The 140,325-nt window shown below is 47.4% G+C and overlaps 6 protein-coding genes across 27 annotated transcripts; 4 read left to right on the forward strand and 2 right to left on the reverse strand.

Moving 5' to 3' along the window:
- Window positions 1-231: 231 nt before the first annotated feature.
- Window positions 232-28,539, reverse strand: MFSD11 (major facilitator superfamily domain containing 11). 3 transcript variants are annotated; one of them, XM_027518555.1, is made up of 14 exons: window positions 28,185-28,539; window positions 27,732-27,905; window positions 27,173-27,228; window positions 24,982-25,089; window positions 24,336-24,415; window positions 24,131-24,227; window positions 20,658-20,716; window positions 19,978-20,122; window positions 16,209-16,249; window positions 9,335-9,400; window positions 7,691-7,816; window positions 4,505-4,679; window positions 3,658-3,793; window positions 232-3,114 (listed from the first exon to the last, which is right to left on the reverse strand). In XM_027518555.1, the coding sequence occupies exons 2-14, from the start codon at window positions 27,825-27,827 to the stop codon at window positions 2,950-2,952; spliced, it is 1,350 nt and encodes a 449-aa protein (XP_027374356.1). In that variant the 5' UTR covers window positions 27,828-27,905; window positions 28,185-28,539; the 3' UTR covers window positions 232-2,949. The 3 variants fall into 3 exon arrangements, with proteins under 3 accessions (XP_027374356.1, XP_027374358.1, XP_027374357.1); XM_027518557.1 differs by having other exon boundaries at window positions 28,459-28,508; XM_027518556.1 differs by having other exon boundaries at window positions 27,732-28,196.
- Window positions 28,540-28,545: 6 nt separating this feature from the next.
- SRSF2 (serine and arginine rich splicing factor 2) lies at window positions 28,546-32,683 on the forward strand. Of its 7 annotated transcripts, XR_003506851.1 has the most exons (5): window positions 28,546-29,404; window positions 29,643-29,953; window positions 30,229-30,332; window positions 30,966-31,073; window positions 31,590-32,683. XR_003506851.1 is itself a non-coding variant. In XM_027518562.1 (3 exons), the coding sequence occupies exons 1-2, from the start codon at window positions 29,043-29,045 to the stop codon at window positions 29,944-29,946; spliced, it is 666 nt and encodes a 221-aa protein (XP_027374363.1). In that variant the 5' UTR covers window positions 28,546-29,042; the 3' UTR covers window positions 29,947-29,953; window positions 30,229-32,683. The 7 variants fall into 7 exon arrangements, 3 of the variants coding, with proteins under 3 accessions (XP_027374363.1, XP_027374362.1, XP_027374361.1); XR_003506850.1 differs by having other exon boundaries at window positions 30,966-32,683; XR_003506849.1 differs by lacking the exon at window positions 30,229-30,332.
- Window positions 31,517-37,980, reverse strand: METTL23 (methyltransferase like 23). Of its 9 annotated transcripts, none has more exons than XM_027518568.1 (5): window positions 37,888-37,980; window positions 34,825-34,912; window positions 32,971-33,208; window positions 32,802-32,886; window positions 31,517-32,651 (listed from the first exon to the last, which is right to left on the reverse strand). In XM_027518568.1, exons 1-5 carry the CDS (start codon window positions 37,896-37,898, stop codon window positions 32,477-32,479), a joined length of 597 nt encoding a protein of 198 aa, XP_027374369.1. In that variant the 5' UTR covers window positions 37,899-37,980; the 3' UTR covers window positions 31,517-32,476. The 9 variants fall into 9 exon arrangements, 5 of the variants coding, with proteins under 5 accessions (XP_027374369.1, XP_027374366.1, XP_027374365.1 ...); XM_027518565.1 differs by lacking the exon at window positions 37,888-37,980 and adding an exon at window positions 37,385-37,817 and having other exon boundaries at window positions 34,808-34,912; XM_027518564.1 differs by lacking the exon at window positions 37,888-37,980 and adding an exon at window positions 37,424-37,816 and having other exon boundaries at window positions 34,808-34,912.
- A 22-nt stretch (window positions 37,981-38,002) lies between these two features.
- Window positions 38,003-48,979, forward strand: JMJD6 (jumonji domain containing 6, arginine demethylase and lysine hydroxylase). 3 transcript variants are annotated; one of them, XR_003506847.1, is made up of 7 exons: window positions 38,003-38,331; window positions 38,860-39,248; window positions 40,066-40,352; window positions 41,190-41,325; window positions 41,805-41,898; window positions 42,614-42,752; window positions 43,449-43,537. XR_003506847.1 is itself a non-coding variant. In XM_027518558.1 (7 exons), the coding sequence occupies exons 1-7, from the start codon at window positions 38,203-38,205 to the stop codon at window positions 45,021-45,023; spliced, it is 1,245 nt and encodes a 414-aa protein (XP_027374359.1). In that variant the 5' UTR covers window positions 38,003-38,202; the 3' UTR covers window positions 45,024-48,979. The 3 variants fall into 3 exon arrangements, 2 of the variants coding, with proteins under 2 accessions (XP_027374359.1, XP_027374360.1); XM_027518558.1 differs by lacking the exon at window positions 41,805-41,898 and adding an exon at window positions 44,987-48,979 and having other exon boundaries at window positions 43,449-43,576; XM_027518559.1 differs by lacking the exon at window positions 43,449-43,537 and having other exon boundaries at window positions 41,810-41,898; window positions 42,614-42,718.
- Window positions 48,980-50,961: 1,982 nt separating this feature from the next.
- MXRA7 (matrix remodeling associated 7) lies at window positions 50,962-82,572 on the forward strand. Of its 4 annotated transcripts, XM_027518570.1 has the most exons (5): window positions 50,962-51,286; window positions 68,107-68,170; window positions 73,133-73,229; window positions 74,316-74,396; window positions 78,174-79,492. In XM_027518570.1, exons 1-4 carry the CDS (start codon window positions 50,996-50,998, stop codon window positions 74,347-74,349), a joined length of 486 nt encoding a protein of 161 aa, XP_027374371.1. In that variant the 5' UTR covers window positions 50,962-50,995; the 3' UTR covers window positions 74,350-74,396; window positions 78,174-79,492. The 4 variants fall into 4 exon arrangements, 3 of the variants coding, with proteins under 3 accessions (XP_027374371.1, XP_027374370.1, XP_027374372.1); XM_027518569.1 differs by lacking the exons at window positions 74,316-74,396; window positions 78,174-79,492 and adding an exon at window positions 81,220-82,572; XM_027518571.1 differs by lacking the exon at window positions 74,316-74,396.
- A 28,634-nt stretch (window positions 82,573-111,206) lies between these two features.
- On the forward strand, window positions 111,207-128,850 carry ST6GALNAC1 (ST6 N-acetylgalactosaminide alpha-2,6-sialyltransferase 1). Its single transcript, XM_027518954.1, has 9 exons — window positions 111,207-111,935; window positions 124,662-125,361; window positions 126,275-126,443; window positions 126,771-126,942; window positions 127,155-127,293; window positions 127,555-127,658; window positions 127,839-127,928; window positions 128,015-128,114; window positions 128,376-128,850. Exons 1-9 carry the CDS (start codon window positions 111,805-111,807, stop codon window positions 128,565-128,567), a joined length of 1,797 nt encoding a protein of 598 aa, XP_027374755.1. The 5' UTR covers window positions 111,207-111,804; the 3' UTR covers window positions 128,568-128,850.
- Window positions 128,851-140,325: the final 11,475 nt, after the last annotated feature.

The raw sequence follows: 140,325 nt of genomic DNA on the forward strand, positions 1-140,325 counted from the left end.
AAGGTATTCAAGCCTTCGGGTATAGGGCAGAAGAGGTAGGTGGGGGACGCCTTCACACAGAGTAAAACAGTTGTGACTCAATTAAGTTGCTCCAGGGCTAAGCCAAATTTCAATATACAGAAATCTGCAGCAAAAGAACAGCACACTCATACTTACACACACACACCCATGTGAGACAAAGTGAAGACTTACTTACCCAGAAGCATAAATTATTTGACAGAGTACATAAAACAAGCGTAAAAATTAAATTCTTTATTTCATAACACATTTCAAATTCAAATAATGATACAAATTCAAACGAGCTGTTATCAGTCAAATAAAGAGCCCACCAAGGCCAACACTATTTATACACATAAAGACTGAGTAAAAAAACAAAACGAAACCCACCCAAACACAAAATGTGAGTACAGAACTTAAGGTGAAGAACATCACACATAACAACAGGAGGGAGGCAGCCCAGAAGTCGTGTTCCTGACACATTCCCCTCACTCTCTTTTCCCTTGTGAAAGCAGTTACCAGGAATCCTACCAGTTGTGATAAGAGGCTGCGGCTGCCCTGGGAGAATGCACTCAGTAGTATTAACAGAGGCTACTGAACCTCTGCAGCCTAATTCTACAGACCTATCATAAGCAAAGGGAGCCCGAGCCTGGCAGAGTGAGGAACACGGGAATGCAGGGCCCAGTTCCCAGCTGAACGTGAGACAGGCAGCCTTGCGAGACGGTCCTGGGGATCCTGGTTCTAGTCACTCCCTAGTGTAACCCCCACCCCCTTCCGTGAGTGTGGCCGGGAACTAGTAACTTGCATCTAGTAGAGAGAATACAGCAAAAGTGATGAGATGTCACTTTCGAGATTAAGTGATAAAAGACGGTGACTTATGACTTGCTGGCACTTCCCTCTGGCTTTTCTCACTTGCTTTCTTTGATGAGGACAGCCGTGAGAAACTAAGACTCTTAGTCCAACAGCCTGTGAGGAACCAACTCCTGCCAAGGATGAGACTAAGCTGAGAAGCAGGTCCTCCTCCGGGTCACGCCTTGGCGGCAGCCTTGTGACAAAGCCTGGGCTGGCTGGAGGGCCTGGTCCAGCCATACCGAGACTTGGACCCGCAGAAACTATGAGAGAATACGTAGGTCTTAAGTGGTTGAGTTTTGGGGTAATATGTCATTCGGAGATAGAAGACAAAAACATCTGGGTAAACTATAATGTGCTTAGTGAAAAAAACTGTTAGTTGCTCAGTCACGTCTGACTTTGTGACCCCATGGACTATAGCCTGCCAGGCTCCTCTGTCCAGGAATTCTCCCAAGTAAGAATACTGGAGTGGGTAGCCACTCCCTTCTCCAGGGGATCTTCCCGACACAGGGATCAAACGCAGGTCTCCTGCACTACAGACAGATTCTTTACTATCTGAACCACCAGGGAAATGGCTAAGTTTTGGAGTAATCTGTCATACAGTGATAGAAAACAAATACATCTGAGTAGACAATAATGTGCTTAAAGAGATAATAAATTCATTTGCATTAATTCTGAAACAGCATTTACAATTTATATAAAATCAACTATCAACTGAGTTTATCTCAACTTCAAGAAAGAAAACCACAATTTTACAACTTGGAGCAAAAGAGTTCAGTGTTCCATACAAATGCAATTTCTCTAAGGGTTCCAGCTAACCACAATTCCCTGCAATTGCCATCAAGTCTAAAACTCACACTCCATAAAATTACTAAGCAGGTGTTAAAAAATAATGGAAAGCAAAATATTGTTTGTCTTCTTGATTAAATCTACTTTGCCATAAAACTCTTGATTTGTTCAGTTAATTTTCAATTTTAAAAATGAGCTTTCCCATTGATAGGGAATATCCAGAAGAAGCAAATCCACAGAGACAGGAAACGGATTACTGACCACCGGTGCCAGGCAAGAGAATGGCGAATGACTACCAGTAGGCACGGGGGGTTCTTTCGGGGTGATGAAAACGTTCTGGAAAAGATAGTAGTGATAGCTATATAATCTTGTGCATGTACTGAAATGCCACTAAACTGTATACTTTACAATGATGAATTTTATGATTTCTGAATTATCTCAATTAAAATAACTGTTTAAAGCTCTTATGGATTAAAGTTAACATTCCCATTCTAAACATCTCCCCCAAACAGTTAGACTCCATTCCCAGACATGCGTATGGAACGGTGTTTCTTAGTGACAACAGCCTGCCGCCACAGCTTAGACTTCACCACGTGTTCTGGGTTTGTTTGTTTTTTATGCACTGCATCCTCTAGAAAAATTACTAGCAAAAGCCTCCATCAATAAATGTGTATTTTTTTCTTAAGCGTGTTTCTGTTCATTTACAAATGTAAGATTCCTATTTTTAAAACTTGAGACAATTTTTACCTCATTTCATAATACTTGATTAGTACCCCTCTTGCTATGAACTACAAGGAAAATTATCAAAAATGTGCAAATCTTTTCAAAGATTCCATTTCAGTGTTACATGATTTACTTAAACGTCTTTCCCAGACACACATGGGGTGGCACATGCTCCCTGTTACTACATAGTAACACACAGCCACACACCTAGGAGTCTTCACACGACATACGAGTCTTCATACACATATGGCCTAGTAGTTTCGATCTAAGCATGATCTCTCAACGAGAACGGGGGGGCAGAAGAAAACATTTACATTTACAACATGACCATAAGGAACGTGAGACAGATGAACTGAAAAACAACATCTTCGAACATCATGACTGACAGGACAAGTTCCCTTATTTCACTAGTTTCTAAACAATATTTGTAAACCTGAATACCAACTCTGGCAGATTTAGCAGTCTTAGATCTCGGAGTTTCCATCCTAACAGCCTCCAAGGTATGGTGAAGATGAGAGCGGCCTCCTCTGCCCGGCCCTGCCGCTCAGCCGAGGGTCTGAAGAGGCGGCCTCCTCTCACTGGCACCCTTCTTCAAATACTTCGGTAGTCAGAGCCCCGGGCTACAATGGCAGCAGCTTCCCACTCCACAGTGAAGAAGGAGACAGTTCCAAAAAACCCAAATATCACCATGACCAGGAGTTGCCAATGAAGGAGAAGGTAGTTACTGTAGAAAAATGCCACGGCTGCGCAAATGGACTAAGAATAAAGAAGACAAAACAGATCATGAAACATGCACACGTGACCCAGCCGACTCCACAACGAACCCCACAGCTTGGACCCAAGGCTTCTTGTCACTGCTCCCTGCTCTTTCTGCATCTAGAGGGCACCTCCTTAGTCACTAGCTCACAAACACGCACCATCAAGTCCCACTGAGAGCTGGGAATAATCAAGTAAGCTACAGTCTGCTACTTAAAATAGTATTTTGTTTAAAAAAAAAAACAAAAACAAAAAACTGGAGTGATAAAATTACGTGCATGCACAGTGAGAAGCACACTTGTTACCTGTGAACACCATGAACTCTAGTATCTACTGAAAAAAGTCTGAGCCGCAGAGGCCGGAATGTAAAATCTCTTATACAAGTGATGGGACAAAAAAGATCACAGTACTTATTATCTCCTCATTCTGATCAGAAATCCTTTTAAAGGATCTCCTAGACTTTTATTTAAGAAACATTAAGAAAATGAAGTTACAGCACTTCAAAAAGACCCGCCTTTAAACATAGTTTAAAGAAGAATTTACCTGCACAAATTTAAAGACGGCAAAAGCCGGGGCGCTGTCTTCAGAATAGAGAAAACCTAAAATACTAAGCAGCTGAGTATTGAAGCAGCTGTCTCCAAGACCCAACAGGAAGCTGCAGAAGATGGCAATTTCTTTGCTGATTAAAATAAAATTGAGAGTGAGCATTAATAATAATATTTGTTAGAGTTGTTTAAAATGTAACAGCAACTCACCCACAAAAACATTTTACTCTCCAGTTTAAACAAGTGTATGAAACAAGAATGAATAAACATGGAATTTACAAAGAACTTATACTCAAATGCTGTCACCTTCAGAGTCTAGCGAACTCTAGTCTATTAACCATCAGGGAAGCAAACAGTGTGTCTGGGATGGGGCTGCCCTTGGCTTGTGGGTCCAGACATAAATGCCTACGCTGAAAATGAATCTGAGGGTTGAGTGCAGTAAAATGACACCCGCAAAACTCCCATAACCACTGTGAAAGGGCTGGGCGGCCGACCCAGCAGACAGATCACCCCTCATTCCTCACTGCTCTTCCCTGAAGTCCAAAAACGTCTAGAGATTTCAATGCTCAAAAGGCAGAGATAAAAAATTCAAATCAGACACTTATGCAATCCTTCACAGATCAAGAAAAAGATTTAGTGGGGAGAAAGGTTAAAACCAACAATCACAAAAATAACTTGATATTCTCTATGGATTTCTATTCAAACTCATTCTGGCTCCATTAACACATGACAAATGACCTTATAACAGACTTACAGAAAAGGACTAACTGCTCCATTCTAAATTCCAAGCCATCCTTTACCTCCTGCCCTTCCTTAACTTACTAGAAAAAGGGCCGCCACTGTACCTGGGTTTGATGTAAGCGCTGCTGTCAGTGCCTTCAACAGGAGCAATGGGGGCATCCCCAGGCATGTTGAGGAATATTAAATAAAAAGCTATAAAATGCACCAGGATGCCCAACAGCACAACTGGATTCCTACCAAAACGATTATTCTTGCTCAGCAGGCCAAAGAGGCTTCCACCTGTAAGATCAATGAACAAACAAAAAAATCCAAGGCCGAGTTAACATATCAAAAACTTAGTTTTGAAAAAATAAATGGACAAATAGTGAATTTAATAAAATAAAGAAAGCAAGCACGAATATACAAAGTAAGAAATAACTGTTGAAACAAAGGAAATTATAAAAATCAGGACAGACTTCTAGGTAAGATAGAATAACAGGAACTGAATTTACCCCCAGTCTAAAAAAAAAAAAAAAAATACGGCACAACGGTTTTGAAGACACAGATTCTCAGGTGACAAAAGGGCAGTGATCTCAGAGAGACAGGGAACAAATGAGGCGAGGCCCACACCTGCCCCAGCTGACTGAGAGGCCGGGGGCTTCGGAAAGGGGGAGGGCGGAAGCAGAGCAGGGAGGACAGGGGAAGGAGACCGGGAAGAGGGGCAGAAGGGGAGGGAAGGCAGGAGGAAGCCCACAGCCTCCCTGAGTCACAGAGACAGAGCTCAGGGGCTGGGGAGACCAAGGTGCCTGAGTTTCCAAAACAGGGCATCAGAAAGGAAAGCTGATCAGCACAGGATGTGAGTAGCAGAGATCAGAAAGAGCTTTCCAAAAGGATTAGTGGCATTAGTGCCCTACCCTGGGCTGGGCAGAGTACCTGGTCCCACCAGCCAGACCGGAAATCTTATTATTCACTGGGTATTCACGAAAGGGTCTTCCCTTGGGGGAGAGAGATAATTAGCCCTCCTCTGAGCACTACTCTGGTTCCATCCAACACACTTTAAAAGCAAGACTCAAAAAGTCACACTGTTTCCAAGTAAATGAACCGCATCCAAGAACAAAGCTCAAGAACAGGAACAGCAATGTAAAAGTCATCCCACACCCAACAAGGTAAAGTTCACAATGGCTAGTATCCACATTACCAGGCATGCAAAGGAACAGGAAAATAGGACCTGTTATTAGACAAATCAGTCAAACACAGAGTTATCACCTGACCCAGCGATTTCAGTCCTAGGTTTAGTGTTCACAGCAGCATTATTCATAATGGGCAAAAAGCAAAAACCACCCAAACGTCCATGACACGATGAATGGATGAATAAAAATGTGGTAGATCCACGTGACTAAATATTATTTGGTAATAAAGAGGAATGAAGTAAAAAAGAAAAAAGAAATGAAGTACTGATACATGCTACACCATGAAAAAACCCTGCAAACACTGTGTCAAGTAAAAGAAGCCAGGGACAACAGAAAAATACAGATTGTATGATTCCATTCACATGAGATGTCCCCGGAATAAATCTACAGAGGAAGTAGATTAGCAGTTGACTGGAAAAAGGCAATGAAAATGTTCTAAAATTAATTATAGGGAACAAAAAAATACACCAACCCCCCACCCTCCTTTGTCCATGCTGCTGCTAAGTCACTTCAGTCGTGTCCGACTCTGTGCGACCCCATAGACGGCAGCCCACCAGACTCCCCTGTCCCTGGGATTCTCCAGGCAAGAACACTGGAGTGGGTTGCCATTTCCTTCTCCAATGCATGAAAATGAAAAGTGAAAGTGAAGTTGCTCAGTCGCGTCTGACTCTTTATCGACCCCATGGACTTCAGCCCACCAGGCTCCTCCGTCCATGGGATTTTCCAGGCAAGAGTACTGGAGTGGGGTGCCATTGCTTCTCCGTCCTTTCTCTATAGTGCTTATCATTTTGACATTCTAAGTTTCAGATATTTTTTATTGCATGTGTTCTTCCCCAAAAATATAAGCTCCATGCTTTGTTCATCCAGTGGAGGCACAGAAAGTTTTGGGAAGCTCCTCACACGTTACACAGCATCCACTACTGCGTGGATCACCACTGCAGGAGTGACTGTGGCATAAGCAAAACAGAGGTGTGGTCTCAGCCTGTCTCCTCTCCCCGCTTCCTGGCACAGAGCTCCTGAAACCCTAGGAATTTCCTCAGTGAAAGGAGTGTCTCTAGTTATCTTAACTAACCCCTTCCAACCACACCTGAGTTAATGCTGACCCCTGAAGGACTGTGGGGGTGGCTCTAGTCAAGATGGAGGCTGGTTGCCAGGACCCAGTCTTAATTAGAAAACTAGAATGTTCAGCTCCACCCCCCATCTCAGGGGAGGGGAGAGGGGCTAGAGATCGAGTCTGCCATGATTTAATCCACCATGATGAGATGTGCATAAAAATCCCCACACAACAGGTTTGGGAGAGCTTCCTGCGATGACTCCATCATGTGTCGGGAGGGTACCACATCCTAGACTCCAAGGGGACGGAGGTTCCTACGCCAGGGGTCCTTCTGGGCTTTGCCCTAAGTAGCTCTTCATCTGGCTGTTCATCTGCATCCTTTATTAAATAAACTTTAACAGTAAGTATAGCATTTCCCTCTGGAGAAGGAAATGGCAACCCACTCCAGTACCCTTGCCTGGAAAATGCCATGGACAGAGGAGCCTTGTATGCTATAGTCCATGGGGTTGCAAAGAGTTGGACACGACTGAGCAACTTCACTTTCACTTTCCTTTCATAGCATTTCCCAGGGGTGTTGTAGGAATCCTTGAATGTATAGCCAAGCTGGACAGAAGTGAAGATGGCCTGGGGACTCAGGACTTGGACTGGCGTCTGAAGTGAGGCTGGCCTTGCAGGATTGTACCCTTGAACCTGTGTGGTCTGCTGCTAACTCTAGGAGTTAGTGTCAGAGTTGAACTGTACTGCTGGACATACAACTGGTGTCAGAGATCCAGAGAACAAGAAATTCAGGGATTCTAATACACCTTCCCTAAGTATTTTAAGAGGAAAATCCAGGAAACAAAAAGCAAAAATCTTTGTTTTCTTACTTATGGTTTTGTCTTGAATTACTTGGCAAAAGTTTTATAATTTAGTTTTAGAACAGTGATAATAAAAGAAAAACCAGACATACCCATGTGGATAAAAATAAGCAAAGAAATAGAAATCCAAGGACAGAGAAGTGAAATATACTTAAAATTTCCATTATAACTGTAACAAACTGATTTAATGCAAATTTTTTTTAAACCAACCTAAAATTTCTCCAATGCCGATGAAAATGCCAGAAAGTCCAATGAGGCTTTTCTCTTCTGTTCCAAATTTATTTATAGCGCCAATACAGGTTCCATATACACCAGAGAAGAAAGTCAGTTCCAGACCTTTAGAAAAGAGTCAGATTTAAATTACAGTTGTCCTTCAGTATCTGCCATGGGTATCAAAATCCAGATACTCAAGTCCCATAATCAGCTCTCTGCATTCAAGTCTCTACATCCTTAGAGTAAACCAACTGCAGATAACAAAGCACTGGATTTTGTACTGAAAAAACACAGTCTACCTTTCCTGGTTTTTTCTTCATGTCTTCATGTCTGTCTTGTAGTATTTGAGCTATGCATGTATAAAACAAAATTCACTCAGACTGAAATGCTACTCCACGTGACATAACTGATGAAAAGGAATTAGCCACAAGATGGCAATTGTCACATATTTCAGATTAGAACATACAACCCAAATAAGCAAAGACAGCCTTATGTTAAAACAGTCACTCTGCACAAAAAGGGGGTGGACAGAGGACATAATTAACATAAACTTGTAACAGAGACACTAAAGTACTCATTATCCTTATTAATAGCTTTCCAAGGGAACAGGAACATATGATGGCAAGACTAATACCTACTATCTACTTATGCTTAAAGGAAAAAGTTTTAATTAAACATGTTTTCCAGGAAAAGAAATTTTTAAAATTTGGGTAAAAAATTAGAGCAAATCAGTAGAAGACCTGGTTCCTTAATGTCACAAAATCTTACCTGAATTTTGAAGATGTTCTGACACCACCCTTCGACCTAAAAATAAGATGTTTCTACCTATACCTATGAGGCACAGAGAGTTGAACCTTGCACAAATCCAGTTTGAACTGTGCAGGACCCTGTAGTACTACAGGGTCCACAGTTGGTCGACTGTGCAGACCAGGAAGCACAGATACAAATGGCTGACTGAAGTCACGCAAAGATTTCTGATCACAGGGGAGGTCAGCACACCTAAACCATCCCTTCACTGTTCAAGGGTCAACTGTAAAGGCAAAAGTAATAACTGACATATCAGCGCAACTTTTGACAAGGAAACAGATTTCCTTAAGACCTAAGCCTATTTCACCTATTACCACATCACATTATCACTGGAAGCCACAGAATTCATTCTGTTTTATTGAAAATTCTCTTAATTCATACTCATGTTGCAAAGATTTACTCATGATTATTTTCTGTAGTGCTCCATTTTGTCCTAAAATCACTGGCTGAGATGAATCAAGCCTCCTGCTTTTCAATCCCTTGTACAGAACCCTCCCCTAGGTGGTATTTAGGTTGGCCCTGTGATTTGCTTTCACCAACATGGGAAGGGGTCACGCAAATGCTGAGACATGGAGAGAGGTGAGATCCAGCTTGCATTAGACCCCTTTAGACGTGCAAATGAAACTACCTTGGAAGTTTTAGCCCTATAACTTAAAGAACCTTAGCACTATAACTTAAAGAACCACAAGAGACCCCAACTGAGACCATCAGAAAAACCATTTCGCTGAGACACGTCAATGTACAGAATTGTGAGAAAGTAACACAGTTATTGTTTTCGACACTTACTGTCATTACACAGTTACAGAAAACCAACACTGTAATTAACTCCATTACCTGTATAAGCAGTTGTAATGCTAAGAAGGAGCATCTCCTTGGTGACACATAACTTCAGAGACTTTTCTGCAAAAAAAGAAAAAAAATTAGGAGTACTTAAAGCTCAACATTCAGAAAACTAAGATCATGGCATCTGGTCCCATCACTTCATGGGAAATAGATGGGGAAACAGTGGAAACAGTGTCAGACTTTATTTTTTTGGGCTCCAAAATCACTGCAGATGGTGACTGCAACCATGAAATTAAAAGACGCTTACTCCTTGGAAGGAAAGTTATGACCAACATAGACAGCATAGTCAAAAGCAGAGACATTACTTTGCCAACAAAGGTCCGTCTAGTTAAGGCTATGGTTTTTCCAGTAGTCATGTATGGATGTGAGAGTTGGACTTCGAAGAAAGCTGAGCGCCAAAGAATTGATGCTTTTGAACTGTGGTGTTGGAGAAGACTCTTGAGAGTCCCTTGGACTGCAAGGAGATCCAACCAGTCCATTCTAAAGGAGATCAGCCCTGGGATTTCTTTGGAAGGAATGATGCTAAAGCTGAAACTCCAGTACTTTGGCCACCTCATGCGAAGAGTTGACTTATTAGAAAAGACTCTGATGCTGCGAGGGATTGGGGGCAGGAGGAAAAGGGGATGACAGAAGATGAGATGGCTGGATGGCATTACCAACTTGATGGACGTGAGTCTGAGTGAACTCCCGGAGTTGGTGATAGTCAGGGAGGCCTGGCGTGCTGCAATTCATGGGGTCGCAAAAAGTCGGACACAACTGAGCGACTGAACTGAACTAAACTAGATTTTAATCAACCGAACAAAAATTCTAAAATATTCATTCAACCAATTCATTATTACTTGTTGTCAATAATGCCAGTAAACAGAGACACTGGGACACAGGTTAATGATTCAGATTAAAATGCTTAACATATGAACTAAACCTGCCCTGTAAGTAAAATGTTGATTTCAACTGTTTAAATATATTCTAGAATTGTGTTTTCTCTAACACCTTTTCCAGCTCTCATGAAAACAAATAAAACGTGAAACAGAGAAAAGAAACAGAACAAAACAACAGACTATTCCAACAGACTTGATTAAAGGTTAGGGAGTCAACAGTTGGCAAAATGCTAATTTCCCTAAGCAACTTTCCCAGGGCAGCATTAAGGCTGGACTCAAGGTCAGAATCAGCCCAGAGGTTTTTGACCACCCCAAGCTGGGATACCACCACTTCCTGGATTCTCAGTCTCTGGATCTGAGGACTGAAACCTTAGTTCTGCTCATTTGTTTCTGATCCCTTTAATTTTTAATTTTTATTGTTTAACTTCGTTGAAATCTACAGTGGAAAATGCATTTCTAAAAGCTGCACATTTTAACTGTCTTTGAACCTGCTCACATTTCATAACTTAAGGCCACTTATCTAGGATCCTAAACTAATGGTGGATCCAGATTTCAGTTCCTACTCAGTGGATGACTAGGAAACACATCAGTCACAGACACTCTGTCCTGAATTTCTCTATATACAAAAGAGGATAGATTTTTTCTTGAATTTCACTAAAATAAAGTGAGACTAGGACTGTGAAGAAGACTGAGCGCTGAAGAATTGACGCTTTTGAACTGTGGTGTTGGAGAAGACTCTTGAGAGTCCCTTGGACTGCAAGTCCATCCTAGAGGAGATCAGCCCTGGGTGTTCTTTGGAAGGAATGATGCTAAAGCTGAAACTCCAGTACTTTGGCCACCTCATGTGAAGAGTTGACTCATTGGAAAAGACTCTGATGCTGGGAGGGATTGGGGGCAGGAGGAGAAGGGAACGACAGAGGATGAGATGGCTGGATGACATCACTGACTCGATGGACGTGAGTCTAAGTGAACTCCGGGAGCTGGTGATGGACAGGGAGGCCTGGCGTGCTGCGATTCTTGGGGTCGCATAGAGTCGGACACAACTGAGCGACTGAACTGAACTGAACTGAAAATCAGTCAGATATTTTCACCAATCATTTTCATATACTTCCAGAAAAAAATACTTGATTAATAAAGTTTAAAACAATATTTTAATTAGAAAAATCATATTAGCAAAGCATATTTGCTTTTGAGTAATCAGAAGATTTAGCTAACAAAAGGAAATTTAAAAACATAACCTAAAAAGAAAAATAACCTAGTATGATCCTATATGGTGAATTCATGTCCTCATACATTTGTCCAAACCCATAAAACGTACAACACCAAGAGGGAACCCTAATGTAAACAACAGACTCTAGATGATGCTGTGTCACTATATGTTCATCAGTTGTTAACAAAAGTACCACAATGATGAGGGACAACGATAACGGGGAAGGTTACGCATGGGTGAGGGCAGGACATGTATGGGAAATCTCTGTATATTGACAATTTTGCTGTGAACCTAAAACTTCTAAAAAAAAAAATCATTTATCAAAAAAAAAAACCCAATATAATTCATTTGAGGAAATTGACAAACTGATCCTAAAATTCATATGTAAATTCAAAGGACTGATAACAGCCAAAATAATCTTGAAAAAGAACAAAAATGAAGACTCAAAATTTACAATAATCAACACAGCATGGTACTGGCATAAGAACAGGCATATTGAGAAATAAACTCCTACATTCACAGTCATTTGGTTTTTAAGAAGGGTGCCAACATAATTCAATGGGAGAAAGAATAGTATTTCTAGCAAATGGTGCTAGAATGACTGATCTCGTGCAAAAGAATGATGCTGGAGTCCTGCATCACAACATCCATAAAACTTGACTCAAGTGGATCACAGAACAAAATGTAAAAGCTAAAACTATAAAATTCTTACCAAAAAAATACAGGAATAAATCTTTGTGACTTGGAGTCTTCCTAGGACACCAAAAGCACACACAACAGAAGATAAAGTAGATAAATCAGACTCCATAAAAAATTTTAAAATTCTAAGATTCAAAAGATACTACCAAGAAAATGAGAAAAATCAACCTAAAGAATGGAAGAAAATATTTGTAAATTATATATATAAGGGACTTTCACCTATAATATATAAAGAACTCTTACAATTCAATAACAAAAAGATGAGGAATTCCCTGGCAGTTCACTGGTTAAGACTCAGCACTTCCAATTCTGAGGGCTGGGGTTTAATCCCTGGTCGGGGAACAAGTCACACGGTGTGGCCAAAATAATAATAATACAAATAACCCAATTAAAAAATGAGCAAAAGATCTGAGCAGAAATTTCTCCAAAGAAGAGATGAAATGCCTATAAACATATGAAAATACGATCAACATCTTAGATATTGGGGAAATGCAAATCAAAGCCACGAAAAACCACTTTATATATACTAGGATAGTGTTAGTCGCTCAGACGTGTCCAACTTTTTCGTCCCTCTGGACTGTAACCCGCCAGGCTCCTCTGTCCATGGAATTCTCCAGGCAAGAATACTGGAGTGGGTTGCCATTTCCTTCTCCAGGCGATCTTCTCGACCCAGGGATCAAACCCGGGGCTCCCACATTGCAGGCAGATTCTTTATTGTCTGAAGCATCAGGGGCTAGTAAGATAGCTATAATCAAAAAGATAACTCTAGAAAGTGGAGAAATTGGAACCTTCGTCCATTGCTGGTGGGAATGTAAAATGGTACCGCCACTTTGGAAAACAACCTGGTAGCTCCTAAAAGATTTAACACAGAGACACCAGAGCCCAGCAAGCCCACTACCCCTGGGTATACAGCCAAGAAATCTGAAAACAATGTCCACACAAAAACTGATGCTAAGAATCCAGTCACAGAAGCCAACTAGTCCTATGATTCCACTTACACAAAATGTCCAGTTATAGGCAAATCTGTAGACAGAAAGTAGATTACTGGATAACTAGGGCTGGGGTTGGGGTTGGGAGAGGAAATGGAAAGTGATTACTAATGGGAAGAAAATGGGAACTGACTGCTGATGGTCGTAGAGATTCTTTTGGGGGTGATCATTAGGTTCTAATTTTTTTTTTTTTTAATTTTGGCCACATGTGTACTGAATCCTAACCACTAGACCAGGTAACTACGTGAATAGGTTCTAAAATTGATTATGGTGATATCTGTACAACTCTCTGAATATACTAAAAACCACTGAATTATATAAGTGGGTGAACTGTATACTATGTGAATTACATCTCAATAAAGTTATTCTATTAAGGAAAATAACCATAATCTAACACCTTAATGAGTCTCCTCCCAGGCTTTATGCTTTTTAAAAAGAAATTTCACTATTTACACTGTTTTACAATTTATTTTCATATTAACAAAGCAAACATTTTCTAACATTTGTAGTAATCATTTTAATGGCTACACTAATCTATTGGATAGCTGCTTTGTACTTGAATATTTAAATTATTTTTATTTCTCACTAATATAAATAGTAACTAAATCTTGGGGAAAATTCTTACTTCCTGAGGATAATCCTATTAGTGGAATTGTTGGAGTAAAGGGATAAACATTTTTAAGGCTTTTGATTCTTACTAATAAATCTATCTTCAGAAAGTAATACAAGGACTATATTCTTAACAATGTGGTCTTATGTATTTAAGTACCTACAGCCTATATACTGAGAATTATTTATCTTTGGAAATTTAATAGAAAACTTATTAATTTGCATTTCTTATAGACTTAATAACTTTTCTTTGTTTATAACTTTTTTCTTATGCCTTTCTTCAGTTCAGTTGCTCAGTTGTGTCTGATTCTTTGCAACCCCATGGACTGCAGCACGCCAGGCTTCCCTGTCTGGCACCAACTCCCAGAGCTTGCTTAAACTCAGGTCTATCAAGTCGGTGATGCCTTCCAACCATCTCACCCTCTGTCATCCCCTTCTTCTCCTGCCTTCAAGCTTTCCCAGCATCAGGGTCTTTTCCATTGAATCAGTTCTTTACATCATGTGGCCAAAGTATTGGAGTTTCGGCGGATTCATTTTGATATACGGCAAAACTAATACAATTATGTAAAGTTTAAAAATAAAAAAAAATAAAAATAAAAAAAACGAAAAAAAAAATAAAATAAAATAAAAAAAACAATGTATTGGAGTTTCACCTTCAGCATCAGTCCTTCCAATGAATATTCAGGACTGATTTCCTTTGGACTGACTGGTTTGATCTCTGTGCAGTCCAAGGGACTCTCAAGAGTCTTCTCTCCAACACCACAGTTCTAACGCATGCCTTTCTTATTGGTTCATAACCCTTTATCATATACTTTAAATATTTTCCCCGCCATTTTAATTTCATTTGATTACTGTGAGAGATCAAAATTTTATATTTTAGGTAAAAAAGAGCATACTTTCCCCTTACTGTTTGACAGACCTGTGAAAGGCTTTCCTCTACCAAATTAATTTCTTGCAGTTACTATTATGGTTTCATTTTTACATTTAATCTACATGGAATTTTAGTATAAGACGGGAAGTACGAGTTCACACTTCTCCCATGCAGTCGGCTGTCTGGCCTTGCTTTAAGGCTCTGTTACAGTATTCCATGCTCCTTTATGAACGCAGACCTGCGTCCAGACTTTGGTTCCAGTGCTGCCCGTATTCCAGTGTTTTCAAATGAATTCATAATAGGTTTTGATATTTACTAGGGAAAGTTCTTTTTGAGAATTTTGTTGGCTATTGACAGATGTTTATTCTTCCAGAGGAACCTTTTATCAGGACCAAAAAATAAATTTAAAAGTTCTCATTGAAATTTTCTAGAATTGCATTAAACATATACATTGAGCTGAGGAACGTAAGTGCCTTTAAATAAGCAGGAATCCTTTCTACTCAATACCTATTATAGCATCAACTGAAGGAATATCATGATTAAGTAATAAATGAAACACTGGCTCACAAGCAAATTAAAGCCTGGACACTCTTTTCCCTTTCTCTTTGCCTTTGGCTTCATTGCCACCTCCTAACTTCACATTGCTCCCCAACTGCCAGGAACCATTGCCCAAATTTAAATTTTCTTGCCCTGTGACACCTTATATGTCTTATCTTTATTAGCTGCTCCCTTCCTTCTCCCCATTCAAACCTAACAGCCCAATATCCTATTACTACCAAACCCTACACTAGGTAACCAACCAGCTCCGTGATAAAAAGCATGAGGCCCTCACTGTGTTAGTGTCTCATTTTACAGAGAAGTTGAGGCAAAGCTGATACAACTATCTAGAAAGTACATCCTGAATCTGGTTAATATTAAGAGACATCCAGGGCGGCGGGGGGGGGGGGTTCAGAGCACAGAGGCTGCATCAAGTCTTACTGAAGCTGGATGAACCAGCCCATAAGCCTGAAGGTCATCACCCTCCCTTTGCCTGACTTCATGTTCACCAAAGAAGCCAACATGTCTTTCTAGGCCTCTCATAACAAGAAGGAAATTCCTTGTTTGACCTTGAGTAAATAATTTTGCCAAAGCCTCAGTTTTCTTTTCTATAAAATGGAGATAGTGATACATATGTATTATATGATACTCACAGATTTGTCATGAGAACAAAATAAAACACATCGAGAGGTTTAGCCAGGAAGAGCCCTCAACAGATGAGGATAATTGGTTTTACACAATACTGGGTTACCCGAGCCTCTGCTCTATTCTAAGGAGTGACAAGCAATGCTTGAAGAAATGGTCTGTGTCCTCACTTCCTCCTATAAACTCCTAAACCTCTGCCTCCTCCTCCTCAGACCTCCCTCACACATGCACTCAGGTAGGGCACTGAATTATTCTCCATCCCTCACAGGCCTCATGTAAGAGATACTTATTGAGAAGACAAGCGGATTTCAGAGCAGTATACCTAGAAATGTGAAAATACTGGGATATTGTCAATGCAAAGCTACCAGAGAAAGGGGGAAAGTTATTCCTGAACAGTTCCTGCACTTCAGATACAGAAAATACTTACTAAACGCATCTACTGCCTTTGTCATGTTGCTCTGGGGAGACCTGGAAAGATAAAAAGAAAAAAGTTTTCCCCAGAAAACTGAAAAAGAGAACAAACCAAAAAATGATCATATTTTCATTTAAGTCTGTAAAAGCTCTGTGCTCTATGTGGTCTGGTAAACACTTCAGTGGCCTCAGTGCTCCCTGCTCCAAGGTGTCCTTGCTTCAGAGACTGTGGGTAAAGTGCTACTTGGGTGGCCCTTTATTAACCACAGAACATGATTCTCTCACATTAAATTTATGACAGAGTCATGCATGTCTTTTTCAGAAATGGTACTTCTCTGCACACTCTACAGCCTGTCAAGAAAATCCCATGCACTGCAATCAAAAGCCCTAGCCACAACCAGAGAAAGCCCACAAGCTGTACAAACACCCAACCCAGACAAAAAAAGGAAAAAAAGTTTAAAAGCAAAGAAAGAAATGATACTTCAGGCAGGACAAAAGTCTCCTCTACCTTGCTGTTTCTAAACTGTAAAAGCAAATCGTGAGGGCTCAATTCTCCACCACTCCAACTACGTAAAAAATTACTGTGGTCCTTCAGTGTTAAAAGCAACACCGTCACCGGCTACACGGGTTTGGGCGCAGTATCACCGACTGGTTAAAAACGCGGGCTTCGAGGCGGAGTCCTGCTTTGCCACTTATTAGTTGTATGGTTTTAGACAAGTGGCTTCATTTCTCTTTTACTTTTTCATTTATAAAACAGGGCCACTATCACTTACCTGTGAGAAGGAAACGAGATACAGTAACTTAAGGGTAAGTGTTTGCAGGTCATGGTAAGAGAGTCTGTAAGAAATTACACTTCTTATCCTATCAGCCAAGTCTACTCCTAGATCTTGAAAAGATATCGTTTACAAACAAACCGAAAGAAAAAATCTAAAGGAGAGCAGGTGACTTAAATTACTGACACAAAAAAGGTAATATGTTTTAACCAATAGGAAAACATTTTCCCCCACCATAAAAACTCAAGCCTGAGGGAGGCTCAAGAGGGAGGGGACATATGTATACCTATGGCTGATTCATGCTGATGTATGACAGAAACCAAAACAACGCTGTAAAACAACTATCCTTTAATTAAAAATAAATTAAAAAAACAAAAAACAAAAAAACCCACACCTCATGCCATCCCTGGAAGCGAATACTCTGTAGACTCTATTTAATGATGCTACCCTCACCTGGTACTTGGATAAGATCGGGTGGTGTTGTTTTAGCCGCTCAGTCGTGTCCAGCTCTTTGTGACCCCACGACTGTAGCCTGCCAGGCTCCTTTGTGATTTCCCAGGCAAGAATACTGGAGCAGGTTGCCATTGCCTTCTCCAGGGGATCTTCCCAACCCAGGGATTGAACCTGCGCCTCCTGCTTGGCAGGTGGATTCATTACCACAGAGCCACCAGGGTGGATATACTATTTCACACTCCAGGCCCCAAATAAGTAGGAACTGATGTGTAGGCTATAGACTATTGAAATATAATCAACTCAGCTAGTACTCTGCTGTAAATCATTCAGAGTGGACTCCACTTTATGGTACCTTTAAAGTCAGACCCCACGCATGTCCTCAGTGCCTTCTGATCACACCAAGAACAAAATCCAAACTCCCGCCATATCCTGATGCAGTCATCTCTCTGTCCGATGCAGATGCTCCTACTTGCACTGTGCACATCCCGCAGGCCCTCCGGTAGCCATCACACTCCCTTCCACACCTGGCCTTTGTTGCAACAGACATCAGCTGATCTTCACACCTTCTCACCACCCAGCTCTCCACCACCTTCCCCTCTCTCACTGTCTGGTAGAACTTACTCTGCTGTTTTCTTAACATGCATGGTGACTACCAGCCCATCTACAACTAAATTTCATAAGAAGAGGGACTTCTCTGTCTTGCTCATTACTTCTTTCCTACCTTTTGGAAGATGGCTAGTGCATGCATGGTGCTCTTTATAGAATAAAGACATAGAAGTTTCAAGATTGGGAAGACAATTCAGGGAGAGAAAGATCAACAAGGTGGAGCAGAACCACTCAGCACTGCACCTTATGACAGGTACATGATCCCTTGTCTAGCAACGAAGTTCCATGAACACAGGGATGGACTGTATTTGTCTTCACAGCCCCTAACATTTGCTGAATGAATGTTGAATTTTTGTTAAGTTTGTGTCATTCATCTTTGGAGACCACTTCTCCAATATCCATTGGTTTATGCTTTTAAAAATATGTGATATATATACATATGTATATTCATATAAACACCTCTCTTTTGCCTGGAACAGTGCAAATTCTGAATGCTTAATGATCCTGTGACTGGAGAATTTTATGCCCTTTTGGGGGTTTAAAAAGGCAGCACAGAAAGTTCAATGCAAAATTTTTAACAACAGATAAAATTCTGTAAGGCAAGCTTCACAATTTATCAATTCACATAGCACAAGAGTGGTAAAGACTTCTTATTCCCCTTTCTTCAAATCTAGATGACGACCTGCAGAGAAATCACCTGCAAGGTTTTAGACAGTTTCACTTACAACTTAAACAGGCCCCTGCTTTCAGTGGTAGGACCTGGGAAAGGGGCAGAAGGCGCCACGTCTGGCCTTGAAGATGGCAACCATCAGCCGCTGAAGCAGCCCAAGAACCAGGCCGAGAGGATGGATGAGGAAGATAAGACATTCAACCAAAAACGGAAAGAAGAGGTCTCGGGGAATGGCCCCCTGGCCACAAGTGGAATTAAGAAATCTATTAAAAAGCAAAGCTGTTACTTGTGCCTGAGGAAATAAAGGCCCTTAATTCCATTCCTGTCTAAACATCTGGATTTCCAGCTATAACATCTGTTGCCACCTATAGCTAGAATGAAGTATTGTTTTAGAGCCTGCTATACATTTAAAAATAAACTTTTGTAAAAAAAAGAAAAAGTAATAATAAATGGGACTTCCCTGGTGGTCCAGTGGCCAAGACTCCATGCCCCCAGTGCAAAGGGCCTGGGTTCAATCCCTGGTCAGGAAACTAGATCCCACATGCCACAGCTAAAGAACCTAAAAAATCTTGCATGCCACAACTAAAAATCCCTTCATGCTGCAACTAAAAATCCTGCATGCCGCAGGTAAGATTTCACATACTGCAACTAAGACCCAGCACAGCCAAATACATAAGAAATATGCTCAAGGTTATTCACAACTTTTAGAAAAACAGGACTAGGAACTTATTTCCCTGCAGGAATTATGTCAGTGGAAACTACCATCACAGGTTAGTGCAAAATCCAGAGCGTGGGTGTAACCACGGCTAATCTATGACGACTGTTGGTGGCCTTGCCACTCACTTGTACCATATGACCAGAAAATTTTAAGCCTGGATCCAAGAAAGTGACTGAGGACTATTTTCTATTTAACTTTATGAGCCTATATCCTCAAACATTAAAACACAGAAGATGTCTGCTGAACCGAAGGAGGAAATTGAGGCCCAGAGAAAGTCAGGGGAACATTGCTACTGTCCAGGGTCATACAGGAAGTGACCTGGGATGAGACTAAAATCCCTCCACAAACCTTTTAGCTACCTCCCCCACCTCTGTCTATCTTCCTTTCCCTTCTTCCTCCCTGACAGCTCCTCTTTATCTTCTTTCTCTGCGTATTTGCTTTAAAACTTTCCCCTCATGTCTGTCTAATACTGGATATCAGTTAGGCCTATAACAGGTTTGTAATTTCTAGACTGTATCTATTCAAAATATAGCTTAAAATAAAAGGAATGTTTCCAATTTCTTACTCGTTGATGTCCAAGTCCTGGTCATCAGAAGATTCATCTTCTCCCAGGACATTTTCAGAATCTGGTTTCCGAATGAGAAAGAAAAGTACTGTTCCCACAAGGCTGATCACCGTTAGGGCGATAAACACTGTTCTTCGGTCACTCTCTAGGGAGAAAAACGAAGATGAAAGTAGATAGCACTAGCCACACAAACAATTCCAGAGTCAGTATCATGTTCAGTATTTTGTTTATAACTATTTACATACTTTATCACTAATTTTATTTTACTGCATCAGTAAAAACCTAGGACAAAGAGATAAATAGGATACATCCACCTCTGTCTTTCAGTTAGAGAAATACTAATAAGCCAAAAGAAAAACAGCATAAGAACTTAATCATATTCTTTTAATCAGAGTATAGACAAAACAAGTGAATTAAAAATTCTTTTGACAACTGATTAGTCTACCCACACATGCACAACCTTCTCCCACACTTTGAGATCCTACTTGAAGCGCAGTCATAAGCTGTAAATCCTAGTATAATAATATAATCCAAGGGAAGATATTAAAAGCAAAAATCTGAGAGGACTTAAGAGTACCAACGTTCACTGGAACAATCTGAACCAAGCATACTGGGAATTTTCATGGAACTGCTATTTCGCTTTGAACGTATCTGAATAAAGCACAGTGAATAAAACAAACCTGATATCTGAGTTTTCCCTTGCCAAGCAAAATATATGTAGAGATTTCCAAAGAACAAGCTGGGGGAAGAAAAGGAGGGAGAGGATGTTGGGAAGTTATTTTCATATTTATGGGCTTTAAAATAATTTTTCCATTCCTTGTTAAAAAAAAAAAAAGAGAGAGAGGCCTACATAACGAAGTTATCTACCTGCCCTAAGTCATTTAAAAGTATCGACTTCACCCTCTTTCTGAAAAACTCAACTGACCGAGGGAACTCAGTCTCCTTCCACGTGACAGCAACCTGATTCAGAACCGGCTTCCAAAGACCTGACTCACTTTGAAACATGTGATGTATTGGAGTCTGAAAATGACACCCAGAAAACAAGTTTACTCTACCTCTAAAATTCTGTATTTTAAAGAACTGGTGAAAAGATCAATGATTTAGTTATCTGCATCTAATCAAATACTTTATTTAGCACTTTCCTAGGGAAAAAAATCAGAGTGGTAAAGAATCTACCTGCCAATGGAGGAGACGCAGATTCTATCCCTGGGTCGGGAAGATCCCCTGGAAAAGGAAATGGCAACCCACTCCTTTGTTGTATTCTTACCTGGGAAATCCCATGGACAGATGAGACTGGCAGGGCTACATTCCTTGGGGTCACAAGAGTCAGACAGGACTGAGTGACTAAACAGCAACAGGGAAGAAATCATTCACTTACACTCCAGTTTCTTAACATACAACCCTTAAAACGATATTCGTATTTGTTAAGCCTTCAGTTCAGTTTAGTCGCTCAGTTGTGTCCAGCTCTTTGCAACTCCATGGACTGCAGCATGCCAAGCTTCCCTGTCCATCACCAACTCCTGGAGTTTACTCAAACTTCTGTCCACAGAGTTAGTGATACCTTTCAACCATCTCATCCTCTGTTGTTCCCTTCTCCTCCTGCCTTCGATCTTTCCCAGTGAGTCAGTTCTTTGCATCAGGTGACCAAAGTATTTGTGAGTTTCAGCTTCAGCATCAGTCCTTCCAATGAATATTCAGGACTGATTTTCTTTAGGATGGACTGGTAGGCTCTCCTTGCAGTCCAAGGGGCTCTCAAGAGTCTTCTCCACAGTTCAAAAGTATCAATTCTTTGAACTTCTACACCGTTCAAAAGCATCAATTCTTCAGCGCTCAGCTTTCTTTATGGTCTAACTTTGACATTTATGCATGACTACTAGAAAAACCATAGCTTTGACTAGACGGACCTTCATTGGCAAAGTAATGTTTCTGCTTTTTAATATGCTGTCTAGATTGGTCACAGCTTTTCCTCCAAGGAGCAAGCATCTTTTCATTTCATGGCTTCAGTCACCATCTGCAGTGATTTTGGAGACCAAAAAATAAAGTTTCTGATTCTACTGTTTCCCCATCTATTTGCCATGAAGTGATGGAACTGAATGCCATGATCTTAGTTTTCTGAATGTTGAGTTTTAAGCCAACTTTTTCACTTTGCTCTTTCACTTTCATCAAGAGGCTCTTCAGTTCTTCTTCGCTTTCTGCCATAAAGGTGGTGTCATCTACATATCTGAGGTTACTGATATTTCTCCCAGCAATCTTGATTCCAGCTTGTGCTTCATCCAGTCCAGGATTTCTCTGCATATAAGTTAAATAAGCAGGGTGACAATATGCAGCCTTGACGTACTCCTTTCCTGATTTGGAACCAGTCTGTTGTTCCATGTCCAGTTCTAACTGTTGCTTCTTGACCTGCATACAGATTTCTCAAGAGGCAGGTCAGGTGGTCTAGTATTTCCATCTCATTAAGAATTTTCCAGTTTGTTGTGATCCACACAAAAGCTTTGGCATAGTCAAAAAAGCAGTAGTAGATGTTTTTCTGGAACTCTCTTGCTTTTTTGATGATCCAACAGATGCTGGCAATTTGATCTCTGGTTTCTCTGCCTTTTCTAAATCCAGCTTGAACATCTGGGAGTTCATGGTTCATGTACTGTTGAAGCCTGGCTTGGAGAATTTTGAGCATTACTTTGCTAGTGTGTGAGATGGGTGCTGGTAATGCTTCCTAAAGCCCACCTGACTTTATATTCCACGATGTTTGGCTCTAGGTGAATGATCACACCATTGTCATTATCTGGGTCATGAAGATCTTTTTTGTATTGTTCTTCTGTATATTCTTGCCACCTCTTCTTAATATCTTCTGCTTCTGTTAGGTCCATACCATTTCTGTCCTTTATTGTGCCCATCTCTGCAAAGATATGTTCCCTTGGTACCTCTAATTTTCTAGTCGTTCCCATTCCATTGTTTTCCTCTATTTCTTTGCACTGATCACTGAGGAAGGCTTTCTTATCTCTCCTTGATATTCTTTGGAACTTGCATTCAAATGGCCGTATCTTTCCTTTTCTCCTTTGCCTTTAGCTTCCCTTCCTTTCTCAGCTATTTGTAAGACCTCCTGAGACAACCATTTTGCCTCTTTGCATTTCTTTTTTTGGTTAAGCCTCACCAAAGCCAAAATTTTAGGCATTTAGGATATGAGGGTAAATCCTCAGGACAGATTCCATGATAGCATGTATGCCTGTTGTTGCTTTTTACTGTGGAAATATATAACATGCTGTATCCTTCAGTGTCCATAGAGTTAGTCTCTGTTTGAAAATTTAATTGTTAACAGTTGTCAAGTAGCATAACTGGGTGGGAAGGACATGGCCTTTGGAATCCACATGATTGGATAAGTTACTTAACTTTTAGTTAAGCTTTTGTTATCTAATCTGTAGAATGGAGATAATGCCTTCTTATCACAGGAGACTGTAACTATTATTGAGATTAAAGAGCCCAGTAGTATGTACGGTGAAGAAGATCGCTCAGTCGTGTCCAACTCTTTGCGACCCCATGGACTGTAGCCTACCAGGCTCCTTGTCCATGGGATTTTCCAGGCAATATTACTAGAGTGGATTGCCATTTCCTTCTCCAGGGAACTTCCCAACCCAGGGATTGAACCCAGGTCTCCCACATTGTAGACAGACACTTAACCGTCTGAGCCATCAGGGAAGTCCAGAAGTATATAAGGTATGTACAAAGTATGCATGCCTGCAAGTCACTTCAGTCCTATCTGACTCTTTGTGACCCTGTGGACTGTGGCCTGTCAGGATCCCCTGTCCACTGGTATTCTCCAGGCAAGAATACTGGAGTGGGCGTCATACACTTGTTCCATAGGATTGAACCCAATCTGCATTGGCAGGCGGTTTCTTTACCACTGAGCCACCTAAAGTATAGCAGATGCTATATACATTATGGTTAATATTATTTTCCATTTGCTAATCATAAATTTCAATGAGGTAGATCCATGAATCTTTAAGTAATCCCATAAAATTTTAAATCTCTATGACATGTACCTAGGAACTTAACTCATGTAAAAAGAAGATCTGAGTTCTCAACACAATCGGGATATAAAAAAATGGTCTGACCAAAGAAAAAAAAATTATAGGAAAGATGGAGCCATAAAAATTATTACCTAAATTGTAAGAGTGCCCAGAAAATTCCACTGTTTCTCCCAATAGTGTGCTCATCTGAATTTATCGTCAGGCAGTTTCCTTGTGCTGTCCAAAGTACTAAAATTCAAATCAAAAGTTTATCAAGGGAATGAAAGCATTTAGCTTTATATATTAAACATATAAACAATACTCTTAGACTCAGAAAATAGAAATCAAAATGCTTACCAGCAGCAGCAATTCCAATGAAAACAGAGGCTGTGTAGAAGGACCACGGGAAAGGCTGGATAAAAACGGCAATGTACATGCTAAAATATAACAGGTCAACGTATTACAGTCAAACAATACCTGAAACAGAATGTCAATTATGCCTTCTAGGAATCAATTCTGAGGGATCTCTTCTTTCAAAATTCAAGCTGTAAAGGGCTTCTCCAGTGTTGGAAAAAAGAGGACAAGTGTCATTTCTTAACTTACTATTTCAAATTTGTGAACTCAGGCATTGAATAAAGGTTTGCAACTGGCCTTCGCCAAAAAGCTCAGCACACAGTGGGACTACAGTTCTGTAGCCCAGAAGAAATTTAATTCCCATTAATCTACTTGACACAAAATAAGATTATTACCTGAGTTCTTTTCAAGCCTATAGAAAGAGATTTTTGTATATTATATATATTAGTCGAAAAAGAAAAGCAAATATACACAAATCCCATCACTTTAAAACAACAGTACCGCTAAGCATCAAGTAGAGAGCCAAACCTCTAAAACACTACCTATAATCTATTCCAACCAAGTCAGCAAGTTCAAAGCACAAGTTTACTATGTGCTTGAAAGAAGCTGAAGGCATTCTAATTAAATGAAAGAAAATGGGATTACTTACCTGTAAAATAAACCACTAGCAAACATAGAGAGTTGAGGTCCTACAATGGCAACCACTGATGGTGTAATCAAATTTGAAGCAGAGAACACTCCATAAATAATTGCCATGCTGCACACGTAACACACAAAAGGGAAAAAAACAAAACTCTTGAAACACTGTCTCAAAGCTCAATTTTTTTCAAACCTAATTAGAGTCTACAGTTTGTTTGTTTTTTGTTTTTGCAATAACCACTCAGTCTTTAGTCAGAATTTATAACTACATCCTTACATTAAATGTCACATTAAAGTTTTCACTTGTTTAAAATACTGAAGTCCTGTCAAATGAAAATAATTAGTCTGCCTTGGACAATATGGTTTTTAATATACCAGTGAATTATTATAGCAGCTAACACACCCCATGAAGAACATATTATTTTTTATGGAAAAGAGAAGTGAAATACAGAGGGGTCAAGTAACTTGTCAAAACTGCAGCTGGACAGCTAGTCAATGGTGGAACCAGAATCTCATCCCTGGGAATCTGATTCCAGAGGCCCTCATCAACCAGTCTGCCCTACAGATTTAGCTGACAACTCCTGGCAGTGGCATGAAATCTCACTGCTATAAATAATCATGTAGCTATAACTTGTTTAAACCAGAATTCATTTAACTCAACGTAATGGCTCACTCTTGAGAGTCCCTTGGACTGTAAGCGGATCCAACCAGTCCATCCTAAAGGAGATCAGTCCTGAGTGTTCATTGGTAGGACTGATGTTGAAGCTGAAACTCCAATATGTTGGCCACCTGATGTGAAGACCTGACTCATTTGAAAAGACCCTGATGCTGGGAAAGATTGAGGGCAGAAGAAGGGGATGACAGAGGATGAGATGGTTGGATGGCATCACCGACTCAATGCACATGGGTTTGGGTGGACTCTGAGAGGTGGTGATGGACAGGGAGGCCTGGCGTGCTATGCTTCAGTTTAGTCACTCAGTCATGTCCGACTCTCTGCAACCCCATGAATCCCACCACACCAGGCCTCTCTGTTCATCACCAACTCCCGGAGTTCACTCAAACTCATGTCCATCAAGTTGGTAATGCCATCCAGCCATCTCATCCTCTGTCGTCCCCTTCTCCTCCTGCCCCCAATCCCTCCCAGCATCAGAGTCTTTTCCAGTGAGTCAACTCTTCACATGAGGTGACCAAAGTACTGGAGTTTCAGCTTTAGCATCATTCCTTCCAAAGAAATCCCAGGGCTGAGCTCCTTCAGAATGGACTGGTTGGATCTCCTTGCAGTCCAAGGGACTCTCAAGAGTCTTCTCTGACACCACAGTTCAAAAGCATCAATTCTTTGGTGCTCAGCTTTCTTCACAGTCCAACTCTCACATCTATACATGACCACTGGAAAAATCATAGCCTTGACTAGACGGACCTTTGTTGGTAAAGTAATGTCTCCGCTTTTGAATATGCTATCTAGGTTGGTCATAACTTTTCTTCCAAGGAGTAAGCGTCTTTAGTCACTTAGAAAAATGGACCTTAACATTCTTATACTCTCAAGTATTATACATAAGATCAGGTTTAGGTTAGATAACAAAGAACCAAATAAGAAGAGTTGGGGAGGGTGGGAGGAGGAGCTGACCACAATCTAACATTTAACCATAGAGAAATTAAGAAATCTGTTTGTGTTTATACCGAGTTACAGTCACAACTTCAATCACAATGTACTAGTGACCTATGAAGAGCCTTTCACTTCATTTTCCCCACCTGTAAAATTGCTACTAAACACCTTAACTGAAATCTAAAAGCTCCTGATGACAGTATATTAATAATTATGAAATTAGAAAAACAGGAAGACCAACAAATATTTCAAGAGTCTTATAAAACATCCTATTTAGGATTGGGAAGATGTAATTATGACAATACCTGAGTGCTTATTAAATGCCAGCCACTCTGCTAAGTGCTTTACACACATTAACCTGAGCAAGGAAGCTGATCACATAGAAGCAATTTCCTAAAATACCACAGCAATTAAGTTTTGAACCTCATTGTCTAATTCTACTTGAAAACTAAACTCATCATCTTTACCACATTATGTTCCCCTAAACAGTCTAGATACAGAGAAGAAAAAACAATCCAATCACAGTATCTTATGTTGTCCATGACTTTTAAGCAACTTGTAGGATATACAAAGTAGAACCAATCATACAGTACAATACCTGGTATATCCACTGCCGTGAAAATCTGTACTATTTAGGCTCCTGATGACAGTTTGCTGTGTGGAAAATAAAACTAATCAATGAAAACGTTTTGTAATCTCCCTCCCCCTCAGAAAATCTGTCTCCAAGTAGTGAGAGAATAAAGTAAAAATTCAAGATGCTGGATACTTAATACAGAAATCCCAACAGGAGAGAAGGGAAAGGACTACAGAACGGAAGGCAAACCAATGGCAGGCAGGTCAGGTGGGGAGGGCTGAAGATCATCTATAACTAGGCTTTACGTTTATTCCCTAAACTGTCCAAGTACTAATATAGTCCTTAATACAGATAACAAATAAATAGGTCAACATATAAACTCCAAATCAGATCAGAGAAATAAATGACCCCACTAAGAGATGTCTGACACATGAAATCAAATCTTATCATGGAAAACGAGGAAGTGTTAGGTGACAAAATAAAAGGTGCAACTTAAGTGTACTATTAGACATAACATGCTCATTTTTGGAATGCATTATGACAAGCACTGCAAAGGAGGGAGAGAGAACAAAGTCCAACTCACCGCTACATTTCCACAAGTTTGAAAGGCGGTGAAGATAAACATAAAGGCAATTCCTAAAATAATGATGTTGAAAAGCTTTTTAGATTCCGGGGACATTTTGGTTCAACTCTGCTGGAGGTCAGCAGTAGCCCAGGGCAGTCACTCAGCTCTCCTCCAGGCGAACCCACTGCAATCCTGGGAGAAGAAATGAGAAGGTGAGAGGAGGCAGATCCAGGAGCAGGGCAGCCAAGCTGTCAACTTCCAGGTCTTGGAGTAGAATCCGGGGCTTAGGGTGAAGTTCTCCCCACAGGCTTAGCTAGGACCTTCCTAGCACACGATTCGAGTAGGGAAGGACCCAACACCCTGAGAAGAGCAAAGAACGTTGCTGCTCCAAGTTGAGGAGCCAAGAGAGAATCAGGAGTCAAGGGCGAGATGCAGCAGCCGGTACGGCCCCGCCGCCTTGCCCTGACTCACCTCAGGTCAGGCGACCCAGTCACCTGACCGCAGCCGAGACGCCGGCCGCTGGGCTCGCTGGGAATTGTAGTCCAGGGCGGCCGGGGAAGCGCAAGTTCGCGGCTAGGGCTCCCGCATCCGCTCGGAGGGAGCAGGGAGGACCTCGAAGGCTCCGGAAAGGCGGGGGCTAAAAAGTGGAACCCAGCGAAGGAGTCAGGAATTGAGGAAGGAAGCCTGTAGGCCGCGAAGCCGGTCTGAGGAGACAGAAACACAGAGGGGCAAGGTGAAGGAATACCCCTTGAACAGAGAAGGCGGAGGTTCCAGCAGAAAAGCTGCGAGATTAGAAAGTGGCACGAAAAGAAGGCGGAGCCCAGCAGGGGAGCCCCTCCCTTTCCTCCTGTCACAACGGGCCTCGCAGCCGGAAGGAGCGTTTCGCGGGCTTTCCAACTGTCGGCCAATCCCGCTCCCCCTCCCAGCAGCAGTGACTCCGCGCTTTTCCACCCGCCCGCCTACTCTGCGCAAGCGCGCCGGACAGGGGCGGGGCGCGCGGCAGGGACGTTGAGAGGCGGGGTGAGATGAGCCAATCAGAAGATTCATTTCCGGGTGGCGCGGGCGCCATTTTGTGAGGAGGGATATAAACGGGCGCTGCAGCCACCGCCGGCCCAGTTGCTTCTCTGGTGGAGTCGGTTGGGCCCTTCTCTTGTGGACTTTTCCAGTTCGGCCTTTCGAAACGTCTGCACGCGGAAACCAACCGCCAGGAAAGAGGCGCGGCGTCGAGCCGAGCTAACCTGAGGAAACCGCTGCCGCTGCAGCCGAGCGCGTGGGCCCGCCGGGGCATTAGTTCGTCTGCGCGCAGCCCCGGCCCGACTTTCCAGAGCCATGAGTTACGGTCGCCCGCCTCCCGATGTGGAGGGCATGACCTCTCTCAAGGTGGATAACCTAACCTACCGCACCTCACCCGACACCCTGAGGCGCGTGTTCGAGAAGTACGGGCGCGTCGGCGATGTGTACATCCCGCGGGACCGCTACACCAAGGAGTCCCGCGGCTTCGCCTTCGTCCGCTTCCACGACAAGCGCGACGCCGAGGACGCCATGGATGCCATGGACGGAGCCGTACTGGACGGCCGCGAGCTGCGGGTGCAGATGGCGCGCTACGGCCGCCCCCCGGATTCGCACCATAGCCGCCGGGGCCCCCCGCCCCGCAGGTACGGGGGCGGCGGCTACGGACGTCGGAGCCGCAGGTAAGCAGGCGGGAGTCGCGGCCGGGGCTCCGGGAGGGCCTGGCTGCATCACAAAGGCCTACGGGGACACGTGGTGGCGGTCGGGCCGAGTCGGCGGGGCGCGGGAGGGCGGGGACCCGGCCTCGCGACCAGGGAAATGGCGTCTGGGCGTCTGGCGGCGAGATAATGGCGGCCTGGGCGGGCGGGAGCACGCGGGCGGGGCCGCCGAACCCTGACGCGCCGCTGTCCCTGTCCGCAGCCCTAGGCGGCGTCGCCGCAGCAGATCCCGGAGTCGGAGCCGGTCCAGGTCCCGGAGTCGATCTCGCTACAGCCGCTCCAAGTCCCGGTCCCGCACTCGCTCAAGATCGCGATCCACCTCCAAGTCCAGATCGGCGCGAAGATCCAAGTCCAAGTCCTCGTCGGTCTCCAGATCTCGCTCGCGGTCCAGATCCAGGTCTAGGTCCAGGAGTCCTCCACCCGTGTCCAAGAGGGAATCCAAGTCCAGGTCGCGATCCAAGAGTCCTCCCAAGTCTCCGGAAGAGGAAGGAGCGGTGTCCTCTTAAGCAAATGGTAAGGTTCGCGCGACTCCGAGACTTCACGGCCCGAATTCAGAAATGGGGTTTGGAATAGTTGTTTTGTTCCGTATTAACATAAAAATGGCTCCTGATGTTAGGAGTACTGCTCTGAGCTAACTCAGCTTTGGGAGTTATACTGAAGAGGGGTCTGCAGAAAGGATGTGTATAAAGCTTAGATAATGGCTGTTTCATGAACTGTTTTGAGACCTATTAATGAAAATGACTATTTCTTGCTGTTTTTATCCAACGTCTGCATTTTCCCCTTTAAAGCTGCGGTCTCCTGTTTGATAAAAGAATATTGGCCAGTATTGCAGATTTTAACTGATTTGGCTGATCCTCCAGGGACCAGTTTCTGTGGGCGTGTATTGGAGCAGGTTTGTCTTTAAATGTTAAAGATGCACTATCCTCTTAGAGAAAACAATCAGTTCAACTATTGTTGTACTGACTGGGACTTCATATTCTAATGGATGTGGCAAACGAATTGCGAAAAAGAAGCAATGAACTTTTGGAATCAAAAGTTTACAGGTATTGATTGCACTGGGTGGGGAAAGGATAGTGTGTCTTTAACTCTCAAATTGTTTGGTCCTATTTTTTAAAAGGAAAGGGCCCTAAGTAGCTCAGATGTTAAAGCATTCTAAAATGCCAATGGTTTCATTTGAAAACTAAAAACTTAAAATATACTGACTAATTGTTTTGTTTGGATACAGCCCAACCCTCCCCCCCCCTCCTTTTTTTTTTTTTTTTCTTCTTTTTTCCCCCCTTACCATTTTTCACCTTGGTCATTTGGCCAAGAATACATAAGCTAAACACACGTTTTTAGTGCTGATGGTAACCTTTGTGAAATTTTCCTAATTGGGCCTTTAAAAAATGGATAATGGCTGGTTGGAACCTTTCTGTAACCTACTGGTTTCACCAGATCCTTAGTAAGTACTGAAATTGAAACCATGTGCACTTTTGGTGATTTTGTTAATAGAAGGTAAACTGAGCTTGTTTCTTTTCAAACCTAGATGTGTCGACAAGCAACATAAAGGAGGACTTGGGGGAAAGGACCACTTACTCGGTAGTACTCAGTCCATCAGAAGAGTCCTTGGAACAAGCAACTGGCTATTGAAAAGGTTATTTTGTAACATTTTGTCTAACTTTTTACTTGTTTTAAGCTTTGCCTCAGGTGGCAAACTCATTTTATGTGCCATTTTTTTGCTGTTATTCAAATTTCTTGTAATTTAGTAAGGTGAACGACTTCAGATTTCATTATTGACTTGGATATTTGAGGTAAATTTTCCTTTTTGTTTATATAGTGCTGACTTTTTTTGTTTGGAATTAAACAGATTGGTAACCTAATTTGTGGCCTCCTGACTTTTAAGGAAACGTGTGCAGCCATTACGCACAGTCTAAAGCTGTCAAGAGATTGACTCAACATTGCCTTCCTACCTTAAAATTAAAAACCTACAAAAGTTGGTGTAAATTTATTTGTATATGTTATTTACCTTCAGGTCTAAATGGTAAACAGAACCCAAATTTGTATAAAGACTTTTCAGGTGAAAAGACTTGATTTTTATTTTTTTTTTTTGGGAAGGATTGTTTACCAAACACAATTCTAATCTCTTCTCTTATGTATTTTTGTGCACTAGGCGCAGTTGTGTAGCAGTTGAGTAATGCTGGTTAGCTGTTAAGGTGGCGTGTTGCAGTGCAGAGTGCTTGGCTGTTTCCTGTTTTCTCCTGATTGCTCCTGTGTAAAGATGCCTTGTCGTGCAGAAACAAATGGCTGTCCAGTTTATTAAAATGCCTGACAACTGCACTTCCAGTCACCCGGGCCTTGCATATAAATAATGGAGCATACAGTGAGCACATCTAGCGATGATAAATACACCTTTTTTTTTTTCTTCCTCTTCCCCCCCAAAATGGTAAATCTGATCATCTTCATGTACGAACTTAAAATATGGAAAATGTTAAGGAAGCAAACAAATGGTTTGTAATTTTGTAAGTACTTATAACATGGTGTATCTTTTTGCTCATGAATATTCTGTACTATAGCCATTGTTTCTGTAGTTTAATTAAAACGTTTTCTTGGTGTTAGCTTTTCTCAGAATATGTGTTGGTCTTTTTTCCCTTCTCATTTATTTGAAAGACCTGTGCAATTATCTTGTGAATGTTACTGACTGTATAGAATGAAAGTGAATGTTTGGTAGTTGATTTTTTTTACCCCCTAAGTTAAAAAGTGGAAATGACAGTTCAGCACCCACTCTCCTCAATGCTCTAAGGTAGCACTTTGTTAAAAGTTGAATAACCCCCTTCTTATAATCTAATTTATGCCCTATTTTAATAATTTAGGAACAGTCCAGGTCCTTTTTCTTATAGTTTTAATTTTTGTCTTAACGGTTATGTGACCCGTCACAGTCTAAAGCCAGCAGATCTGACCATCTTCAAACCCACTGTACTCAAGAAGCTGAAGTGGTCTGAGTCACACAGTTAGCTTGCCAGGTTGCTAAGCAGTATTGACATTGTCCCAAAACAGTTTTTAGGTGTAATTCAGATTGTCCTTTGCAAAGGAGATGACCAGCATTTCAACAGTATGTCTTCCTGGAAGGGCAGATTCTGCTATATCTTCTTTGTCTGCACCAAAAGATTCCAGAGGAATGTGGACACATTTCATGTCCCACTTGTAGAGCAAAGCTTCAAGTGACCAGTCAGCACTGAAAAAAATAAATTACTTTTAAAAAACCAAGCTTTTCTTGTTTTACTTTAGATATGTTCTCATTTTATCCTTAAGTTAGACACTGAATGAGTAGTAACGCTTGCATTAACTTTAATAAAACTGGGAGTAAACCAGGATTCAGGCTTACCTTCTTACCTGGTAAGTAGACCACAATTTGACTTTGGGGTTCTTCTGCATCAAAAAGTAAACTGTAGTTAGAATGTCCTCAAAGTCTGGGAAGAAAAGACTTCTTAATAGACTTTTAATTCCATTGTATCTGTGGTTAAATTGACTACCGAGAAGAAAAAAAGGTTTACCTTCTGGTTCAAAGAATACATCAGATGCAAGAATAATGTCTTGTGGTGGTAGAGCCAGAAGATCCCGAGATACATGACCCCAGGTGAGTCCTACAACATGGACCTGAGGCAGATTATTCATTTGGCAGCTTTCCCGACAGATTGCTAGGCAGTGAGGCAACTCTGAACTGTCTGACAGTGTAACTTCAGCACCACATTTTGCAGCCACAATTCCTGGAAGGCTCACTCCAGCACCAATCTAGTAACAAGTTTAAAGGTTTTGCTTAGAACTGCAACAAGTTGTGGATCTTGGCAAATGATTTCTCATTTCATGCATTGGCGTTTAAGTACAGGGTCAATGTGTAAATTTGAATTTTCCATGTCTATAAAACTCCATTCAACACTGCTTTACTCCCTTTAAACTTGACAGTTCTAACTGGGTCAAAGGAGTTGGTCTATTTCAGCATTTTAAAGGGCCCTCAACTGCAACTACAGGTTTGAATTGGGAGGGTGTATAACCAACCAGTCCATTCTGAAGGAGATCAGCCCTGGCATTTCTTGGGAAGGAATGATCCTAAAGCTGAAACTCCAGTACTTTGGCCACCTCATGTGAAGAGTTGACTCATTGGAAAAGACTGATGCTGGGAGGGATTGGGGGCAGGAGGAGAAGGGGACGACAGAGGATGAGATGCCTGGATGGCATCACCGACTTGATGGACATGAGTCTGAGTAAACTCCGGGAGCTGGTGATGGACAGGGAGGCCTGGCGTGCTGCGATTCATGGGGTCCCAAAGAGTCGGACACGACTGAGCGACTGATCCGGATAACTAGGACTCTGCAATCCAGTTTCTTGAGTCCTGGGGTGTGGGAACAACCACCTGTTGTATGTGGATTTTGAGTCTTGTGGAGGGTGGGTGCTCCAATCACTGAGCTGTTTGAGGATCAACCATTTCCAAGTGGGAGCATATCTTGAGCAGTTCCATTGTTCAGGATGTCCAGGGCATTATAGCACTATAGTGACCTTCAGTCACTTGGTTCTCATGATCTATAAGGAGCTCCTAATAATGACGACACCAGGTCTCTAGAAGCTCAGTGGGTGACTTGAATGTACAACCAGCCATTAAATTACTACCAATTTTAAATAACTTACATGGCTAAAGTCTGACAGGTCTACAGCATGACTTGGGATTTTTCTAGTTGGGTCTTTAGAACAGCAAAGAACTTAAACATACTTTGCATAATACCAAGAAATCCTTACATAAAATTACTATTGCTATGGATTGAAACATGCTTCCTGTTCAAGGATCAACACTCAGATTCCCGACCTTTTTTGAGTAGCTAAAAACCATCACTACTTTGAGCCTGAATTATGCACCAAATGCCTTCATTTCATTTACATGCTTTTGCAAAAGTTAAGAGGTGTCCTTAAGCTTCTGGTTTGTCTTCAGCCTTTGGGTTTAAGCATAGTACCGTTTCTGCAAACGACTTGTTTACTTCTGTAAGCCTTCAGCAGTCTTAAGCCAGGTGGAGTAGTGAGAAAGCACTGGATACATTTTAAAACTAATCTCAAGATTTCCAAAGATGAAAGCCATTTTTCGAGAAAGGCTGCAGTGGTATAGTAGAGCCTGGATGACCCTGTTGGGACACCCTAGAAAGATGGCCTCAAAGACTGCTTCCACGGCAAGGTTCCTTAAGATTAGTCAATGGGTTTCACTTACACTTTAAAGTGTTTTTAACTCACCTGCCATGGAGACTGGCCACATCATCCCTGACTTAAAAATAGATATCTAACGAAACCCAATAACCAGCATACAGACTTATAATCTAGGATTTTTGCAAACCTCAAGGGCACTTTTACCTCTAAGACAGCCTTGCCTGGCAGAGATCCTCTGTGAAACCACAAGTACTGGGCCAGGACCACAGCACAGGGCCAAACATACATTCCATATTGAAGATGCAGGACCTGAAAAGAAATTTTTTGTATGCCATAAATAACATGCTGGAACTCAGAATATTTATACAGCAATTACTGAGTGCCTGGCACTGGCATCCATTACAAAAATGACAATTCCTTGTTCTCTAGTTTACATTCTATGGGTGGGTAAGTGAAGTGAAAGTTGCTCAGTCATGTCCGACTCTGCAACCCCTGGACTATAGTCCATGGAACTGTCCAGGCCAGAATACTGGAGTAGGTAGCCTTTCCCTTCTCCAGGGGATCTTCCCAACACAGGCCTCCCACATTGCAGGCAGATTCTTTACCAGCTGAGCCACAAGGGAAGCCCGAGAATATTGGAGAGGGTAGCCTATCCTTTCTCCAGTGGATCTTCCCGACCCAAGAATTGGACCAGGGTCTCCTGCATTGCAGGTGGATTCTTTTACCAACTGAGCCATCAGAGAAGCCCCTTGGGTGGGGGAGAGGGAATATAAAACTATAATACAATGTGATAAGCACTTTTTTTTCCTTTTTGTGATAAGCATTCTTCATAATTCACTTACTCAACTAGAATTTATCCAGGGCCTGAGTGGCTTGTGGCTTAGTGGCTATTTTAGGCTGAGGATGTAACTCATGGAATATGTGTATATATATGTGTGTGTGTGTGTGTGTGTGTATCTTACTGTGGAGAGACAACAAGCAAGTATTTTCAGTAATGCTACCAGCACAGTGTAACAGGGTGATGTGAGAGTAATGGGGGTGGGCAGTGACCACAAGGTGGTTGCTCAAGATAGGGAGAGGATGATTCAGGCAAAGGCCAAGGCCTCCCCGGGGCCCTCTCCCTGGCAGTGTGGGCCTGAGGGCTGGAGGCAGGGTTGCATAGTACAAGCATAGGTCAGAGGGAAAGCAAAGACCAGACTTGTGGTGCCTGGTAGGCCACAGGAAGTTTAGCTTTTTATTTAAGTGCAGTGAGAAGATACTGGAGGGTTTTAAGCTAGGCATAACCTGGTAATGGGCTCCCCTGGTGGCTCAGATGGTAAAGAAGCCACCTGCAATGCAGAAGGCCAGGCTTTGATCCCTGGGTTGGGAAGATCCCCTGGAGAAGGAAATGGTTACCCACTCCAGTACTCTTGCTGGGAAATGGCCTGGACAGAGGAAGCTGGCGGGCTACAGCCCATGGGGTCACAGAGACAAAACTGAGCGACAGCACAGGCAGGAACGTGCTAACGCTGAGGAGGAACAGGGTGATTCTAGGATGACATCTCAGATGATGTCTGAGTAGAGCTGAGTCCTGGAGTTAGGAAGGCAGGCAACTTGTAAAGCCTTTGCGGAGGCACTGAATCATGAGCATGGTATTTAGGTAGGCAAGGCAACATAGCTCACAACTCTGATATAAGCCTGCCTGAGTTCAAACTTGAGAAATGTAATTTATCAATACTAGCTGTGTAACCTCACTCAAGTTACTCAACCTGTGCTTCCGTTTCCTCAACTCCAAAGCACTATCTTCATAGAATGTCAGGAAAATTCAATGAAAACTAGTTAGTACAAAGTATACAAAGTTAGTGACTGTTTAACTGCAAAACTGCAAGTCTGTTTCGTAATGGGTGCCCCTCCCAGGGTGATAGGCTGAAAAGGTAAAGATACCAAAGGTGAAGGAACTGAAGGTCTGAACATAATCATTCAACAAAAATCTGAGTGCTCAGGCTGCACTCGCCCACTGAAATGGCCCACTCTTGTCTGTGAGTGTTTCTAAATAAATACAATAAAACATAAAATAAAACAAAAATGCCTGCCCTGGTGGATTTTACCCAGGAGTACAATGAAGGAGTTCTGATCTGAAGTGTAAGTTATCCAGATTTAGGTAATTAAAAGAAAAAAGACATATCTTCAACAATACCCCAATTACAACATTTTTTTATAGTAAAGGTGTATCTTTTCACAAGGTGTATCTTCATCCACTTCCTCAATCTGGGAAGAAATCCAAAGGGGAATTTTAACACGAAGGCTTTTAGAGACTGCCAGAGATGGATTCCACTCCAGCCTTCAACCCTTAACCTGTTTCTCATATTCAAAACCGTTGCTGCCAATGTCTACCCCACCAGCTGCTGTTAAAATCAAATGAAACGCTGCAACGTGAAAACGCTTTGAAAAACCGGACGTATAATTGCTATTGAGAATTTGGGGGCAGGCATGAGCTGAAAGGAAGCAAGACCAGGCCCCAGAAACTTTATTTGATTAATGAGAGTTGGAATCCCCTGTCCCAGATAAATCTCAGTTAACACGCCCTTCAACAAGATTAAAAAAATTAGGTGTGAAGAATGTCACTTTCCCAGCAAGAAGTATTAGGTACGGAGAGGTTCCCCTTCTCGACATTTAATCTGCCAAAAGGCTTCATAGCAAACCGTTTGGCTCTGCGGGTTCACCCGAAGGCTGAATGAAAAAGCCCCTGACCCCCTCTCCTATACTCCTCCCTACAGCCCCAGGCCGGCTGAGAAACACTACCGCGCTAAGGCGATTCCCGGTGGGTGCCTTGGCACGCACCTGCGGGACGCACACTTCCAGTACGGCCCCCTCATCTCCCAGACCCGGCCCCTCCGAGAACCGAAAGCGCTGGGCCCGGACCACTTGCCCTCGGAGGCCACCCTCGTCCGAAGAGGAGTCGGTGGCCTCCGTGCGGGCCGGGAGCAGGGGAGGGCGCCGGGCCGCCAGGCTGCCAAGCTGCACGCGCGAGGGCCCCCGGGTCTGCTCGGGCCGTCTCCCCGGCGCACTTCAGGTCGCTACTACCCGACAGCAAGCGGGGGAAGCACCCCTCGAGCGACGAAATGACCACGCGGCGAGAACAGACCCCAACACCAGGCAAACGAGACACACAGAACAGGTGCAGCGGGCGGGTAGCCGGCCGGAAGAGAGCCAAAAGAGACACCCTTCGCTGCCGGAAGTGACGAACAGGAAGCGGACGCGGGAGAGGCGGGGCCGCAACGAAGAGGTAGCTCGACTGGGCTGACCTTCCCAACATGGCGGATATCCGGTCTGTGTGAGGGCTGGGCCTGGAGACGCAGAGGCCAATGGCTTATCGCGAGAGGCCGGAGGTGGGGGAAGACGGCAGCCACTCGTCCAACCGGAGGCTCGGAAGGTGGTTAGGGAGTGAATCTTCTGGAAGGCGACTTTAAAGGCGCCGGGCCGGAGCGAAGGGCGTCTTGGTGCTGCCGTCGCCCTAGTCTGGGTGTGTGTGTGTGTGCGGAGAGGGGAGCGGCGCATTGGTGGCAGGAAGCGAGCTGCGCTGAGGTCGTCGCGGAACCAGCTGGTGGTGACCCTGCAGGATGAACCACAAGAGCAAGAAGCGGATCCGTGAGGCCAAGAGGAGTGCGCGGCCGGAGCTGAAGGACTCGTTGGACTGGACCCGGCACAACTACTTCGAGAGCTTCCCACTGAACCCGGCGGCCGTGGCGGTGAGCGGGCCGCGATCGCGGGCCGGGCGGACCACGGGCATCCACCGGGGGCTGTGCGCACCTCTCCCGGGACCGGAGAGGTGCCGCCCAGCACTGCCCCCGGAGTTCCGATGGGCTCGCCCGCACCCCGCGGAGGTCGGGGTCGTCGGCGCCCGTTCCAGCGCGGGCCTCCTTTCTCCTCGCCGCAGCCGCGCCTGCCGAGGACAGCTGGAGCCGCACCCCCTTGACGCCCTCCACGAGGCCTGTCACCCCTGCACCCCTTTTGGGCGGCGGGGCCATAGGGAACCTAGGTGTTCAAGGCCACAAGTGGGAGACGCGAAGCCCTGCTTCCTTGGTAGGATGGCGATGGGTTTGCTGTGCCCGAATGCACGCAAGTCCTTTCCCCTCCCTAAGAGGAGCCAGAACTAGAATCTGGCTCCTTGGGCTTATGATTGCTAATTGGCTTTGGGGAACACCCTTACCTGCCACCGGGCTTTTCTTTCTCTCTCTCTTTTTTTTAATTCGATGGGTCTTTTCTGATTCCCTCAGGACAATGTGGAAAGGGCAGACGCTTTACAACTGTCGGTGGAAGAATTTGTGGAGCGATATGAAAGACCGTACAAGCCCGTGGTTCTGCTGAATGCCCAAGAGGGCTGGTCTGCGCAGGAGAAGTGGACTCTGGAGCGCCTCAAAAGGAAATACCGGAACCAGAAGTTCAAGTGTGGCGAGGACAACGACGGGTACTCGGTGAAGATGAAGATGAAATACTACATCGAGTACATGGAGAGCACCCGCGATGACAGCCCCCTTTACATCTTTGACAGCAGCTACGGGGAACACCCCAAAAGAAGGAAACTTTTGGAAGACTACAAGGTGCCAAAGTTTTTCACCGATGACCTTTTCCAGTATGCGGGGGAGAAGCGCAGGCCCCCTTACCGGTAAGTACTGGGCAGTGATGTGGTTATAATCTTGTCTCCAGCAACTAATCTTTTTTCTGAAACAGTGAGTGGTTCTGCCATGGTCGCTCATGGAACTTAGAGGGCTTCCCATACCTGCCCAGGGACTCCTGCCTGGTGCTGCCTGGGCATCAGATTTTTGAAATCTTCCTCACGTGATCCAAGCATGCAATCAAAGTTGAACCAGTGATCTGTAAGGGACATTTTATTTCACTTAAATATTTATTTATTTTGGCTGTGCCAGGTCTTGGTGCAGCATGCAGGCTCTTTTAAGTTGTGGCATGCAGGATTTAGCTCCCTTTTGCTGTTGTTTAGTCGATCAGTCGTAGCCAACTTTTTTGCCACCCCAGGGACTGTAGCTCTCCTGGCTCCCCTGTACATGGGATTTCCCAGGGGAAAATGCGGGAGCAGATTGCCATTTCCTACTCCAGGGGGTCGTCTCAATCAAACCTGTGTCTCCTGGATTAAGAGGCAGATTCTCTACTGCTGAGCCACCAAGGAAGTCCCTAGTTCCCTGACCAGGGATCAAACCTGGGCCCCCTCCATTGGGAGCTCGTAGTGTTAGCCACTGGACCACCGGGAAAGTCTCTGTAAGGGACATTTTAAGAGCTAAAGTCCAGCAATAAGCCACATCAGTGATTTTTCTGTTAGGGATCAGCCCATGTACAATTTACTCAGCATTTCTAAATATTAGAATTTGCATAGTTTTCAAAATAACATTTCTATAAAACTGAAAGCTGCGTTTGTGGCATGTATGCAGTCAAGTCACACTGCACATCTTGGATGCTCCATGCTCTAGGTGGTTTGTGATGGGGCCACCTCGGTCCGGAACAGGAATCCACATCGACCCTCTGGGAACCAGTGCCTGGAATGCCTTAGTTCAGGGCCACAAGCGCTGGTGCCTGTTCCCTACCAGCACGCCTAGGGAGCTCATCAAGGTGACCCGAGAAGAAGGAGGGAACCAGCAAGATGAAGCTATTACCTGGTTTAACATCATCTATCCCCGGACGCAGCTTCCAACCTGGCCACCCGAATTCAAACCCCTGGAAATCTTACAGAAACCAGGAGAGACTGTTTTTGTACCAGGTATACTTTCTTTGATTTCAGTAATCTGTCATTCCTGAGCACAGTTATATACAGTGAGTCAAAGAAATCCCTCCGCAGGCTGACTCCCGGTGAACTGACTGGGGCCTGCCTCTGACTGTGATGTGTTGCTGCGTAATCTCCGGCTCAGGGGGCTGCTGTCCACCTTTCTTGTAGCCTGTGTGTATTACGACTATTGAAAAACTTCGTATCTGCTGGAGAGCCTATTCTTTTTTATTCCTACTAGTTACCCAGTGTCTTTGTGTGTGTTCAGTGACTTGTGCTTATTTCCATAAATGGGGTTTTTGACACAGTGTAGCACTGGGTGGATTAAGTCAGGAAACAGTTACTTAAAAGCCAAGAGGCGGGAAATCCACACCTGAAAATTACGCTTTGTTTTGATAGGCCAAGTGTTAGAATTGAGGGTATTTAAGATATGCACCCTCTTCCTAGAAACCGAAGAACTTGCTGCCTTTACAGTTTTGGTCACAGCTTTGGATGGACAGGGCTGGACACATTTGTTCTGTAAAAGAGCCAGAGAATAAATATTTTAGGCACTGCAGGCTGGATGGTGTCTGTCGGAAGGGCTCAGCTCTGCCCAGGGGACAGGAAAGCAGGCGTGGCCAGGCTCCAGTGAAACTTAGCACAAGCAGGTGGGTGGTGGCTCCTGCCTCAGGAGGAGTGCTAACCACACCGGGTCCTGGCTCTCTTAAGACTGTCCCTTGTGGACAGGAATGCCCAGTTTCAGAAGTTTGTGTTACATGTTATGTGAAATTTGTGTTATAGGGCGATTGTGTGTAGAGCCCATTCCTGTTTAACCGTTTATTTGTTGGATTTCAGGAGGCTGGTGGCACGTTGTCCTTAATCTTGACACCACCATTGCCATCACCCAGAACTTTGCCAGCAGTACCAACTTCCCTGTTGTCTGGCACAAGACGGTAAGAGGGAGACCAAAGTTGTCAAGGAAATGGTATAGGTGAGAGACATTTTTGATTTCTTATTTTTTGCTTTTGCTCCAACTTCTACCCCAGAGATAAAATGGCAAGAGTCTACTGCTGCTATAACATGTGCTGAGTTTAACTCAGGCCTGGGAAAAACTGGGGCTGCAAAACCTCACGGGTAGAAGAGAGTGGGTCCAAGGTCAGGGCCAGTTCTCAGGATGCTTGCCAGCCTTGAGGTGACAGGCCCAGACTGCACGTTTGATCGAGGCCAGGCGTCCCAACGAACACGGTCATAACTGGGATTGTTCCTCATTTTCTGTTTTCGTTTTTTTGGTTTTGGTTTTGTGTTTCCTCAAAGCTAGCTCTAGCAAAGGAAGCCATTTTTGTTTGGGTTTGATTTTGGTTGTTTTCTTTTCCTTATTCCAAAAGCTTTACCCCCATTTGAACTTATTACCTTCGGTTCTCGTGAGTGAGGTGACTGCCCTGGAGACTTAGCTCCTCTGTTTATCCACAGAACAGATACAGCACGGGCAGCGGCAGTGCAAGCCACCCCCAGCCACCCCGTGCCACTGTGTCCCAACCCTGACCTGGAGGGACCAGCTCTCGGGGTAAGAGAGGGATCCCGGCTTGCTCAGTGCTCAGCCTCCCTGCTGAGAGGGCCAGCAAGGGTGGTGGCTTTGTTCTCCCCGGACTCTCGGGCGTCCGAGGCCCACTGACTCCATCCCTCAGGCCTCTGTGTGCTGCCGTCTGGTCTTTCCGAAAGGCCTTCCCGAACAGTGTGTCTTTTGTCCTCGGTTGCAGTGGCCACCAGACGAGGTCCCTAAGGGGCGGGCTGGCGGCCGCCCCCCGACAGTCCTGTCCAGCTTTACCTTCCAGTGAGGGGGGACCCACTCTATCACCCGACGCTTCTTACCTCTCACAAACCTTATTGTTTCTGCTCTTAACAAATAGAACGTTAACTGAGCCCAGCTCCCATCACTGAGCACTGTGCTGTGGAAAGGAGAGATTAAAAAACATCAGCTAGGAAGGTGCAGGGAAGAGTACGAGGGAGAGAGATGGTTTCTCCCGAGACTGACTCAGGGGCGCGCAGCCTCGTGTGGGCAGCGCGCGTGGCTTTTGAGCTCACTAGGCAGCAGCCAGTCGCGTGCGGCTGGTTTTCCTTTCAGGGAAGCCTGAGCAGCAGGGGGCTCTGTGCCCGGCCTGCGCATCCGTGTCTGTCCTCAGCACCGTGCCGGCACGTCTAGCAGAGGCAGGGCTCAGCCCTGAGTCTGGGGCTCTGTGGGTGGCTGTCGCCACACTGAGAGCACGTGTCTCATCCCTTAGGATCTTGAAGCAGGAGCACCCGGAGTTGGCGGTCCTGGCTGACTCCGTTGACCTGCAGGAGTCCACGGGGATCGCCTCCGACAGCTCCAGTGACTCCTCCAGCTCCTCCAGCTCCAGCTCGTCCGACTCGGACTCAGAGGTGAGGCCACCCTCGCTCCCCAGTCCTCCAGGGCAGGGCACCCTCGAAAAACCAGAGGGGACTTTGTGCCTCCTCCCCAGAAGGGAAAGAGAGGGGGTCGTGTTTCACCTTCTTCTTCCAAGAACTGCCACTGTCCTCAGTCCTTCTGTGGGGTGAGGTTTGCCCCCTTTATAGCTCTGAAGCATTTGTTAATCGTTAAAACAGTCACTGGGCTTCCCAGGTGGTGCTGGTGGTAAGGAACCCGCCTGCCAGTGCAGGAGACGTAGGAGACGCGGGTTCCATACCTGGGTTGGAAAGATCCCCTCAACCCACTCTAGTATTCTTGCTGGAAAATGCTGTGGACAGAGGAACCTGGCGGACTATGGTTCATAAGGTCGCAAAGTGTCGGGGATGACTGAAGCGACTTCACTTGCACGCACGCACGCAGAGTAGTCTCTAGGGGTGAGACGTAGCTGAAGATTCGGTTAAGTAAATGATGCAGGATCACACAGCTGGGGACAGTGGTGTCGGGATTTAAACTTCAAGCATTCTCCAGACTGAAAGCCCACGTTAGGAATTTCCGTGGATGGTAAATAATAAGCTTAGAGGGAGTTCCCTGGTGTCCAGTGGTTAGGACTCTGCTTTCACTGCTGAGGGCCCAGTTTCAGTCCCTGGCTGCCTCCGACTGATGCCCTGTTTTTCTCCTTCTGCGTCCAGTGCGAGTCCGGCTCTGAAGGCGAAGGCACAATGCACCGCAGGAAGAAGAGGCGGACGTGCGGCATGGTGGGGAACGGGGACACCACCTCGCAGGACGACTGCGTGAGCAAAGAGCGCAGCTCCTCCAGGTGACCGCGCGTGGCTGTCGTCTGTGTGCGAGGACGCGCCTGCAGCCTGCGGCAGGGCCCCGGGGCAGCCCGGTGGGTCCCGCAGACCCGGGAGGGCCCCGAAAGCCCGAGAATGAGGACCTCCGGGGCCGGGAGCCTCTCTCTCAGTGTTTGCGGCAGTAGCTCTCTTCTCCGCTACCGATGCAAGTGCACGGGGCTTGTTTTATGCATAAGGGTGAGGATCCGTGTGAATGGTGCCAAGGGAAACCTTGACGTTATTTAATAAAAGTTAAATTCATCTTATATCTTGGAAATTTTTTTCCCTGGAGAACACCAGAATCTCCTCTCATTGCTCTTCTTGCTGTGACCTTGGGAGAAAAGACTGATTCTGCTGGCGGGTGGTGGCTGCCCTCAGTGGGGAAATGATGGTTCGTTATCACAGTAAAGGGCGAAACGCTGAGAAGTTGTCCCCAAGCTTCTGAAGGGTCTGAGGCGTGGCCTCCTGCTTTTTCTCCCAGTTTGCCACTGCATGGAGCACTTGCAGATTTTTAAATAAAATCTTATTATCATGTCTCCAGCGGGGTTTTGTTTTTGTGTTAAACCTGAGGGAGGGAATTCCCTGGTGGGCCAGTGCTTAGGACTCTGAGCTTTCACTGCCAAGGCTCTGGGTTCAGTCCCTAAACTTGGGGAACTTAGATCCCACGAGCCTAAACAGACTAAATTATTAAACAACAACAAAAAAAACGGAATTGGATCTAAATAAGTTAAAACTTGAGGTAAAATCAACAAGCTAACCTTTTTGCAAGTGGCTACCCCAGCGCTGCACACATGCCCGGCTCCCGGGAGGCCTGTCTGCGTCCCGGGCCTTTAAACCCCAGAGCCCTGTTGTCCACGTGCTGCTAGCCCAAGCGTCACTGGGGCGGCATTAAGAGGGATGGTTTCTGGGCAGACAGTGAAATCCTGAGGCTCTTGCGACTCTGTCTGAAGTCCCTGTCCGCTGCAGCTGATGCCCCTGTTATGTTCTTTGTGTCTCCAAGCAGCCTGGCACTTGCTTAAATGTGACAGAAGTGGAGGACCCACATTCCTTTCTGTCATCTCTTCCGCATTCTCTGGGGTCTGGTTGGAATCCCGTGGGGGCTATTCGGGTGTCCTAATCAGATGAATCGACCAGATTGGATCATGCATTTCTGAGCCCTAGTTGTCCTTTCCAGCCTCAGATTTCTCTTCTTGCCTTGTTTCCATTGTTGTAGACTTATATCTGCCCCTGGGGTATGGTTTTGTATTTGTACTCTATAAGGAAAGTCTTTAGAGAAGGCCCTGCCGTTATTTCAGCCTGGGGCCCTGGGGGTTCTGCTTGTAACCTTTCATTCCCCTTTGCAGCAGCCGTGCTGTCTACCTGCTGATCACAGGCGGTTGTACTTTCCTTGACAGGATTAGGGACACTTGTGGAGGCCGTGCTCACCCCTAAGCTGAAGCTCTCCCTGAGGTGGCTCCTGTGGCAGCTGTTGGCAGCCACTCACCTCAGTCTTCCTGTCTTCTGCTCCTACCTTCTCCTTTGTCTTCTTTGAATTTGGATAATCCTCTCTGGCCCAAGCTCATGCCTCCGGTCAAATGCTGTTTTTTCTCTGCTAACCGAGACTAGATTGTCAAGAAGTTAAAAAAAATTCAGCATGCTCAGCGAAGCACTGAAGGCCGCTGTGACATCAGGTGAGAAGGTTCTGTGCTTCTTTAAAACCTCGCCGGTCGACCACCTGCAAGCCTGGAGGGCTGTGGTCCTTTGAACGCCTTGTCGCCTTGCTGGAGTTGGTGAGGGGCTCCCACCATCCGCATGTGGCCGGCTGCACGCAAGCAAGAGACGCCAAGAGTGGTGAGTGGACTCTGAGTCCTATGTGAACCAGTTATGTAAACAAAGGACCACGAGAGCGCCGCCTCCCTGTGTGCCGCCATCCGTCCAGAAATGCAGTTGGCAGCAGAAGCCCGGCCGGGGGCCAGCGCCACTCACCCACTGCCCAGTGCGTGGGTGAGCATTCATCACCTTTACTCTGGTCAGAGAGGCTGTGAGATTCCAAGGATATTTTCCTGTGATGTGTTTTGTGGGGGAAGGACGACCCATCGGGCTTGTTGGGTTTATGATCAGAGCAGGAAAGGTGTTCAACGTGTTGTCATCACAGAACTAAAGTTATAAACAGGACCAGGTTCTTACAAATTTGTCCCCATCTTTCCCACCACGTACGTGACCCCTGAGTCAGAAGTTTCTCGCTCTCTCAAAGGCTTCATAATTAACAGCCTCATATTTTGGACCTGGAGACATTAGGTGGGTGATCCTGTTAGCAGCCAGGAATAAATGCAGAGGTGGTGCATCTGGTCTTTGGGATCTGTTTAGGTTTCTAAATAACTCTGGTTTAAATACTTAGAGGTTGACCAGCAGGTTCCATCTCTTGCCCTCTCGATTTACCTGCTTGCCTTCATCTGTCTCCAAATTCAACTAAAGTGTTATAAAAATAAGAGGGGGCTGTCGAGGACGCATCCAGTGAATTTCCAGGTTGGACTGCGGGAGGGAAGGGCACCAGCAGGTGAAGGCGGAGGAGCCTCACCAGCGCCAGCAGGCGCAGAGGAGTGGGCCATCAACTGGAGTCGTACTGTTGGCTCTCAGAATCCTCCCTTAAGTGGGTGTGATCAGGGAATCCTGTTTACTTGTCTACAGACCAGTCATCCCTTCCTAACTCCCTGGGATGGTCATGTGGCTTTACTCTAGAAGGCTGGTCCCCTATTTTGTCTTTGCCCAATTTTTTGCATTCTAAAAGGCCAACCAAAACTCGTGTGGATTGGATGGAACTTCTGCCCATTTCCTAGTATCAGTCTACCTACTATCAGTCTACCCGTCCCCCCCCCGCCCCACCCCACCCCACCCCCCTCCCCCCCGCCCCTCGGCCTCCAACACACACACACACCCGCTCTGGCTCCAGGGCATGTCTGTGCCTGTGAGTGTTCAGTCACTGAGTGGTGTCTAACGCTGTGACCCTATGGACTGGAGCCCTCCAGGCTCCTCTGTCTGTGGGATTTCCCAGGCGAGAATACTGGAGTGGGGTACCATTCCCTGCTCCAGGGGATCTTCCCAACCCAGGGATTGAACCCAAGTTTTCTGCATTGCAGGCAGATTCTTTACCACTGAACCACCAGGGAAGCCCAGGAAGTGTCTCTAGGTGTGAGGAATCCAGACCCCGAAGGGATCATCCAGAGATTGCATTCATACTTGAATGGCGTTCCTCCTCCTCTTTAAAAAACTTTTCTTGACATCTTCAAAGTGCTTTTCTTTTCCCCAGTGTTGCTGCTGGGCTATCACACTCCCTTTCCTCTCCAATCCACACCAACTGCTTCTCCCTCAGCTTCAGCGTAAAGGATCAAACCACCGGACAGGCCGCCTGCCGCCAGGGGGCGTGGTGGGCATGGTGAAGTAGAAGTTCCGCTGGAGAGACTAGCCACCCAGTTTTACTTACCCAGATGCCAAAGGTAATTCCTGTTTGATCAACAACATCCAGAAATAAGAGATCCAGCCTGTGTGACAGGCCCGCAGTCCCCTGTCCTGAAAGTGCCTGGGTGGCACAGGTTACACCACTTGGCTCCCACCACCCCATGAAGGACTATGGGACCCTCTTTCATTGTCTTAGCCGGGTGAGATTCAGCAGCTGCCTTTTATTGTCACTGAGCCAGGCAAACATACCGCTGTGGACGAAAAGTAGGGCTGAGGTGAGGAAAGAAAGCAGTGGAGTGTGGCCAGGTGGTCACTGTGAGGCAGGAAGTGGGGTCCAAGGGCCCATCTGTTCTAAAGTCAACCCTTCTACCCACCTTGCATGAGCTGCTCCTGTGAGTGGTGCCAAGGACAGTAAGGAGAAAGATACAACATTAAACCATTTTTAGAGATTATTCTCTGAGATGACAGCTGATGTTAAAACCAATAGCAGGGGGATGGGGGTGGGGACTTCCCTGGTGGCCCAGTGGCTATGACACTGCACTCCCAATGCAGGGAGCCCGGGTTCAATCCCTGGTCAGGGTACTAGATCCCCACATACCGCCACTAAAGATCGTGTTTACCCCAAGAAGATCGAAGATCCCGCATGCTGTAACTGAAACTCAGTGCAGCCAAATAAATAAATGTTAAAAAACCAACAAGCTGGGTCCTAGAAGAAAGGATCTAGACTAATAACTACTGAAGACAAGGATCGGGGTGGGTGAGACCAGAGTCAGGGACCCAGGACATCTGGGTCTGTGGAGACGAGGGAGGTCACGAAAGGCTTTACCATCAGCCCGAGGTGGCCAGTGTCGCACAATGGTAGGTGCCTCTGAGGTCCGTAGTGCCGTGATGTTGAAGGTGACACCTGTGAGGGGAGAGCCACCAAAAACAGGAACATCGTTCACATTTTGCTCAACTTGTAGATCCCCATTTGTTCATTATTAAAACGTTCAACAAACGTTGGCGCTCCAGGCTCTATTCTAGGTGTTGGAGACACCACAGGGACAACAAACCCAGATCCCTGACCCCCTAGATCTTCACAGACTGTGAGGGTGCTGTTCATAAGGGCTACGGACGGGTCAGGGCAGGGAGAACCATACACGTCCATCTCCATGATCAGAAAAGCAAGTCTAGCCCTTACTAAGTACAAGTTAATGAGATTTTCATAGAGGAACATAATTATAATTTTAGCTGTATTTTTAACTGAGGACACAGCTTCTTTGTAAATCAGCTAAAGGTATTTAAGGAGCAGCACAAAAATTGCTGGTACAAGTGCTTTACAAATTTATTAGAGGTTCTGCCTCTGTATACTTTAAGATGCTAGATAGGAGTTGGAGTGGAACAGGGATTCTGCGGTAAATGTAAAAAGTACTGTTTAGGAAGTAGGCATTTAAACACGCGACCGTAGATTTCTTGAATTGTATGTAGCGTTTCTACAAATAAGTGTTTTGTCACGTGTATTGGGTCCTGCTGATGGTTCCACGTGGAGTCTGGTTTCTCCTCACTCCTGCCCCCCTAGCTTCTGTCATGATGATACATCAAAACTGCAGGAGCCCTCCCAGGATGGCTTTTAACTTTGTCTCATCTGTAGTTCAAGTTCAGAAACTTGGAACACCTCACACCCATCCTTTGTTCTCCTGAGAGCAGGAGAACTGACCTCGCCTGCTCTCGCCATGGAGACTGGACACTACAGAGGAACTGGGACCATCTGCCGAGTACCTGGTGCCTCCTCAGTCATTTAAGTCAAGTGCGCTGAGCGCCTGCTGGTTCTGCTGTAGTTTTTCCTGTGGGGACTGTCACCAAATGCCTGGGAGTGCTGGGGGACAGCCGCCACTGGTTTGGCATTTTTAACTTGGACTGCGATGAAACTTGTTCATCGTTTTAAATAAAGCAACTTGATTTGGGTTTGGGTTTTTTGCATTGTCTTGTCCTTGTTTTCATTCTTATTCATGTGAAAGTCAACAGAGTATACTGAGTTTGTCTGCACAAAGGGACCTCTTAAAAATACACTTGACCCTTGAACAACTCAGAGTTTAGGGGTACAATCCTCCCTATGCACAGTGGAAAATTCAAGATAAGCTGAGAGCCAGCCCTCCGTATCCAAGTTTCACAGTTCTGCAGCCAGCCTCGGATTGCATAGTACTGCAGTTCCTGTTTAATGGAAAAATGTCCGCATGTAAGTGGAACCATGCACTTCAAATGCATGTTGTTCAAGAGTCAACTGTACACTTTAAAACAGGGGAGACAGGTAACAAAAATAAGACCCAAACACTTTGGGTGAAAGTCCCCCACTGGTCAAAAGCTAGTAGCCAGGAGAAAAACCTCATTCCACATTTCAGAGTAGTGGGCATTTTTATCAACCTCCGCTAAAATTCCCTTTGTGTGTCCCCCTAACATTATGTGATATTGCAGGATTAAGCTCACCCTGCTGTTGGAATCTTGTTTGTCGTAACTAGAGCTCAAGAGGAAGCTTGAGAGTGTTCTTGCATCTTCCTTTTAAAAAGAGGCACTGGCTGGGACAGGTGATGGTGGGATGGACCTGGTGGTCCAGTGGCTGAGGGCCTGGGTTCCATCCCTGGTGGGGGAAATAGGCCTCACATGCAGCAACTAGGAGTCTCCATGCCACAACTGAAGAACCTGCAGCCAAGATTCAGCGTGCTGCAACCAAGACCCAGCACAGCCGAATGAATAAAAGTAAAATATATTTTTTAATTAAAAAAGAAGCACTCCTTCCAGGATCTTACATTGGCTATCAACTCAGTTCAGTTCAGTTGCTTAGTCGTGTCCGACTCTTTGCGACCCCATGAGTCGCAGCACGCCAGGCCCCCCTGTCCAGGATCTTACATCAGCTATCAACTCAGACACTGCTTTTCCCAAAAAAGAATGCATCCTAAGCAAAAACCCAGGGCCTGGTTTTTCAATATCAGTCCTGTGTTTGGCATGGCACCTTACAAATTGTCCACTGCTGTTTTTTTTTTTAAATAACTAGGGCAGGGTTTGGGAGTGGTAGGGGAAAAAGGTTTTCTGTTACATTTATCTCCAATCTACACTGTTCAGGGTCTGGAGAAGCAAAAACAGTAGACGTCTTTTCTTTCATTCCACCCTCTCCTACATTACAGAATTATTCAAAGAAGAAAGACTGTAGAGAAAATCGAATTTGACCTTGAAGTCCGTCTTTGGGGGCAGCCTCCACTCCCTGAGGCCTGTGTGGAGGCCTGCTGGGTCCAGACCAGAATGGGGCATGCACGGGCCAGCATCTGGAAATGTCCTCTGTGAGAATGAATGTATCAAGGCAACCCCAAAGAGAAAAAGCGCTGGCGATGGGTCTAGAAAGCGGCTGAAAGTAAGCAGAGCTGGTGTTCCGTTTTCATTGTCCTACAGCCTTTACCTTGCCCTCAGCATTCCCTGGCTGTGCTTAGTCACTCAGTCGTGTCCGACTCTTTGCGACCCCATGGACTGTAACCTGCCAGACTCCTCTGTCCATGGGATTCTCCAGGCAAGAATAAGGGAGTGGGTTGCCATACCCTTCTCCAGGGGATCCTCCCGACCCAGGGATCGAACCCAGGTCTTCCGCATTGCAGGCAGAGTCTTTACCGTCTGAGCCACCAGGGAAGCCCTAGCAATTCCAAAATGCTCAAAGATTACTTGTGAAGGGCTAAAATGATGCCAAAAGGACCCCGGAGTGCTGGGTATTTCACCCTAGTTTTAAAAAGAAGCCTAAGCCTAAAGTGTCGGGCCTACCTGGGTCTCAAGAGCGCTTCCCAAAGGGCTCTTGTCCCCAGCATCTTGAGTCACCGGGGGCTCGGGGAGGTCGGAGGCGGGCCGGGGGCGTGGCGCGGCGGGGACTCCGCCCCGGGGCGGGGCGCGGGCGGGGCGAGGCGGGCTCCCTCGGGGTCCCCGCGGGCGGGCACTCGGGTGGCCGCGGCGCGATGGAGGCGCCGGCCGAGCTGCTGGCCGCACTGCCCGCGCTGGCCACTGCGCTGGCCCTGCTGCTCGCCTGGCTGCTGGTGAGGCGCGGGGCGGCCGCGAGCCCGGACCCCCCGGAGCCCGCGCCCCCAGAGCCCGCGCCTCCGGCTGAGGCCAGCGTGAAGCCCGCGCCGCCCGGACCCTGCGCCGCGGAGCCGGCGGCCGCGCCCGAGGGGCCGCTGGAGCCCGCGCCGCCGGACGAGCCCGAGGCGGCGCCGGCGGAGGCGGAGGAGCAGGCCGCCGAGGAGAGGCAGGTACGGACCCGCCCTCCCGGGCGCCCCTTCCCACCCCGGGGCCCGGTTCCCCCCGCGATTCGGCGCCCCCTGGCGCCCCCGGCCGAGCCGAGAACCGGGCCCCCAGCCTCGGGCTTGGTTGCCCCAAGAAGGGCAGAGCCCTCGATCGGCAGGAAGGGAAGGTCCCGGCGTGCAGACTCTCAGCTCTCCCTCGAAGTGTGGCAGAGCCTCGGAGTTGTGGGTTGTCGCCAGGCTGGCTTTCCTCTGCTTGGCCTCTCCTCCCCTGGCACGGGTCACACCCACCCCCCTCCCACACACACACCCCTCACCCTCCAGCCCACGGGATTTCAAATGCACGTGTATGTGGCTTGTTTCCAGGGCTTCAAGGATGGCGGTTGTCCTGATAGTAATATGATAAAATAGAATACTTAAAGAAGGAAAACTGCGTTTTCTTTTTAGGCCAATTTGGAATTCGGATTCCTGAGTCATTTATGTGTGAAACCCATTGGGTGGGGCTGAAAGAAAAGTACTGGACCATTGCAGTCCTTTTTGTTGTCCTTTTCAAACTGCATGGTGCTCTGCACACCTCACCTGGAGCTGCAGATAAGCCTGGCCAGTGTGCGGTGTGCAGGATAAAGCCTTCCTGCAGTGCAGCTGAGCACTCCCCAGGCCCACCCTCCTGCTTCTGCTGTCCTGCAGCTCTGTCCTGACCCCTCAGTCTTGCTTCAGAATAGCCAGAGAGGTAGTCCTTAGTAGAACTAAGAGCTTCAGGATCTTAGTTCCCCAACCAGGGATCGAACCTGGGCCCCCAGCAGTGGAAGCACACACAGAGTCCTAACCACTGAACCACCAGGGAATTCCCCGATGCACCTCTTGACATTAGAAATCTACTTGCTAGCCGCACATTCCCAGGATTTCAGCGCCCTTGGACCCTTGGGGCCAGCGCCAAGGGCCCAGAGCCTGATCAGAACGCCTTGTTCTGACTCCCGGGCTCCTTTCCTTGTGAGGGAGGCTGGCCGGGAAGGTGGAAATCATGAGCGAGCAGTTTTTGGTGCGTTGTCAGCGTGCCTGCAGTGCCCACTCTGAATTTTGCTGGACACAATGGTTTGTACTGGAGAGAACCCTTTGACGGGAGGAGGAGGCAGCAAGGCTGGGTGGAGGCATGCTGATAATTGTTCCAGACCCCCTGCGAGCAGGTGCTTTGCTTGACAAGAGGGTGACTAATTGTGTCATTAGAGTGTATTCTAACCGGCTTGAGCAGGGCTGCTGTATTCTTCCCAAGGAGCACCGAGGCCCTGCTGTTCTTGCTGCCCTCACCTGTGGTGTTGGCAGGTAGGGTTTGGACACATGCTGATGTGTTAGCTTTGCTCCTGTGTTTAGGATTCTCTTGGGAACAGGAGATGCGTAGGGGCTATTCTCAGGCTGCCACTTGCTCTCAATCGGCCATGTTCCTACAGTGAACACATTGGCCCCTTTTCATCCAGAGGCAGGTTCTGGACTGAAGTTTAAAATGTCCTTTACGGACTTCCCTGGCAGTCCAGGGGTTAAGACTCCACATTTCCGCTGCTGGAGCCTGGATTCAATCTCTGGTTGGGGAGCCAAGATCCCGCATGCCAGGCAGTGCACTCGTGCGGTGCAGCCAAAAATTAATTAATGAAAAATTTTAAAAGTCCTTTAGTAGTGCTCAGTCATCTCCTGATCTTCCAGATTACAGTGCTTCTGAAAGAAGTTTCTGCAAGGCCTCTAGGCTGTCAGCAATATATCTAGGTAACGGGTTTCGTGGTGGCTTAAAAAGCAGCCGTTTCTGCCTCTCCCTGGGAGAAAGTGAGCCCTGTGAGGGTGAGTAGAGGTTTGAAGGACGAGGCGCCTTATGGAAGCTCACGTGTTGGGCACAAACTCGGAGCTGAACCTGATGCACTGCCCGAGCGGATGACCATGAGAGCTGAGGCTTGTGTGTCCGTCCTTCGTCTCCACGTCCTGACCTGACATGATCCAGGCAACAGGAGAATTAAATCTGTTTTCCTCCCTTGGAGGTCTTGCCCTTCCCTTTTGGGTTCAGCTCTCCAGCCTCTTCTGAGCTATCAAGCCCCTGTGACTCCGACTGTGCATAAGGCCGGGGGCCAGGTGCTGGGGACACATATCAGCTGTTCCCGACTCCTCTGCCTTGCTGCCTGTGGGATTACCCTGGAAGAAGCTGCTAAGAAACTGTCCGGAAATGGACTTGGGCATTTTCAAGGGCGGGTCCCAGGGACTTCCCTGGTGGAGCAGTAGCTGGGACTCCGAGCTCCCAATGCGGGGGCCTGGGTTCGATCCCTGGTCAGGGAACTAGATCCCACATGCTGCAACTAGGAGTTCAAATGCTGCAACTAAGACCCAGTGCAGCCAAATAAATAAATATTAGGGGAGAAACGGAGAAGGCAGTGGCAACCCACTTCAGTACTCTTGCCTGGAAAATCCCATGGGCGGAGGAGCCTGGTAGGCTGCAGTCTATGGGGTTGCTAAGAGTCGGACACAACTAAGTGACTTCACTTTCACGCATTGGAGAAGGAAATGGCAACCCACTCCAGCGTCCTTGCCTGGAGAATCCCAGGGACGGGGGAGCCGGGTGGGCTGCCGTCTATGGGGTCGCACAGAGTCGGACACGACTGAAGCGACTTAGCAGCAGCAGCAGGGGAGAAAAAGAGCAGGTCCCAGTACTTTCTTCTGATGACCGCGCTGCCCCGTCTTGGAGAGCAAGCCAGAAGGCCCGCTGGGAAAAGTAACTCACGTCTGGGTTTGGGGCTGCCGTCAGCCAGCCTCGGGTCTGTCTGTCACTAAGGGAACAGCAGCAGTGGGAGAGCAGGAGGGCCCAGCCCCAGCCTGGCAGAGCAGCACTTAACTCACCTCTCCCCTCCCCCTGCTTTTTCCATTAACCAAGCCCCTTCTAATCCAATCATCTTCCTTCCTGGCGAGGCCTGGGAGGCCCCGGGGCAGCTGCTGCCCAGGCTCACAAAGCTGATTATTGAGAAGCATCCAGAGCCCAGGGAAGCCGCCTTCCGCTGTGCCTGTGGGTCATGAGGAAGCGACCCCAAGGTGCAGGAGAATCGAGTCGCATGAAGGCCCTGGATGGGCTGGGAGGCTGAGCAACCGCTGAGGGAAAGGGGGTTAGATCAGGCAGGCCAGGGAGGCTGAGCGGAGAGCAGTGTCGTATTATTAAACTGCCTGTCATTTCTCTGAGGAATTAGTGTGGAAGTGGGCAGGGATGGAGGCGGGCATGCCCACCGTCACAAAGAATTATGGGGAATGATGTCAAGAACAAAAGCTGGTCCCTTGTAAGGCCAGGAAGCAGTGCTTTCCGGCGCTGAGGTCATTTAGTCGCTTCAGTCGTGTCCGACTCTTTGCGACTCCATGAACAGTAGCCCACCAGGCTTCTCTGTCCATTGGATCTTCCAGGCAAGAATACTGGAGTGGGTTGCCATTTCTTTCTCTAGGGGATCTTCCTGTCCCAGGGATCAAACCCGTGTCTCCTGCATTGGCAGGCAGATTCTTCAGCACTGAGCCACCTGGGAAGCTCACAAGGTACAGGTTAAGATTTAGGATTTGCAGACCTCTCACCTAACGGAGACGTGGATTCCAGCAGGGCTGTATCATAGGATGCCAAACAGTGGTCATGGACAGAGGATCAAAGTCACTCAGTAGTAGAGGGGTCGAATCGCTCTCTCTGAGCCAGGACTCAGGCATCCTGGTGCTCAGGCCCTCAATCTGCTCAGAAATGGAGAAGGGACTTCCTTAAGGCTGCTGGGTAATGCAGCAGGCAGGGAGACGCTTAGAGATTAAAGGAGACTAAAGAGACAGGAAAGACAAATGAAATACCTGGTCCTTGATTGGATTCTGGATGGGGTGGGAAGCTATAAAGAATATTTTAGAGATAACTGGATCAAGTTTCAAATGAATGATTTATTAGATCATTTTGTTGTATCAATGCTCACTTTCTTGAGCGTGATGCCGGCATTGTGATTATATAGAAAAATGTCCTTGTTCTTAGGAAGATGCATGCTGAAACATCTAGGGATAACATGTCATGATTCAGATAGTTACACACCCACACACACATACACACACACACGTCATGGGTGTGTATGGAGAGAGAGTACAGAGATGGAAAAATGTTAACAGTTGGTGAATCTAAGTGGAAGGGTATAGGAGAGTTCATTGTATTATTCTTCTCTGTAGGTTTGGGACTTTCCAACATCCAGTGCTGGGAAAGAAGGAACCTGATGGGGAATTTCTCAGGAAAGGGCTTGGTGTTTCAGGCACTCTGAGGGTGCCGATTTGATTGAGCTGCACAGCCTCCTCTGTCTGCCCTCACCATGCAGCTGGGCCCCTGTTAGCCTTTCTGACGGACATTATCTTGCTGTTGGGCCCATCTTAATACCAGCCTTGTCACCACAGGTCTGTCCCCCAGGGAGCTGCAGAGCCCCTAGCCTTCTCAGAATGACCAAGAAGGTAAATCCCATCCCCCATCATCTGTCCTGACCTTTGTTAATTTTTTTTTCTTTGTTGTGTTTTCTTTTCTTTTTCTCTTTTGTGTCCTGAGCTTTGTGATGTCAATGTAGCCCCACTTTCTGTTCTCCTAACAGAAGTCCATTTAGTGGGTGGCCAAACAGGTATCTGGCAGTTGTTCATACCACTTTGAGTCTTGTCCTTTGGGCCGCTCAGGCTCCTATAACACAGAGTACTACTATAGATTGGACTTCACTGGCAGTCCATTGGCTAAGAATCCATGTTTCCACCATAGGCGGTACAGGTTTGATCCCTAGTCAGGGAACTAAAATCCTGAATGCCCTGTGGAGTGGCCAAAAAAAAAAAAAAAATCATTAAACAACAGACATTTATTTCTGCCAGTTCTGAAGTTTGAGGAGTCCAAGATCAACGTACCAGCAGATTCGGTTCCAGATGAGAACCCACTTCCCAGCTAGCTGACTGCTGTGTCCTCACACAGCACAGAGAACACTCACTCAGGCGTCTTCCTCTTCTACTAAGGGCCTAATCTCATCATGGGGCCCCAAGGTCATGACCCCATTAAACCTAATTGCCTCTCGAAGGCCCCACCTCCAAGTGGGGGTTCAGAACTGGGGTTCATATGCTGAACCCCCAGTTCAGCATATGAATTCTGGGGGACACAAAAACAGTCTGGAATGGATCTGGTGGTTTTCTGGGGGTGGAGGGACAGAAATAATCCAAATGTTAGCAAATTGGTGGAAGTAAGTAAGGGAAAAAAGCTGAACACAAAACTGGAATAATGGGACTTCCTGGTGGTCCTGTGGCTAAGACTCCACATTCCCAATGCAAGGGGCCCAGGTTCCATCCTTGGTCAGGGAACTAGATCCCCCATGCACAACGAATATCAAAGATCCAGCATGCCACACGCAACTAAGACCTGGTACAGCGAAATAAATAAACATAAATATTAAAAATTAAAAAAAAGATCATGGGAATAGTCTCTGCACAATAATTACAACAATGTACATCAACAGAGGATGAGATGGTTGGATGGCATCACCGACTCAATGGACATGAGTTTGAGTAAAGTCCGGGAGTTGGTGATGGACAGAGAAGCCTGGGGTGCTGCAGTCCATGGGGTCAAAAAGAGTCCGACATGACAGAGCGACTGAACTGAACATCAACAAAACAAGATGACGCAGAAGGCTGAAAGCAGAGTTCAACATTTAGTCTTGTAAAAGGGTATGTTTTGTAAAGTTCTTTGAAAGCGAAAGTTGCTCAGTCCCATGGAACTCTTTACGACCTCACAGACTGCAGCCTGCCAGACTCCTCTGTCCATGGGATTTTCTAGGCAAGAATACTGGAATGGGTAGCAATTCCCTTCTCCAGGGGATCCTCCCGACCCAGGGATCAAACCCAGCTCTCCCGCATTGCAGGCGGGTTCTTTACTGTCTGAGCCACCAGGGGAGCCCAAAGTTCTTTAAGCCCATAATTTAATTTTTTTCATATGAGAAAGAAATTGGGGCTTTCCTAACAGCTAAATTTTGTTCTTTCTTTCAGCGATAGAGTTTTGTTTGCATGTGAAAAATGTAGCTGTCAGTTAAAATTTTTCTGCTTAATGGGAAAAGTAAATTCCTAAAGAACATACCTTAAGGAAAAAAAAAAAAGTGCCTGGCTTCAAAGAGTTAGAAATAAAACATTGAGCGTGCTCACTTTTAGACAGTTTCTCTTCTGTAGCCCTTTCCTTCCCAGACTACAACGTGGAAGGGCTGAGACCAACTTAGACCTCCGGTGGACATTTTTTCTGAGAAATGCCAAGTCCCTAGTGGCCAGAGCATTTCTGGAACAACCTGAGTCTGACCACGCTCGGTTTTGCCCTTGTTGAGGATAGATAAATGGAACAGGAGTCCGGAAACCTCCTCCTATCAGGCCCTGATGCACAGAGCCACTGGCTGCCCTTCTGATACCTCGCTGCTTGGTCCGAACCAAAAAGGAAGGCTGGGATGATGATAGCAATCATTCCTTCTCTCTCGCCAGGGAGGTGGGCGCATGGGTCCCTTTCTGCTGGCTGCAGTGAATGGCTAAAGAATAGCCAATGAGATTGAAGGCCTGAAGGAAATCGAAATGCAAGAATTCAGGGAACTTGCTTATCTAGTATTTTTGCCTCTGAATAGCCCTGGAGACTTGGGGAAGCCATTTAACTTTGGGTATGAGTTTTCCCATCTACAAAACGGAGGGGTTGAGCTAAAAGGAGGTCTGCAGCCCGGGACTGTTTGCTTTCTAGCCATCAGCTCTTGTTTCATGACCTGGGTAGCAAGTGTGTGTGTGCGTGTGCACGTGTGCTTATTTGGCAGTGTCGAGTCTTAGTTCTGGCGCTCAGAGTCTTAGTTGGTCACGTGGGATCTTTCGCTGGTCACATGGGATCTTTCGCTGGTCACGAGGGATCTTTGGTTGCGGCACGTGGACTCTCTAGTTGTGGCACTTGGGCTTACTTACTCTGCTGCATGTGGGATCTTAGTTCCCCGACCAAGGATCGAACCCAAGTTCCCTGGCATTGCAAGGCAGATTCTTAACCGCTGGACCACCAGGGTTGTCCCTGTTTAATCCTCGCAGACGTTGCTAACCATCTGGCCGACACAGCCCTGAGCCTGGCCTCAGCAAGGGCCTAATTCTGTGACCTCGGCATTAACGCTTTCCCGGCCAAGTTCTTACTTGCTGAACACTCAGAGTCTGTGATCAATCTCAGGACAAGAAAATACCTCTGGCCCAGTGGCCTCCTATGAAAATCAGTAAGCCTACTCTAGGGTCAGACAGTCCTTTATCTTTATTCCTCATGATCTAAAACTGGTTTCCCTTCCTTGGGTAGAGATCTTAAATGCTGGCCATCTGTGTTCTGTTATTATCCTTGGAGTTAGTCATGCTCAAAATTCTTCAGCCTGGCTTTCCCCAACACAATGATCTCATTTCTTCTGACCCTCTCGGATTTGGTCAGTATGATTTAGTCAGACTGATTTGATCAGTCCCTTGGTTTTCCTCCGTGTCCTTGACCTTCTCTGTTAATCCTGAAATGTAGAGACAAGAATTCAACCTAATTCTCACTGATTGAGGGTCTGGTAGATGCCTGATTGCTACCTCAGGGGTTTTTTTGTGTTTTTTTTTTTTTGTGTGTTTTTTTTAATGAAGCTTTTGATGTCCTCTAAATCCTATTTGTAGGAACAGTGCCAAAACCCGTTAATCTGATAGGATTGAATCTGGCAGGCTGATGTCTGAGCCAGACAGAGTGGCTTAGGGTTAGGGTTTGGGGCTTGTGAATGTGCCCTCAATTGGGATCTGAGATCAGAGTCCAGGATGGTCCTTTTAGTCTGGACGTTTGACCACACCATCCTGAGGCCTGACTCCTGGTGCCCTGGGGCGATGTGCAAGTTCTCAATCTCGCTCTGCTCTCCCCCGACCCCTGCCCCTTGAGTTCAAGGATTACCTGGTGCTTTCCTTTTGCTGGAAAATCTCATGCTCATTATATCAAGTGGAGGACTCACATCTGGGCCCGGGCCACCCCTGCCGCCTCCCAGACACATTGACCAACACGGGCGTCCCGGTCAATAACTGCTGATGCAGGACTTCCCTGGTGGTCCAGTGGTTCAGAATTCACCTTCCACTGCACGGGGGGCTTGTGTTTTATCCCTGGTCAGGGAACTAAGACCCCACATGTGCCACAGGCAACTAGGGAACCCATGTGTATGTGTGTATGTGTGTGAATCACTCAGTCATGTCTGACTCTTTGCGACCCTATGGACTGTAGCCCTCCAGGCTCCTCTGTCCGTGGAAACTTCCAGACAAGAATACTGGAGTGGGTTCCCATTTCCTTCTCCGGGGGATCTTCCCAACCCAGGGATCGAACCCAAGTCTCTTGTGTCTCCTGCATTGGCAGGCGGGTTCTTTACCACTGTGCCCCCCCACACACACACCATGGCAAAGACCCAGTGCAGTCAAAAATTAAAGTTAATTAATTAATTTAAAAATAGCTGAGGATGTCAAAATATATACACCCAGCCCAGCACCATCCCAGCGGCCTCTTGGACATCCCCCTTGTCCTCTCTAATGAGCACCGCAGGTAGCAAATCCGTTCTCCTGCGTAAAGCCCCTTAGTGGCTGATAGAATAAACCTCACCCTCTTACCCGGGCCCCTGAGGCCCAGCAGGACCCCACCTCAGACTTTTCTTCAGCCACCCGCCTCTGCTCAGCCCACACGCTAGGGCTGGCGGACCCTCCCCGACCTAGATCCTCACGGTTGCTCCTCCTCCCCCCGTATCAAGTCTCTATGTCCTTGACCACCTTGGCGGATATGCATTCCCCCAACACGGCTACCATCTGGGCTGACTTCCTTCTCAGCGCTCAGCCCAGGCTGAGGTCATCTTTTGTTTCAGCCTATGCTGTCGGCCACGGCGGGATGTCAGTGCGTGAGAACAGGGTCCTTGCCTGCCATGTCCAGAGCCACATCCCCAGCTCCTAAACAGACTTGGCAGACACTGGCACCCCCAAAGTACCTGCTGATTGAATAAGCTGCAATAATAACAAAAAGACAAGAAAACTCTGTCAGTTCCTGCTGACAGGCAGGCTCTGCCTCCCCGCAGAACCGCCCTGGGCAGCAGGAGTCTACTTCTCTATGTGCCCAGGGTCTTGCGTGTCACCTGCCTGCAGAGCATCCCTAAAGTCATGTATTATGCTCCAAAGAGGCATACGGCTCTGTAAGCTGGTGATCCCCCCGATGTAAGACGAGTTCAAACACAGACTGGATAACTGGCAATTCATCAAAGGTTTGATCAATGGCCGTTTTCTATTGGGTAGAAGCCACATTAAATCAGGGGCCTCCTAACATTTTTGAAAAAGAGTTATTCGTTTATTTTTGGCTATGCCAGGTCTTCCTTGCTGCACGCGGGCTTTCTCTTAGTTGTGGCGAGTGGGGGCTTCTCTCCGTTGCGTGCGCAGGCCTCTCTTGCTACGGAGCACAGGCCCTCGAGCTGGAGGGCTTCGGTAGTTGCGGCTCGTGGGCTTTGGAGCTTGGGCTCATTAGTTGTGATGCATGACAGGCTTAGTTGCGCCATGGCTTGTGGGATCTTCCTGGACCAGGGGTCAAACCCTTGTCCCCTGCATTGGTAGGGGGATTCTTAACCACTAGACCACCAGGGAAGCCTACCTTCTAAGACATTTTAAAAGCCTCAATACCTTTTACCCTCCTCAGTCTTATACAGACGGAAGTCCAGTGCGTGGAGGAAAAGTGGAACTGCTCTGGGTGGTGGTGGGGGTGGTCTCAGCCCCTTTGCTCCTCCCTCTCCCCTCGCAGTGGTCCCTGCAGCAGTTCCACATGGCTCCAGGGCTCAGCCGACCGAGGGTAGGATAACTGAGCTCAAGATCGTCCAAGTTGGATCCAGTGATCTCAGAAGACCCTGTTCAGGGGAAGGAGGAGGGCTCAGGGGTGAACAGCCAAGGACAGATCCGTACCTGAGGCTGTGGTCCCAAGGATGACCCTGCGTTCCAGCCCACGCTCTCCCCACCAGCCATGCATGGCGGGTGGGAGGGGACAGCACTTCCCAGGAAGCTCTTAGACACTGACCTCACTGAGTCTGGAAGCCAGAGAGCTTCAAAAGCCAGGGGATTCTTGGATTGAACGTGGCAACCACCATTATGGGGCTTTGAGAAGGAAACACATGATAAAGTTATCATTTTAAGATATCCTCAGAAGAGATGATGGCAGGAGAGTGGAGTACCTGTGGTGCCCATGAAGGTACTGGGTGATTGAGGCAGGAGTGGGGAGAAGGAAGAGGAGGATCCTAGATGGCTTTCCAAGGCAGGGAGAACGGGTTCAATCCCTAGTTAGGGAACTAAGATCCCACCTGCCACGTGTCATGGCCCCATAAAAAGGAAACGGCAGGTTGGCATTTACATTCCCAGGCCATGATGAAGAATCAAGATGCTGTGACTGCAGGGAAAATTAGGCAGGTTGAGAAGGACCAGTCTGAAGCATGGGATTTAAGTTCCTTGTCACAGGGGATGAGCCTTTTCTAGCTGCACGTGTGGAGCTGGCCTGAGTGGCCTCAGCTTGGAGCTCTCATCTGGAGGCAGGGGTGGCAGAGTTGTTTTGATGGTGCAGGCAAAGAGCAGCCTGGCCGTGACCTCTGCCGGCCCATCCTCCCCAGCCAGCACCTGCCCATCACCAACGCCCCGGGCACTGGCGCCGGCTCTGCTGCTGTCTCGGCTCACCCCACAGCCGACGCTCCCCTCTGAGTGCCGAAGATGAGCAGCCTGACTGCCTGATGAAATCCTCCTGGAAGGACTGCCAGCAATGTCGAATCCGCTTGAGCCGGGAGGCAGCCCCTGAGTCTTGCCTGTTCTCGGGGCCTCTCTCAGAAACCTTCTCTGGAGACCAGGCGGTTGATTGGCCTGTCCCAGACTGCGGCCCAGGGCAAGGGATGCTGTGGGCCCCTGAGAGCTTCCTGTTATCTCAGTCTTTGCCTCCACAGGGGAGCTGGGCCTCCTCGATGACTGCCTGGTGGAGCCCTGGTCCTCCAGGTTTAAAATCAGTCTGGATTAACTGGGAGGGGGGTGGAGACGGGGGTGTTGGTGCAGCTCAGGTGGGTGGTCTCAGGGTCCAACAGACCCTGTTTGCAGGACCCCAGGGCAGACTCACCTCCTTAGGCAGAAAGAGAGTCAGACAGACAAAAAGACATCTGTCTCTGTAGGCACCTCTCCCTATCTCTGCTCCACCTCTCCCTATCTCTGCTCCATTTGAGCCTGTGTATCAGCCAGGGCAGCCATAAATGGCAATGAGCTGTCTGCAGCGTGTGCCTCTGGCTCCTAGGGGCTCCAAGAAGCCTTCTTCCAAGCCCCTCTGTGTCCTACAGCCTCCTACCCGTCCCCTCTGCCACCCCTCCCCTCTTGGCCTCTCGGGGACCCTTGTCTTGGGCTTCTGGCCTTGGTGAGGCTGTCAGGAGGCTGTCCCTCCACCTGCCTTCACTGGTGGAAGAGCTGAATTAGAAAATTAACCCAGGGAGTTCTCTGGTGGCCCAGTGGTTAAGACTGTATGCTCCCAATGCATGGGGCATGGGTTCAATCCCTGGTTCGGGAACTAGATATATAAGCTTTGATATTTGGTCACCTGATGCGAACAGCTGACTCATTGGAAAAGTCCCTGATGCTGGGAAGGATTGAGGGCAGAAAGAGAAGAGGATGAGATGGCTGGATGGCATCATGCATCAGGCTGGATGCCCTGGACGTGAACTTGGGCAAATTCTAGGAGATGGTGAGGGACAGGGAGGCCTGGCATGCTGCAGTCCATGGACATGGAGTCACAAAGAGTCTCTCTCTATATATATATGTATATAAAGTAGCGGAGGAGGCAATGGCATCCCACTCCAGTACTCTTGCCTGGAGAATCCCAGGGACGGGGGAGCCTGGTGGGCTGACGTCTCTGGGGTCGCACAGAGTCAGACACCACTGAAGTGACTTAGCAGCAGCAGCCTCAGCAGCATATAAACTAGTCTCTAAGACGCTGGTCAGTGAGCTGACTGGGGTGTGGTCTCGGCCTCGGGCCTGCTGTGGGGGACCAGCATGATGAACCCCTGCACTCAGTCCCTCCTGCCTCCTGTCTTGCCAGCGCATCCCCACGTACTGCTCCCAACTTCAGCTCTTATCTTCTTTCTCCCCATTTTTAAATTCCCGGTGGCTCCTCAGTACCTTGTCCCATGTGAGTTCTCTGATCCAGGCCCTGCTTTCCTGGCCTCCCACACCCTCCCTGCGGTCACACCAGACGCCAAGGAGTCACTGAAAAAGCTGTGATGTTCCAGGCCTGGCCAGCTCTTCTCAGACCCAGCTCAGGATTCTCGTCCCTCCTGAGGCCTCGCCTGCACCACTCGGGCTCAGCTGAGCTCTCCTCCTTAGCCCCACCCAGGGATCGAACCTGGGCCCAGAAGTGAGCGTGCTGAGTCCCAACCATTGGACCACCAGGGAATTCCCAGTAAAGTCCTTACTGAGACAAAGGCTTCGACGTTTTGCACACGGTCTCACTTTATTCTTTTCCTTCGCGGTTGTGCACACAGCTCGCCATCTTGAAGCGCAGAGCACTGGACTGAGGCTAAGAGCTCCCACCTCCAGAAGGGCTTCCATGGTTGTCTCAGTCACTCTGTTTCTGAAACCTGCCCCTCTTGTTGTCGGTATCAGCACGTTTGGTTTTTTGGGTTTGCTCTGTTTGTTTGGGGTTATTTTTTGGCCCCAGGGCATGGCTTGCAGGGTCTTAAGTTTTCCAGCCAGAGACTGAACCCGTGCCCTCCACAGTGAAAGCGCTGAGTTCTAACCACTGGACCGCCCGGGAGGTCCCCAGCACTTTTGTCTTACTGCCGGGTGCACACTTTTAATAAACTAAGGGCAAAATGCAACGAATGATATTTTTTTTAACTTTTTTTTTTTTTTTAATAATGGAAGCCGAATATTCTGTTATCTAAAAGCCCAGTAAGTAACCACCTCCCTGGAGCAGCCCCCACTCCCCATCCCCTGCTGCTGAGCAGCTGGTATGTCAAACAGGCAACAGCCTCCTGGCAGAACTTGAGATGTTCTGGGCTTGCAGAGAGGGATGTGAGTGGACAGTGACAGTGGTCAGGACTCTGGATGTTGGTGACAGAAACTCAGCTTAGGTGAGCTTTCGTGGAACCAGGATTTGAGTCGCTCACGTACCGGGGAGGCTGGGGTAGAATGACCTCGGGGCAAATCACAGCCAGGGACTCTCCACCCGGTGACCCTGGGTCACCCCCAGCTCCCAAGCTCTCAGCTCTGGGACCAGAGGTTCTTTGTGCCCAAGCAGAAATCGGGCCCATGGTTCATATCCGCCTGTCAAATCCATCACAGGGCATGGCGGGGGTGGGGTGGTCTGACTGCCTGTCTGGCAGTTCCCACCAGGACCACAGGCTTCAAGGAACACCTTTTGAAAGAAGAGGGTTTCTGTGCAGGCAGAAAAGAGTAAATGGCCGATTCAGCAGTGTTTCCAAACGTCAAGTCTCACCATAAGAAATCTATTTAAATTGCACCCACGTTTATAAAGTCACAGAAGCTTTTTAAAAAGGTATCTACCTCTACCACACATACACACACACCAGTATTTGTCTTTAATTCTGGGATACAGGGTGCCCCCAAAGTCTTGTGCAGTTTTAAGTCTTAATAACTTAAGAAGTGTAAATGCTACAAACCTACAAAACACATCGGTTGAGTATTTACTTATTTAAATTCCTTTTATACTTAGTTTCCTGACATTTGAATGCTGTGTTTTTCATTTTAAGTCTTTGTAAGTGCCAGAATCCAGACAGACAGGGCAGCTAGAGGAGTCTCCTCTGGGCATCTCAGACACCGGGTCGACCTCCCTTGAGGTCACGTCCAAACTGTCACGTGTGCATCAAATCCCATAAGATCACGGGGCTGAAATCACAAAGGCAATCCTATTAGTCACTGACCATCCGCCCATGAATATTTTTTCAAAGTCTAGAAACCAACTAGAGCCACTGGACGGTGGTATTATGTGAGTCTGGATAAGAAACGTCAACATATTTTAAATGTAAATAACCTTTCAAATGTCATTTTGGGAGATGTTTGGAGCATTTGTGCTCCTAACGTTATTAAATCTTAAAACCACACTGAGACATTGACTGCACATTTTTAAAATACTAGTAGCAACCTCTAAGTTGCTTTCATGACCCACCAATGGGTTACAGCCAGTTTTTTTTTTTAGATTTTTTTTTTTTTTGACATGGGCTATTTTTAACGCCTTTATTGAATGTGTTACAGTATTGCTTCTGTTGTTTATGTTCTGGCTTTTTGGTGGTGGGGCATGTGGGATCTTAGGTCCCCAACCAGGGATCAAACCCGCACTCCCTGCGTTGGAGGATGAAGTCTTAACCACTGAACTGCCAGGGAAGTCCAGTTTTGAAAAGCACCACACTTCAAAAGTCAAGAGCAGAATTCAAATGTAAACTGGCCTTTCCCCAAGGGAGTGTTGGCAGATCAAATGACGCTGCCTCCCTTTGGACTAAAGAAGTCTGCATCAGTTCTTGAATTTCCCCTCTTGCATGGCAATTATCTGGGTTTATATCTTTCCTACTGGATGGTGAGTTCCTTCACAAAGGGAGTGTGCTCGCTTTTTTGTTGTTTTTCCTTTAACCTTCGTGTCCCTCACACACAATAGGAGAATTGGTCTCCTCTCTAGTCTTGATATTAGGCTTATTTCTGGGCTACAGCTCTGATTAGATTCATCTGTTTTTTTTCTTTTTCCCTTCTTTCTTTTCTTAAAGGAAAATATATGTAAAATAGCCTCAGGCTCACTGTTCAGCGATCCCTGTGTAGCATTTTAAAAGTGCAGTTCATGTGTATTATTAGAAAATCCAAATTATACTGAAATGGGTAAGATGGAAGGAAAGGCCGCCCCCACCAGCTCCTCTCTCCAAAGGCAGTCGCGGTTAATGGCATCTTGGACGTGCTTCTAGAAAACATTTTCTCCACATTTATGAGTGTGTGTGTGTGTGTGTGTGAGTCGCTCAGTTGTGCCTGACTCTTTGCAACCTCATGGACTGCACCCAGCCAGGCTCCTCTGTCCATGGAATTTTCCAGGCAAGAATACTGGAGTGAGTTGCCATTTCCTTCTCCAGAGGATCTTTCTGACCCAGGGATCGAACCCATGTCTCCTGCTTGGCAGCTGGATTCTTTACCACTGAGCCACCTGGGAAGCCCCAGGTGGTGCTGAGCTGCATGTAAACTGCTAAGTGGAGAAGAACCAGCTCCCGCCTCCCACGCTGCTCCTCCTGGAGGCATCTTGTGGGGTCCCTCAAAAGAGAGTTACAAGAGACCCAAGGGAAACCTTTTGGGTTTGCCACTTACAACTTGCTTTTTTTTTTTTTTAATATTAATTATTTTGGCTGTATCAGGTCTTAGTTGCAGCATGTGGGATCTTTTAGTCAGGGGATGTGGGGTCTAGTTCCCTGACCAGGCATCGAACCCGCTTCCCCAGAGCATGGGGTCTTAGCCACTGGACCAGGAGGGGAGTGCCATGACTTGCTATTGGGCTTGTGCAAACTTTGTCTCCCAGCTTAGCTTGCTCTGATTTGGCCGGGAGCCTGCCTGCGCATTTTGCAGAGGCTGCAGACCGCTGGACCCAGGGGCTCAGAGCCTGAAGGCCTGGGTCTGGCTTGTCAGCTGTGCTGCCCCGTCCCCTGTGGGGCAGCCGTTCACGTCTGCGCTCCCCTCTCCTCCTCCTTCCTGCTCTGCCCTGTCTGCCGCTGGGCTTCCTCGGTCTCCTCCCCGCGCCCTTCAGTCCCTCAGCTCCCCCACCACCTCCCTCTCATCCTCCAACATTCCTGCAAGTTGAAGTCACCCCTTCCTCTCCACCAAGGCCATCCCGGGACATTCCTTCCAGCCTGCTGTTTATTTTGTCCGTGCATCCATGGGAGAGAACTGGGCTGAGGGAGGTGGAGTTCCAATTTTGGGAAAATGCGATCTGAAACGGTCAGGGACTGAGAAGAGGTTGGAGGAAGCAGAGATGGAGACTGTGAGCACAAACACGGCTGCTCTGTGATGGTTGGCCCGGCCCGGACTCCAGAGACCCCACCAGCTTTCCTCTCTTGCCTTTTGGGTTTTGTTTGGGGTTTTTTTGGCTGCACTGTGTCTTTGTTGCGACGCGTGGGCTTTCTCTAGTTGTGGCACACGGGGCTTCTCTCTAGTTTTGGCACACCGGCTCCAGGGCGTACACGCTTAGTTGCTCTGCAGCATGTGGGATCTTAGTTCCCGGACCAGGGATCGAACCAGCATCCCCTGCGCTGGAACATGGATGCTTAACCACTGGACCACCAGGGAAGTCCCACGTGCCCTTTGTTCTGCTCACTGTAGTGGGAGGTGGGGGTCACCCAGTCCACTTGTCAAAGTGGCACCCACCACTTGACCTACCTGGAAAAGGCAAAGGAGCCACAGTGTCAAGGTGAAAACATGGCTCCTTGGCCTAGAGTCTCCCCGCCGTCACCTCGGACAACCGGCACTCACACTGACGTTCCTGTTTCTACCTGCTGTTGACCGTGGCCCCTTCTCAGGAAGGACCTCCCAACCACGCTCAAAGGACAGTGCGGGTGCTGTGCGTGATCAAGCTGTCCCTGGGCGGCCCCTGCCTCTCCCCAAGACGCCCCATGTCCCCGAGGTCCACTTCCAGTCCACAAGCACATCTCTCCCAACAGCAGATCCAGGGGTCAGGTCACTTTAACCAAGGGGTCAAACACCGAATGACGGTATCGAAGAGTAAACCGGGTGCCTGGGCACTGACCCTTCTCCTTGTCTTGCAGGAAGCGGAGCAGGAGCTGGACGGTGAGGAGGGTTCACCGCAGGCAGGGCCTGAGGAGGAAGACGGTGAGTGGGACCCGGTCTCCAGGTTGCACAGTGCTGCCCCCGGAGGCCGGCATTATCGCCTCTGGCTGACACTGAGGTCGGAGCCTGCTCCTCTCTGATCCCACCTTCGCACCCATCTCCCTGCTCACCTGCTTTGCTCCTTTGGCCATCGCTTTTCTATCTATACCATATGCGTGCCTGTATGCTGAATTGCTTCAGTCGTGTCTGACTCTTTGTGACCCTATGGACTATAGCCCACCAGGCTTCTCTGTCTATGGGATTCTCCAGGCAAGAATACTGGAGTGGGTTGCCATGCCCTCCTCCAGGGGATCTTCCTGACCCAGGGATCAAACCCGAGTCTCTTATGTCTCCTGCATTGGCAGGTGGGTTCTTTACCATTAGCACCACCTGGGAAGCCCATCTATACAATATGAGTTGTCTGTAAATACAGACGGCCCATCACTGACCTTCTATTTCCTGCGGTGCCTAACGCCCTTCTCACCCCGACTTTGTGCATTTCATGTTTCTCTCAAATACCTCGGACCTATTTCACAGAGACTAAAGCCACTTTCAGGGCCACCTCTTGGGTTCTGCAGGTTAAGGTTCCCTGGAGACGAAATGTCTGATTTCCAAGCAGCTCTAGCTGACCAACCAGACCTGTGTGGCCCTCAGATCCTAGGTAGCCGGTGGGAGAAACAGGGAGTGACCGGGAGCCTTGAGGAAATGGACCAGTTCAGACTTAACTGGGTGGAAAGCAGTGTGTTTGCTCTGGGCACCCACGGGGACCAGCGCCCCAGACAGATGGGACCCAACACAGGGTGGGGCCTCTGCTGGATCTGTCATGTTTTATTTCTTTATTAAAAAAAAAAAAAGGAAGAAGAAGAAGCTGAAGCAAAAATAGCAAAATGTCAGCATTGGTCAAATCTATATGGCATGTACACCGAGGACTTATTACTCGCTGTACTTTTGTGTACGTTTGAAATATTCAGGCTTTTTTAAAAGGGGGGATTGTTGCTGTGATTTTTAAGTCAACAGCTGGCAGGGGCCCCGGAAAGAGAGGGCTGCAGGAATGCAGTAACCGGGGCTGGTGGTGTGGGCCAGGCGGCCAGCGTTGGGCTGGGACTGGGGGAGGGTGTATCTGAGGAGGCTTCCCCCACCAGGAGGCTTCCCCCACCAGGAGGCCCTGCAGGAAAGGGCCTTGGGTTTCTATCCAGACAGCTTTAGAGGAAGGGGGTGGGGCAGAAGGCTGAGGTGGGGGGGTTATCAGCCCCTTGCTAGGGGCTCCCTTTCTGCTGCTGCTGGTTCTCTCAGATCGTCTGCAGAAACCACGGCCCTGAGGCCTGTCTCTGCCACGTTATTGGATCCTATTAGTGATTTGGGAATGCAGAAGGCAAAAGCCAAGGCTGCTGGTAGCCCCAGGGGGCCAGGACAAGGGGAGGCTCAGCAGACCCCTCTTCTGGAACACTCTCAGACGTGCAGCCCCACACCTAGCCATGTGCAGGGTCAACAGGGCCCTCCCTCCTTATCTGACTGCTGCTCCTGGACCTTGCCCATCCCCCAGGCGGCCTCCTGGCAGCCCTCTGGAGGCCGAGGCTGGAGAGGTGTAGGGCTCCAGCTGTCAGAAGCGCACAGGAGAGGCCCCCAGGCCCTCTGCAGTGAGCAGTTCCGCTTGCTAATTAATTAGTGTTCGCCAAGGTGCCTTCCCTAAGTGACTGGGTGGATTCACAGAAGACGGCATGAGGAAGGCCCCCTCCCTGGGAGGCTCTCACGTTGAACCCCTCCCTGGTCTAGCCGCCTTGGATGTGGCTGTGTGTCCCTCTGTCACCATTACGGGAGTAAGCAAAAGCCTTTTTAAGTGGTTTGTTCTCTCCGGCTCGGGAGAGAAGCATTATCAGACCCACCCCACAGGTTGGAAACCTTGAGCAGTACTCAGCTGGCAGCATTTTTCTGCTTTATGTTTCTAAAACATAGCAACACCATGACCTTGACATCGAGGTTAATCCATTTTCTTTGTCCGTTGCCTCTTCCTGAGGGCCAGAAGCCAGCATGGCCACGAGCTCGTTCTGAGACTAGCTCCATGTGATTCTGTCCCTTGGCAGGTTTTTTCCTGACCACCAAAGACCCCGGCTCCTCAAACGACGGCCCCAAATTGCTCAGCTTGGGTCCCAGATCCCCGGATGTCACAGTCCAAGCCCTGAGCTGTTGGAAGCTCCTAATGATGCTGCGGCCCCTTGGCTCATCAGCCTGAGCTGTGCTCAGCCTGGAGGGGAGAGCAGCTGATGGGAGTGGGGTCTCCAGGGAGGGGCATGGGCTCATCCGGTCTCAGCACCAAGCCCCAGCCCCAGCTCACCAGGAGGAAGAATGTCCTCTTCATTCATTCAGCAAGCCCTGCAGAATGAATGAAGAGCCAAGTGCAGAGTGAAGATCAAAAAATATTCAGCTGGTCTCTGCATTTCCCATCCTCAATTCTTTACACCTTAACAGAAATGTAATAAGGCCTCCCCTGGCGCCCCAGCTCTTCACCCCATGTCCTCCTGTCCCCTTGCTCCCTGCCACCTGGCCTCACTGGCTTCCTTGCTTTGCTAGATCCGTCTCCCCAGACCTGCAGCATCACCTGAAAAGCCCTTCCTGACAGCCCTCCCCACTGCCATTAAACTTCCAAGCAGCCCTCTCCCCACCTTCCTCTCCCCTCCCACTGTCCTTTGCTGAAGAGCTCTCAGGACCTACTGCAAACTCTGCTATTTTGATTACTCATCTTTGCCCGCTGTATGCTTTCTTCCCTGCTAAGCCCCCAGCACCCAGCAGAGAGCTCACTGAATATCAATATTTGCTGAATGAATGAAGAGCAAATTAAACCCTGTCCAGACGTGGGGTAAAAGGAGTGCTCAGCCCTGGGGGCCAGATTCTCCTGCAAAGTCAGTCAGGTTGTGGTGAGAGCAAACACCGCCCCCATGACAACCCCTGGGTTCTGAGTTTGCATCCAGAACCTTCTTCCTTTGGCCTAGAGAGAACACGAGGCTCAGAGGCTGCAGCCCTTTCCTGCCTGGAGCCCACGCCAGCCTGTCTGATCACTGGGGACAGCCGCCAGCTGGAGACCGTCTGGGTGGCCCCAGGGCAGGATGTGGAGGTGTTTGAGATCCCTGACATTTGAGTGACATAGAACAGAACTGAAAAAGAAGACATCTGTGTGGGAGGGTGATTTGCTGGTCTCTGCGTTTCCCATACTCAATTCTTTATACATTAACAGAAATTAGATAAGACAAGCTGTTCAACCTCGGTCCTCCAGGCTGGCCGGAGGCTGTCTGCCCTCCACCTGCTGAGCTGAAGGTCCATGTAAGGGCACTGCTTCCCGAGGGAATGCTCTCCACTGGACACTCGGCCAGGAGAATGCTCACAGCTCTTTCCTTTTCTGCCCTGCAGCCTTCTCCCCACATCACACATGCCTGTTTTTCTCTGTCCAGACCCCCTGGTATGCCCTTCTCAGGCCTCTAGAACTGCCCTTCTGTACATTCCAAAGCAGCTACAAGGTCTTACGAAGGCTGCCCTGGGTTTGGCGAACCCAGAAACACCCATTCAGTAATAAGTACTTTAAAATATATATGAAAGTGAAAGTCGTTCAGTCGTGTCCAACTCTTTGCAACCCCATGGACTATACAATCCATGAATACAGTTCATGGAATTCTCCAGGCAAGAATACTGGAGTGGGTAGCTGTTCTTTTCTCCAGGGGATCTTCCCAACCCAGGGATCAAACCCAGATCTCCCTCATTGCAGGTGGATTCTTTGCCAGCCACCTGGGAAGCCATATATATATATATATATATATATAAAATATAGTTATTTATTTGGTGGTGCTAAGCCTTAGTCGTAGCATGTGGGATCTAGTTCCATGACCAGGGACTGAACCCAGGCCCCTCTGCATTGGGAGCTCAGAGTCTTAGCCACTGGACCACCAGGGAGGTCCCCCTAAGTACTGGTTTTAATGACCTATTTAAACACACCATGGACAAGCCCACATCATCCCTTGTCCCATTGTGGGCTGGATGTGTTTTTTGTTTTGTTTTGTTTTTAGATTTTTAGTCACTGGTGGGAGGAGGGGCATAGAAGGGGCCTGCTGACATGAGGCTCCTAGATGGCAGGGCAGGCACTCTCAAGCCCAGGAGACCCAGGACCTCGGCAGGAGGGTTGCAGGTCCCTGTTGCCTTCTGTACCCGGGACCCAAGAAGAGGCAGGGAACGCAGCGCCCGGGCACAGCCTGCTTCCCAGAGATAAGTGCCCTCTGTCTGACCATGTAATGAGCACAGCAGCAATGGGGAGGGAGGATCAGGATGAGGGGGAGAACAGCCCCGGGGACAGCTGTTTGGCCAGAGTCCTTGAGGGAGAGGGGCCAACAGGCAGCTCTGAGGATGGCCCAGCCTGGTCTTGGGAGAATGCATGTGTGCTTGCTAAGTCGCTTCAGTTGTGTGCAACTCTGTGAGCCCATGGGCTGTAGCCCGCCAGGCTCCTCTGTCCATGGGATTCTCCAGGCAAGAATACTGGAGTGGGTTGCCATGCCCTCCTGCAGGAGGTCTTCCCTACTCAGGGATCCAACCAGAGTCTCCTGCATTGGAAGGCAGATTCTTTAACACTAGCCTGGGAAGCCCCTTGGGAGAATGGATGGAACCAAATGGCCTGGGGGGACTGGTGTGTGTGTGTGTGTGTGTGTGTGTGTGTGTGCGCGTGCGCAGGTTTCTTTCTGGCTGCCTCATCCCCGGTTCAAGTTCCTAAAAAGAGTTCCTGAGTGGAAGGGGTGTGGGGAGATCCTTCCAGGTGCAGGCCTTGGGTGGGCGTGGGCCCCTGTCTGCCCGTCTTCGAAGCGGGGCACCCTCTCTGGCCCACGTGGTTCTTTGGAAGGGAAAGAACCTTTCCTTTCTAAGGAAGGGAAAGGGGACTAAATTTGCCGGAGAGCCCAGCACGCTAACCGGCTCTACTGGGTGTCTCTGCAGGGGGCGAGGCCTTCTCCTTCAAATACAGCCCTGGGAAGCTGCGGGGAAACCAGTACAAGAAGATGATGACCAAGGAGGAGCTGGAGGAGGAACAGAGGTAGGCCGCCCGGCCCTCCTCCGGGCTGCTCAGCTTTCTGGGGTTCGGGTGCCACTCCGGGAGGCCCCTTCGTTGTAGTGTGGAGAGGAGGCGGGCCTCCCACAAGCCACGCCCCCACTGCCCGATTTCCGATTTCCGTTTTAGAGGTTTTTTCCCCCCTGTCCTGGCTCCATTTCCCCTTGGGAAACTCTGGAGGAGCGGGTGACAGGGAGGAGGGAGGGCGGCCGAGCCCTTTCTTGCCCCCCACCTCCCCCACCGAGAGGGAGAAAGAGAGATGCTTGGGAAGAGCCTGGAGCAGATCTGGCTGTTCACGGTACACGGAGAGTTCATGACAAAACCAATCCATCACTTCAGGACAGAGCACGATTCTTCCTGCTCATCCGCCTGGCAGCCAAGCGCCCCCGCCCTACCCCGCCAGCACCCTCCAGCTCCCCCACCCCCACCCCCGCCCCAGCACCGGGCTAGCAGTCCTTTTTTATCTGTTCTGCTCCATGGAGCTCTGAGGCAGCTGTAGCCACGGCAGCAACTCATTTTTAGGACTAGGTTCTTCCCCCGCCCGTCGCCAGCCGGACACCTACGCTGACCCATGGGCTTCCCTTAGACCCATGGGCTTCCCTCCTAAGGAGCAGCAGTACAGCGGGGACGGATCAGGGGGAAGAACCGGTGGTCTGACACAGGCCAGCCTGTGGCCTGGGGTCCTTTTGGTTCAGGCACACATCTATTAACAAATGGGGGCGTGTTTCCTGAGCCCGGTAACCCGGAGGGGCTGGGCGATCACTCCCCACTGGCTCCCGCAAGCTGGGTTCTAGGGTCAGGAATGGAGGCTCTGTTATTCCAGGATCTAGATTCTATTATTTCCAACCCACCTAGCATCACTCAGGAGTCAGAAGGTGCTCTGCCCACGAGAACCCCTTTTCCCCTCCTGGAGCTGCCGCCAATCCTTCCAAACCTGGCCCGGAAGGCTCTTCACCCAGGGGCGGAGGGGTGGCAGGGTGAGCCCAGCCTGGGGGAGGTGTCCTCCCACTTCTCGGTGCCCACGCGCCGCGGCCTCTGGGTGTGACCCGGTTTGCTGCCTTTATATTTCAGGATTGAGCTGACTTCTGACCTCACTTCCCTGTAGCAAGTTCCTTAGGTCCTGAGCCACAAATATTCTTGCAAATCCTTTTGGTAAGGAGATTGACTTGGTGCCTCCTTCACCCTGTCTGTGACTGTCCCCATCACGACTGTGATCTAAATCTCTCCTCCTCCGCCGCCTTCATAACCGATTAATTCATTTCTGTGTACCCGGGCCGGCTCATTCTCATCCAGCTCAAGGCTCCTGGGCCAGCAGGCCCCTTTCCCACAGCCCAGGGGTTCTTGGAGGCCCAAGTCCCTCCTGGACCTAATGAACCAGCTTCTTGGAGGACTAGCGCCCCCTTGTGAGGCTGGGGGGAAACTGTCATCCCCAGGAGGTGGTGTTCACCCCTGCAGCCTTAGTCCTACCCTAAGAAAGCTCCAATACTTTGGCCACCTGATTTCCAATGAGAGCCGACTCATTGGAAAAGACCCTGATGCTGGAAAAGATTGAGGGCAAGGGGAGAAGGGGGCGACAGAGGATGAGATGGTTAGATGGCATCACTGACTCAATGGACATGAGTTTGAGCAAACTCCGGGAGATAGTGAAGGACAGGGAAGCCTGATGTGCTGCAGTCCACAGGGTTACAAAGAGTCGGACACCACTTAGCGACTGAACAACAACAAAAGAAAGTAGAACAGTGCCCAGCAGAAACCCTGTGCCAAGTTGTGGGTCAGGCTGGTAGTTATGATCAGAGCAAGGGCTGGCAGAGGGCTACGGCCCTGTTTTTGTAAATCCAGTGTGATTGGAACCCGGCTGCATTCATTTGCTTTTCTGTGGTCTGTGGCAGCTTTTGCACTGCAGGGGCTGAACTGAGTAGTAGCAGAGGGACCGTGGGGCCCAAAAAGCCTAAAAGAGTCAGAACCTGGCCCTTTCCAGAAAAGGTGTGCAGCCCAGCATTAAGGATGGAGGGGGCTTGACGTGGCTGTGGGTCCCTCGAAGGCCCCTGTGGGCAGAGGCTGTGGCCAGGACCCTGGCCTTATTCTGTGTCTGCTGCAGATGTGAGGGACCACTAGAAAGGGAAAGGCCAGTTAGCTGACTGGATGGCAGGATCAGGCTGGGGTCAGACTGCCACCATCCCTGGGCTCAGAGCTGGGACGTCGGGCAGGAAGAAGGAAAGTCCTTCCTCCATGGTGTCCAGAGAGCAGACTCTGTTGCCCGGGGGGGATGGGTCTTTTCCCCCCTGGATCTCTGGGGCTCTCCAGATGAGTGCTATTCTGTGGGGGTGGAGACTGCCCGAGTGCTGCTGTTGGGGTGAAGTTTTCTCACCTCCTCACGTGCAGGCTTGGTTATCACCGCCCTGCCCAAGCTGAGAAGGAGGGACTGGCGGACTTCGTGGCCGTGAACACGGTCCTCCCAGGATGGGGCTGGAGTTCATGTTCCTTTTCATTACTGTCCCTCCCAGCATGCTCCCGGGGCTGCCCCACACGTCTGCCTGTGGGGTCTGCTTGCTCTCTCCCTGCACGTGGTCAGCTGCACGTGGTCCCTGCACGTGGTCAGCCCACTCAGCACTGCATGGGGCCCCATGACGCCCACTCTTCTCGCATGGTCCTCGCATGGTGATGCTTGGGGTTGCAGAGGCTGGCAAGTGTGGCTTTGTCTTTCCATCTACAGTTAGATAGATCCCCTGGGGACGAGGAGAGCTGACAGGTGTGAGACAGCTCTGGTCCCGGTTGGGTTCAGAAAACTGCCTTGGGATTGTCAGGGTGAAAAATACCGTCAAACCACTAGAACCAGAGGCCAGTGAAAAGTGTGTGCTCTTCTCTGACTGTTAAATTCTGATCAACCAAACTCTGCTTGTTTCTAATTCCTTTCCTGGCATTCAGGGTCCCCATCACGTGGCAAGCAGGTTAAAAGCCCATGCTGCAAATTCTTGACTTTAAATTCACTAAGCCGGCCAACACAGTAGTATGGATTCCCCCCGCAGCTCTTCTGGGAGGTGCCACATGCAGCCTCAGAATGTGGCTGGAATGAGGGACTTGCAGGTTGACAGTTCCCCGCAGCAAGACACCACCGCTCACACCCAAGACTAGTGAAACTGGAGAGCTTGGCTGGCTTCTAGCTTGGCAGCAAACAAAAGAAAAAAGGGACCATTGGGCACTCCTTTCGTTGTACACCATCCCTTCTTCCCATCTTCCGGACCAGGGAAAAGTGGAACCCAGGAGGTAGACCAGCTGGCTCTGATAATAAAGACCTGGGACCCAAGTACCCATTCCATTCTGAGTGTCCCCAGGACTGGCCCGACCCTTTTGGAGGTGGACACCGCTCTAGTGGATGATGTTTTGAAATGCGTAACTGGCAAGGGGAATGGATCTTCTGTTTTCCACCTCCTGGCATGTCCGTGAATCATCCACCAGCGTGAATTTCTAGAAACACGTGCTGGCTTATGTCCACATGAGGGCGCCAGAGGGATAAAGTTGGGTCCCCCAGGGCTCCCTCAGCGCTCACTTGGGTAGAGTGCTCAACTTGTCTCTTAGAAAAGGCACATATGCCATTTGCCTCATCTGGGGAGCACATATCCTTAGAAGCCACTGTCCCCAGAAGGGACAAAACCCACCTAGCAAGGACAGGAAATAATCTCTGGTGAGAGGACCAGCTTAGAACGGCCACAAAGCCAAGAATCTGACCCTTGCAGTCTGACCTACCTAACTAAATATAGGTGAGGCCTCAGCCCACCCATCTATGGCCGCCCTGCTCATTGACACTTGGGGGAACCTCCCCGCCAACTATCTGCTGAGAGACCCTCCCTGTTAAGCTGGGTACAAGTGAGCCCCAATCTGCCCAGCTACCTAATTGAGGACCCAACCTGCTCAACCCCCTACATGTGCAGTCCAGACTGCTCAAATACCCAATGTGGGACCCTCTCTGTCAGCTACCTACAATTGGGCTTCAACCTGCTCAGCTATCTACATGGACACCTGAACCCCCAAATATCTAAGTGGGGGACCCTACCTGCCCAACTAAAGTCTGACACTCACTGCCAACACTCTGCAAGTGGGACCTGCCCTGCCTGACCACCTACTTGTCCTAGCTGTGGGACCCAACCTGTACAGTTATCTGAATGAGGGCCCTGATCTGCTCAGCTGCCAATGTGAGCAACCCCTATCTGCTCAATTACCCACTGGTAGCACCCAACCTGCCCAGCTACCTACACGTGGACCCCTACTTGATCAACTACCCACACGGGGACCTGACCTGCCCAGATACCCAACTGAGGGATCTAACTTGCCTAATTACCCACGTGTGGGTCCCAGTCTGCCAACTACCTATAATGGGGCCCTTGACCTGCTCAACTATCAATGTGTGGGCCCTGACCTGCCCACTTACCTAACTGAAGGTCCACCCTGACCAACTGCCTACAAGTGGGACCTTACTGTGAAACTGCCAATATGTGGGCCCCTACCTGCCCTACTGCCCAACTGAGGGCCCTCCCTGCCTAACTACCCATGTGTGGGACCCCAACCTGCTCAGTACCCCCACACTTGGGACCCTCTTTGGGACTGCTTAACTGTCCATGTGTGGGACCGGAACTAAATACATACATGAAGGACTTGACCTGCCTACTGACCTACAAGTGGGAGCTTTTGGCCTAACTACCCACACGTGGGGCCTGACCCGCTTCCCAGGAGGCCTGGCAGAGGGTCTCCGGCTAGCTCTGGTTAGTGGGCCATCCTGCTGCAGGTGACTCCCCTGGGGTCTGGATCCTAGCGTCTGGGCTGGCTTCTGCAATTCCAAACATTCCCTTCCTCACCCTATTTCCCCTCTTCTTTTCCCGCAGTAAGATGATATGAGTGAAATCAATGATCTTTTCCCCTTATTTCTCTTTACAGAACCGAGGAATAATGAAGTTATCCTTAGGCTCCTCCTAAAGGCTTTTCCTTTTGGCATCTTAAAACTTGAGCGATACAGTGGAAGCCCCAGAGAGGAGCAAGTGGGCTCCTGGGGTGCATTTTCCTACATAAATCTTCCAGGAGTCGACCCCCACTCCAGGACTTTCCTTGGCTGGGAGGGTCCACAATGCCTGGGGTGATCCCTTGCAGAGGCTTTCCTCCCTGTCTGTGTGGATTGCTTTGTTTAGCTGAAGGATTTTCCTGGACTTTTATTTTCCTTGTCACTCAGTGTTCCTGTCGTCCACACACCCTTTACACCTGAGATATCACCAATGTCACCAATGCCATCATTTTAAAATCAGTATAGTTTCATCCCAGCCCTTCCGCTTTTCATCACCGAAGCCAAACCAAGAGAGACATTGAGGTGTGATGGACACATGATGGGGTGCTGCCTGGGCCCACTGGGTGCTCAGGGGGGTCGACTACCCTCCTCGCCCTTAGGGCCGGCTTCCACTCTGTCTTTAGCTGGCTGGATTGGGGGGTGAGGGAGACAATGGTTGATGCGTGGGCAGCAAAGCGCCAGAGCCAGCTGTTGATTTCCTCCGGCCCTTACCCTCCACTCAGAGCAGGCTTGGATCCAGCCCTCTTGTTGCGAAAAGGCCTTTTCACCATGTTCTTACCAGCTCAGCTGCATCTCCACCTTCGCTTTAGCAGAAGCAATAACGATAGTGTTCGCTGAAAATGGATGTAACAATTCTGCCTTTTCCTCGGTTTCATAGATGAGTCAGAATTTCACCAGATCATCAGGTGGGGTCCCAGATCCATCTCTTGGAATTTTATATTTGACGATATTTATACTATACCAAACTAATCTGCAGTTTTTAGATTTATTGGTTAAACATTTTTTAAAGCACTAAGTTTATAAGAAAATTTCTTTTTGTATCTAATGCAAGGCTGGGAAACGTTCAATGTCAGTTCCCAGGGCAGGTTACATTCCCAGGGACCTTCTCTTCCGGGTCTAGTACTTTAGGTTCATGGGTTTAGGAAGGAACAGGGAACAAAGGCAGAGTCACACAGCACCACGTAACAAATAGCAGATGTGCTCCTGTGAGTAGCCCCTGCCCCACACAGCGGTAGTAAGAGATGTCCTTGTCCAGGCCAGGGTCTGATTGAAAAAATAGGTGACTCTTTCCAGGTTATGAAGTTTGTCTGGACACTTTCTGAATGTGGCTTGCAGGCACCAAACCTCATGTACTCCTTATGGCTTGGATTTCTGTATTCAGCCTTTGGTCCAATAAACTTTGAGTAGATGGTCTTGATTACTGCGTGATTATTTCCATTTTGCTTTATCTTTCAAAAATAATCTTTTTGAACCCATTAAAATTCAAGCTCGCTCTCTCTCTCAATTGGTGCCTTTTACTCTCCAGCAAAGTACGACGTCCCAGGACGTGCAAGCCCATGGCCATTAAGAGACACATGGGAAGATTTGTGTTCCTTTGGGGGGTGCACACTTGTACATCTGGATTCCATCCAAGGAGTTCAACTCACAGCTTCTTGACCCATAGTATTCCTTTCTTCAGACGGTAGGATACTGCGGACTTCTCACAGGTTCCTTCTCCTCTGGATAGGAAAGCGGATTGTAGAAATAACTTCTCCAGGGTGACTGAGAGAGGCTTGGATGTGGGACTTCAGTATTTCAGCTTCTAGCTGCTGCTCTAGTCAGAAAACCAACAGCCTGCTGTTTGGAGATAAAGGATTATTGGAGAAGGAATATGTTAGGACAAGTGTAAGACCAGACATAGATCGAGAGCCCCTCTAGGCAGGATGGAGGTGCCATCTGGGCAGTGCTGTGCCCTGCAAAGCCAGAGTGCCCAGAGGCTGTACTGAGGCCCTGCCTCCTGGTGGGTCTGCAGGGACCAGAACAGACTTGCCGTTTGCTTGACATCCTCTGAAGGTGGCCCGTGCCGATCTGCTAGTACAGGGTGGAAGGAGGAATCACAGAAGCCTGAAACTGGCGTGGTGAGCCCGTGCCAGCATGCAGGGCCCAGCCAGGCTGACAGCACAGCACAGCAGAGCAGAGCCAACAAGAAAGCAACCCATGGCAGCTAAGCGTCTCCCCACCCTTTCATGTTTGCATTGCTGGGAGGTGTCCTGTGCTGGTCAGATGATATGGCCCAGCTTCACAGAGACAACAGAACATCACTCCCAGCCCCCAACCCCCCAGCCCAGGTGCAGTGAACATAAAACTGATCTCTAGCCAGGGCTGTTCCCCGGTGGGAGGGGCAGAGCCCCCACTGGCTCTAAGGTGTCCTTGTGCAAACTGGAAAAAGGCACCCCTTCCTCTGGGCAGTGAGACCCCACACGCACCCTTGCCCTCAGGCCAAGCACCCTGCACACACGTCTGTACGTGCCCCTGTTTCCCAGCCAATTGTGTTTTATCTTCCTCCACTTTTGGCTCAGCCATCTAGACTAGCGGTCCCCAACCTTTTTGGCACTAGGAACTGGTTTCGTGGAAGACAGCTTTCCCACGGACCGGGACCAGGGGTGGGAGGAGGTGGTTTCGGGACGATTCGAGCACATCACATTTATTGAGCCCTTGACTTCTATTATTATCACATCAGCCCCACCTCAGATCATCAGATCCTGGAGGCTGGGGCCCCTGCTAAACGAAGGCTGTTTCTAACATGTCTCTTCACAGGCTCTCCAGTCACCTAGTGGAATACGTCTCCTTCCTTGTGGCCCACCCCCTGGGGAGATGTGTAATCAACATTAAAGGGAGGCCTATGGGGAAGTGCAGTGACGAGAACCTGAGTGATAACCTGGGGTCCCCAAATCTCCAGGGTAGACCCCAAGACTTAGAACCCCAGTTAGTAGAAGTCTCGTTTTTTTTTGCTTTTTTTTTTTTTTAAGACCAAACGAGCTCCTGTGTTAAGAGCAGGTTTTGTCTTTGTTTCATTTCCTTATTCTGACTCTATGGGATGCACAAGCCTCTGTCTCTCCCTGGCTTGGGGGCACCTTTTTCCTCTTTATCCTTTCTTCTTGACAGAGTTAAGAAGGAACAGCTGGCTGCCATCTTCAAGCTCATGAAGGACAACAAGGAGACCTTTGGCGAGATGTCCGATGGTGACGTGCAGGAGCAGCTCCGGCTCTACGACATGTAGGCCGCCTCCGCCTGGCAGGACGCCATGACAGCTGGGTTGCGAGAGCTGGGCCGTGACTCTGCCCCAACCTGGGACCCACGCCCTTGTTATCTTCAGACTCTTGTAGGCTTCCTTTTATCTTATATACATAGATGTAGAGATGTAGCATATACAGAGTTTCTCAGATCTTACAGTTTAGATATCATGTTACAGGAGTCAGGACAGTTGTCCTCAAAGGAGGAAAAAAAGTCCCTGAGTCCTTTGGCTTCTGTTTGCTGGGGAGGCCCTAGCTGTGACATGGGTTCCCCTCTGAGCCTGTCATCTGATCCAAATTAGATCCTAGGCAAGCAGCGGCCCAGAAGGGCTGGCTCGAAGCCTCAGCTCCCCCCCACCCCGCCCCCCACTCCAACCCAGCACACAGTGTGGAAAAGATTCAGGGATGCTGTAAGGAGGAAGAGTATCAGGTCCCGCTGCCCGAGTATCCAGCCTATTAACACTACACCTTCCTCTGCCTTGGAAGAATTTCTGGAAGCTTCTGTCACTGTATGGAAGCAAGGCGTAGGGGAGCATCACTAAAAAAGCAAACAAGTCTGATTCAAAGACTCACCTTCCCTCCTGGAACAAAGCGATGGTATCAGAGTTAGGACCCTCTAAGAGTGTCTCTTATTTAACCATGACACTTACTTTGTATATAATTAAAATTTCTGTGAGTGCTTATCACGCACCTAGACCCGTGCTAGACACTGTCAATAGAAATAAAATATGCAGCACAGTCCCTACCTTTAGAGAAATTAAAGTCCTGTGGAGGAAAATTGCCTGCTGGTCCAGTGGTTAAGAACCAGTGCTTTTACTGCCGAGGATGTGGGTTTAATCCCTGGTGAGGGAACTAAGATCCTGCAAGCTGCGAGGTACAGCCATAAACAAACAAATAAAAATCAAGACCTTTGGAGAAGCCAGGTGCACATGCAGTAAAAGAAAACCTCACCAGTTAGCATTCAATAAAATGCCAGAATGACCTCATGAAGAGTGTCTGGGCCACCTTAGCAGGTCAATAAAGTTCTGTGAGTCAGTGAATGCACAATGATGACAATAACAGTGGTTCTTCCATGCTGTCCAGATCCTGCTTCTGATCACCCCCCTGGCAGAAAAATCTATAGCCAACTGAGTTAAGGAGGGTACGCTAAAGGGATAACCTAAGAAAGTTCTTGAAAATATTTTTTATTTGCTGAAATAAAACTAAACACATGAAAGTAAAAGCAGCAGTGGCGTTTTACAAACCTCAGTTTAATAATGACCACGGGGAACACAGTGAACTTTCTTTGCTCCTCTCTTGCTTGTTAGCAGTTTTCCCAGGCCCCTCCCCCCATCTGTCACAGTAATTGCTTTAGCTTCTTTGCTGACAGTTCACAACAGGAGGGTCTGCTCTCTGTGTTTGTTGTTATATCCAAATGTCAGTACTTTTGTTCTTTTTTTAAATATTATTTTTATCTTTTGTGTCACCGCTGTTTTAAAATGTTATGATTTAAGTATTGTTTCCTCTCTCGTGTCCCAGGGACCACCCACCCCCCCATCCACAACCAGGCGGTTTTCTGTCTTCCTGCCCGCCCTGAATGCATGTCAGCAGAACTTGCACTGCCATGCAGCCACTTCATGTCTCTTTCCTCGCCTCCTTCTTCCAGTCCTTCTCTCATTTTATCAAACAAACAAATGACTTGTGGGGACTTGAGTCAAAATTCTTATGACTGCAGAAAAAGTAAACTGCAGGAAATTTTCTACACTTGGTTCAGCTAAGATGTTCCAACTGCAAAGAACTGAAAAGTCCAACTCAGTTGTCTTAAACAAGAGGAGAACCAGGGCATGAGAGGAGTCCAAAAGCAGAATGGCTGCAGGTCCAGAAGAGTCAGGGCCCAAGCCATAATTCTCTTGGACTTCCTTGCACTGTAGACTTTTGTCACAAACCAGCTCTCCTCATGGTTGCAAGATGGCTGCAGGAGTTCAGATGTCACATCCAGAAGCAAGAAAAGGTACATTTCTTGCTTGTGTCTCTAGGAGTAAGGCAACTGATTCAGGTGCCCCTGAATCAGGTACACCAGCTGGCCAGAATGTCCTGTGTCCATTCCTTCACCAATCACTAGCAAGGAGATGGGATTACCATGGTTGGCTGAGATGTCTGGGGCTGGGACCAGCATCCCCTAAGCACATAGTCATGCAGAGGAGCAGGTCACTGGACCTCACTGGGGCTCTGTGAGAAAGGGGTAGGCTACAGATAGACAGGATCACTCTGTCACCTGATGGTGACTTGGAAGCTAGTTTCTGAGTGCCCAGCATACATGACACTCCTGGGTAGTGGTTCTGTTGCCCAGGCTCTGTGCCTCTGATGCTCTGCAGAAGCACTGCTGGCTTGATACCATCATTGGGTGACTTTGGTGCCATTTCCAGATAAGCCCTGGCTTCTGTTTATGTGATTTCTGTCACTTCATCTGCTTCACTGGGACACCAGTGACCGGAAGAGTCCACTTAAACCCATTTTCAATTGACACCCATATGTCCTACCAGATATCAATATTGCTATAGATCAGGAAAATTGAAGCCCCTTCGGGAAATGTACTTGCAGAATCAGAACTTGTTCTTAGAAGTTTCTGGGAGTCAGTGCAACAAACACATAGCCTCTGCAAGCTGAAAGCGAAAGGAAACAACCATAAGCGTCTGGAGGAAGAAAATTAGATTCAAACAGGGCCATTGCATTGTCCTTAACAGACAACCTTGTTGAATTTTGGACTTCAGCCAATCTCATAGGTCAGAATGTTAGCTCAATAAAATTTTAATTTGCATTTTTCTTATGAAAAGGTTTGCATGTCCACTCAAATATTCAGGGGTTTCCGCGGCACAATTTCATCCGGTCATTAACCGCCTATGTTATATATTCTGAGGAACCACACACCCGCAGATTGGACCAATCACTTTCCAGGGCCAATATCCCTTGCGGCGCCTCAGTGGCTCAAGCATCTGCTAATCTATCGCGAAAGGCGGATCCCTTGATTGTCATTGGGTACCGCACCCTCCCATCGCTCCCCGCCTCCCTCCGAGGCGGGAAGTCCGGTGAGTCCGGTCGCATCCTCAGTGTCGGATCGGGTTTCCTCAGTGATTGACAAGAGCCCTTGTCCAATAAGGAGCGCAGACTGGCTCATCTGGCCCGCGCGAGGCCTTGCCATGCTCCTGGGCGGCGGCGGAAGCAGCCCAGAGCGGGTTCGGAGACCAGGTCTCCGCAGTGCGCGCCCACAGGGCTACCTCGTAGTCCAGCGCCTCTCGGCGGCCACGCCCACTGGGCTCAAGTCAGAAGATCCGTCCCCTCACCGAGGTCCCTGACGCTTAGCCGTGCGACATGGCGACATGTCCCGCCTGCGGCCGCCTTCGTTCCCTCCTGAGGCCAGGCTCCCGCAAGTGAGCAAGCCGACCACCGTGTTAGACCCATGATACGAAGATGAATTCGAGCCGGTCCCTGCACCCGAGTGACTCTCCAAGCCCGCCCTGGACTCCCAGGCCACGGTCCCGCCTCTGAATCCAACACACCCTCGACCTCCCTCGGTGGTTAGGCAAAATCTAACAAATCCCCCGATCAGGCAACTATGCACACCCATATATTCTCACCAAGGTGTCTGGTATTAGGCTGACCTTCAAGAAGGGGCGAAGTGAAATGAGTCACACCTTTTTTCATCTGTGCCCGCCCTTTCACATTATGCCCGAGGCGCTTAAACTGAGGTTTACGAAAGCGTGCGCTAAGTGTGAGATCAAGTTGGACTCAGCCTCCTGGAATGAATGGTCAAATTGTTTCCATTCTGACACCCAAGTCCGGCCCACTGGAGGCTCCACAGCCCTAGAAGGGGTTCCACTGACAGTGAATCTTTGGGCCTGATGGCGGCCTGGGTCCTCTACAAAATGAAAAAGCGACCCATACCTCAGAACATGCCGAGTCATCAGAGGTTACTGAACTGTTAAGTAATCCACAGTCTGCAATCAGGATTTCTTCATACATTTCTTTTTTTTTTTTCCCCCTCACCTCTTTTGGTGCCTCAATTACCTTTTGTGAGCGCTCCAATAGGGGACAGGTTAAACTGACTGGTTGTCAGTTAGCTTCTTCAAAGGTTGATCACACTTACTTCAGAACTGTGTGAGGTGGTGTCTTTGGTTCTCTTCTAATTAGCGTCAATGATGCTGCAAGTTCAGTTTTAGGAGAGGAAGCAGCTGGCAAGGGGAATAAAATTAAGAAAATTGTTCCAGGAAGAAAAGGTTTAATGGAGGAAATGAGAGCAAGGGAGTCAAAGCACACAGGATTCAGATCTGAATAATGAGTGATGTGAATTGGGACATTTACCCTCTCAGACATTTACTGAGTCTGGCTTCAAGCACAAACGCTACGCTAGGTGATGTAATGCAAAATGCCTAGTTGAAAGGCAAGGTGCGAGATAGGTTCCCTAACTTTTCAGAACACTGCTGAATGCTGAGAACTGTGTGCCTTGCCAGTGTTCTCTCATGAATCTTCACAACTCTGTGAAGGACATAACATTCTCCTACAGGAGAAAACAGGATTCAAAAAAGATTGATGATCCAATTTTTAAACATGAGCAAAGGATCTTAATAGACTTTTCTGCAAAGAAAATATGGCCAATGAGCACATGAAAAGATGCTCAACATGCAAATGAAATGTAAATCAAAACCACAAGGAGCCGTCAATTCAGGACCACTAGAATGACCCTAATTTAAAAGGACAATAACAAGTGTTGGTGAGGATGTGGGAAAATTGGAACTGTCACACACTTTTTTTAATTTTAATTTTTATTTCTTTTTAAACTTTTTATCCTCACTGCATGGCACGTAGGGTCTTAGTTCCCTGACCAGGGATTAAACCCACATCCCCTGCAGTGGAAGTGCAGAGTCTGCCAGGGAAGTCCCCTGCCCCACACTCTTGATGGGAATGTAAAATGATACAGCTGCTTTGGAAAACAGTGGCGGTTCCACCAAGTATTAAACAAAGAATTGCCATGTGACTTCACAATTCTACGTATATACCTGAGTGAAACGGAAACATACCCTTACACTCACCACAGAAAAAGAAACAGCAATTATGTGATGTGATGAGGTGGAAAATGATGTGACATGATGGAGGTCATGCAAATAATTTTGCAATATATACATATATTAAATCAACCCATCATACGCCTTAAACTTACACACTTTTATATGTCAATCATGTCTCAATACAGTTGGAGAAAAACAAAAGATATGTCCATACAAAAACTTATAAATGAATGTTCATGGAAACATTATTTGTCAGAGCTAAAAGGTGGAAACAACCCAAACATTCATCAACTGATTTATGGACAAGTAAAATGTGGAGAAGGAAATGGCAACCCACTCCAGTATTCTTGCCTAGAGAATCCCAGGGATGGGGGAGACTGGTGGGCTGCCATCTATGGGGTCACACAGAGTCGGACACGACTGAAGTGATTTAGCAGCAGCAGCAGCAAAATGTGATAAATCAAAATAATGGAATATTCAGGTCAGTTCAGTCGCTCAGTCACATCCAACTCTGTGTGACCCCATGAATCACAGCATGCCAGGCCTCCCTGTCCATCACCAACTCCTGGAGTTCACTCAAACTCATGTCCATCGAGTCGGTGATGCCATCCAGCCATCTCATCCTCTGTCATCCCCTTCTCCTCCTGCCCTCAATCCCTCCCAGCATCAGGGTCTTTTCCAATGAGTCAGCTCTCACATGAGGTGACCAAAGTACTGGAGTTTCAGCTTCAGCATCAGTCCTTCCAATGAACCTCCAGGAGTGATCTCCTTTAGAATGGACTGGTTGGATCTCCTTGCAGTCCAAGGGACTCTCAAGAGTCTTCTGCAACACCACAGTTCTAAAGCATCAATTCTTCAGCGCTCAGCTTTCTTCACAGTCCAACTCTCACATCCATACATGACCACAGGAAAACCATAGCCTTGACTAGACGGACCTTTGTTGGCAAAGTAATGTCTCTGCTTTTCAATATGCTATCTAGGTTGGTCATAACTTTCCTTCCAAGGAGTAAGCGTCTTTTAATTTCATGGCTGCAATCACCATCTGCAGTGATTTTGGAGCCCCAAAGAATAAAGTCTGACCCTGTTTCCACTGTTTCCCCATCTATTTCCCATGAAGTGAATGGAATATTATTCAGTGATAAAAAGGAATGAGGTAGTTACTTGCTATAGCATGGATGAACCCTGAAACTTTTAAGCTAAATGAGAAAAGTTAGATACAAAAAAAAAACACACTTTGGGACTTCCCTTGTAGTCCAGTGGTTAAGAATCGGTCTTCCCACGCAGGGGATGCCTGTTCCATCCCTGATTGGGGAACTAAAATCTCACATGCCACAGGGCACCTGAGCACCACAACTAGAGAGAAGCCCCCACGCACCACAGCTGGAAAAAGCCCATGCCCCAAAACAAAGACCCAGTGCAGCAAAAAGAGAAACCCCACGTATTGCATCATCCGGTTTATATGAAATGTACCAAGTAAGTAAATTTATGGGGCTTTCTTTTTGACTCAAAGGTAAAGAATCTGAATCTGCCTGCAATGCAGAAGACTCGAGTTCGATCCCTGGGTGGAGAGGATCCCCTGGAGAAGGAAATGGCAACCCATTCCAGTATTCTTGCCTGGAGAATCCAGGGGGCAGAGGAGACTGGTGGGCTACAGTCCGTGGAGTCGCAAAGGAGTCAGACATGTCTTAGCGACTAAACAACAACACACAAATGTATAGACACAGGAAGGAGATTAGTGGTTGCCTACGGCCGAGACTTGGCTCAGGAGGAAGACGGTATTGGGGGGAAGAGATGAAAGCACTCAAAATCGATTGTGATGATGTTTACACAACTCCATGTATATACTAAATAGATGAATGGCATGGTATATGAATCATGGTATATGAAATATATATATTTTTGATTCTGATATATATAGTTTTTGCTTTTGTTTGTGTTTGGTGGCATTCCAGCCCAAATGGCAACATGAGCACATATTGTGGGTGCCTCTTTAATCTTTGGGTTTTTTTTTTTTAATCTATAACCATCAGAGGGGGAAATAAAGACATGCCTTGGGTGTGTAACAATTTACAACTAAGGTTTCTTATGAGCTTATGCCTGGCTGTGATGAGAACTTGATGTTCTACGTGATACAGTCCTCACGGAAAAAGTGGTGTGTGGCAGCTCGGGCCCCTGGGAAACCAACTCTAAAGTGGAGATTGTCATAGAAGAGATTCATTAGGAAGTCCTCCTGGAATCAACACCCGTGGTGAGAAGGGAAAGGGGCAGGACTGGATTGAGGGAGAATTCAAGTCCAACACAATCTCCGTAGAGGCCAAAACAGACCCTGTGGGGAGTTTTCAAGATGAGATGGCCCTTCAGAGCCTATGGGGTGTGAGGACCGGCTTTTAATACCACTTCGCCCATCAGTCATAGGGTGCTGGCTACCCTGGGAAGAAGCTTGTTCTCCCCAGTGAGGCAGCTCACCATAGGGAGGGAGCTTTACTTTATTTATGATTTTATGTGAACAAGTTCTAGCATTTGGTAATAGATTTCTGGGCTTCCCTGATGGCTAAACTTCTTTTTTTTTAAGTAATTTTATATGGAAAATTTCAAACATATGCAAATGTAGAGGGAACCATGTCATAAAACCCTCCATATAAACTACTATAAAGGTCCTACTGTATAGAATATTCAATATCTTGTAATAAACCATAATGGGAAAGAAGATGAAAAAAAAATATTTGTATATATATAACTGAATCACTTTGCTGTACACCAGAAACTAACACAACATTGTAAATCAACTATATTAAAAAAAAAAAATTACAAAAACAAAACCCTCTGCACTAATCACTCAGCTTCAACAATTACCAATGTTTTGCCAATCTTATTTCATTTCCTCCCCTCACCCCGGCAACTCTTTTTCAGCCAAACCCAGACATTATGTCATTTTACCCATAAATACATCAACATGCATTTTTAATGAGTATTTGAAAAAAAAAAACATAATCATGTGCAACTGTTCCACTTAATAAAATTAATAATTCCTCAGTATCATCTAATCTGATTGCTTAGCTGTTTTTTTTTTTTCCAGATCAGAATCCAAACAAGGGCTACACATTACATTTAATGATTGTGCCTCTAATCATTTACATAATAATCTTTCCTCCATTTAAAAAAATCACATTGATTTGCTAAAGAAACCAGGTCATTCATATGTCTTATAAAATTTTCCACCGGACTCGGCAGGTGGGGACCTTGTGGTATAGTTTTCCCTAGTTTGTTACACCCTGCATTTCCTGTGACCTGGTGGTTACCCCCAGCGGCTTGTCATATTCAAGTGCACTGGTTTTGGCCAGAACTCTTCACAGGTGGTACCATATTTAGCGGTGCCAGGACTGGCCAATGAACTTGGGTGGAGGCAGTCTTATCCCTCCAGGATCCCACCTCATGGCTTTAGCATTGATGCTTATTGCCTTAGGGGTTGCTAAAGATGGTGGTTTTCTAATTCTGTTATCTCTCCTGCACTTATTACTGAAATTCTATAAATCACTTTCTTTTATCAGTTCTTTCCTTTCACTAAAATACAGTTTGAACAGGAGAGAAAATTTTTTACATCGGCTCCTGTGAGCCTTTTTCCCTTTTGGTAAGTTTTTTAAATTTTGAAATAATGTTTGATTTACGAAATAGTTACAAGAGTAAGGCAAAGAACTCCCACAGACTCTTCATGTAGATTCCCCAATTGTTTGCATTTCACCACTTTTGCTCAATCATTTTCTCTTTCATATATACAACTCAAAAAAATTTTATTGCAAGATATTTGCTTTACAACATTGTGTTGGTTTCTGCCATACATCAACATGAATCAGCCACAGGTATTCATATGTCCCCTCCATCTTGAACCTCCCTCCCATCTGCACGCATACTGTTCCTTTACCTGCAAATACAACAGTGTATAGGGGGCTTCCCTGGTGGCTCAGGTGGTAAAGAACTTGCCTCCCAATGCAGGAGACGCAAGAGACATGAGTTCGATCCTTAGGTCAGGATGATCCCCTTGAGGAGGAATTGGCAACTCACTCCAGTATTCTTGCCTGGAAAATCCCATGAACAGAGGAGCCTGGTGGGCCACAGTCCAGGGGGTCACAAAGAGTCAAGACGGAGTGACGGAGCAGCCACACACGATAGTGTATATTTCCTAAGAACAAGGACATGCTCTGAAATAACTACGAACAATGGTCAATACCAGAAATTAACATCGATACAATGCTATTCTTCAGTCTATGATCTTATTCAAGATTTGCCAGTCATCCCAAGTCTTTTATTTAAAAAAAAAATTGTACTTGAGGATCCAATTCAGGGTTAAGCATTGCGTTTAATTATCTGTCTCTTTAGTCTCCTGCAATCTGGAATGGCTTCCAAGTCTCTTGATCTTTCGCAACCTTGACATTTTTGAAGAGCCAAGGCCAATTATTTAGTAGATTCTATGATCTGCTAACACAATTAGTCTTTGATAGCTTCCTTGCTTTCTGGCAAAACAAGATGTCCCAAGTTCATCTGTACCTTAACTATTCCTTATCCTAATGACCTTTTCTCTAAAGATCCCTGGTTTCTTTCCATAGGAACCAGGGCTTTGAGATGGGAAATGAATTCTGATGATGCTGCTGTTGATGGGGAATGAGACGTGAGTGGGGGCAGCAGGAGGGTGAGCAGCACCCACTGGGGCCGGGCTTTCCCCCCCCGCCCACTGACCGTGCCCCATCCCTCTTGTCTGGGGGAACAGCAGTTTCAGACTGGCCTTTGTGGATCAGTTTTTCTGAGGAAAATCAGGGAGGAACATATGGCTGTTGTTCACTGGCGTGGCTTAAGGTATGGTTCAGCTAGTATAAACCCTGAGTACACTCATTTTTCATTTTTCGTTTGATGGCCTGGAAGGTTTCTTTGTCTTTTCTTATCTAACACTGTTAATTTATTGTAGTCAACTGGAGGTACAAAAACAGACCTGGGGCATCCAAAGTCTGTCAAGGAAGGATCAGAACACCTGCATAAACATCAGGTAATTGAGCAAAACAGAACTCCAGCCATAAACACATCCAGCGCCTCAGAGGAGTCGCTTTGTCCCAGTTCAGCCAGCCCGCCTGTGCGTCTCTGGAGACCCTTGTTCTTGGTTAGAGTCCTTCCCGCTGTGGCTTAGAAGGGCTCCTCAAGGGGGAATGGCTATTCCATCAGCCATCCTCTCTCTTGCTCTCATGAATTATCTGAAAGAACAGACGTCTTAAGTGATGTGGAGTTCTGGGTGCTGGGTTTCTACTACTTCCCTGTCCTAAGAACCACAGCTCCCAGGGAAAAACGGGAAGTCTGAAGTCAAAGGACAAGAAGAGGTTGCCTCCCTTGGGATGCTAAGGAGCCTGCACATTTGACTGCTAAGTTTCCAAATGGAAGCGGAGCAGAAAATGCTCCAGGGCCATCTCAGGACACAACTGCAGGTATCAGAGAGGAGGGAGACTGGGGAGGAGGGGAACTGTGGTCCAGACAAGAACCTAAGTGCAGCCTTTTCACTGAGCCTTGGCTCACTTCTCTATTTTCTAAGCACAACCTCCCCACCATTCTATGCCAGCTGCCCTTCCTGTCCCTTGCAATGTCTTGGGCAGGTTCAGTCACTTTAGGCTGTGGAAACTCAAGCCAGTTGTTTCAAATTCCACTTGCATATCTGAGGCAGAGCTTCCTCAGCTCCTCTCCCGGCACAAGTGGGGGCCCTGACCCTGGCAGCTGGGAGGACAGGGGAGATGGGGCGTGGGTGTGGTATGGCGCCTCTCACTCCCTCTCTTCTCAAGGCCTAACTTCCTAGCTTCCCTGGTGTGGAGAGCATGAAATGGAAATCCCTGGGTTGGGAATCAAGGGGGAACCAGGTGGCACAGTGGTAAAGAATCTGCCTGCCAATGCAGGAGACGCGGGTGCAACCCCTGGATTGGGAAGATCCCCTGGAGACGGAAATGGCAACCCGCTCCAGTATTCTTGCCTGGGAAAGTTCCATGGACAGAGGAGGCTAGTAGGCTACAGTCCATGGGGCCTCAAGGAGTCGGCCACAGCTTAGTGACCAAACAACAGCAACATGGAGCATGTGATTCCCTTTTGGAATAAATATTGGTGTGGTCATTGTTGTTGCCCAATTGTAATCAGGCATTTAAAATGCTATGTATGACAAAGCCGGTAGCTGATGGCGATAATGAAAGGCGAGTGTTCCTCCTCTGTATGCACTCTTCCACGTGAAGAGCGATGCTTCTGCATGGAGAGGGTACAACCACAGAGATCACGGTCTCACATCACTACCTCGCAACACAGGTAGTTCGTTTGGGGTAAATGGATTGTCCAACTGTGCCTTATAAACTGGAGGGTGCTTCTGGTAATTTCTTCTGAGAACCTTTGGAAAATTAAAATTTACCGAATCTTTCTGTTTGCCTTTAGGTTAAAATGTTTTAAGGCCTCCGGATCGGACAGCATCTGACTTGCAAACATAAAAATAGTTGAATTCTTCCTTATGTCTCATTTTTGGTAAAGGATAGAGTTATATTAGTGCAGATTTAATCATCTGCTGCTGCTGCTTACTGCCTTCAGTCCTGTTGCTGTGGAATCCGGAGTCGCAAAGCACGCCTCAGAGGACACTCCAGATGGTGGAGTACAGTTTATTATGCCAGTGGGTCCAAGGGGAATCAGTTCCCAACAAGGACCCTGATGTTTCTGAGAGGGCCAGTTTTATATCCCCCACTACATGACTGGTTACATGTTAGCAACCTCTTTGTTGTATATGACTGAGTTTTACAACAAGTGGGTGTTAGGAGAACAAACAATTAAGGTTAGAGGGGGGAAAGAATGATTATGCATGAAGGGGGGATGTCTCCACGCTTAATCTAGCAGGGGCAGCCTGACCTCATCTACAATCTCCGTTTGCCATCTGTAGGGAGGGAAGTCTCCAGGAGACCTGGTTTTCACTAGCAATGGTTTCCTCACTCTTGGGCAGGGTTCAGGCCCCATTGACATCCTGTCTTTAAGATGGATGATAGGCTGCAAGATGGAGTCTCTCTTGCTTTCCTCACACTGGCCCCAACAGTGTCTGACTCTGTGCAACCCTACAAACTGCAGCCCGCCAGGCTCCTCTGTTCATGGGATTCTCTGGGCAAGAGTACTGGAGTGGGTTGCCATGCCCTTCTCCAGGGGATCTTCTCGCACCAGGAATTGAATCCGGTCTCCTGAATTGCAGGCAGATTCTTTACCACTGAACCATCAGGGAAGCCCATTTAATTATCTAGCTTTTATCACTTAAACTGTCTTTAAGTTTCAAACATCTTGTGTTCATATGCATTTTAATTTGCTATCAGAGCCAAAACTTGAATTTTTTTCATCTAGCCTTTATGGGTAAAATTGATATCCCACACCAAAGAGTTTTAGCTATGATCTTGCAGAATTCAACACTTGTAATGGTGAAAATTCAAAATAAAGTAAAAAAATCATTTGTTGAGTTGTGCCATCATTTACCAGTGTCTCTATCTTTTTAAAATTTATTTGTTTAGCTTCACTAGTTCTTAGTTGTTGCATACAGGATCTAGCTGCCTGACCAGGGATCAAACTTGGGCCCCCTGCATTGGCAGCATGGAGTCTTAGCCACCAGACCACCAGGAAAATCTCTACCAGTCTCTTTTAGAACAACCTTTAAAACAGAAATTCTCAAGAAACCGTTTCTTTGTTTTTTTTTTAAGATTTATGTGTGTGTGTGTGTTCCAGTTTTACAGTCTTTATTGAATTTGTTAACAACATTGTTTCTGTTCTATGTTTTGGTATTTGGCCATGAGGCATGTGGGGTCTTAGCTCCCCAACCAGGGATCGAACACACACCTCCTGCATTGGAAGTTCAAGTCTTAACCACTAGACTGCTAGGGAGGTCCCCTGTTGTCTTTTTAAAGGGTAATATTTCTAGATTCAGCATTCAGGGAGAAAGAAAGTATTGTTAGAAGATCTGAATTCATGACAGAACTCCAGGAAATGCTACTTGGAAATGCTAACTAATATACTTACTGTCAGACCCAACACTTATAAGAGTGTTAAGACCAGTCACTGGAGTCAGTGGGAAGCCAGGAAGGAACGGTGGAGAGGCCCAGACAACCAGGCTTGAGTAAGGAAGAAACTCACCAACGTCAAGAGTGAAGGGGAACAGAGAGCTGAGACTGACCGTTACAGAAAAGGCTGAAGAATATAGAGAAACTGCAGGGGGTATCCTGGGGAGAACTGAAAGGGGAGACAAAATATTTGACATTGTCCAAAGGAGCAGAAGGCAATCGGAGAAAGCAAAGTATAGGCCCTGTGAACATACAGACCTCAAAGTTCCCTTTATGAGAATCTAAAGAATGAGATACTGAAGGGAAGAGTCTATTTGCCCTCAAGGAGGGCATCACTATCAATGCCAATCACAGAGGCTCACTGTGATTGAGAACCAGGGCTGGACATGCCATATCCCAGACAGTGAGCTCTCTGGAGGCAGGCCTGCTGCCGCCTTGTTTTCTGTTTGTTTGTTCGTAATTTTCTTTAGTTATTTTGGCCATGCTGGGTCTTTGTTGCTGCGAGTGAGCTTTCTCTAGTTGCAGAAAGCAGGGGCTGCTCTCTAGGTGTGGTGCTCAGGGTTCTCATTGCAGTGGCTTTTCTTGTTGCAGAGCTCCAAGGCACGTGGGATCTTTCCAGATCAGGGATCGAACCTATGTCTCCTGCATTGGCAGGTGGATTCTTTACCACTGAGCCACCAGGGAAGCCCCTGCTCTTGTTGCTTTTGCCATGCCATGCAGCCTGTGGGATCTCAGTTCCCCAGCCAGGGACTGAACTCCTACCTGGAGTCTTAACCACTGGAACACCAGGGAAGTCCCGTTGTAAGTCATTCTTATCATATGATTCTGTCAGCAGTTGCCTTTATTGGTGCAATTAGGTGATAAAGGTTTCCATTGAAAAGCCACTATAAACCCATGTTCTATGTGCAATTAAATGTGCATTTCTGAGAGTCAAGGCCAGGCTAAAGCTTAAGAGCAAAACACAATAAATCTTCCTTTAGAGGCAGAGGAAAGATTCCATGAACTTCTTGTTTCTGAAAAGCCTGCTGGTCAGAGAACGGGTCAGTGCTCTAAAATAAACACCAACAGTCCCACCAAATGGCCAAAACCAAGCCAGAGAACATGACACACCCAAGCGGGGTCTGAACCCCAGGGACCAGGTGGTTCTCAACCAGTGAGAAAGAACTCCTAGCCTGGAAGCCAGAGCTGTCGATTTTAATTCTGTGTTGTGGAGTTGAGGCTGCAACCATGAAAGAAACTGTATGTAATTAGTTTCTTCTTTTCAGAGAGCTGTTTAAATGGCGTGTTCTACCGGCAAGTGGTTACATAAATGAGGGCGCAGCACAAAGGACCCAGGTGGGAAACTGGATAAAACCCCTCTGATCTAGGTACTGTCCCTCTTCACCTGCTTTTTCAGGCTCTGGGCACAGTCAAAACCTTGCCTGGTGGTCCTGACAACACGAGTTACTGTCTGCCTTGGCTTGACTTTGCTGCACCAAGGTTCCCATTAGCATTTTCTTGTTCTGCATGCTTTGAACTTTTGATTTTTTTTAATATCAAAAATATAGTTCCTTAGGGGATTTCCATGGTGGGCCAGGGTCTAAGACTCCACGCTCCCAATGCAGCAGGCTGGGGTTTGATCCCTGGCCAGGGAACTAGATCCCACCTGCTGCAACTAAAGATCCCACACGCCCCAACTAGGACCCAGCACAGCCAAATAGGAGAATTTTTTTTTTTTAATTAACTGCTCAGAATTTATTTCCCAAAGCTTTTTACTTCACTTCCACCTTTTACAAGAAGCTTGAGTTGTGTGAGAGAAGTTGTTCTGGAGAAATGCCAGAAACGTGGAAGAAAGATGGATGTGTTCTCTAAGGACCACATGACACTCATCATACAGCAGTCCAAACAAGAAACAGAAGCACCCATGTTTATCACAAGTGCTGTGTCTAGCAGACCTTTCAGATTATCTGGCACAAACCATGAAGGAAATCAGCACCATCCACAACCTTCTGGAGCTCCCGTCATCCCCTCCTGGCCAAACCCGAGGGCCAAGTCTCCGCCGAGCACCCCCACCCCACATTTAGAACCCGCTCCAGCTCAACACCCCCCGTGGCTTCTCTTAACACGTAGAATAATGCATGTTCTGCCTTTCTAGGGTAAGGGCAAATACAAGGAAAGAATAAGAGGCTTGATTCCCCTGTAGAAAGTAACGGAAGAGATACCCTTTCTCCCCCACTTTTCATTTTTTTAAGATTTTTTTTGGATGTGGATCATTTTTAATGCCTTTTCCTGGTGGCTCAGCTGTTAAAGAATCCCACGTGCAATGCAGGAGACCCTGGTTCAATTCCTGGTTCAGGAAGATCCCCTGGAGAAGGGACAGACCAGCCACCCCAGTATGCTTGGGCTTCCCTGGTGGCTCAGACAATAAAGAATCCCACCTGCAATGCAAGAGACCTGGGTTTGATCCCTGGGTTGGGAAGACCCCCTGGAGGAGGGCATGGCAACTCACTCCAGTATTCTTTTCTGCAGAATCACCATGGACAGAAGAGCCTGGCAGGTTACAGTCCATAGCGTCACAAAGAGTCAGACATGACCGAGCGACTAAGCACAGCATCGCACTGAACTTGTTACAATGCTGCTTCTGTTGTTTATGTTCTGGTTTTTTGGCCATGAGGCATGTGAAATATGAGCTCCCTGACTCGGGATCGAACCCCTACTGCCTGCATCAGAAAGTGAAGTCTAAACCCTGGACCACCAGGGAAGTCCCTCCTCCCTTTTCTTAGAGCATTTGCTTTGGAAAACACTTAGATTCCTTGTCTCTTTGAAATGTATGTGACTTCTTAAAGCTAAATAATCTTCTCACCAGACCTGGGAAATCTCCTTTTTTAAACTAATTAATTCATTCATTTTATTTTTGGCTGCACTGGGTCTTCATTGCTGTATGAGGGCTTTTCTCTAGTTGTGGTGGGCAGGCTTCCCGTTGAGGTGGCTTTTCTTATTGTGGAGCACAGGCTCTAGGACTGTGAGCTCAGGAGCTGCGGCCCCCTGCTTTGTTGCTCCGTGGCGTGTGGGATCTCCCCAGATCAGGGATTGAACCTGTGTCCCCTGCATTGGCGGGTGGATTCATAACCACTGGGCCACCAGGGAAGTCTCTTGGAAATGTCACCCTCAAGGATGAGTGAAAGCCACCCATGTCCCAGTGTCTCTGGGAGCTCAGAAGCCTGCGTGTATTTCTCTCTGGATAAAGTCAATTAGTGAACACACTGATGGTCCAGGGGTTAAAACTCCATGCTCCCACTGCAGAGGGTACAGGGTCAGTCCCTGGTTGGGGAAGTTTCTCGTGCTGCACGGTGTGGCCAAAAAAATGACAGAGCCAACTAGTGAGCACAGCCACCAAGGGCAGTTAGGATGAGCGCTGTGATAAACGGTGCCGCCAAGGCCTCTTGATTGAGAAGCAGTCACTGTTTATCCTGCGAACATGTTTTCCATGAGATGTATCTGCTCACCTGTAGGAAAGACCGGGATGTCTTCCTGTCTCTGCCACTTCTTAGTGGATGGCCTCTGATACACAGCACATTCTGGTTTAATGCTTAGTCAACAACGGAATTGTTTTCTTTCTTGCCTGCCTTTGTGGGGAGGTTTTCTGGGTCAGAAGGAGGTGATTTTGCTTTTCGCTCCCCCTCCCCCTCCATCCCTTCCCACTCAGCTCCTGCCACGGCCATACTGGCTGACCTTTGTTTGCATCTTACAAAGTGCTGAGCGTGCTCCTGACTCAGGGCCCTACATTTCTAGTTCAATTGGTTCAGCCCAGTTTCTGCCCATAGATTTCTGGTGACTCGGCTTCCTTCCTTTAACTTGGTCACTCCCCAGAGAGCACTCCCCAGTGCTATCATTTTTTCTGATAGCACTGACCACTATCTGTTCATTGACTCATTTCTGCTGTAGAAAGTTAATCTCTGTGAGGTCAGGACTTGATCTGTGTTGCTCATGACTGTACCTGCCACATTGAAGGTGCTTGATATTTATTTTTGTTCGGTGGCTAAGTAGAGTCTGACTGTTTGCGACTCTATGGTCTGCAGCACACCAGGCTCCTCTGTCCTCCACTATCTCCTGGAGTTTGCTCAGATTCATGTCCATTGAGTCAATGATGCTACCTAACTATCTCATCCTCTGCCGCCCCCTTCTCCTTTTGCCTTCAGTCTTTTCCTGCTTCAAGGTCTTTTTCAATGAGTCAGCTCTTGGCATCAGTTGGCCAAAGTATTAGAGCTTCAGCTTCAGCATCAGTCCTTCCACTGATGAAAGGGGCAGTAATAATTAAAAATAAGTCTCCTGCAAATTCCTTGGTGATCGAGTGGTTAAGACTCTGTGCTTTCATTGCCAAGGGCCCAGGTCCAATTCCTGTTCAGGAAGATAAGATCCCACAAGCCTCGAGATGTGGCCAAAATAAAAAAAAGGCTTCTGCCAATCCTGAAAAAGTTAGTGTTAGTGTTAGCCGCTCAGTCGTGTCTGACTCTTTGCGACCCCGTGGACTGTAGCCCACCAAGCTGCTCTGTTCATGGGATTCTCCAGGCAAGAATACTGGAGTGGTTTGCCATTCCCTTCTCCAGGGGATCTTCCTGACTCAGGGATCGAAGCTGGGTCTCCTGTATTGCAGGCAGATTCTTTACCATCTGAGCCACCATCCTGAAAACCTCTCCACAAAGGCACTTTCCACACAATTATTAATATTGCAGGTGGCCTGTGCGCAATTTGGCCATTAATTCTCAACCCTTCTTCTCTAGGTCCTGGTGGAAATCTGGGCTAGATGTGGCTAGGGTAAAATTTTCCTGCTAGAGTCTTATCCTCAGCCTTCCTGGTGCTGCCTTTTGAGAGTCTGTGTCCCATCTCATTCTGTGGGTCTCACTGGCCATGATGGGAACGAGGCCTGGGGAACCTTGCTGTACTTGTGCTGGTTAGGCCTCCTCCTCTGTGGCTCCGGTGGACCCACGTGTCTTCTGCCACACGGTCACACGCCAGCTTACAGTTCCTTAGCAGTCCAGTGTTTAGTGATCACTCAACAAATGCAAGTTAAATGAGTTCACCAGCAAAAACTTTGATTTCGAGTTATGTTGTTTTTAAGAATTAAAATAATAAATGTATTTATTTGGCTGTGCCGGGTGTTAGTTGCAGCGCAGGATCTTCATTGCAGCATGCCTGTGGGGTCTTTTATTTTTGGCATATGAGGTCTTTAGTTGCAGTGTGTGCGATCTAGTCCCCTGACCGGGGGATCGAACCCGGGCCCCACGCTCTGGGAGCTTAGAGTCTTAGCCACTGGACTACCAGGGAAGTCCCCATGTCATGTAGCTCTTAGATACCCGGTGACACTGGGCCCAATTCCTCCAAAAGGAGAAGCAATGGGATGGTAGATGACCTCCAAAGCCCTGGGGACTGTGATCTTAGAAAATGAACACGAGTTTTTTGTTGATATCGGAGCCTTAAGAGAATAAGACATACCGTAGTTGTATCCAGAGACTGAAGACCCGTCATCACATAAGTCTATTAGTGTCTGCCTGGCCTTTCCAGCAGCTCAGAGGGCCCACAACAGGCCATCTGATCCAGTTCAGTGTCCAAGATAAGCACACTTGCTGAGTGTGACCATCCAGGAGGTAGAACATTCTGTATGGAAGGAAGGCTAGCAAGCCAACTTAATATTGAATCCTTGCCTAGGGCACCCTTAATCATCTACTCCTTCATTAAACAGCAAAGATTCATGAATGAAAGTTCCATTTTTTTTTCCCATTTGCACCAAATCACATTATTTTTGCCTTGGTCTTCCTATGAGAAAACTCTAAGAAATGGATATACCCATTACTAAGAAAAATACTGTGGTTTTGGGAACCAGAAGCATTCTAGCTAGAAAAAAAAGGAAAGTTTGGCCAAAGGGGAGTATAGAATGGTCTCACCTTCAGACATGGACAAGAAGGGCCCCTTCCCTGGACCCCACACGGTAGAAGGCCTCACCTCACAAACATGCATGTACAGACTTAAAGAGCAGTGAGCACTTGGACCACTTGTCTGGTGCTCAAAGCTGCCTTAGCACGACCCATTACCATCAAAATACAGTTCTGTGTTTTTATTTGACTGTGCTGGGTCTTCGTCACTACACACAGTCTTTCTTTAGTTGCAATGAGCAGGAGCTACTCTCTAGTTGCAGGGCATCGGCTTCTCTTGTAGCAGAGCACGGCTCTAGGTCGTGTGGACCCAGTAGCTCTGGCTTGAGGGCTCAGTTGCCCCACGGCGCGTGGATCTTCCCTGAGCAGGACATGGGAAGTCAGGTTAAAATATTTTGTTTTAATGTTTTAAGAAAAAACAATTTTTTAGCAATGATGACCCAGCACAGCCAAGAATAAATAAGTAAATAAAGCAGTGTGTATCCCCCAAAAGAAATCTAAGGGAAAAAAGAATCTGAGCAGAGCCATCAGAAGATGCACACTCTACACAAATCAGGAAACAGAATTAGTTAAGAATTAAATAAATAGGGACTTTTCTGGTGGTCTAGTGGCTAAGACTCCACACTCCCAAAAGCAAGGTTCTGAGAGAGTCAGTTCCTAGGCAGGTTGATAGGGAGTCTAGGGGTCCCCAAAGAGAGAGGGGTCTGGAATTCTCAAGGAGGAAAAAAAGGACAAACTTTTTTTCTTTCTCCACATTCCTTAGGATTATATACCAATAATGTATCCTGCCTAAGGACAGTCTTTGGATTCAACCTTCTGTTATTTTAAAAAGTTAATTATGGGAGTATACCTGGTCTTTACAAGGATGTATCTTGCCTGAGGACAGTGTTATCTTAAAATGTAAATTATGGGAGTAGGTCGGAGGAGGTCTTTACAACCTCCAGACATTCTTTGGATTATATAACCTCATTATTAACACTAGCAAGCGGGTACTCTTTCTGCCCCCTTCTGATGCCTATGTCAGAAGCTTTCTCTATCTCCTTTATACTTTAATAAAACTTTACTACACAAAAGCTCTGAGCGATCAAGCCTCGTCTCTGGCCCCGGATTGAATTCTTCTCCTCCGGGGGCCAAGAATCCCGGTGTATTCGCGTGATTCAACAACAACCTTTCATCTTGGGGGCTCGTCCGGGATCCTTCAGGACAAGGTAAGGATGCTTGGAGCTTTAGTTCTTTGTTTAGCGAACACGTTTTCTGCTGTGCTTTACTAACTCTACAGTGTGCTTGTGTGAATGAATGGCATGCCCTGCGTGAAACAAGTAAGGAGCCCTGCTCTGCGGTTCCACGGTGATCTCACACGGCTTATGACAGAAACCTGTCGGGGCGTTATACCGACCTGCCAATGCCAAGAGGCACCCAATGTCTCCTTCGGGAACCGACCAGAAATGGGCAAAGTGTGTGGACCGAACTCTCCTTTCTCGGTCAAACTTTTCGGTCTCTTTGACCATTTCATAACTCCTTGGGAATTAGAAGTACTAACCTAATCTATCGGATCATAGACTTTCAAGGGACTTGTGATATATACTGTTACTGTGTACTGTGGCTTAGGTCCCAAACTTGGATTCGTAGTCAAGAAAGTGTCTAGCCTCGCTAGGAATCGAAAGTTCGGAAGCTAGATGGAGCTCTAGCTCCCAGAACATCTCTGAGGTTAAAGGTTACTCAGATTGGGACTGCGATGGGTTTTTTTTCTTTGGTAATGCCAGCTCTTAGTGGATCAGAAGAGGCTGTTATACTGGTGTGGTGATGCTTGGAAAGAACATCTCAGTTTTATGTTAGCGTCGGTCTTATTGTGGTCAGGAAATACTCAGGGTTGTGCACAGGCACTCAGGTGACGAATGTTTCCTACAGCGGTCTTAGCTTGGGAGGCATTCCGGAAGGTTACTCTGATTCACCCCGGGTGACATCAGAGACAAGCAAGGTTAAGGGTGAAGAGCTGGACGTCAAGTAGGGATGCTATCAAGTCTACCCCTGGTACATCCCCACCCCATCTCTGTGGTAGAACCGGGAGGGACGAGTACGGCCCCTGCGTCGGTAAGGGACAGACTAAGTCCGACCAGGAAGGAAAAGCTTTTGGTGTAACGTCTGTCTACACCCCCATCTAGAGCAGGGAGGGACGCCTCCGGTAGAAAAATGGCGCTGGTCGCTTTTTTCTCTCTTACAGATGGGAGCTAACAATTCCAGCCTCACTCCTTTGAACTGTATCCTGAAAAACTGGGATAGCTTTGATCCCCAGGGCTTAAAGAAGACACACCTGGTCTTCCTATGTGATACTGCATGGCCACGGTATCCATTGGAGGACGGCGAACGGTGGCCAGTTGGAGGGTCTCTTAAGTATAATACTGTTCTACAATTAGACCGGTTCTGTAAGGAACAAGGGAAATGGGGAGAAGTAGCATATGTGTTGCCCTTTTTCTCTCTGCGAAATATGCCAGACTTACGTCCTAAGGGTATAGATTTGGGCGTGAAACCTTCAGCTCCCTCCTGTCCTCTTACTTTGCCCCCATACCTGGGACTCCAAACTGGGATTCAAACTGCCCACATGGAGGTCCAAACAACTCCTGTCTCAGTACGACCTCAGACTACTCTGGTTTCAGTAGAAACTCAGACCATCGAAGTAAGAGATGAGATGGAGGACAGGAGACAAAGAGAAGAGGAAAAACAGGTTTCTCCAATCTATCCCTGGGATCATATGCGCAGAGCAGCCAGAGAGACTGAGAAACAGCCACACAAGCTGTTGCCTCTTTATGAAACACCCACCGGGAGAAATAATCAGTCTGTGAGAGTTAATAAGCCTTTTTCTTATCAAGAAATACAAAGAATCAAGGAGGATCTGGGAGACTATTTAGAGGACCCAGAAAAATATATTAGAGCTTTTAAAGGTGTTACTCTGCTTTATGACCTCACTTGGAAGGATGTGATGTATATCTTGGGACAAACGCTGACTCCTGAGTCAAAGACTCGAGTTTTGGGAAAAGCGGTTGCTTATGGAGATGAGTGGCTTGGTAATGAATCAGTAGGGAAGAGGGAGAACGAGATAGCGGCCCTCCCCACTGGGACTCAGGCGGTCCCAACTATAGAACCAGACTGGGACTACAACACAGCTAAAGGAAGATGGGATCAGAGTCACTTTGTTAGATGTATTCTTGAGGGACTTAGGCAGGCGCGTTCTAAGCCTTTAAACTATGGCAAATTGGCAGATACAGAACAGGAGGAGAAAGAAGCTCCTGGTAAATTCCTAGATAGACTGAGAGAAGGCCTTCGCAGATTCACTGAGATTGATCCCGAAAGTGAAGAGGGAAAAGTGATCTTAAAGGATAGATTTCTCACTCAGTCGGCTCCAGATATCCGCCGTAAGCTATTAAAACAGGCGTATGGACCAAATCAGTCTTTAGATACTCTGTTACAACTGGCTCAGACAGTCTATTATGGTAGGGAATATGAGGAAAAGAAAGAAAGGCAAAAAAAGACAAAGGAAAAGGCGGAAGCCTTCGCCATGGCTATGAAAAACGTTCTTAAACAGCCTGAGAAAAATGCCCAGAGGGGCCCAGGTGAAAAGGGATGGGCTTGCTACTGCTGTGGAAAGGAGGGGCACCTCAAGCGGGATTGCCCTCAGGCATCTAAGCCGCCCCCGGCTCCATGTCCGGTCTGCAAAGGACCACACTGGAAGAGAGACTGTCCCCAGAGGCGTAGGTCTCCGGGGTCAGACTCTCAAGACAATCAGGACTGAAGGTGCCCGGGGGTCCCCACACAAGCTCCCGTCCTAATTACACCTGAGGAACCCCGGGTATTAATAGTTGTGGGGGGCCAATCCGTCGATTTCCTTTTAGATACTGGGGCAACTTATTCTGTGCTTACTGAAGCCCCTGGCCCACTTTCTTCCCGATCCGCTTCCGTAATGGGACTGTCTGGACGAGCCAAAAGATATTATTTCAGTTATTCTTTATCTTGCAACTGGGATTCTGTGCTGTTTTCACACGAGTTTCTGATTGTGCCAGAATCTCCCTCACCCCTTTTGGGAAGGGATATACTGAGCAAGGTCCATGCCTCTGTTTTCATGAATATGGAGCCCTCCCTTTCTCTCCCTTTAGTTGAACAAAATGTAAATCCTAGAGTATGGGCTGATGGAAAATCTGTGGGTCGAGCACAAAATGCTATTCCTGTAGTTGTTAAGCTCAAAGACCCACACGTATTTCCACATAAGAAGCAGTATCCACTGAAACCTGAAGTTAAGAAAGGATTAAAACCCATCATCGAAAATTTAAAGGAACAGAGACTATTAATTCCCTGTAACAGTCCTTGCAACACTCCTATTTTGGGTATAAAGAAATCAAATGGTAAATGGAGACTAGTTCAAGACTTACAAATAATAAATGAGGCTGTAGTTCCTTTACACCCCGTGGTGCCTAATCCTTATACTCTATTGTCTGAAATTCCTGAACGGGCCAAATATTTCTCAGTAATTGATTTAAAGGATGCCTTCTATTCAGTGCCTTTGGCAGAAGAAAGTCAATTCCTATTTGCCTTTGAAGACCCTACGCAGCCAGCTTCTCAGTTAACCTGGACAGTTTTGCCCCAGGGATTTCGTGACAGTCCTCACTTATTCGGACAAAGTTTGTCACGGGATCTACAAAACTTTAATAGCTCTGAAGCAGTGGTGTTACAATATGTAGATGATATTTTGCTCTGTGCTGAGACAGAGGAAGCTTGTTCGCGAGCCTCAGAAGATTTCTTAAACTTTCTGGCAGGCTGTGGTTACAAGGCATCAAGAGAAAAGGCTCAGCTTTGTCAACAATCGGTTAGATATCTGGGCCTAATCATATCAGAAGGGACTAGGGCCATAGGCCCTGAGAGAATTAAACCTATACTAAATCACCCCCTACCTATGACTTTAAGACAATTGAGAGGATTTTTGGGAATCACAGGTTACTGTTGCATTTGGATTCCGGGTTATGGGGAACTTGCTTGGCCTTTATATAAACTTATAGCTGAAACTCAGCAGGCCCAAACTGACAAACTGGTTTGGTCTCCAGAAACTCAAAAGGCTTTTAAGGTTCTTCAGACTGCTCTCCTGCAAGCTCCAGCTCTGAGCTTGCCCACAGGGTCAGAATTTAATTTGTTTGTCACTGAAAGAAAAGGTGTGGCATTGGGAGTTTTGACACAACCCCGAGGGCCTCACCAACAACCTATTGCTTATCTAAGCAGAGAATTAGATGTAGTTTCATGTGGGTGGCCCCACTGCCTAAGAGTAATTGGGGCAGCGGCTTTATTAGCACCTGAAGCTTTAAAAATAATTAATGGACGAAACCTTACTGTACTGACTTCTCATGATGTGAGTGGAATCTTAAATTCTAAGGTTAATATTTGGATGACAGACAGTAGGCTTCTTAAGTATCAGTCATTGTTGTTAGAAGGACCAGTAACTAAGCTTAAAGTTTGTGGAAATTTAAATCCTGCCACTTTCCTTCTTGAGAAGGAAAATGAAACACCTGATCACGATTGTTCTCAATTCCTAACCTTAAACTATGCAGCTCGGGAGGATCTAAAGGATACCCCATTAGACAATCCTGACATGGAAATATTTACAGATGGCAGTTCTTTTGTTCAGGATGGAAAGCGTAAAGCAGGTTACGCCGTGGTGACTGCTGAACAGGTTTTGGAAGCAAAATCTCTCCCTCAGGGAACCAGTGCTCAGTTAGCGGAGCTTGTGGCCCTGACCCGAGTGTATTCGCGTGATTCAACAACAACCTTTCAGTTCATGATCAAGAAACTAGATCTCGCATGTCGCAATGAAAATCGAAGATCATACGTGCTGCAGCTAAGACCTGGCACAGCCAAATAAATAAATAAATATTAAAAATAAAGCAAAATAAAATAAATACATAGTTGACATACAACTCAGTTGACATACTCCAATGTATCTACCCAAGAGAAGTAAAACCATATAACCACACAAAAACTTGTACATTGAATGTTCAGAGCTGCATTATTCATAATAGCCAAAAAGTGGGGAGGAAAAAACCCCCAAATGTCCATGAACTGACAATGGAAAAACAAAATACAGTGTCTCCATACAATGGAGTATTATTATTCAGGAATGAAAAGGAAGGACTCATTGACTCCTCCTACCATGTGGGTAAACCTTGAAAACATTATGCTAAGTGATAGAAGACAGCCACAAGAGACCATATGATCTGATATGATCTCAGGCTTTCCTGGTGGCTCAGTGGTAAAGAATCTGCCTGCAAGACGTGGGTTTGATCCCTGGGTCGGGAAGATCCCCTGGAGGAGGGCATGGCAACCTACTCCAGTGTTCTTGCCTGGAGAAGCTATTGGACAGAGGAACCTGGCAGGCTACAGTCCACGGGGTCACAAAGAGTCGGACACGGCTGAAGCAACTTAGCACGCATGCACATGATATGATCTCATTTACATGTAATGTCCAGAATAGGCAAATCTGCAAAGACTTAGCACAGATTAGTTGCTGCCTCCAGCTGGGAGGGGAAGGAAGAGAGTTGGGGGAGGGGTCACTATTCATGAGAATAGAGTTTCTTGCGGGCATGATGAAAATGCTTCCAAATTAGATTATGGTATGGTTGCACAACTCTATACTAAAATTGATTGAATTGTGCACTTAAATGGGTGAGCTATATAGTATATAAGTTATATCTCAGGCTGTTAAAAAAAAAGAAGTTAGGGATGGGCCTGGCACAGAAAACAGAGTTAGAGAAGACAGGACATTTAACGGGAACGCTGAAGGCAGTTTTCCACCATCTCCGACAAGGTGACTTCTAGAGAGTTGAACCTCTTTCCATGCAATCCAGCTTCCTCTAAATCATAAAGTGTATCTTACAGCAGACGGCATCCAATGACTGACGTTTTTCAAGAATTCCAATCCTGGGACTTCCCTGGTGGTTGAGTGGTTAAGACTGTGCTTCCACTACAGGGTTCGAATCCTAGTTGGGGAACTAAGATCCCACATGCTGCACGGTGTGACCAAAAAAAGAAAAGAAAAAAAGAATTCCAGGACACCCCTGGTGGTTTAGTCGTTGAGAATCTGCCTGCCAAGACAGGAGACGCAGATTCGATCCCTGATCCGGGAAGATTCCACACGTCACAGAGCGACGAAGCAGCTGCACCACACGCACTGAGCCTGCACTCTAGAGCCCAGGAGCAGCAACTATCGAGTCCGTGGGCCGCAACTACTGAAGCCTGCGAGCCCCAGAGCCTTCGCTCTGCAACAAGAGAAGTCACCCCAGTGAGAAGCCTGAGTACCTTGACTAGAGAGTAGCCCCTGCTCGCTGCAACTAAAGAAAGCCTGCACAGCAACAGAGACCAGTGCAGCCATGAATAAATTAATAAATATCAATTTTTTTTTAAAAGAATTCCAATCCTGGAGTGGTTCTCATGCACACTCACTCTTTTTTTTCCCCTTGTTCTTCATTTTTATGTATTTAAAAAATTAATTTATTTATTTTAATTGGAGGCTAATTACTTTACAATATTGTGGTGGTTTTTGCCATACATTGACATGAATCAGCCATGGGTGTACATGTGTCCCCCATCCTGAACCCCTCTCCTACCTCCCTCCCCATCCCATCCCTCAGGGTTGTCCCAGTGCACTGGCTTTGAGATGCACACTCACTCTTGAAAACGGTTGTGCTTCCATGGAAAAACATATGCTCTCTAGAGGACACCCCTCCAAGTTAGCTGACTTGAGTTTTCCATCATCTCTGAACAACTTTACAATCTGTCAGTTGTGGGCTTTTGATAATCATGCAAATCATGCCCTGGCTGTGACTTCCCTCCTGCCTACGTTTTGCGCCCTTTAATTCATTTGCACAGTCCTTGCTCTGTGTGAGTGTATGCTTCTGCACTTCTGTTTTGAATTAGTTATTACATCTGCCTGGTTTTCTCCTGAGTGGAATAAGATCTGTAACACTTTCTCATGTTTTGTATCCATATGAGAGTTATGATTTTGCCTTTTGCTGAAAACAATCTTTTTAAATGTCTTTTTATTATGGAAAAAGGCACATAATATGGGCTTCCCTGATAGCTCAGTCGGTAAAGAATCCGCCTGCAATGCAGGAGACCTCAGTTCGATTTCTGGGTCAGGAAGATCCGCTGGAGAAGGGAAGGGCTACCCACTCCAGTATTCTGGCCTGGAGAATTCCATGGACTGTATAGTCCATGGGGTCACAAAGAGCTGGACAAAACTGAGCGACTTTCACTTTCACATGATATGAAGCATACTATTTTCAGTGTATTTAACTGTACACTTTAGGGGCACTAAACACATTCACATTGTTGGGAAACTCCCACCATCTTCCATCTCCCAGATTTTTTACCTTCCTAAATGGAAACTCTGTCCCCACTAAATATAACTCCTCACTTCCCCCTCTCCCTACCCCCTACCCCCTGCCCCTGACATCTACTATGTACTTTCCGGTACTAAAGTGAAAGTGTTACTCTGTCCATGAAATTCTCCAGGCCGGAATACTGGAGTGGGTCGCCATTCTCTTTTCCAGGCCATCTTCCGGACCCAGGGATCGAATCCAGGTCTCCAGCATGGCAGGCAGATTCTCCACCTTCTGGTGTATCAGGGAGACCCTTCTGGCGCTATGAATTTGACTATTCCAAGTCCCTCGTGTAAGTGGAATCGAATAGTATTTGTCTGCACCTAATGTATACTGGAATGTATTTTCAAAGTTAATAATGTCCTACAAACAGATCGTACCTTCTTTCTTCCCCCTGTGCTGTACCCGCAGGCTCTAATTAATTATCTGTTTTATTTATAGTAGTATAGCTATGTCAATCCCAATCTCCCAATTCATCCCACTCCCACTTTCCCCTCGTGGTGTCTCTATGTTTGTTCTCTATGTCTGTGCGTCTATTTCTGCTTTGAAAATAATCTTTAAAAAATTTTTATTTATTTTTGGCTGTACTGGGTCTTCATTGCTGCGAGGGCTTTTCTCTAGCTGTAGCGAGCAGGGGCTCCTCTCTAGTTGCAGTGGGCAGGCTTCTCACTGTGGTGGCTTCTGTTGTTGCGGGGCATGGGCTCAGGGCACTCGGGCTTCAGCAGCTGTGACACATGGCTCAGTAGTTGTGGCTCCTGGGCTCTAGAGCACAGGCTTAATCATTGTGGCACAGGGGCTTAGCTGCTCTGCAGCATGGGGGTTCTTCCAATATCAGGGATCAAACTTGTGTCTCCTGCATTGGCAGGTGGATTCTTTACCACTGAGCCACCAGGGAAGCCCTGAAAATAATCTTTTAACAAGTCATGTCTGCATGTGAGGTCCCACACATCCTATGGGCTGGTGTATAAAGAAGATTAATGTCAAAAACCTTTTTAAATAGGAGAGAAAAAGGAGACTTTGCTGAGCACAAACATCATGATATTTGAAAAACTTTTGGCAAGCCAGTTTCCATGAAAATTCATACTTCTCTGCATCTCCCATTGGGCACAGAGAAGCACATTGGACTGGAATCTGAGAACCAGGAAGTGAGAACACCAAATGAACCCGCCCCTACCAACTGGCTTTGAGAACTCTAGATTCAACCCACCCCTAAGGTGGTGAGAGAGACAGGCTGTGTACAGTAGCTCAGCTGGTGCCCAGGAGCTCAACTAGATCTCCACGCTCTGGGGATGCCAGAAAGAACACTAATAGCCAGTGCCTTCTGCAAAACACGAGGTGAGATGAAAGAGACACTGCATGTAGGCAAATCCACGGGGTGGGTAAGAAAGCCCCTTCCCACTGTGCAGGGTGTTTGCCTGGCCTCGCAAACAGGCACCAGGATATCGGGGGACTGCGTGTGCCAAGTACACAGGCGAACCCAGGGCCAAGTGTCAGGTAAGGCGAAGAGCCGTGGGCGGATATGGGTCTACAAAGAACATGTTTATTATGGAGTCGGTGTTGGAACACTTACAGGTTAGGTGCGCAGAGACAGAGAGACAAGAGACAGGACCAGTACTAAGCGTATTTGCTCTCCTTGCTTCCAGGCCATCTGCTGGAATAGTGCGAGTTACAGTATCTTGTCTGTAGCTCTTCATCCTCCCCGGGGAAGGTGATCCAAGCATCTGCTGGCACATCACCTGGGTGAAAACCAAGAACTTTAGGTGAAGAATTGGACGCTGTGCATTTGGGGAGTGCACACTGCGATGACTAAGCAGGGAGCCTAGGTCCCAAGTTCTTCAAAGCCCGGTTGTCCCAAGCTCTACCTCTCCCACTCGACTGCGTGGTTCGACCTTACTGCCAGCAGTCATTTTAAAAACGGAAAAGCCACAGTACTTTAGGAAGGGCGGCATCTCTGAATTTTCTGTTTTCTACCCCTGATCTTGGTATTATTCCTCTGAATTGTACCTTTTCCCCAAGTGTCCTGTGTTTTTGTGCTTTTCATATCAAGGCACAGAGACGCTGCTGAGCAGTGAGTAAGTATGCTGGTCAGTTGGATCCAGTCCCCCAAGCCACTGGCTCACTCCATGATCTTGGGCAAGATGCCCCTGCACAAAGGCAGTTTCCTCGATCGTAAAACGAGGTGGCTAATACAGTGTTCCACTCCTGGGGTGGCTGCGAGGGTTGCATTCATGCATGCAAAGCTCACCACGTTGCATGAGAAGCAGTGAAGACCGAACAGAATGGCTGCACATCTGTGGTTCTCAACGTGGGCACACATCGGAATCACCTGGGGTAAAGAATGCCCATGCATGGAAATTAGCTCTCCACGGAGATTCAGGCTTGACTCGTCAAGGTGCAGCCTGAGCATCAGGATGTTTTAAAGTTTCCCAGGTGATTCTAATGGGCACCCAAGACTGAGAGTCACCCTTCAAAATAACTCGGGAAACAAGATGTTCTGAGAGCTCCCATCCAAGGCTGCACAGTCTCTCAGAGGAAGATGGCTAGGGGGTGTCAAACCTAAATGCATACCCTGTGTTTTCTTGTAAAACTCACGTTGAAGATGGAGGCTGTGCAAGGCCCTTCCAGCCCAGGTACTTGTCCAGGGTCCCCCAGGGTTTGCGACCTGATGACAGTGAGGTTCTATGTAACGTGTGTGTGTTTCTCATTAAAGTTCCACATTCAGAAATTGGCTTCAGAGACAGCAGGAAAAGAAGGTGAACTTGTTTGCACAGAAGGAGTTTCTCTTCCTTCAAGCCACGCCAGCCTCTAGAGCCTTCATAAGGCAAAGAAGGCGGCTCCCTTCCCTGGCACACTCCGAAAGATTCTGCGTTCACCAGAGTGGCTCGTTTTTAAGACAAAAGGGTGCACACCCTGACCAGGAGATCTGAGCAGTTAAACTGTTTGCTGTCTACATCAGAGCCCCAGGACATGCAGAAATTCCCTGCAAGGCCGGACCCAGCAACATGAGGCCTTGCCCAAGGAGACTCTGTCGTCTGGACCAAACTGTCCGGGGGCTTTTGCTTTTGGCTGTGCTCATCTTCTTCCTCTTCACCCTGCCCTCCTTTATTAAGGAACCTAACACAAAGCCTAGCAGGTAAGAGTCTGCCCTTTCCAAGTTCCCTGTGGCTTATTAGAAGAAACTGGAAAATGATAACCCGGGGAGAATGGGGAATGTCTGAGACACCTCTGCGGTGACGGGTGTTGTCAGGGATCACAAAGGTTGTCAGGAATCATGGGCTATGAAGCCTGAAGGGGAGACCTGGGGGGACATGGAGGTGGTATAACAGGAAAATGGGGGCCATGGGGCTTATACACAGAGGAGGTAGAGGCAGGAGTGGGACAAATATTGGTCTGGTCTCCAGAAGGCATAGGTGGAAAACTATTTTCCCCTCTAGGTCTGTGAGTAATAACCTCAGCTTTGGGGTTCATTATACGCCATTCTCTGTATACTAAAGCAAATGATCTATCCCATGAATTCCATTAATTTCTTTATATATATATATATATTTCTTTCTTAAAAAAATAAAATGTTCATTTGTTTGGCCGCACCGAGTCTTAGTTGCAGCACATGAGGTATTTAGTTGAGGCATGTGGGATCTAGTTGCCTGAAAGTGGAAGTGTTAGTCGCTCAGTCATCTCCAACTCTTTGTGACCTCATGGACTATAGCCCACCTGGCTCCTCTGTCCATGGAATTCTCCAGGCAAGGATATGGAGTAGGTTGCGATTTCCTTCTGTAGCGTATCTTCCCAACCCAGGGATCAAACCTGGGTCTCCTGCACTTCAGTTAGATTCTTTACTGTTCCCTGACCAGGGATCAAACCTGGGCCCCCTACATTGGGAGCTTGGAGTTTTAGCCATTGGACCACCAGGGAAGTCTCCCATTAATTTCTAAATCGTGCAGTCTCTGAGATGTTTGTCAGTAAAATGAGACGTTGCTCACTTAGGGGGGCAGCTGAAATCCTGGGTCCCAAGTGAATCCTTCAAAAGGACACTCTAGGCCATTTTTCTGATAAACACATCCCCTGCAGGGAGAGACCCCTACCTTTCCAGGTTCAGTGTATTTTGAGTGATTTTGTCTCACTACTCTTAGAATTTGAAAATAAAACATACCCTCATGAAGTTTTAAAAGATACACCAAGGCAAAGCAAGAACAAAGGTCTCCCTCTGATACCCCATCCCTCCCCAGTCTCCATGGATAAACACCCTTGACACTTTGGTGTAGAAACAATTACCATGTTATTGTAGCTAACACTTCTACAGTGCTCAGTATATGCCAGGCACGATTCTAGATGCTTCATGCGTGTTAACTTACGAATGCTTACGTGAGTATTCTGAGGCACAGAAGTTTAGACGAATGATCCAAGTTCATTCTGCTGGTGGCTGCAGGGCCAGCAACCAAACCCAGACGTTTTGGTTCCATAATCTGTGCTTTTTAACTTGTGTTAGACAAACCCTTACAACAGATGGATAAGTTGGTAGATAGGTAGGTGATACTCAGCAGTAAAGAATTCACCTGCAAATGCAGGAGACATGGGTTCAACTCCTGGGTTGAAGGAGAGAAGGAAACGGCAACCCACTCCAGTATTCTTGCCTGGGAAATCCCATGGACAGAGGAACTTGACAGGCTACAGTCCATCGGGTCTCCAAGAGTTAGGTACGACTTAGCGACTAAACAACAATACACAACAAAGGTAGGTGATAGGTAGGTGGATAAATAGACAGGTGGATGGATGGGTGGACGGACAGACAGACAGATAGGTATCACACTATCACACTATACACATTGGTTGACTTTTTTACTCAACTATATCACGGACCTCCTTCCATGTTGGCACATACAGGTCTATTCCCTTCCTTTCCATGGCTGCATAGCTTCTATGGAATGGATATAGCTCAGCCAACCCCATCTATGGGCACTTGGGTTGCCACTCATTTTTCACAAACCTTTGGGCACTTATGTATTTCCGTAGGTAGATTTCTAGAGGTGGAATTGCCAACATAATGAATACGTTCACATTAAATGTCAGTGGAAGGGCTTCCCTGGTGGTCCAGTGGTTGAGATTTTGCCTTCCCATGTTGGGGGGTGCAGGTTCAATCCCTGCTCAGGGAGCTAGGATCCCACATGCCTTGCAGCCAAAAAACCCAAAAATATAAAAAAAACAGAAACAATATCATAATAAATTCAATAAACACTTGAGAATGATGTACATTAAAAAAAAATCTTTAAAAAAAGTCAATGGACACCATCAAGTCATCCTCGGAAAAGCCTACACAAACAGGTGTGAAAGTTATTCTCTCTCCAACCTCTGCGGCAACGCTGGATCTTGTGAATGGTTTTCAAGTTTAATCATCTGATAAGTAAAAGCATGTTTCTCTTTTTAATTTGCATTTCTAGGGCTACTGGTGAATCTGAGGATCCTCTAAAGTTTATAAAGCATTTCATTGTATGAATACGCCACACATTATTTACTCATTCTGTTTTTGATGGACGTTTGGGTAGTCTCCAGTTCTGCCTATTATGAATCATGAGTAAACCTGCTGTGAACATTGTTGTGCAAACCTTCTTTTGTGTACATAGTTTTATTTCTCTTGGGTCAATATCTAGAGGTGGGATTGCTGCGTTATAAGGAAAGTATATGTTTAACTTTATTTATTTATACTTTTATTTATTTGGCTGCACGAGGTCTTACTTGCAGCTCGAGGGGTCTTTTTAATTGTGGCATATGAGATCTAGTTCCCTGACCAGGGATCAAACCCAGGCCCCCTGCACTGAGAGCATGGACCACCTGGACCACCAGGGAAGTCCCTGTGTTTAGTTTTAGAAGAAAAGTTATTGAGTTATTTCCAAAACAGTTTTGAATTTTTCTATGTCTCCTTTCGGGTTTCCCTGGTGGCTCAGTGGTAAAGAATCTGCCTGCCAGGCGGGAGGTGCGGGTTCAATCCCTAGGTCGGGAAGATCCCCTGGAGATGGAAACGGCAACAATCCAGTATTCTGGCCTCCGAAATCCCATGGACAGAGGACCATTTAAGAGATAGCAAGGGGCTGGACACGACTTAGCGACCAAACAACAGCGTTTCTCCCTTCAGTTTTGTCAGTTCTTGTTTCGTGCCTTTTGACGCTCTCTTATTTGATGCACACGCATTTTCGATGGTCCTGACTTTGAAAGTGACTGTAAAGGTATTGAATCTGCCCACGATTTTAAGGGACAGGAAACAGGCCACATACTGAGATGTCTCGCCAAACTGTTTATATTCTTACATCCCAAGAGAGCAGAGACAGTGGGTGCCATAACAATAGTGGCCCCCGGAGGAGAAGATTTTGTGTCTGTCGAAAGGTTCAGAGAGAAGATGGCATCTAGGAGACAGAGAGGGCTTGCGTGAGTGCCTGGGGAAAGACGTGTGGCGAGCAAAGGATGAACAAGGGCACCAGCCTAAGTCCTAAATTAGTGTCCTCTCTGCTGACCCGAGAGTGAATCCACCTCAGGGACGTGAAGGCTTCCTCTGGGGAGCAGAGAAAGGGCATTTAGGAAGGTGGGACCCAGCGCAGCTGCAAAAGGCTTTCAGCCAGGGAGGCGGCCTCGCCTCGTGACAGCACTATTTTAAGACAGTGAGTTGGCCAGAGTGAACAGGACGGTTTAGAAGGAGGGAGTTGCCACCTTGGGTTGACCAGCAGTGGCGCCCAAGGGAGTTGGATGATTCCTCAGGCAGATTATTCTGGTGTGAAGGGAGGGGCTGGGGCCACCTTTAGCCATTAAAACTCAAGGTGAGAAGGATCTGGACTAAGAGACAGTGGAACAGCAAGAAGGGGGAAATCAGGAGATATTCTGAAGGAGAGGAGGGAGAGAGAGGGAGAGGCAAAAGTGATGGGCAGTTTTGCAGTTTGACTGATCATGCCCTCCCTTCCTTGCAGAGCTGCCCGGGCAGAGGGTGGGAGCAAAATCAGACAGGGAAGGGAGATGCACAGTTCAGAACACACCTGTAGATCCCCATGGTTTATGAAGGTCATTATCGCATGGCTGAATGCTGATGCTGAAGCTGAAACTCCTTTGCCCACCTGATGCAAAGAACTGACTCATTGGAATAGACCCTGATGCTGGGAAAGATTGAAGGCAGGAGAGGAAGGGGACGACAGAGGATGAGATGGTTGGATGGCGTCACTGACTCGATGGACATGAGTTTGAGTGAGCTCGGGGAGTTGGTGATGGACAGGGAGGCCTGGCGTGCTGCAGGCCATGGGGTCGCAAAGAGTCAGACATGACTGAGCGACTGAACTGAACTGAACTGATCACATTGATGTTTATACTTTGTGGCTTGCCATGGCCATTTGAGAGTCGGAGAAAATTTTCAGATCTTAATCTGTGCTCCGGGGGCCTTTCCATGTGTTTTTCCTTCTTCTTCTTCTTCTTTTTAAAAAACATTTATTTGTTTTTTATTTTATTTATTTGGCTTCACTGGGTCTTTGTCATACCATTCAGGATCTAGTTCCCTGAGCAGGGATCAAACCTAAGCCTCTTGCATTGGGAGCTCGAAGTCTTAGCCACCCTGGAACACCGGGAAAGTCCCTCCACGTGTTATTTCTGATCTTTACAATTGCAGTTCAAGATTAGTATTTTTATTCTTTCACAAAAAAATGGAGATTACGAGGCTCAAAAACGTTAAGGGGAATTCCAAGGAACCGGAAGTAGCAAAACAGATATTTGAATTTTGAGGATTTGAGCTCCAAATCCTGGGCTTCTCCACTACCTCCTATGTGTTGACTCTTAAGAGGTTTAAAGTCCAAGAGAGGACTTCCCTGATGGTCCAGTGCTTAAGAATCTGCCTGGCAGTGCAGGGGACACGAGTTTGATCCCTGGTCCAGGAAGATCCCACATGCTGTGGGGCAGCTAAGTCCATGCACCACAAGTACCAAGCCCGTGTGCCTAGAGCCCATGCTCTGCAACAAGAGAAGCCATGGCAATGAGAAGCCTACACATCGTAACTAGAGGATAACCTCTCTCACCACAACTACAGAAAGCCTGGGTGTAGCAATGAAGACCCAGTGCAGCCAAAAATAAAGAAATAAATGGATTTTTTTTTAAGTCCAAAGGAGGAGAGAGACATACACAAAGCAAAAGAACTCAGGTGATATTATTAGTAGTGATAATGTCCCCAGTACAGTCAAGTGAGACAGATGCTACCAGAGCACACAGAGAAGTGTCATCTAAACCAGGCAGATGGGGGGGAGGCCAAGGAGAGCACGGTGGAGACGGGAGCGCCTGCAAGGTGCCTGAGAGCGGGTGACATTTCAGCAAGCAGGAACACCGTAAGCAAGGAGGAAGTAGCGTAGGCAATGGCGCAGAAAGGAGCAAAGGATGATTTCAGGAATGGGAGACTGACAGATGGGTCATTTAATAAGCACTGATAAGGTGTTCACTGTGTACCAGGCAGTGGTCTCGGAGTTATGATTACTAATCACGTGTCAAGCCAGAGAGTAGGAACTGTTAGCATCATCAACTCCTTTATAGATGAGAGAGATTAGATCACTTGTCCAAGGACACCCTTGTCACTGATGTTCAAACCCAGACAGGCTGGCCCCAGTGTCCCAGCATCGCACCACCCTCCATGTCTCTCCATCACATCCATCCTGATGTCATAAGCCCTAAATGTGTCTTTTTCTGCCAGACTATGAATTTCTTGTGGGTAAGAACTGTCTTATTCATCTCCATTTCTCCAATAATTTGAGCAGGTCCCAGACACTGTACATATGTATCACAGTGTCAGTGCTTACTAATGAAAGAATGAATGTGACCTTAAATAACTTTGTTCTGTAGCTATTAAGAATTTTAGGACTTCCCTGGTGGTCCAGTGGTTCCGATTCCAGGCTCCCAATGCAGGGGTCCTGGGTTCCATCCCTGGTCCAGGAACTAGATCCCACATACCACAACTAAGATTGAAGATCCCACACGTTGAAACTAAGACCCGGTGCAGCAGAAAATTATTAATACATTTTCTGTTTTCTTTTTAAAGAAATTTTAGAGTGAGGGAGTAGCTTGATTAAATGTATGCTTTACACAGGTTACTCTGTCAATAGAGTGTAGGCTGGGTAGACGGCCAGGCACAGTGAGGCTTTTATTTGTTTGTTCGTTTTTAGGCGGTGCTGCATGGCTTCCAGGATCTTAGTTCCCTGATCCAGACTGAATCCTGGTCCAGGCAGTGAAAGTGATGAGTCCTAACCACTGAGCTGCCAGGGAACTCCCTGGGGCACAGAAAGTTTTAAGGAGACAGGTTAGAGGGCCAATGCAGTGGTTTAAGATAGAGTCCTTGGGGCCTGGGGCGAGGAGGTTATGATGACAGCAGGACCCAAAATAAAAGACTGAGAAGGAGTTCAATCAGCTGGATTTGGTGACAGATATGATGGTGGGGGCAGTGGTGATAAGGGTTTTAAGACAATTCTGTGATTTCGAACCTAGGTTATTGGTCCACCTCTCATATCCTTCTAAGACAAACACAAGCGCACCAACCTGACGAAAGTTTCGGTGCCAATCTCCAACTTGCTCTCTGATATGTAAAGACCAGGTCTCTGTCTGCTTGGCTTCCCTACTCTGGAATAAATGTATCCTAGAAGATGCTATGCCTTGTTTTGGCTTCAGAGATGATCATGAAGAGTGAGCTGGGAATCAGACCTCTGGATTCTGTTTCGTTGATTTGGTTATTGTTTTGAATTTTATATATTTAGTTGGCTGTGCTGGGTCTTAGTCGTGGCATGGGAGATCTAGTTCTCTGACCAGGTGTCGACCTTGGGCCCCCTGCACTGGGAATGCAGAGTCTTAGCTACTAGACCACCAGAGAAGTCCCCTGGTTTCTGTTTGGTGTTGTATTTTGCTTTGGTGTAAGAACCAAACTGTGTTTTCTATAACCTTCTGGTTTCTGATTCTGGACCCCTAGCTAGAATAAGAAAAACTTAACCTCAGCCATTCTTACTCCTCTATCCCATCCCCAGGAGGGCATCAAGGGCTCTGGGATGTCTGATATGCTGCCAAGGCCCAGGAGAGGGCAGCTGAGTCTTAGCCATCAGCTTGCCGCAAGATAGCCATCATCACTACCTCTTGGCTCTTCTGTGTCACCTGTGAATGTTCTGTGATGTGGTTTCTATCTTCCCAGTTTCTACATGCAGTCAGTTCCTTTCAGGGGTCTTAAGAGACCCTGGTAACGCTACCAGGAAGTAGGAGCCCTCTAGTCTTGGGTCCTTAGAGCCCTCCCTTCTCTCCCGCCTCCTTTCAATCCTCCTCCCAGAGTAAATATTTCTAGGGAGGGGATGATGGCATAGGAACTAGAAAGGTCCCTCTCCAAGATATTTACCTATTTTCCCAAATCTTCTCCCCATTTGAGGGCTTAGGTATTTGGAGGGGAAAAGCCAGAAGGTCTTGCAGGGTATTCTTTATTTTCCAGCTCTTGTCTGCACATGTGTTCGTGGGGACAATGAACGTGGAGCTGACCATTAGCTGCTGGTGGTGGGTGGGAGGCAGGCACCACTGGGAAAGGGAGAAAACACAGGGAGGAAAACAACCAAATAACATTCCAGGATATTATACAGCTACATTTGTGAGTATAATAGGCAAAGAAAAGGGATCTGGATGTTCATGCCCTCGGGGGTCAACAGTAGGTTCTTTGAGAAAGTATAATCACAAGTTCACATCCTTTTGTGCTGAAATTCATTTTCTGCTTTTTCAGTAAAGAGCACTCATTGCTTTAGTAAATTGAAAAATAATTCAGAAAACTTGCGAAGAAAGAGGAGCAAAAGTTTAGGTATCACTGTGGATTGAAGTGTCCCCCTCAAACAGAACATGCCCTAAGCTGTGTGCCCACTGTCTTCCACATAATAACACGTTATTGCATCAACTTACACTCATGTCTGTTCCCCCTGTTGGTTCGTGAGCCTCTTAAGAGCAACGACTATAGCTTTTTTTATCTCTCATTCCTAACAGATAACTCCAAAAGCCTGGCCTATAATTACTGCTTAATAAATATTGCATTGTGTTTTCAAATTCTCAATAGGATGTCTCATTTGATTCTAAGTTTTCTCTTTATAGTTTTACTGAGTAACATGCAAATGTTTCAGTGAAATAAGGAAGCTTATATCAAAACACAGTCATCCCCAGGACTTCCCTGGGCCCCCACTTCCTCTGCAGGAAGTATGGGTTCAACCCCTGATCAGGGAACTAAGATTCCTCATGCTATGGGGAATGGCCAAAAAATAAATGAAATAACCAATAAATACAATAATATAACTGTCCCCATGTCTTCTCCCTGCTCCAGGATTCTGATTTCCAAGGTGATTACTTCAACCCCCTTGGATTTTTTTTTGGTAATCTACTGCTCTATTTATAACATGCCCACCTGCTATTTCTTGATTTCTCAGTTAAGTGGTTAAGGGCCATCAAGGAAATATTATTTACCCATGGCCTTGAAGCCTGTCACCCCTATAGATTTTCATCTCCGGATGCATGAACCCAAACAGGGGCTGTGGGCATCTCTAACTGTCGCCACAGGGTCAGCACCTGACCCAATTTGACATGCCTGTATTTGTATAACAGCATTGTTGGAAATGGTCTTCCCCAGTGGCTCAGCAGGTGAAGAATCTGCCTGCCGATGCAGGAGACATGGGTTTGATCCCAGGTCAGCAAAATCCCCTGGAGGAGGAAATGACAACCCAATCCAGCATTCTTGCCTGGAGAATCCCATGGACAGAGAAGCCTAGCAGACTACAGTCCATGAGGTCACAAGAGTTGAACACCACTTGGCAACTAAGTACACACACATTGTTCGAAACACCATTTCTATACTGGCTTTTACATCCTTACAACCATTTTATAAGGCAGGTTTTAAGATTCTCACAATGGATAAGAAAACAGAGGCTCACAGGGTCCTGTGACTTGCCTGAGATTACACAGCTGGCTAGTTAGAGGCGGGGCTGGGCTAGAATTCAGGCTACTTTCCACCCACCTGGGCTCCATTGCCCATTTGCCAAGTGCCAGGAAGTCAGTGTTCTCTCAAGTTCAACCCAAAAACATGTCAGTGGAGCCTAAGAGGTTAAGTCATGGGGAGGTGACAACCACCACACACCAGATGGCTACCCTTCATGTCACCTTGCAGGAGACTGGCTCAACTTGCTTTCAGAGCTCCCTGTGTCACCAGGAAGGAGAAATCATAAAACCCTGATCAAGTTACTGAATACTGCCAAGGTTGTTGGGTTCTGCAGATTCCAGGGAGCTCTTCCAGCCACAAGGGGGAGCAGAAGGCAGGGTTGGGGCAGGCTGCCCACGCTCTCTATTCCTATAAGCCTCGCCTCTCTTCCCTCTCCCTGTAGAAGGCTCTGGGGAGAGGGCAGGGGAGGAGAAGAATGTTATTTTTAACCCTAAGGTCAGTATTTTAAAATGCTAGAATAAAAATATCAACTGAACTTGGGATAATCTGTGAAACAAACTTTATTCTCAAGTGTGACTTTTTCCCAGAGAGGAAGATCTAGGTACAAGATACAGGTGCTTTAAAAAATGGACTTGGCTTTAGGGACTTTCTTGGTGGTCCATTGGTTAAGAATCTGCCTTCTAGTTTAGGGAATGCAGGTTCGATCCCTGTTCAGGGAACCAAGATCCCACATGCCACAGAGTAACTAAGCCTACCTACCACAATTACTGAACCTGTGCTCTCTAGAGCCTGCACACCATAACAAGAGAAGCCCTGGTGTCAGAACTAGAGAAAGCCCACAGGCTGCAATGCAGAAGCTGGGCAGGCAAAATTTAAAAAAAAAAAAAAAAGGACTTTTTTTAAAACACCCCTGGTTCTCAACTGGGAGCTTCTGGGCGCTGGGCTACACAGGTCATTCTGTATCTGTGGCTCTTGATCTGTAACCTTTGCCACTTCTTTGCTCCCAGGTCCTCCCCAGGTGATGTGCTGTTGTTTCGCTTCATTTGTGGAATAGAGCTATGTGATCCCTGCTGGAGATATACTTAGTTCATGTTTATTGTTGTTGTTTGTTGTTCAGTCACTAAGTCATGTTCGACTCTCTGTGACCTCGTGGACTACAGCATGCCAGGCTCTTCTGTCTGCCACTATCTCCCAGGAGTTTTCTTAAATTCATGTCCACGAGTCGGTGATGCTATCTAACCATCTCATTCTCTGCCACCCACTTCTCCTTTTGCCTTCAATCTTTCCCAGCATCAGGGTCGTTTCCAATGAGCTGGCTCTTCACATCAGGTGGCCAAAGGATTGGAGCTTCAACTTCAGCATCAGTCCTTCCGATGAATATTCAGGGTTGATTTCCTTTGGGATGGACTGGTTTGATCTCCTTGCAGTCTAAGGGACTCTCAAGAGTCTTCTCCAGCTCCACAGTTTGAAAGCATCAACTCTTTGGCACTCAGCCTTCTTTATGGTCCAGCTCTCACATCTGTACATGACTACCAGAAAAATCATAGCTTTCATATATATATGCATAAATTTTTAGTTGACCAAAAAGTTCATTTAGGTTTTTCCACATAGTGTTACAGGAAATATATATATATATATATATATATATATATATAATTTAATATACTTATATTTTTATTATATATATATATATGTTTTGCTTTTTTTGGCTGTGGGATCTTAGTTCCCTGACCAAGAATTGAGCCCACATCTCCTTCATTGAAACTGTGAAATCTTAACTACTGGGAAATAGTTAACAACCTGGGAAGTCTCTGTTTATTTTTTTAAGAGCAAATTTGTGTATATTTACCTCCAAAGTAGATCAGAATTATAGTATCAAATGGCTTTTTGCTTGAGTGAATCGGTTCGCCTATTCCTCTGAACGCGAGTCATTTAATAGAACCAATGCTCCCCTCTACACCCGCCCCACCGCAGCCTAGCGAACAGAGTACAAGTTCAGGAGCACCCAGGGTCTGGACAAGACGGATGCAGGGCTCTCGGCATGTGGATGGAAGCAACTTGAGCACTCAGTAAATTCCGTCCATGACCTTTAGAAAATCGCAATATAAACCCGCATATCCCAGGCAATCATATATGTGCATAATCGTTGGGAGTTGAAGTTTAATCACATAATTTAGTCACTACCTGGGTCATTGCTGCCACTTTCTCAAAAGTGTAAACACATCATGTCTCATGTCTACTGCATTGGCAGGCAGCTTCTTTACCACTAGCACCAGCTGGGACAGACAAATGATTCAAGTCTAAATTCCTCATACACTGCAAATAATGATCTGGTCCTGCCTGCCTGTTTGGGAGCATCTCCTGCCGGACAAGCCCCGATCCCCACTCTTTTATATGTGTGTATATGTAATTTTACTTATTTATTTTTGGCTGTGTGGGATCTCTGTTGCTGCGCAAGCTTCTCTGTAGTTGTGGAGGCCGGGACCTGTTTGCTGCAGTGTGCGGGCTTCTCGTTGCGATGGCTTCTCTCGCGCAGCGTGGGCTCTAGGGCTCCCAGACTTCAGCAGTTTCGGTTTCCCAGGCTCTATAGTTTCGGTGCACGGGCTTAGTTGCTCCGAGGCATGTGTGATCTTCCTGGACCAGGGATTGAACCTTGTGTCTCCTGCACAGGCAGGTGGGTTCTTTACCACTGAGCCCCCAGGGAAGACCCCCACCCCAAGTTTCCTTTTTTTTAAATTATGTATTTATTTATTTTTGCTGCGCCAGCTCTCAGTTGCAGCGTGTGGGATCTAGTTCCCTGACCAGGGATGGAACCCGGGCCCCCTGCACTGGGAGAGTGGAGTCTTTGCCACTGGACTACCAGGGAAGTCTCCCAACACCACAACTTTTCACGCTTCTGGGACTGAAATTTCCTCCCCCCACTCCTAATCCTCTTCAGAGGGGAGCTCCTCCAGGAAGTCCTCCTAGCTTCCACGTGGGAAGCATGCCTTTCGTCCGTCATCTCTAACACACATCTCACAGTCTGTGGGTTCTTAGGTCCCCAACCAGGGACTGGACTCGGGCTGCGGCAGTGAAAGTGCCGAGTCCTAACCACTGGGCCTTCAGGGAATTCTCAACAGTTTGCTTTTAAGCAGTGTTGGACTGATGATAGGATAAGAAGCACATCTTTAAGGCGGATCTGTCAAAATCAAGCTTGGCAGCTATAGTCTTAACAGGCATGCATCTTTCCCATGTCCTTGTGGACAAAGATACCTTTGTTACCTATGCTTTGTTTTAAGGTCCACTGAGTCACAAGATATTAGGTGGCAGGACTAGGTTCACACAAACTCATTCTTAGACTCACAATTGGGAACACAGAGGATGCTGGAGCCGCAAGGAGTGAGCCCGGGAAGCTGGGGGTGCAGCATGGAGACATGAGTGGGTCAGCTCTGCCCTTGGCCTCCAGTTCCAGCTCCCCAGCCTCGGTACCGCCACTTAGGTTTCTTTACCAGTCCAAAGTGGTTTCCCAGGCGGCATTAGTGGTAAAGAACCCCCTTGCCAATGCAGGAGATGTAAGAGATGTGGGTTCGATCCCTGAGTGGGGAAGATCTCCTGGAGGAGGGCATGGCAACCCACTCCAGTATTCTTGCCTGGAGAATCCTATGGACAAAGGAGCCTAGTGGGCTGCAGTCCATAGGATCGTGAAGAGTTGGATATGACTGAAGGGACTTAGCACGCACGCACCGGTCAGAAGTAAGTGTCCAGATCCAGTGCCGGTAGGGGCCGCTTGGAGTTGGGAAGCAGCCAGCACAGCCCCTCCCCTCACCTCTCCTGAAGACTGGTTTGAAGTCCACTTGAGACACAAAAATGAATGCTAGTTACACTCCTCAAGTCTCTACAACCTTAGCCTTCATCCAAAGTCATCTCTTTCTCTAGGAATGAGCATCAACAGAACATTAAGGAAAGGTCCCTGGAGTTACTGCAAAATGCTACGTCTCAGGCACCCACCCCGAGAAGGAGGGCGACCACCCATGTGGAGTCAGTACAGGGGACCCGCACTCGGGACACACACCCCAAGGCCACAACCCTCACGGCGGACCAGCGCAGAAGAGTGCAGACCAGCAAGGCCCGTGCCGAGGAGCCGGGCAGAGTGCCTACCCCCATCGGAAAGGCAGCACCGCAGACGCAGGCGAGCAAGGACACCCGGGCGGACACGCTGCCCCCGATGGCTGGAGGTGGGGGGGTGGCCTCCAGCAGGACCGAGGCGCCATCACTGAACAGTCAGAACCCAAGGATGACCAAAGGATCTGGGGACCGGAAGGCAAGGCCCACAGGCCCCGGAGCGGTGCCCACAAAGCTGCGGGACAGCCTGGCAACTGCAGCTAAGACCCTCCTTCCAAAACACCGGGCCGGGGCGCAGACCCCCGGGGGAGGGGGACAGGAGGGGAAGAGAGCCAGAGGAGCCAGCCCAGCAGCCGCCTCCTCCCAGGACAGAGCCCAGCCCACCCGGTCCTCGGCCCCTCTCCAGAGCCCTGCCACCCAGAGAAGCCAGAAGCTGAAGGCCACCAACTTCAAGTCTGAGCCCCAGTGGGATTTTGAGGACGAATACAGTCTGGAGGTCGGCAGCCTGCAGACGGTGAGTTTTTCCTCTTCTCCGGAGCCCTGAGGCTGGCCCCCTCCCTTCCCTCCCAGGCTCTGCTCCTAAGCTCTGCTTTCCCCCGCTGCTGCTGCTGCTGCTGCTAAGTCACTTCAGTCGTGTCCGACTCTGTGCGACCCCATAGACGGCAGCCCACCAGGCTCCCCTGTCCCTGGGATTCTCCAGGCAAGAACACTGGAGTGGGGTGCCATTTCCTCCTCCAATGCATGAAAGTGAAAAAGTGAAAGTGAAGTCACTCAGTCATATCCGACTCTTAGCGACCCCATGGACTGCAGCCTACCAGGCTCCTCCATCCATAGGATTTTCCAGGCAAGAGTACTGGAGTGGGGTGCCATTGCCTTCTCCGCTGCTCTCCCCTACCCGGCCCCTTTCCCACATGGCTCATCCAGGTGAGGGTGTGATCCAAGGGCCCGCCCTGGTCCCCAGGAGACCCAGAGGCTCCTCAGAAAGTGTGAAAGAGTGTGACCTCAGCAGGGGGAGAGGCAGGACTGGGCAGGAACCAAGGGACAAGAACGCCCCAACCTGGTGCCCAGCCCTGTCCTCCCCACAGAGATAATTCCAAGACCCTCCCTCTTTTCCAGCCCTAATGAAAGCAGCCTGGGCCCCCAGCCACGGGAGGGGAGACCTGACGTTTGCACGCATAACTACAACCACGCACAGTACATGAGACCCATAGCATACATCCTGCCCATGGTGGGCCTGGGTGATCAATGACCAGGGGGCCCAGAAGGCTCTGGGGGTAGGATGGAAGATGTAGCGGAGGTGGGGCCTTTCCAGCTTTGAGGTCTGGTTTCTGCTCCCACACCCACCTCCCCCAAGTCCCAGCACCCCATCCCCTGCCCCACGGCTTCCCTGGCCCCTCTCCCGGCCTGACCCATCCTCTGGCTTGCAGACCTGCCCTGACTCGGTGAAGATCAAAGCCTCCAAGTCACCCTGGCTCCAGACTCTCTTTCTGCCCAACCTCACCCTCTTTCTGGACTCCGGACACTTCAACCAGAGCGAGTGGGACCGCCTGGAGCACTTCGCTCCGCCCTTCGGCTTCATGGAGCTCAATTTCTCCTGTGAGTCCTCGTCCAAGGGGCCTGGGTGTGCGCTAGGCCACAGCAGAGGGCCATGCTTCTTTAAAAAATATTTTTAAAATATTTTTTGGCCATGCTGTGCGGCATATAGTCTTAGTTCCCTGACCAGGGACTGAATCCTCAGCCCCTGCATTGGGAGCGCAGAGTCTTAACCACTGGACCATAAGGAAAGTCCCAGAGGGCCATGCTTTTTTGCTTCCGGCCCACCTCTCCCCTGCGGGCAGCCAGCCCTGGGAGAAAGGCCGGCCGGGCGGCCCCCTGGCCCTGGCTGGGCTCTGAGTGGAATCCCCCCGGCCCCCCACATTTCAGTGGTGCAGAAGGTCGTGGCACGCTTCCCCCCGGTGCCCCAGCAGCAGCTGCTCCTGGCCAGCCTCCCCGCCGGGAGCTCCCGGTGCATCAGCTGTGCCGTGGTGGGCAACGGGGGCATCCTGAACAACTCCCACGTGGGCCCAGAGATAGACAGCCACGACTACGTGTTCCGGTGAGCCTGCACCTGCCCCAACCCCCACCCTTCTCCTGCAGAGCAGGGCTCTTCCGGGAGATCTCAGAGGGTGCTCCCTGCCTGGATCCAGAAGCTGTGGAGGAGGGTCCTGGGCTGGCTAGTGCCACCCCCCCATCCCTTCTTCCTTCCCCGACCATCTCCATGCATCATCCGGAAGCCCTCATGTGCTCCGATTTTGTCTTTCGGGCTAGGCTGAGTGGAGCCATCATTAAAGGCTATGAACACGATGTGGGTACTCGGACCTCCTTCTACGGCTTTACCGCCTTCTCTCTGACCCAGTCACTCCTTATACTGGGCAGTCGGGGTTTCCCGCACGCGCCTCTGGGGCAGGTGAGCAAAGAGGAGCGGGTCTGGCCACCCACAGACTTTGGATACGGGAGGATGCAGGTGAGACAGGGAGACGGACAGGGAGACCGGGAGCATTCTAAGTCTAGAGCCTGTTGTCGGTACAGTCTCCAGGCATGTGAGGGGCAAGGGCGGGGAGGGCAGCCATGCCAGACTGGAGGAGAGCAAGCAGGTGGTCTGGGGTCAAAGTCAGGCCACCCCACTGAAGGCGGGACTCCTGGACCACACACTGTCCTTGGTCCTCAGGACGTCCGCTACCTGCACTTCCTGGAAGGCACCCGGGACTATGAGTGGCTGGAAGCACTGCTTCTGAATCGGACCTTGACATCAAGGAACCTTTCCTGGTTCAGGTACCCACCGCCCCCTCCCCTCACCCACAGACAAGCTGTGGAGGGGGCAGCCGTGAAGGGCTGGACAGGTGGGGACAGTCTGAGCTCTCACCTGGAGATGGGGGACCAATCACGCCCACGATCCCGCTTTGGCCCTCCCCCGGAGAGGTAAGAGAATGAAGGACCCATTCCTGCCCACAGGCGCAGACCCCAGGAGGCCTTCCAGGAAGCCTTGCAACTGGACAGATACCTGTTGCTGCACCCAGACCTGCTCCGATACATGAAGAACAGGTGAGAGCAGGAAGCCCGTGGAAGGGGCCAAGTCCCTCTCATCCTGGCGAGCCTCTTGACAGCTGGGGGGCTGGGCTCTCTCACAGATTCCTGAGGTCTAAGACTCTGAACACTGCCCACTGGAGAATATACCGGCCCACCACGGGGGCCCTTCTGCTGCTCACTGCCCTCCAGCTCTGTGACCAGGTGAGGCCCTGCTTCTGGAGCCTGCGGATGTGGAGAAACAGCTCTGGGGTAGCCCTGGGCCTGTTCAGCAAAGGATGATGGCTGGGGCGGGGGAGGGTTGGAGGGGTGGACACATGCCTGTATGCAAGCATGCTTCCAGGGGTCCTGCACCCAGACCCCCAGGGATAGAACCAGGACACAGGGCCCCTGCCCCCAACACACACAGAGAAGAAGCCCAAGAGACACACTCGCAGGCCTTATTTCTCCTCTGCCTGCCTGTAGGTGAGTGCCTACGGGTTCATCACTGAGGGCCACGAACGCTTCTCTGACCACTACTACGATAAGTCCTGGAAACGAACGATCTTTTACACCAACCATGACTTCAAGTTGGAGAGGACGCTCTGGAAGCGGCTACATGATGAAGGTATTATCCGGCTGTACCAACGTCCTATAACTTCCAAACCGACCATCTGAAGGGAGCCTGGGCTACCGAAGTCCCTTCAGCTATTCTAAGGCTCAGAGCACAGTGGGAGACCAGAGACTCGTCTGCCATCTTCCCAGCGCCTGCACCAGGCTCTGAGCCCCTCCAGACTTCGGGGGTAGAGGTCTACCGAACTAGTGCAGAGGAGGGGACACCCTCAAGATGGCAAATGATGGACTGAAGTTTCGGAGACCTTGGAAAAATTTCTGCAGAGTCTGTTCCGTGGAAGTGGGGACTCAATTTTTGAGACCAAGGGGACTTCCCTGGTGGCTCAGACGTTAAAGAATCTGCCTGCAATGCAGGAGACCTGGATTCAATCCCTCGGTCAGGATGAACGCCTGGAAAAGGGCATGGCAACCCACTCCAGTATTCTTGCCTGGAGAATCCCATGGACAGAGGAGCCTGGCGGGCTACAGTCCATGGGGTTGCAAATAGCTGGATATGACTTAGTGACTAACACTTTCACATTTTCACTGTTCAAAAGCGAGTTGGCATAGAAGGAGGAGTCTGAACTTATGGAGATATGTAGATTTGGGATTGAATTACAAATCTTCCACTTAGCAGCTGTGAAATCTTGAAGGCATGATTGTATTTCACTCTAGACTATCTGGTGGACCCTTCCAGGGGTTATCTGATTCTAACAGAAGGTCTGCAAACTTTCCTTATCTTTGAGCTATTTGACAACTCTCTGGGTTGTAGAAAACTGATAGTAATAAAAATGATTTCTGTCTGAATGAAAAATGGGTATAGTGATCAGTCTTGTTCCTATTATCAAATTAATTTTAGTATTCCAGACTGCCGATGTATGTGTCCAGACTTTGGGCTCTTTTTTGAACCAGTTTTTACCAGTTCCTTCACTAATTAATGAGTTAAATAAAAATCTCTGATATGTGTTCATTTTGTATTTGTATAAGAATCACAATTTTATCCCTAAAAAAAAGAAAAATCATCCTTGGGACTTCCCTGGTGGTCCAGAGTTTAAGAATCTGCCGTGCAATGCAGGGGACGCAGGTTCCATCCCTGATCGGGGAACCAAGGTCCCACATGCCGTGGGACAACTAAGCCCACGTGCCACAAATTCTGAGCCCATGCACCTCAATCAGAGAGCCAGTGAGCCACGAGGTGCGGAGCCCACAGGCTGTGGAGCCCACGAGCCACAGCTAGAGAGAAGCCTACAGGCCGAAACAGAGAGTTGGAGAGCTGCAACGAAGACCCAGTGCAGCCAAAAATAAATGATCAATATTTTTTAAAAAGTCATCCTTTAACGTTTCCTTAGGCCGTTGTTTTCTAATCTGTAAAATGACTTTTGTTGTTGTTGTCCAGTTGCTAAGTTATGTCTGACTCTTTTTGACCCCGTGAACTGCAGCACACCAGGATTCCCTGTCCTTCCCTATCTCCCAGAGTTGGCTCAAACTCACATCCACTGAGTCCGTGATGCTATCTAACCATCTCATCCTCTGTCACCCCCTTCTCCTCTTGCCCTTGATCTTTCCTAGCATCAGGGTCTTTTCCAATGAGTCGGTTCTTCACATCAGGTGGCCAAATTATTGGAGCATCAGCTTCAGCATCAGTCCTTCTAATGAATATCCAGGGTTGACTTCCTTTAGGATTGACTGGTTTGGGAGTGTCCATTTCACAAGAATTTTTAAAATCACTGATGCAACAAGGCAACAAGGCACTTGTTTTCCTTCTCCTTTCGTTTTTATTAATCCTCCCATCCATCTGCATTTTCTAAAACTCCAGGAAGAGAATTTAGACTAAGCTGAAGACACTTCATGCGAAGAGTTGACTCATTGGAAAAGACTCTGATGCTGGGAGGGATCGGGGGCAGGAGGAGAAGGGGACGACAGAGGATGAGATGGCTGGATGGCATCACTGACTTGATGGACGTGAGTCTGGGTGAACTCCGGGAGTTGGTGATGGACAGGGAGGCCCGGCGTCCTGCGATTCACGGGGTCGCAAAGAGTCGGACACGACTGAGCGACTGAACTGAACTGAACTGAACTGAAGTGTCTTCTTACCTCTTTGAGCTCTGTCTCCAGGATTTGAACTCTGAAGCCCAGAAGAACTTGGGCAGGCAGCAGAGTAGGGGAGTGAGGGGGTAGGGAGTTGGGGGTGGGGGACTGGGGGCAGGGGTCGGGTGGGCGGGTATTGTGAAGCAAGCTCCCTTTCAGACTTAATTCTCAGGTTCCAAAGCTAATTAATACCAGTGCTGCTGATTTGCTCAGTCGTGGCCGACTCTTTGCGACCCCATGGACTGTAGCCCGCCAGGTTCCTCTGTCCATGGAATTTTCCAGGCAAGAATACTGGAGTGGGTTGCCATTTCCTTCTCCAGGGGGTTAATACCAGTAGGTCCCGAGTTGCTTTGCTCAAGGGTGCAGTACCAGCTCTGGGCGGCAGGTGGCGGCATCTCTACGCCCCCTTCTCGGTGGTGCTGCTGCTGCTGCTAAGTCACCTCAGTCGTGTCCGACTCTGTGTGACCCCATAGAGGCAGCCCACCAGGCTGCCCCGTCCCTGAGATTCTCCAGGCAAGAACACTGGAGTACCCAGATTTTATTAGGTTTTCCTAACTATTCCTGCGGGGCTTCCCTGATAGCTCAGTTGGTAAAGAATCCACCTGCAATGCAGGAGACCCCTATCTACCTGTTAGTTTGTTCTTTCATATGAATTTCAGTATCCGTTTAGAATCATATGCTATCAGTAGAGGACGTCCAAATCTGCCTCCTCAAATTTAAACTTGGGCTACCCAAATATAAAGACTGAGTCTCATGTGAAAAAGTGCAATGGCTCCGTTGTGCCCAACTCTTCACGATCCCATGGACTGTAGCCCACCAGGCTCCTCTGCCCATGGGATTTTCCAGGCAAAGATACTGGAGTGGGTACCCATTTCCTTCTCCAGGGGATCTTCCTGACCCAAGGATTGAACCCAGGTCTCCTGCACTTCGGGCAGATTCTTTACTGTCTGAGCTACCAGGGAATCTTTATCTGGGTCCAAATTGGATGGTGAAGGACTGGGAAGCCTGGTGTGTCCATGGGGTTGCAGAGTCCAACACCACTTAGCGACTGAACAACAACACAAATTTGCATAAACTGTAGGATTAACTCACCCTGAGTGAATTAGAAAAGAGAAATCAAAGGCATAAGTGCAGATGATATGATAGAATAAATATACTATATAATATTGATATAGTAAAATATAGAGATAAAAAATTAATGGATAGAAACCAGTAGTCGTCATAAACATAAACAATAACCACGGAGATATAATGTAGAGAAAACCCCTCCATAGCAGCCAAGAAGATAACATACTTGGTAATAAGTTCAACAGGAAATGTCCAAAATTTGTACAAAGGAAAAGACACTAAAGTAGGTTTAAACGAAAGGAGAGTCATTTCATCTTTTGTTCTTGGAAAGGATGACTCAAAGTAATAACTGTGTCAGTTCTCTCAAAGCAACTTTATAAATTTAAGGCAATTCCATTAAAAATAACAAACCATTTTTTCTAGGTTCTAAATGTATACTAAAATACATATGGAAGAATAAACATGTAAGAATAGCCCGGAAAACCTAAAAAAGAAAGGCAATGAGGGAGGTCTAGCTCTGCCAAATATTAAGACATACTACATTATATCTACTACTGTGGGCAGGAGTCCTTCAGAAGAAATGGAGTAGCCATAATGGTCAACAAAAGAGTCCGAAATGCAGTACTTGGAGGCAATCTCAAAAACGACAGAATGATCTCTGTTCGTTTCCAAGGCAAACCATTCAATATCACAATAATCCAAGTCTATGCCCCAACCAGTAATGCTGGAGAACCTGAAGTTGAACAGTTCTATGAAGACCTACAAGACCTTTTAGAACTAACACCCAAAAAAGATGTCCTTTTCATTATAGGGGACTGGAATGCAAAAGTAGGAAGTCAAGAAACACCTGGAGTAACAGGCAAATTTGGCCTTGGAATACGGAATGAAGCAGGGCAAAGACTGATAGAGTTTTGCCAAGAAAATGCACTGGTCATAACAAACACCCTCTTCCAACAACACAAGAGAAGACTCTATACATGGACATCACCAGATGGTCAACACCGAAATCAGATTGATTATATTCTTTGCAGCCAAAGATGGAGAAGCTCTATACAGTCAGCAAAAACAAGACCAGGAGCTGACTGTGGCTCAGACCATGAACTCCTTATTGCCAAATTCAGACTTAAATTGAAGAAAGTAGGGAAAACCACTAGACCATTCAGGTATGACCTAAATCAAATCCCTTATGATTATACAGTGGAAGTGAGAAATAGATTTAAGGGCCTAGATCTGCTAGATAGAGTGCCAGATGAACTATGGAATGAGGTTCGTGACATTGTACAGGAGACAGGGATCAAGACCATCCCCATGGAAAAGAAATGCAAAAAAGCAAAATGGCTGTCTGGGGAGGCCTTACAAATAGCTATGAAAAGAAGAGAAGTGAAAAGCAAAGGAGAAAAGGAAAGATATAAACATCTGAATGCAGAGTTCCAAAGAATAGCAAGAAGAGATAAGAAAGCCTTCCTCAGTGATCAATGCAAAGAAATAGAGGAAAACAATAGAATGGGAAAGACTAGAGATCACTTTAAGAAAATCAGAGATACCAAAGGAATATTTCATGCAAAGATGGGCTCGATAAAGGACAGAAATGGTATGGACCTAACAGAAGCAGAAGATATTAAGAAGAGATGGCAAGAATACACAGAAGAACTGTACAAAAAAGATCTTCACGACCCAGATAATCACGATGGTGGGATCACTCACCTAGAGCCAGACATCCTGGAATGTGAAGTCAAGTGGGCGTTGGAGAGCATCACTACGAACAAAGCTAGTGGAGGTGATAGAATTCCAGTTGAGCTATTTCAAATCCTGAAAGATGATGCTGTGAAAGTGCTGCACTCAATATGCCAGCAAATTTGGAAAACTCAGCAGTGGCCACAGGACTAGAAAAGGTCAGTTTTCATTCCAATCCCAAAGAAAGGCAATGCCAAAGAGTGCTCAAACTACTGCACAATTGCACTCATCTCACATGCTTGTAAAGTAATGCTCAAAATTCTCCAAGCCAGGCTTCAGCAATATGTGAACCGTGAACTTCCTGGTGTTCAAGCTGGTTTTATAAAAGGCAGAGGAACCAGAGACCAAATTGCCAACATCCGCTGGATCATCGAAAAAGCAAGAGAGTTCCAGAAAAACATCTATTTCTGCTTTATTGACTATGCCAAAGCTTTTGACTGTGCGGATCACAATAAACTGTGGAAAATTCTGAAAGAGATGGGAATACCAGACCACCTGACCTGCCTCCTGAGAAATCTGTATGCATGTCAAGAAGCAACAGTTAGAACTGGATATGGAACAACAGACTGGTTCCAAATCAGGAAAAGAGTACATCAAGCCTGTATATTGTTACCCTGCTTATTTAACTTATATGCAGAGTACATCATGAGAAATGCCGGGCTGGATGAAGCAAAAGCTGGAATCAAGATTGCCAAGAGAAATATCAATAACGTCAGATATGTAGATAACACCACCCTTATGGCAGAAAGTGAAGAAGAACTAAAAAGCCTCTTGATGAAAGTGAAAGACGAGAGTGAAAAAGTTGGCTTAAAACTCAACATTCAGAAAACTAAGATCATGGCATCTGGTCCCATTACTTCATGGCAAATATTTGGGGAAACAATGGAAACACTGACAGACTTTATCTTTTTGGGCTCCAAAATCATTGCAGATGGTGACTGCAGCCATGAAATGAAAAGATACTTGCTCCTTGGAAGAAAAGCTATGACCAACCTAGACAGCATATTAAAAAGCAGCGATAGCACCTTGCCAACAAAGGTCCATCTAGTCAAAGCTACGGTTTTTCCAATAGTCACGTATGTATGTGAGAATTGGACTATAAAAAAGGCTGGGTGCCAAAGAATTGATGCTTTTGAACTGTGGTATTGGAGAAGACTCTTGAGAGTCCCTTGGACTGTGAGGAGATCCAACCAGTCAATCCTAAAGGAGATCAGTCCTGAATATTCATTGGAAGGACTGATGCTGAAGCTGAAACTCCAATACTTTGGCCAACTGATTTGAAGAACTGACTCATCTGAAAAGACCCTGATGCTGGGAAAGATTGAAGGCGGGAGGAAAAGGGGACAACAGAGGATGAGACGGTTGGATGGTATCACCATGGACATGAGTTTCATAAGCTCCCAGAGTTGGTGATGGACAGGGAAGACTCCCGTGTGCTGCAGTCCATGGGGTTGCAAAGAGTCGGACACGACTGAGCAACTTCACTCACTCACTTATCTTTGCATCTCCTCATATCTAGAGAAGCACTAAGTCCCTTCATGGTGACATCAGATCCTCATGACTAGCAAAAACCTTTTGTAAAATGAGTGCTTCATGGCACTGAACTCCCCTTCACCAAAACCTTATATATTGAGTTTCCCCCACAGCCGCTTTGGAGCACTCTCTCAGAGCTCTCTGAGATGCTGCCTCCCGGGCTGCAGTCGTCATTTTACCCCAAATAAAACTTAACCCACAACTCTCGCGTTGTACATCTGTTTTTAGTTGACAAGGTCTAAAGCCTGTGCTCCTCAACGAGAGAAGTGAGTGCAGGGAGAAGCCCGTTAACTAAAGAGCAGCCCCTGCTCACTGCAACCTGAGAAAGCCAATGCTGCTACTGCTAAGTCGATTCAGTCGTGTCCGACTCTGTGCGACCCCATAGACGGCAGCCCACCAGGCTCCCCCGTCCCTGGGTTCTCCAGGCAAGAACACTGGAGTGGGTTGCCGTTTCCTTCTCCAGAGAAAGCCAATGCACAGCAACAAAGACCCAGCACAACCAGAAGTAAATAACTGATTAATCTGTAAACTGGTACTGTAAACAATAACTGATGTGACTACATAAATACAATAACATTTTGTATGGCCAAAAATCACCGTAAAGCCAAAGACAAATAAGAAATGGGGGAAATATCTGCCATAAATATCATGGTAAAAGCGTGAATGTCTCTGATATATTTTTTTTTAAATCTCATGAAAATGGAAGGAAATAAGACCCAAAACCCAACAGAAAAATGGGCACAAAACATGAACAGCAACACCTTCCTCAAAAAAGATGTAAAAGTGGCCCTTAACCGGGTGAGAACATGTCCAGCTTCAGTCCTCAGGGAGATCCAAGCTGAAATGACTGTGAGATACCCCTCTTCACTTTTCGGATTGGCAAAAATTAAGAAGTTTGACATTTTCTGGGCCAGGCTGTAGGAAAACAGGAACTTCTAAAATAGACCATGGAAATGCAAATTTTAACAGCCCTTGTGAAGGGGAATTTGGTTATCTCAAATCAAACTATTGATACATATGTGTTTACCTCTTGATCTTTCCCACCAAAAAAAAAAAACTCTTTATCTGTGAATTTACCCTGAAGATATACCTCCAACAATACAAAAATAAATGTGCACGAGGTTATTCACTGCAACATTGTTTGAAGTTGCAAAATGTTGGAAACTGCTGAAATCCTTAAGCATAAGAAATGCAAACATCAAGACTGGTACATCCATACCATGTATGGAGATGATGCAGCTGAAATAAAATCAGGAAGATATACATGAACAGACAGGGAGTGGTTTCTAGGACATATTGTTAAGTGTTTTTTTTTTGTTGTTGTTAAGTAAAGACAAAAAATATATACAATATTTATATGCTTTATGTAGGAAAGAATAAACAAGAAAATATACATGTATCACATATTTTTGCAAAAAGAAACACAAAGAGAAGATACCAAAATCTAGGGAGATTGGTTACGTAAGGGGGAAGGGCGAATAGGAACAGGGTGGCCAGGGTGAGTGTAGGAAGGGTTGTGGGAGGGAAGGACTTTACTGGGTGGGTTTTTGGGTTTGCTTTTGTTTTTTTTCTATTTTTTGGCCGTGCCACACGGCATGTGGGATCTTATCTCCCCAACCAGGGGTCGAACCAGTGCTCTGTGCAGTGGAAGTGCAGTCTTACCCACTGGACTGCTGGGGGAGTTCCCCTAAGTGTCCATTTTTGTGTATTTTGCCTTTGTGTCTTACATACTCAATATCCTTTATTTTTTTCTATATAGTCTCAAACTATCTCCCCCCAGATACTTACAAATTAAAGGGAAAACTAGTAATTTTAGAGTGAACGAACCTGGTAAATGCTAACTTCACCAAGTGATGACAGTTAATATCGCTCGTAATGGAAGAAACCAGCATCTGAGAAGGATGCCATATTGCTTTCATGGTGCCCCTGTGCTGTGCTGCTGTGCTAAGCGACTTCAGTTGGTTCTGACTCTGTGTCACCCCAGGGACTGCAGCCCGCCAGGCCCCTCTGTCCATAGGATTCCCCAGGCAAGATATTGGAGTGGGTTCCCATGCTCCCCAACAGGGGGTCTTTCCTACCCAGGGATTGAACCCGCCTCTCTTACGTCTCCTGCATTGGCAGGCAGGTTCTTTACCACGAGCGCCCCCTGGGAAGTGCTATAGTGTCCCTACTGATGGCATAATAACTTCAGTCTAATTGCAAGGAAACACCACAAGAATCCAAACTGAGGAAGAGTCTATCAGATATTCTGTGAAACTCACATATTATCTTTAAAAAATTCTAGGGTCACAAAAAGCAAACACAGGCTGAGAATCTGCTCAAGATTAAAAGAAACCAGAAGGGATGACAACTCATCGCAATGCGTTATCAGAATGGACCCTGGACTAGATTTTTATTTTGTTTGCTATCCAAGACTATTGGGACAATTGGCAAAATACAAAGAAGGTCTACAGATTAGACAATGGTTTCATATCAATGCTAATTACCTGATTTTTAAAATAATTGTACTGGGTTATAAAAGAGACATGGGCTTCCCTGGTGACTCAGTGGTAAAGAATCTGCCTGCAACGCAGGAGACTCCGGTCTGATCCTGGGTCAGGAAGATCGCCTGGAGAAAGGAATGGCAACCCGGTCTAGGAGTCTTGCCTGGAAAATTCCATGGACAAAGGAGCCTGGTGGGCTACAGTCCGTGGGGTCGCAAAGAGCCGGACATCACGGAGTGACTAACGCTTCATTTATATAAGAGACTATCCCTGTGCTTGGAAAACACTGATTGAAATGTTTAGGAATGAAAGGGCATTATATCTGTGATTGGAATTCAGAATGAGTCTCCCCAGAATGCACCTCCTTGGCAAGCTATAAGTGTATATCTATATATTTTATTTGGTTGTCCGGGGCTTCCCAGGCGGCACTAGTGGTAAAGAACCTGCCTGCCAATGCAGGAGACGTAAGGGGCACAGTTTCCACCCTTGGGTCGGGAAGATCCCCGGCGGGGTAGGTCATGGCGACCCACTCCAGTATTCTTGCCTGGAGAGTCCCGTGGACAAAGGAGCCTGGCGGGTTATAGTCCATAGGATCACAGAGTTGGACAAGAGCGACTTAGCATGCATGCACGCACTGGGTCTTAGTTGCAGGATGCAGAATCTTTTAGTTGAGGCATGCAAACTCTTAGTTATAGCATGTGGGATCTAGTTCCCTGAATGGGGATGGAACCCGGGCCCCCTACATTGGGAGCACAGGGTCTTATCCACTGGACCACCACAGAAATCCCGCAAGTTCTTTTGAACTGAAGGCAATCAAGACCTAGCAAGCTCAAGAAAAATATTTACCCTTGTCTTAATCACCTAAAAGAATTTAGATAGGGGACCTGGGCCGGGAAGAAAGGTAACTTTTTATCTAGATCACCTGTCTGTGTGGCAGCACAAACATCTGAACACTAAGCCTCTGCCTTCCTATCATCTTGTGACTTACTCTCCTCCCCTTGGAATCCCCAGTCCCCCATCCCATCTTAACGGCTGATAGCATAACTGACACCATCTTGGGCAAGCAGCCTAACTGGGAGAATTTGGAGCAATTAGGGCCACCTTCCAGAACACTGTTCAAGGACCACATAAAAAGGAGGAGGAATAAGGCACATGCCTCTTGAGAAAGATCATCACCAGAAAAAAGATGAAGTCTCTTTATTTGGCATTTCTAGTGCTACCATTGAGTAATCTCCTAATAGAGAAGATTTTCAGCAGAAGCAGAATGAGGCACACTGCAGATCGCTGGACGCGCCCAAAGCCTGGTCATGGGCCAGTGCAGCCATGCCCAGGCTGTTGCTGATTCCCATGTCCTTCTTTAGAGGATTGCCCTGGTTGCTCTGAAAATCTTGGGACAGTCCACCCTGCCCCCAACTCCTGGAAGCCAATGCTTCACTGAAGGACTGTAAGCCCCTCCCCCTTGCTTGTTGTTCAGTCGCTAAGTCCTGTCGGACTCTTTGCAATGCTGTGTACTGCAGCATGCCAGCCTCCCCTGTCTTTCATTATCTCCTGGAGCTTGCTCAACCTCATGTCCATCCAACCGTCTCATCCTCTGTCACCCCGTCCTCCTCCTGCCCTTGATCTTTCCCAGCATCAGGGCCTTTTCCAATGAATTGGCTCTTCCCATCAGGTGGCCAGAGTATTGGAGTTTCAGTTTCAGCATCAGTTCTTCCAGTGAATATTCAGGACTGATTTCCTTTAGGATGGACTGGTTGGATCTCCTTGCAGTCCAAGGGACTCTCAAGAGTCTTCTCCAACACCACAGTTCTAAAGTATCAATTCTTTGGCTCTCAGCTTTCTTTATAGTCCAACTCTCACATCCATACATGACCACTGGAAAAACCATAGCTTTGACTAGACGGACCTTTGTCGGCAAACTAATGTCTCGGCTTTTTAATACGCTGTCTAGGTTGGTCATAGCTTTCCTTTCAAGAAAGAAGCATCTTTTAATTTCATGGCTGTAGTCACCGTCCAAAGTGATTTTAAGTGAATGATAGTTGCTCAGTTGTGTCTACTCTTTGCGACTCAATGGGCTGTAGCCTGCCAGGCTCCTCTGTCCATGGAATTCTCCAGGCAAGAACACAGGAGTGGGTTGCCATTTCCTTCTCCAGGGGATCTGAACACGTTCTGTTCTCTGCTGCTCTATCATGGGAGGCTGTCTGGAACAGAAGGCTGAGGCAGTTAACCCCACAAGGTCAGCGATGATGTTAGGGGAAGCCTGAGAGGGAATGGTGTGGAGGCTGACCAAGAGTGTGGGGAAGGGTGGAGTTCTCTCTGCAAGGCCCACCTCTTACCCGTCGGCCTCCTTCAGGCAGCCGCCGCCGACGGCTGCCCCCCCAGCCCAGCAGGTACTGCACGCGTGGCGGATGGCCCATGGAGGCGCCTCATGCAGAGCCCGCTTATAGCCTCGGTTGATGGCCTCAATATCCAGGTCCCAGGCCTCGACCAGAGAGGCAAGACGTCCCGGCGGCTGTGGCGTGTGCAGGAGGGTGCCCCCAGTCAGCCTGGTGCAGCCCACACAGCCCACCGCACACAGCTCCTCCCACACGGCTGCCGTGGGTCCGTGGGCGCGGTCTTGGAAGTGATTTTGGAGCACAAGAAAATAAAATCTGTCACTGCTTCCACTTTTCCCCCTTTTATTTGCCATAAAGTGAGGGGAGCAGATACCAAGATCTTTAGTTTTTTGAACGTTGAGTTCTAAGCCAGCTTTTTCACTCGGCTCTTTCACCCTCATCAAGAGGCTCTTTAGTTCCTCTTCACTTTCTGCCATTAGAGTGGCATCATCTTGCTTCAGTTCAGTTCAGTTCAGTCAATCAGTCGTGTCTGACTCTTTGCGACCCTATGGACTGCAGCACGCCAGGCTTCCCTGTCCATCGCCA

Source organism: Bos indicus x Bos taurus, chromosome 19 (assembly GCF_003369695.1).
Source record: "Bos indicus x Bos taurus breed Angus x Brahman F1 hybrid chromosome 19, Bos_hybrid_MaternalHap_v2.0, whole genome shotgun sequence".
Classification (NCBI taxonomy): domain Eukaryota; kingdom Metazoa; phylum Chordata; class Mammalia; order Artiodactyla; family Bovidae; genus Bos; species Bos indicus x Bos taurus.

Coding starts and splice junctions, on each gene's coding strand:
- SRSF2 (XM_027518560.1), top strand. CDS start 29,043: ATGAGTTACGGTCGCCCGCCTCCCGATGTGGAGGGCATGACCTCTCTC. Junction 29,405..29,642: donor TACGGACGTCGGAGCCGCAG/GTAAGCAGGCGG, acceptor CCCTGTCCGCAG/CCCTAGGCGGCGTCGCCGCA.
- MXRA7 (XM_027518569.1), top strand. CDS start 50,996: ATGGAGGCGCCGGCCGAGCTGCTGGCCGCACTGCCCGCGCTGGCCACT. Junction 51,287..68,106: donor AGGCCGCCGAGGAGAGGCAG/GTACGGACCCGC, acceptor CTTGTCTTGCAG/GAAGCGGAGCAGGAGCTGGA. Junction 68,171..73,132: donor AGGGCCTGAGGAGGAAGACG/GTGAGTGGGACC, acceptor GTGTCTCTGCAG/GGGGCGAGGCCTTCTCCTTC.
- ST6GALNAC1 (XM_027518954.1), top strand. CDS start 111,805: ATGAGGCCTTGCCCAAGGAGACTCTGTCGTCTGGACCAAACTGTCCGG. Junction 126,943..127,154: donor AGCCACGACTACGTGTTCCG/GTGAGCCTGCAC, acceptor CTTTCGGGCTAG/GCTGAGTGGAGCCATCATTA. Junction 127,929..128,014: donor CTCCGATACATGAAGAACAG/GTGAGAGCAGGA, acceptor GCTCTCTCACAG/ATTCCTGAGGTCTAAGACTC.
- JMJD6 (XM_027518558.1), top strand. CDS start 38,203: ATGAACCACAAGAGCAAGAAGCGGATCCGTGAGGCCAAGAGGAGTGCG. Junction 40,353..41,189: donor AGAGACTGTTTTTGTACCAG/GTATACTTTCTT, acceptor GTTGGATTTCAG/GAGGCTGGTGGCACGTTGTC. Junction 41,326..42,613: donor TTGTCAAGGAAATGGTATAG/GTGAGAGACATT, acceptor CTCATCCCTTAG/GATCTTGAAGCAGGAGCACC.
- MFSD11 (XM_027518555.1), bottom strand. CDS start 27,827: ATGTCCCCGGAATCTAAAAAGCTTTTCAACATCATTATTTTAGGAATT. Junction 25,090..27,172: donor CACGGCAGTGGATATACCAG/GTATTGTACTGT, acceptor TTACGTGTGCAG/CATGGCAATTATTTATGGAG. Junction 20,717..24,130: donor TGGGCACTCTTACAATTTAG/GTAATAATTTTT, acceptor TTCTTCCCCCAG/CTTGTTCTTTGGAAATCTCT.
- METTL23 (XM_027518567.1), bottom strand. CDS start 34,891: ATGTATGTTTGGCCCTGTGCTGTGGTCCTGGCCCAGTACTTGTGGTTT. Junction 33,209..34,807: donor CAGGCAAGGCTGTCTTAGAG/GTAAAAGTGCCC, acceptor ACTTGTTACTAG/ATTGGTGCTGGAGTGAGCCT. Junction 32,652..32,801: donor TCTACTTACCAGGTAAGAAG/GTAAGCCTGAAT, acceptor TATTTTTTTCAG/TGCTGACTGGTCACTTGAAG.